General features: G+C 37.0%; 19 protein-coding genes, 1 non-coding gene and 3 pseudogenes across 38 annotated transcripts in view; 11 read left to right on the top strand and 12 right to left on the bottom strand.

Moving 5' to 3' along the window:
• Window positions 1-1039, top strand: part of ATRAD17 (RADIATION SENSITIVE 17) — a 4347-nt gene extending 3308 nt beyond the window's left edge. Inside the window, exons 10-12 of the mRNA XM_086244550.1 lie at window positions 178-376; window positions 469-529; window positions 624-1039. Of these exons, the coding sequence (XP_086100676.1) occupies window positions 178-376; window positions 469-529; window positions 624-821 (458 nt within the window). The 3' untranslated portion in view covers window positions 822-1039. The remainder of the gene's footprint in view (window positions 1-177; window positions 377-468; window positions 530-623) is intronic.
• RAC6 (RAC-like 6) overlaps window positions 1-8346 on the bottom strand; it is a 22877-nt gene extending 14531 nt beyond the window's left edge. The window contains exons 1-4 of one of the 3 annotated variants that reach the window (XM_086245475.1): window positions 7599-8334; window positions 7223-7437; window positions 6873-7096; window positions 5074-5827 (exon numbers count right to left, since the gene is read on the bottom strand). In XM_086245475.1, coding sequence (XP_086101601.1) covers window positions 5074-5827; window positions 6873-7096; window positions 7223-7437; window positions 7599-8334 — 1929 coding nt within the window. Of the gene's footprint in view, window positions 1-4833; window positions 5828-6872; window positions 7097-7222; window positions 7438-7595 lie in introns of those variants that run through there. The other 2 variants (XM_086245478.1, XM_086245477.1) reach the window with 2 other exon arrangements.
• LOC147284835 (L10-interacting MYB domain-containing protein-like) lies at window positions 2120-4351 on the top strand. 2 transcript variants are annotated; one of them, XM_086245195.1, is made up of 4 exons: window positions 2218-2246; window positions 2412-2519; window positions 3282-3638; window positions 3716-4351. In XM_086245195.1, exons 3-4 carry the CDS (start codon window positions 3282-3284, stop codon window positions 4256-4258), a joined length of 900 nt encoding a protein of 299 aa, XP_086101321.1. In that variant the 5' UTR covers window positions 2218-2246; window positions 2412-2519; the 3' UTR covers window positions 4259-4351. The 2 variants fall into 2 exon arrangements, with proteins under 2 accessions (XP_086101318.1, XP_086101321.1); XM_086245192.1 differs by lacking the exon at window positions 2412-2519 and having other exon boundaries at window positions 2120-2246.
• Window positions 8347-11686: 3340 nt separating the features above from the next.
• Window positions 11687-14689, top strand: LOC147284833 (L-ascorbate peroxidase 3-like). The gene is made up of 9 exons (XM_086243844.1): window positions 11687-11971; window positions 12211-12335; window positions 12605-12654; window positions 13197-13262; window positions 13367-13415; window positions 13638-13720; window positions 13810-13889; window positions 13999-14101; window positions 14345-14689. The coding sequence occupies exons 1-9, from the start codon at window positions 11859-11861 to the stop codon at window positions 14540-14542; spliced, it is 867 nt and encodes a 288-aa protein (XP_086099970.1). The 5' UTR covers window positions 11687-11858; the 3' UTR covers window positions 14543-14689.
• Window positions 14690-14812: 123 nt separating this feature from the next.
• Window positions 14813-19864, top strand: LOC147284831 (L-ascorbate peroxidase 3-like). 3 transcript variants are annotated; one of them, XM_086243846.1, is made up of 11 exons: window positions 14813-15064; window positions 15341-15465; window positions 15542-15591; window positions 15703-15768; window positions 16024-16072; window positions 16196-16278; window positions 16372-16451; window positions 16558-16660; window positions 16796-16885; window positions 18552-18554; window positions 19618-19864. In XM_086243846.1, the coding sequence occupies exons 1-11, from the start codon at window positions 14952-14954 to the stop codon at window positions 19714-19716; spliced, it is 861 nt and encodes a 286-aa protein (XP_086099972.1). In that variant the 5' UTR covers window positions 14813-14951; the 3' UTR covers window positions 19717-19864. The 3 variants fall into 3 exon arrangements, with proteins under 3 accessions (XP_086099972.1, XP_086099973.1, XP_086099971.1); XM_086243847.1 differs by lacking the exon at window positions 18552-18554 and having other exon boundaries at window positions 16796-16853; window positions 19577-19864; XM_086243845.1 differs by lacking the exons at window positions 18552-18554; window positions 19618-19864 and having other exon boundaries at window positions 16796-17159.
• LOC147284832 (protein POLLENLESS 3-LIKE 2 pseudogene) lies at window positions 17387-18466 on the bottom strand (annotated as a pseudogene).
• A 307-nt stretch (window positions 19865-20171) lies between the features above and the next one.
• On the top strand, window positions 20172-22434 carry LOC147284830 (L-ascorbate peroxidase 3-like). The gene is made up of 9 exons (XM_086243848.1): window positions 20172-20338; window positions 20613-20737; window positions 20816-20865; window positions 20977-21042; window positions 21294-21342; window positions 21466-21548; window positions 21641-21720; window positions 21825-21927; window positions 22061-22434. Exons 1-9 carry the CDS (start codon window positions 20229-20231, stop codon window positions 22241-22243), a joined length of 849 nt encoding a protein of 282 aa, XP_086099974.1. The 5' UTR covers window positions 20172-20228; the 3' UTR covers window positions 22244-22434.
• Window positions 22435-22586: 152 nt separating this feature from the next.
• On the bottom strand, window positions 22587-24744 carry LOC147284829 (Tetratricopeptide repeat (TPR)-like superfamily protein). The gene is made up of 4 exons (XM_086243842.1): window positions 24471-24744; window positions 24139-24351; window positions 23885-24040; window positions 22587-23761 (listed from the first exon to the last, which is right to left on the bottom strand). Exons 1-4 carry the CDS (start codon window positions 24636-24638, stop codon window positions 22835-22837), a joined length of 1464 nt encoding a protein of 487 aa, XP_086099968.1. The 5' UTR covers window positions 24639-24744; the 3' UTR covers window positions 22587-22834.
• Window positions 24745-46044: 21300 nt separating this feature from the next.
• LOC147284828 (uncharacterized) lies at window positions 46045-47841 on the bottom strand. Its single transcript, XM_086245133.1, has 3 exons — window positions 47745-47841; window positions 46757-46870; window positions 46045-46538 (listed from the first exon to the last, which is right to left on the bottom strand). The coding sequence occupies exons 1-3, from the start codon at window positions 47760-47762 to the stop codon at window positions 46398-46400; spliced, it is 273 nt and encodes a 90-aa protein (XP_086101259.1). The 5' UTR covers window positions 47763-47841; the 3' UTR covers window positions 46045-46397.
• A 60-nt stretch (window positions 47842-47901) lies between these two features.
• TRNAI-AAU (transfer RNA isoleucine (anticodon AAU)) lies at window positions 47902-47975 on the top strand. Its single transcript has one exon. It is a non-coding gene; the product is annotated as a tRNA-Ile (tRNA).
• Window positions 47976-49382: 1407 nt separating this feature from the next.
• On the bottom strand, window positions 49383-51940 carry PAD2 (proteasome alpha subunit D2). The gene is made up of 3 exons (XM_086243597.1): window positions 51684-51940; window positions 50458-50872; window positions 49383-49761 (listed from the first exon to the last, which is right to left on the bottom strand). The coding sequence occupies exons 1-3, from the start codon at window positions 51854-51856 to the stop codon at window positions 49600-49602; spliced, it is 750 nt and encodes a 249-aa protein (XP_086099723.1). The 5' UTR covers window positions 51857-51940; the 3' UTR covers window positions 49383-49599.
• Window positions 51941-53556: 1616 nt separating this feature from the next.
• Window positions 53557-60759, bottom strand: HK1 (histidine kinase 1). 4 transcript variants are annotated; one of them, XM_086243177.1, is made up of 14 exons: window positions 60102-60759; window positions 59385-59627; window positions 58481-59278; window positions 58044-58291; window positions 57701-57860; window positions 57312-57438; window positions 57143-57232; window positions 56858-57049; window positions 56647-56716; window positions 56206-56248; window positions 55714-55854; window positions 55043-55562; window positions 54372-54925; window positions 53557-53924 (listed from the first exon to the last, which is right to left on the bottom strand). In XM_086243177.1, exons 1-14 carry the CDS (start codon window positions 60360-60362, stop codon window positions 53709-53711), a joined length of 3663 nt encoding a protein of 1220 aa, XP_086099303.1. In that variant the 5' UTR covers window positions 60363-60759; the 3' UTR covers window positions 53557-53708. The 4 variants fall into 4 exon arrangements, with proteins under 4 accessions (XP_086099303.1, XP_086099302.1, XP_086099301.1 ...); XM_086243176.1 differs by having other exon boundaries at window positions 54372-55562; window positions 60102-60376; window positions 60505-60758; XM_086243175.1 differs by having other exon boundaries at window positions 54372-55562; window positions 60102-60367; window positions 60505-60758.
• A 4004-nt stretch (window positions 60760-64763) lies between these two features.
• On the bottom strand, window positions 64764-67959 carry LOC147284824 (protein EARLY-RESPONSIVE TO DEHYDRATION 7, chloroplastic-like). 4 transcript variants are annotated; one of them, XM_086243178.1, is made up of 4 exons: window positions 66902-67959; window positions 66129-66295; window positions 65371-65455; window positions 64764-65145 (listed from the first exon to the last, which is right to left on the bottom strand). In XM_086243178.1, the coding sequence occupies exons 1-4, from the start codon at window positions 67807-67809 to the stop codon at window positions 64947-64949; spliced, it is 1359 nt and encodes a 452-aa protein (XP_086099304.1). In that variant the 5' UTR covers window positions 67810-67959; the 3' UTR covers window positions 64764-64946. The 4 variants fall into 4 exon arrangements, 3 of the variants coding, with proteins under 3 accessions (XP_086099304.1, XP_086099305.1, XP_086099306.1); XR_015122274.1 differs by having other exon boundaries at window positions 65077-65145; window positions 65371-65450; XM_086243179.1 differs by having other exon boundaries at window positions 65005-65455.
• A 1484-nt stretch (window positions 67960-69443) lies between these two features.
• On the top strand, window positions 69444-77131 carry LOC147284823 (Glycosyl hydrolase family 38 protein). 4 transcript variants are annotated; one of them, XM_086243727.1, is made up of 29 exons: window positions 69444-69668; window positions 69761-69844; window positions 69954-70042; window positions 70128-70302; window positions 70564-70683; window positions 70773-70856; window positions 70959-71030; window positions 71181-71294; window positions 71519-71619; window positions 71719-71812; window positions 72165-72332; window positions 72456-72542; window positions 72685-72750; window positions 72833-72889; window positions 73009-73228; window positions 73462-73598; window positions 73760-73838; window positions 73925-73986; window positions 74246-74317; window positions 74615-74662; window positions 74788-74907; window positions 75084-75149; window positions 75524-75636; window positions 75743-75827; window positions 75957-76067; window positions 76141-76236; window positions 76354-76401; window positions 76623-76691; window positions 76943-77131. In XM_086243727.1, the coding sequence occupies exons 1-29, from the start codon at window positions 69444-69446 to the stop codon at window positions 77129-77131; spliced, it is 3051 nt and encodes a 1016-aa protein (XP_086099853.1). The 4 variants fall into 4 exon arrangements, with proteins under 4 accessions (XP_086099853.1, XP_086099852.1, XP_086099855.1 ...); XM_086243726.1 differs by having other exon boundaries at window positions 73009-73234; XM_086243729.1 differs by lacking the exons at window positions 69444-69668; window positions 69761-69844; window positions 69954-70042 and having other exon boundaries at window positions 70129-70302; window positions 73760-73808.
• Window positions 77132-77510: 379 nt separating this feature from the next.
• On the bottom strand, window positions 77511-86457 carry LOC147284822 (alpha-mannosidase-like). The gene is made up of 29 exons (XM_086243730.1): window positions 86131-86457; window positions 85954-86037; window positions 85764-85852; window positions 85498-85672; window positions 85220-85339; window positions 85040-85126; window positions 84873-84944; window positions 84584-84697; window positions 84336-84436; window positions 84147-84240; window positions 83603-83770; window positions 83391-83480; window positions 83152-83217; window positions 83008-83064; window positions 82067-82286; window positions 81704-81840; window positions 81334-81399; window positions 81174-81236; window positions 80721-80792; window positions 80348-80395; window positions 80058-80177; window positions 79588-79653; window positions 79322-79434; window positions 79138-79222; window positions 78873-78983; window positions 78691-78786; window positions 78557-78604; window positions 78368-78436; window positions 77511-77809 (listed from the first exon to the last, which is right to left on the bottom strand). The coding sequence occupies exons 1-29, from the start codon at window positions 86359-86361 to the stop codon at window positions 77621-77623; spliced, it is 3051 nt and encodes a 1016-aa protein (XP_086099856.1). The 5' UTR covers window positions 86362-86457; the 3' UTR covers window positions 77511-77620.
• A 3616-nt stretch (window positions 86458-90073) lies between these two features.
• Window positions 90074-96345, bottom strand: LOC147284821 (26S proteasome non-ATPase regulatory subunit 4 homolog). The gene is made up of 10 exons (XM_086243152.1): window positions 96209-96345; window positions 95979-96092; window positions 95487-95592; window positions 93094-93208; window positions 92800-93009; window positions 92015-92327; window positions 91619-91742; window positions 91139-91242; window positions 90969-91037; window positions 90074-90376 (listed from the first exon to the last, which is right to left on the bottom strand). Exons 1-10 carry the CDS (start codon window positions 96218-96220, stop codon window positions 90326-90328), a joined length of 1218 nt encoding a protein of 405 aa, XP_086099278.1. The 5' UTR covers window positions 96221-96345; the 3' UTR covers window positions 90074-90325.
• Window positions 96346-98064: 1719 nt separating this feature from the next.
• LOC147284820 (MLO-like protein 4) lies at window positions 98065-103381 on the bottom strand. 2 transcript variants are annotated; one of them, XM_086243150.1, is made up of 15 exons: window positions 103006-103381; window positions 102563-102620; window positions 102239-102462; window positions 101767-101883; window positions 101613-101682; window positions 101386-101492; window positions 100699-100773; window positions 100221-100306; window positions 100043-100092; window positions 99465-99505; window positions 99187-99357; window positions 99051-99086; window positions 98855-98922; window positions 98716-98776; window positions 98065-98601 (listed from the first exon to the last, which is right to left on the bottom strand). In XM_086243150.1, the coding sequence occupies exons 1-15, from the start codon at window positions 103123-103125 to the stop codon at window positions 98221-98223; spliced, it is 1665 nt and encodes a 554-aa protein (XP_086099276.1). In that variant the 5' UTR covers window positions 103126-103381; the 3' UTR covers window positions 98065-98220. The 2 variants fall into 2 exon arrangements, with proteins under 2 accessions (XP_086099276.1, XP_086099277.1); XM_086243151.1 differs by having other exon boundaries at window positions 101613-101673; window positions 103006-103377.
• A 1691-nt stretch (window positions 103382-105072) lies between these two features.
• On the bottom strand, window positions 105073-106642 carry STR18 (sulfurtransferase 18). The gene is made up of 6 exons (XM_086243628.1): window positions 106460-106642; window positions 106266-106346; window positions 106041-106120; window positions 105851-105921; window positions 105486-105539; window positions 105073-105333 (listed from the first exon to the last, which is right to left on the bottom strand). The coding sequence occupies exons 1-6, from the start codon at window positions 106474-106476 to the stop codon at window positions 105244-105246; spliced, it is 393 nt and encodes a 130-aa protein (XP_086099754.1). The 5' UTR covers window positions 106477-106642; the 3' UTR covers window positions 105073-105243.
• A 1837-nt stretch (window positions 106643-108479) lies between these two features.
• On the bottom strand, window positions 108480-112564 carry RMR1 (receptor homology region transmembrane domain ring H2 motif protein 1). The gene is made up of 7 exons (XM_086243627.1): window positions 112389-112564; window positions 112147-112292; window positions 111672-111902; window positions 110991-111386; window positions 110325-110422; window positions 109540-109594; window positions 108480-109173 (listed from the first exon to the last, which is right to left on the bottom strand). The coding sequence occupies exons 2-6, from the start codon at window positions 112265-112267 to the stop codon at window positions 109565-109567; spliced, it is 876 nt and encodes a 291-aa protein (XP_086099753.1). The 5' UTR covers window positions 112268-112292; window positions 112389-112564; the 3' UTR covers window positions 108480-109173; window positions 109540-109564.
• A 214-nt stretch (window positions 112565-112778) lies between these two features.
• LOC147284817 (S-adenosyl-L-methionine-dependent methyltransferases superfamily protein) lies at window positions 112779-115677 on the top strand. Of its 2 annotated transcripts, none has more exons than XM_086244408.1 (9): window positions 112779-112970; window positions 113118-113262; window positions 113374-113464; window positions 113892-114089; window positions 114214-114443; window positions 114538-114669; window positions 114803-114870; window positions 114963-115024; window positions 115251-115677. In XM_086244408.1, exons 1-9 carry the CDS (start codon window positions 112855-112857, stop codon window positions 115382-115384), a joined length of 1176 nt encoding a protein of 391 aa, XP_086100534.1. In that variant the 5' UTR covers window positions 112779-112854; the 3' UTR covers window positions 115385-115677. The 2 variants fall into 2 exon arrangements, with proteins under 2 accessions (XP_086100534.1, XP_086100535.1); XM_086244409.1 differs by having other exon boundaries at window positions 114979-115024; window positions 115251-115391.
• A 4527-nt stretch (window positions 115678-120204) lies between these two features.
• LOC147284816 (oligopeptide transporter 7-like) lies at window positions 120205-124317 on the top strand. Its single transcript, XM_086244140.1, has 6 exons — window positions 120205-120486; window positions 120597-121194; window positions 121755-122324; window positions 122737-122992; window positions 123257-123439; window positions 123574-124317. The coding sequence occupies exons 1-6, from the start codon at window positions 120453-120455 to the stop codon at window positions 124174-124176; spliced, it is 2244 nt and encodes a 747-aa protein (XP_086100266.1). The 5' UTR covers window positions 120205-120452; the 3' UTR covers window positions 124177-124317.
• A 376-nt stretch (window positions 124318-124693) lies between these two features.
• LOC147284815 (protein NUCLEAR FUSION DEFECTIVE 4-like) lies at window positions 124694-126130 on the top strand (annotated as a pseudogene). Its single transcript, XR_015122513.1, has 3 exons — window positions 124694-124701; window positions 124765-124913; window positions 125123-126130. The product of XR_015122513.1 is annotated as a protein NUCLEAR FUSION DEFECTIVE 4-like (transcript).
• A 3161-nt stretch (window positions 126131-129291) lies between these two features.
• LOC147284814 (oligopeptide transporter 7-like) lies at window positions 129292-133328 on the top strand (annotated as a pseudogene). The gene is made up of 6 exons (XR_015122305.1): window positions 129292-129446; window positions 129557-130154; window positions 130704-131273; window positions 131750-132005; window positions 132264-132446; window positions 132581-133328. The product of XR_015122305.1 is annotated as an oligopeptide transporter 7-like (transcript).
• Window positions 133329-134851: the final 1523 nt, after the last annotated feature.

The following is a 134851-nucleotide window of genomic DNA, read 5'->3' as shown; positions in this document are numbered from 1 at the left end:
TCTAAGTTGTCAGTTTCTGAATGTAATCACAATTGCTCTTTCTCATACATGGATGCAAAGCACATGCACACGAGCACATACGAATGAGAGAGAGCAAAATGGTAGCAACTTGATGCTGTTGTGTTCTGTCATATGACTGTTGCTGCTTTCCAACTCTCACACACAATTTTCTTGCAGTTCTAGATTTCCTGAGTGAGGAGGCAATAGATGATGCATGGGCAGTTGCTTCATATTTAGGTGATGCTGACTTGCTTCTTGCTACTTTCCGTGGAATGCTAAGTAGACAGTACGAGGCAGAGAATGTTCTTCAATCAGCTGGTGCTTCAGTCGCTGTTCGTGGCGTGCTATTTGGAAATTTTCATCCATCATCTTCCAGGTATTCTATATATGCTTGAATTATTCCTACATTCCTACTTATGAGCGGACTCATGCAATTCGGATGTATGACCAATTGTTATAACTATGCAGGTGGCATGCTATTCGTCGACCAAAGCTCTGGCAAGTTGAACAATCATCATTGCACAAAAAGGTTGGACTAAGAAAGTCTATCCCGTTGTGATGGTTTAACCACCATAATACTCTCCCATTATTTGTGACTTTTCTTTTTGATGTGTCAATTGCAGAAGGAGATGGTAAGAGGGAGGTTTGGTGCGTATCATGGATTGTGTTCATCTGATGTGACGGTTATAGCTACTGAGTACGTACCTGTGTTCAAATGGCTTGGATTTAGGGCACCTAGAGGTCTTGAAGACAATATTGAAATGATGAGTTTGGATGACCAAGAAAGTGAAATTTCTGGTGATGAAATAGAAGAATGGTAGGAAATAGTGAGTGCTTGAGAAGCAAGCTTAGTTTAGATTGGCTTTGTTCCTGTAAATCATAAAGTTTTATGCAATACTGAAAAAAATAAAATAAAAAGATTATTGTTGATACCGAATGAAAGTTACACCCTGCTCCACCCAAAACCTTGTGGCCAATTCTAGTTTTAGAAATCTGAGTTCTTTGTAGAGTCACTAGTTGGAAGTTTATTAAAGCAGGAGTTGGCCTCTATTTAGGAGTGCTTTTGTTTGAATTCACTCTCTTAAGTCTTTATTTGTGGCAAAAACATACTTTAAGGAATAATTGAAAATACTTTTTCTGAACAAAAAAGAATTATGACGTTGGTATGAACTCCAAGAACTTACCAACAAGAAAAAAAATAAATTGAAACATAGCATATTGAGTGGAGTAGTTCTGTTTCAACTTTCAACCCAACAAATTATTCGTTACTCCTAGATTTTTTTTATTGATGAAATTACTTCCTCATTAAACTGCTTTAGACCTTATTCTCATTCAAGTTTTAATAAAGTTCTTAATTGGTCATTGTACCCTTGGACTAATCCTATCAAAATGTTTACAAATTAACCCGAAATTTCTTTTTTTGGGAGATGAAATAAGATTTCATTGATGCTAAAACATTACAGCCCAGCAAAACTAGCCAAACAATGACTGGTATGTATTTCCTAAATTTAACCCGAAATTCTTTAAAATTTAAAAATTGCTGGTATGTATTTCCTAAATTTTGTTTTTCTTAAGTTTTTTTTAAAATTATTTTTGAAGGTCTAATTTTAGGTGTAAAGTATAATTTCCTCAAAAAAAAAAACATTGATCTTAGCAAAAAAGAATGGTAAATTTTAGGTGTAAAGTATGCTTTTTTATATTTTACTCACTTAAATTTTGGGATCAATTTCACTTCATCATCTAAAAAAAAAATTGTACCAGTTTATCACATGAATTAAAAATTTGTTGCGATGTACCACCTCTTGCTCATTTTGTCTAAACTTTTGTTAAAAATAAGGGTGTTTTGATCTTTTTTAAGTTCTTATTGTTAAAATAAAAATGATTTTTTTATATTTTACCCACTTTGACACGATAGAAACTAACTTGAAAAGACTAAATACATTTTTTTTAAACAAAAATTTAGATAAAATGAGCTAAATGTGGTACATTGTAACAAATTTTTAATGATAAATTGATATCTTTTTTTTTTAAGTGGTAAAGTGAGATAGATCGCGTTGGCTAAAAATATAATAACTCTTTTGTCCCTGCGAAGGCACAGCGAGAGAGGTTTTTTATTTTTTTGGACTGAGAAGAGCCTTGTTTGGGAGCACGAAATATTTCACCGAAAAAACGCAGTTATTAAACTCGGAGAAAATCGGCGATTAGTTTCTCTTCTTCTTCAGCGGAGAGTCGGGGCGTTTTCAAAGGTACCTATCTCTTCTTCTGTTACTTCTGTAGGATCTTAATCTTGGCTTCAACTTGTTGAACACTTTCATTTCATTTTTTCTTTTAATTACGGCTAATGTTTCAAATGATTTTTGCACTTAATTTGTAAGTATGTAATGTTTTTTTTTTGGTTGAAATTGCATCAGATTTGTTAGTGAACGGAACCAGTTGCCGTTTGTTGCATTGAGGATTTTTATAAATTGAGATTGTGTTTGATGTTGCTTGTTGTTTGTCACTCATATACATGATCCCAGGTGGGTTGGTTTAAGAAAATAATAAACATGGAATATTGAGATTTATCTTGCATAAAATTGATTTAACTGTGTTTTGAAGTGGGTTTATAAGGAGGAATGGTAGGCAGCTTTAGTGCTTTACTATTAGTCTGGTACATATGCTGAGACAATCAGTCCCTAGAGATCCCCCTTCTGAAAATGTAGAGTTTTCTGTGATAAAAATGGTGGTTCATTTAAATAAGCTCAGATCATGACTTTTTAGATTCCACTTTGCCTTGTGTCGGACAGGGAAAGCCATTGTTCAGTACCTGAACATCCTGGAGCTCCTATGTCGGTCAGCTTCTTATACAAGGAGTTATTTCATGAAAATAGAATCATATCTTGCATTTTTGTTTATGCAAAGTAGACACAGTGGAAGGTTTAGTATATTATTCTTCTCGATCACTTTGAATGTTGGATGTGATTTATAGGACTTTCTATGTTGGAGAAGTTGAATAAGGCCATTTAAGATGGCATCAAATAGTTTGTAGGATTCACAACATGTCCAATAGTTACTGTTCAGCTTCAACTTTTTCTTCCCTTTTCTGGGCATTAGCTGTTTGAACTTATAACCGCCTTCTGCTCTTTGCATTGCTGTTAGACATCATGTTTTGTGGAGCTTGTAACATACACACCATGTTTTGGTTCATTGTAGATGGCAAGGCGAGTAACTCATCTTGTAACGTACATGTAGCACTTTTTTTCAGTATATTTTTTTTAACCCTGTCTCTTTTCTAATTTTAGATGGCAAACCGTGCTACTCGGTCAAGGGGACAAACACCTCAGCATCAGGAACAACAGTCAAGGGCTAGGTGGACAACACATCTTACTAAGATACTTGTAAACTTAATGGTCGATCAAGTACACAAAGGGAATAGGCAAAATAATTATTTTGGCAAGAAAGCGTGGAAGTATATCTGTGATGAATTCTCTAAGAGATCAGGTCTGAAATGGGACAAGGAACAACTGAAGAACCGATGCGCAGTTTTGAGGAGGCTGCATGTTACGGTCAAGTCACTTCTTGATCGAAGTGACTTCAGTTGGGATGAATCCACAGGGACTATTGTAGCCAGTGATGAAGCGTGGGCTGAATACGTGAGGGTATGTTTCTTTAACATCTGTTGCTTGTACAAGAAAATTCTAAACCTACCTGATGTGGAGGAATCTTCTTTAAGCAGGAACATCCTGATGCTGAGACTTTAAGAACCAGTGGCTGCCCAATTTACAAAGATCTATGCACTATATTTTCAGAACCACCAACCAATGGGAAACATGACCATCCAGCTGAAAATGAGGGAGGGACTCAAAATCCTCGTCCAACGGAGCCACTGCACCAAGAATTGTCCTCATCAGAATCTGAGGAAGCATATGATGCTGTAGATGACCAAGAAACAATTCAACGTACTATACCTAGTACTACTGGTATCCGCAAAAGAGGGCGCAAGGGCATTGATGATGCTATTGCGGGAGCTATATTGGAGATGGCAGCTGCATCAAAACTGAGAACAGCTGCTGCACAGCAATGCGATGCCAGATATTCCATAGCTAATTGTATTAAAGAATTGGATGAGATGCAAGGTGTTGATGAGCAGGTCTATTTTGCTGCTCTTGATCTGTTCAACAAACCCATTGCAAGAGAGTTGTTCTTGTCTCTCAAAGGTGAGAAGCGCTTGATATGGTTGCGTGGAAAGTGCACCAGCAGATCCTGTTCTCTTGATTGATTGATAGAACTTTTATGTAGTTTTGTTTTAATCTAATCTGTATTATGTGAATATTTTGGCTTGTAAATAAAACAGTAGCCTAGTTGCACAACATTTTGTTAAGCTAATAGTTTGGTAATTGGGTTGATGTTTCTATTCTCAGGATACTAAGCTGAATTGATTTGGATGCCAAGGGAAAAATGGGTCACACTCTTATTTAGATGTTTATAAAGAGGGTGCTACACAACAAACGTTTATATACATGCTTGCCATAACATTTCCCCAATATACAATTCTTCTTGGCTCAGCAAAAGAGAACTGTTTCTATCCAAGATTAGGCCTCAAGTAATATGTAAACATCAAGAACACAATGCGATCTGATTGTTGGATGTCTAAGCATGCTATCACTCCCAGCATTTGAGCCGATTAGCATTTTAAACATACAAATTACCAAAGAAACATTCATTAAGAATAATTAAATTAAAACTAAACTGTCAACCCAAAAGAAGAAAGGGAGAACTAAACAAGAGGAAAAATAAAAAGCATTCAAAATGCTTTTCCTGTGTCAAAACAAAACAAAGGTATGTAAAGTTGAAAACGACAATCTCCTTTTCCTAATATTCAACCACTTCTATATCACACCACCTGAACAGCCGGGCATGCACTGTTAAGTTACATTTTGTCATTGTTTTCCTAATCTGCATACTCTGTCAAGTTTATCTCAAAAAGGGAGTCCTGCCACTGAAGGGATGCACATCTATACACGAAAGACTGATTACAGTGCTGTCAATCTTCCTGAATTCTAAATCTTATCCTCAAGGTAGTAACCTCTTAACATCATGCTCCTGATCAGCACTTTTAGCTTGGTTAAAAAGTGACTCGAATGCTTGCATACACACACTTGAAAATCCCACCATCGCCTCAAAGACGTGTGGAAACCCCATCTGCAAGTTGTTTAGTGTCATGGCCCTTGTCACACTCACTGACTTTTCATGCTTGGTCTTTTCCTCTTCTGCCTTTGCTCTTAACATCTCCACTTTTGCACGCTTATCAGCTACTGGGTTCTTTGAACTAGAGGAATCAGGCATCGAGAATGGGCCATACTTGGACTCCAACGATCTAAGCTCACCCGCCTTCTTCTCAAGCTCTTTAAATGAAGATTCTGACTTCCTTTTCTGCTTATACTCCTCCGCTTGTTGAACTACGATAGCATGAACCACTGTTAGAAAGCTCTTGATTCCTTCAGATGCTACTTTGTCTGGAATACGGTCAACTGCATGGTGCCATTCTTCACACAGCGTGTAAATTCTTGATTCTTGACTTGTTTTTGATAATGGAGTTCTTCTAAACTGGAAGAGGCTAAGTCGGAGCCATCCTGTAAGGGACTGGATATAGTCACATTGAGCCTTGACCAGACTGCAAAAGGACAGGTGCCATTGCTGGACGTGAAGCTCGAGCTGGAGAGTTGATTGCCTGTGAATCTCAGACGTAGGTTCAATAGACGGTATGGTGTTGAGGTATTTGAGCTGCTGAACAATATGCTTTTGGACCTGGTGGCACTCATACATGCTTCTCCACATGCACATCAATCTGTAAAGCAAGCAAACTATGATTTTCCAACATCTGTAAATTGTTTCTTGGAAAAGTGTTCTCTGATTTACAATTTCAAATTTAAACAAAAGACTTGATCAACCAGCTTGTCAAATTCACAACCCAAGATAACAGAGCAGTGGAGCACTGAAGTATGGTAAAAAATACTATTCTACTTGAATTCAAGAGAAGCACAGGTTTTAAAGCTCATTTACATCAACAACTATAAGCAGTGGAGTACTGAAGTATAGTAAAAAATATTATTCTACTTGAATTCAAGAGAAGCACAGGTTTTAAAGCTCGTTTACATCAACAACTATAAGCAGGAAAAAGAAAGCAGGATATAAAACTCACTAGCAAACTTTGCTACCTTAGACACATTTACTATGATGATCAAAGCTAGGGTCGCTTGTTTCATTGCTTATACATCTGTTTATAAGTTAATAGAATGAATATATTAATAGAAACTAGACGACTACAAATTGCCGATTTTGTGGCCCTTCTCCAAAATCCTAGTAGTCAGTCAGAAGATTGTGAAATTGTGTTTTACAGTAGTACACTCCAAAACCAAAAAGGGGTCAGCAGAAGGCCTGTCTCCTAATTGCAAGGAGAAACCCACTTTGACTATAATGATGTTGGCTCATAGGCTCTTAGCATTCAGCGAAGTTTACATGTCTTTGTACGAATCAGTAAATCTTTCAAAAGAAAAGCGAAGGGCATAAAACAACCAATAAAAGCAGTCAAAAGCAAACTTCCAACACCGTACTGAATACTGACAAGGCAAAGGCATATATTCTGACCCAAAATATCAGAGTTGACTTTCACTCTGAATCTGATAAGCCAAATATTGTAAATACTATGGCTATTAACTCGTAAAAATGTATTTTACCAAATGAAAATAAGATATTGTATTTCTTTTCTAAGATAGGACTATAGGAGTCAAAATTCAGCAACTTTTGGCACCAAGCATTGTAAATGAGAGACTGGTTTGTATGGTTTTGTCTCTCATCAATAATAGCATAGTACCAGTGAAATGAAGACTAACCCTTTGACAAGCTCAAGTAGTTGAGGGTACAGCTCTGTCTCCCTCAGTTTGATGATTTCAGCAGAAGTGGTCTCAATAGCCTGCGAAGATACCATCATTTGTGACTCCAACTTTTCCACCTCTTTCCTGGTCTTCTCAGTCTTCACATAGTCAGCCCTCTTCATCTCTAGCTTCTTCAATGTTGCCACCCTCTTCTCATGCTCTACCTTTATTGTCTCTGCATCCTAAACTCAACAAAAAAAGAAAACACAAATATCTAAAATAAATGAAAAAAAAAAAACAAACTTCATTTATATGTTATAATTGGACATCTAAAGTAAGAAAAATAAAGAAATAAAATGTTAGCTTACCTTGACCTCCTGGAATAGTTTCTTTTCCCAAGCATAAAGCCTTTCCACAGTGGAACAATGACTGCTACTGAACACACCCTCGGCCGCAACCCCATGGCCTAAATGACCAACCACCATTTCATCACAACCCATCTTCCCAAACCCGTTCAATTTGGGACTCGAACCCCATGTCCACAGAGATGGACTCAAATTACAACCATGGTTATAAGTTTTACCTGCAAAAAAAAACTATTAGATTTAAAAAAGAAAAATAACAAAAGGGTCGACAAGAAACAGAAATATACAAAAAGAAAATATCACAAATCATCCTCAATGTTTTCTTTCCTCTCATTTTCTCAGCAAGCAAACAGAGCTAAACAAAAAACAAACTTACCACCATTACTCTGACAAGAAGAAAACCCAGGAGTAGGAACTTCCAAGAGAACCGAGAGCTGGCCACCAGCATCAGCAGCCTTGAGAAAATACTCATCAAGCTCCTTAATGATCTCAAGGAGATCTTTGGCATTCCGAGACACCACCATTGCAAGCTCGCTTGCACCACTCTCCTTCGAAAACCCGCTAACCACCGAAGGCAGCGCCGCGGTGCTGGCGGCCCCGGTGACGGTGACCACCGCCTCGGATGCGGTGGTGGTGGCCTCCCACTCCTCCTCTGTCACGGACCTCGACGAAGAAGGCATGAATGGGTCCCAGAAATCCCAGGTGGAGGACGGCGGCGGCGGCGGCGGAGGCGGCAGAGCTGGAGATGCCGTTGAAGTCCACGTGGTCTCGGAGCTGGGGCTCAGCGGCGGCGGAGGCGGTGGTGGTCGTGGTTGTGGGGTCAGTGGGGTTAGTGGGGTTTGAGGTTGTGGTGGAGAGGAGGGGAGTGGTGGTAAGTGGTGGTGGTTGTTGTGGTGGTTATGATGGTGGTGGTGGTGGTGGTGGTGGTGGAGGGTAGTTTCGGCATTTGAAAACTGGAGGAGAGCCGAGCCGGTGCTGCGAAGAGAGCGGAGGTACATGGTGTGCGCCGCCGACCAAGCTTGTCTCGCTTTGACAAGCTGCTTCATGTACCTCTTTCTCGATTTGCATCTTGACACCATTTCTTCTCGTTCTATTCTCGAATAGCAACAACCCATTTTGGATGATCTCTTGATCAGCTTGGTTGTGCTTGATTTTCTACCAAAAAGCAGAGAGAGAAGGAAAAGCTTTTGGGAAACAGCAAAAAGAAGTGGTCTTTTGTAGCTACTGAGGAAGCTTGTTGTGTGACTTGTGTCTCATCAATGGCCAGGTCTTTTGTCTTTCATGTGTTGTGTCAACAAAGGTGGTCTAAATTGGTTGAATTTGTACACATTTTGAGGCAAAGTTCGCTTCTTTTTTGGTTCTGAAACTCTTTCCCACGGCAGATGCACACAGAGCCAGACACACTAACCTACAAAAATCAGACTGTTTTACCAGTTAATGCAACACCTTCTTGTATAGGCTTCTCTGGGTTGGCAAAAACTACATTTGCCCACTTTGATCTGAAGCTCTCTCTCTCACTCACTCTCTTCTCTTCCACTTTCTCTGAGATGTAGTTTGGGATTTGTTTAGTTATTTACTTATTCAGGATGTGGTGGAGGAAAAAGGACAGAGGTTTGAGCTGTAGCAGAGACAATAGGCTTTGGGCAGAGAGCTAGTGCATTGTATATTTGAATTTAATGACGAAAATACCCAACCATGTGTTTGTATTTACATGAGTGAGTAGTTCATGAGTCACAGTCAGGAAGTCAGCAGTTAGGAGGACCCAAACAGTCAGGAAGTATCCAAAGGTTGAGTTCACTAGCTAGTTCAAGCTTCTTCCAATTTTACCCCTGTTTATATTGCAGATTGACTTTATAAGACCATCTCCGACATATTCTAGCGCAGTCACTCTTAAATTGTGATTTGCTTACCTGTATGGTAATTTGAAGAGTATAATTTGCTATTTGAATTTTTTTGTTCTTCAAAAACTCTTCTAACTTTAATTATTTGTATTTTTTCTATACACTAATAATTTTTTTGAAATTAAATTATTCAAACAAAAAAAAAAAAATTTAATTTACTCAACTTAAAATTTATTATTATTATTATTATAGGAGAGAGAATACAAATTTTATAGGAATTATAAAAAAAATTTAATGTCATTATGATTTGAAGAGAGGAGAGAGGGCCCTAGATATGAAGAGAGATAAATTGAGTTTTAAGTTGAAGATTTATTTTGAAGAGTTTCTTGAAACTCAAAATAATGTTCTCTCTCTTCCCAAAAAAAAAAATGAAGAATTTTTCATTTGAAGAGTCTATTAGAAATGGTCTAATTGTGACTGAATTGATAGCCCTTTACGGCAAAAAAATTTTGATTTTTGAAATATTGACCATATTAAGGTCGTCATAGGCTTCAGAATTAATGAGGTTTGTTTCCTAGAATAGTAGAATGTGATGTCGGTCCATTGGAGTATGAAGTTATCAAGGTATCCTCCTCTACATTTTAAACATAACGGTAAATTTCACTCGTGCATGCAGTCAATTTTAGTGTGTTAATTGCATGTTTATTTTCAAAATATGATGAAATCATGAAATGATAGATTAATTAATAGTTGAGAATAACAATTCAAATATCATATGATATTTGAATTGAATCTAAGGGACAGCATTATTCTTGTAAAATTAAAATAATTGTACTTTAAGTATATTCTTATTATTCTAATACCATATGATATTAAACAAAAAATTTACTTGATACGGACATGATCGACATATGTGGGTCGTATCATTTGGGAGTTCAATTTTGTATTATTCAATCTCAAATACGAATTCTCGATCCTGGTTCTTTTAGGGAACTCTGCCACAGAGAGAGAGAGAGAGAGAGAGAGAGAGAGAGAGAGAGAGGCATCCAGTTACTCCAGCATGTTCTGAAACTTGGTGGCTAGCTCATGGAGATCTGCTCTACCGCTTCATTTCATGCATATATTAATTAATACAAATTTGATGGTTTTGCACTTTCACAGTTTCACTTTCAGCCTCTATGAGAAGCCACCACATGGCTCATGCAATGCCTATAAATGTTGGTCTTCTTTATTACAAGAAAATTAGGCAAGCTAGCAAGAGCTTCAAGCCTTCAACTTGTTATCATCTTTTCGTACACAGTACACACGCCACGTATATCAAAAATTTGAAAACCATTGTGATCAAAACCATCAAATTAGCACAAAAAACCGTATATTTTAGTTATGCGTTATGCACATAAGTTACTATTGTGATTTACTTATTTTTCACTTAGTTTTATATTGATCTATTTATTATTCGCTTAGTTCCATATTGGTTCATAAACAGTGTCTCACGTGCGCAATACATGATTACAAATAAACGGTTGTCTGTACTAGTTTGACGGTTTGAATCACAATAAAACATGTTATAAAGTTAGTAGACCAATATGGAACAAAAAAAAAATCATAGACTAATATGAGACTAATAAATGAAGAATAAGTGGACTAATGACACAAATTTCTCATTTGTATTTCATATTTGAATTTCAGATGATATGTTTATATTTCTTTGATTCATATAAAACCTATTTTAAGGTTTATTTATTTTATAATAAATAAAATATTAACATGTGTAATGACACATCATTTGTGATATAAATTTGCAATCTCAAACATTATTGTATATACATATTGATGGAGATAAAATATTGCGCACCATTCAAACGGTTATACAATTTCTCAACCCATTATGACAAGTTAATGATACAAACCTAGCAGTAAATGAGTGTATCATGACAAAATTTTAGTGTTGCTCAAGTAATCGTTGGTTTAAAAAATAGACGCACGATTAGAGATATTATTTTAATATACAGTAAGATATATTATATTGTGAATGTAAATTACATAAACAAAAAATTCACTTGATTAGTGATTTTGAGATGCAACAATATAACATATTTTTAGACTCTCTAGTAAAAGGAGATTTGCACTACATACCTTATACATTATAATATTTTATTATTACTTTTGTAAGTTTGCTTTATTTCCTTTTGGTCCAACACATGGTTAAAAAAGTGCAAACGAGGGTAATCAGTTCCCAAAGGCATTCGGGTTCACCAGCCCAGTTTGGAAATGATTGGGCTTATTCTCAAGGCCTTCTGGGTCTTCCGGCCCAGTACAGATCTGTAGGCCCAACTTAACAATAATCCTTCCCTCCAGATGACGAATAAGTTCGTTAATCCGTTCCACGAGCAAACAGAGGGTCCGAAGCCCAAGAAAGATGAATAAGTTTCTAACCCACGCGCTCTCATAGCAACCCAACCCACGCTCCACTAACACCGCCCAATCGTTCACGTTATCATGCTCTTTTAGTCGAGTTCTCTTTACGCGCTATAATGGCCCTGCTCCATCACCACCTATAATTAAAAAAATAACGAAAATAAAACTGGCACCAGAAAACAAAGACTCTCAAGCTACCCTTTCCTTCCCGCTATCCACAGCGAGAAGCAAAGCAAACCAATCGTTCCCCTTAAAACCCAAACCCTCCAATCACTCCCTCTGCTTCGATTCCATTTCACAAAGAGAGAGTTCGTAATTCGATTCTGTTGCTTAATTAATTGCTCTACGTCGCTGAGAAGAGCGTGGACGTACGCGCTGTCATGGCGGAACCAGTAGTAGACGCACAGTACCTCAAGGAAGTCGAGAAGGCTCGCCGAGACCTTCGCGCTCTCATCGCCAGCAGGAACTGCGCGCCTATCATGCTCCGTTTGGCGTAAGTGCTCATTTTCTCTTTAAATTTTGTTTTTGATTTTCACTTGTCTCTGTTTGGTTTCCGAGAAAACCAGAAAGAAAGGACTTGAGTATAGATATTTAGGTTTTAGTTTCTTCTTTTTTGTACCTAGAATTTTCTGTGTGACCAAACACTGCTTTAGCTATACAGCTTAGACTTTCTGCTTCTGTTTTAAGTTCTTATCCTCTCTAGCTAATCAGAAGTTACATTAATTGTGGCAGGTGGCATGATGCTGGAACATACAACGCGGAAACGAAAACAGGAGGGGCTAATGGCTCGATCAGGAACGAGCACGAGCTAAACCATAGCGCAAATAGTGGTTTAAAAATCGCTATTAATTTTTCTGGTGAGAGTTTTCTCGGAACTTTTTTCTGCAGTCAAGCTTTTAAGTAGTTGATTGATTGTAAGTCTATGCTGATTTTCATGAGCTCACATCCTATAATTCTATTGGATATACTATTTGATGTTTCCTAGAATTAAGTTCAATTTTCAGTTGCTGTACCATTTGATATGACTGAAATTGGTAAGTTGACATCCTTCGATCAATTTTATGGTAGATGCCAAACAATTGTTTTTTTCCTTCCCTAATTTTTGGTGCTTGTTTTTGGATATCAGAGGAAGTGAAAGCCAAATATCCGAAAATCACATATGCTGATCTTTACCAGGTGACTATTGTTTTTGTATCTCTCCCCAAGTTTACCTTTGGCTTGACTTTGTATTGTACATCTTATTTAGCATTGATATAAGCATTTACATAAGGAAAATATTTGTGTAAAATAATACACTGCAAAACTGAGTGGACTCTGTAGATTTTAAGGGCCACTTGAATTATGCTTTTTCAATGTGTGATTTTAGATCTCATGCTTATGGAATTTTTTAAATCTCTTTCAACTGTATAGTTCTACTTCTCTCCAGCTAATTGCGTAGGAATATTGTTCAATTTAGAATGAGAGCTTGTGCTTGAAATTAGGACAATTAAAGTTTGGAGTATTCATCTACCAATATAGGCATAGTCTTCTTTATTTTTGGTTACTATTGAATCGGCCGTCTTTTGTTTGATCCAATAATAAAATTCACATTTAGATTACATTCACTAGTTGGGGGCTTAATTTAATAAACTGTAAATGTTGGATAAGTATTACCTAATTCGATGTAAGAATCAGATTTGAGTAACTCAGAATTTTTTAATTTTATTTTATGATTTTAGCTTGCTGGGGTTGTCGCAGTAGAGGTCACTGGAGGTCCTACTATTGAATTTCTTCCTGGTAGAAAGGTATGTTCATGGCAGTGTTTTTTTTTTTTTTCTTCTCTGGGTGAAGATTCAAGGCAGTTGTTAATAACATATTTATTGTTTAACTTTCTTTCTCTCTGAATCAGGACTCGTTGGAATCTCCTGAAGAAGGACGGCTTCCAGATGCCAAAAAAGGTATACATGCCCCTATTGTCTCAGTAGTTTCACCGGGACTACCCTATGAAATGGCATGTCTTTATGTTTTGGATTTAGTACTGAATTTTCTATATCTCATATTCTTAGGTTGTTATTAGCGTACTAAAGGAAGATGAACTAATCGTTTCTGTTTTTTTGGTTTTGTTGAATGTTTTGTCTTTCATTATATTTTTTGGTCTGGTTTTGTTTTTGATGCTGCAGGTGCACCACATTTGAAGGACATCTTTTATCGCATGGGTCTGTCTGATAAAGACATTGTGGCACTGTCTGGAGCCCACACATTGGTAGCTTTTTACATGGATCCAGCACTGTGTATAATACACTTCAGGCATGTATAGTATACATTAAACTTTTTCCTTCTTTGGTTCTGTAGGGTAGAGCACATCCAGATAGGTCAGGCTTTGAGGGCCCTTGGACAAATGAACCTTTGAAGTTCGACAATTCATACTTTGTGTAAGTAATCAATAATACTTAAAACTATTAATTTTTTAAATTTTCATTTGATAGGAACAAATGTAGTATGTATTGGCAAAACTTATGCTATAACTAAACTGTTTATCAGGGAGCTACTGAAAGGGGAATCAGAGGGGCTGTTGAAACTTCCCACTGACAGGGCTTTATTGGACGATCCCGATTTCCGTCCCTATGTTGAACTTTATGCAAAGGTAATTCATCTTTTTTACTTTAGTACATGAGTAATGTTAGAAGAATTGCATTTTGTTATCACATTAACAGACCACAGCATCATGCGGTTGGCTAATGTGGTTAGAAATGGTCATTGTAGCATTGTTCTTAGTATATTTCAGGGAATTAAGAACTTGGGTGAAATGCTTCTGTAGCGCATAATGTTTTGAGTTTTATTGCCAACCAAAATTAACCTTTCCTTTCTCCTCACATTTACTTTGCAGGACGAGGATGCATTTTTCGCAGACTATGCAGCGTCACACAAGAAACTATCAGAGCTAGGCTTCACTCCACCCTCCTCTAGTCTCAAGGAAGGCGTAAACACCAGTACAATAGTGGCACAAAGTGCTGTGGGAGTTGTTGTTACTGCAGCTGTGGTGATCCTTGGCTATTTATACGAAGTTCATAAGAGAGTCAAGTGAAAATGTTTTCTTTTTAATAATTTCATAGGAAGTCAGTGAAGCATATTCCATTCAGCCAACAAATTAGTACTTATATTTTCAGTGGGACCTGGACTGTAATAAGTTCTATAATTCTTGATTGAGCTTATAAAGGACATGTTTCTAATATTTATGGCCCCATTGCTTGCTTCTTCATAACTTGACAAAGAATTTTGAATGGCACAAAAAAGAAGGTGCAAGAAGCCACCCTTCCCTCTCAAAACAGAGAACCAATGCTTTCCTTGTTCGATTGCAAAACCCTCTTGTCAATCACTTCCTTTATTCTGATTCTTCTTCTAAGTTCTAAACCTTCATATATAAATGAACTGCAACAAAAATCTTGTTCCTTTTGAAGTGCAATTTCGGTAAGCTTACGTGCATACGTGCTCTCATGGCTGCACCGGTACAAAACCTGGAGTACCTCAAGGAAATCCAGAAGGCTCGTCAGGATCTTCGTGCTCTTATCTACAGCAAGAACTGCGCTCCTATTATGCTTCGATTAGCGTAAATAATCATTATTCTGTTTTCCTTATTTTGTTTCTCCCATAATAATTTCCTTTGGTTGCCAGAGAAAACTAGTGAAAAATAAATGACCTTTTGAATTTGATGCGTCGTTATACCCTATCATTTTCTCAGCAACCAAACACGATCATTAGCTTAAAGCTCGTATTTATTTAAATATCTCATCTATACTTTTTATCAAAATGATAATTTGTTTTTCTATGGTTGAGGTCCTCATTAGTCAATCATAAGTTACATAGATAACCATTATTTTGCTAGGTGGCATGATGCTGGAACATACGACGCTAAAACAAAGACTGGAGGGCCTAATGGCTCGATCAGGAATGAGGAAGAGTTAAAACATAGTGCCAACAATGGACTGAAAATTGCGGTTGATTTATGTGGTAAGCTTTTTCGCTTTTTTATTCTTTCTTATTTAAGACTTTCTCTATGTATTTCTGATTGTGTTTTGATTTTCAGAAGAAGTGAAGGCCAAACACCCAAAAATTACATATGCTGACCTCTACCAGGTGTTTACTTTCAGATGCTTCTATTGGTTTAACATGCAATTCATGATGTGATATGCAGCTAATATTAATCAAACACTATAGTTTCACTAACTTTGTTTGTTGGCTTTCCAGCTTGCTGGGGTTGTTGCAGTAGAGGCCACTGGAGGCCCCTCCATCATCTTTGTTCCGGGAAGAAAGGTATGCACATCGGAAAAGTTTCGATCACCTGTCTAAGTTGTTCTTAAAACAAATTTCTACTATACAAAATTACAAATACAAAGACCGTATGACAAACAAATACATTTTTAACCCTTAGTTCATGACGGGTTCACTTTTCCACTACTAGGTATTGTATAGATCCTTCTACAGTTAAAATTTGTTTGCATGTCATATAGTGTCCGTAACGTAGATGATCAGCTCCTTATTATTTACCTTTCTTTATCTCTCTATAAGGATTCAAATCAATCTCCTCCAGAAGGACGCCTTCCAGATGCCAAACTAGGTATGCCATCAACCATGTTCATCTAGTTTTATAGGGTAAAAGGCTGGCCATCTCTGTAAATTCAGCTTGTAGTAAAAAAAGAAAGAAAGATATAACCTCTGTTTATTTGATTTTGGTTAATAGGTGCATCACATTTAAGGGATATTTTCTATCGCATGGGACTGTCTGACAAGGACATTGTGGTGTTGTCTGGAGGCCATACATTGGTAACTTTCCCCATCCAAAGTAAAGTAGACAATGTTCTTCACTGTCCTCAAAACATTCATGGACTTTCTTTACCTTTTCTTTTGATTCTGTAGGGAAGGGCACATCAGGATAGGTCAGGCTTTGATGGTCCCTGGACAAAGGAGCCTACGAAGTTTGATAACTCATACTTTGTGTAAGACATAGTCTTAGAAAAGTTGTTCACTTTTATGTAAAAAAAAATTATATATCAAAGTTGCTTGGTTAGAATAAAACTATAAAAATATAAATTCTGTGATCAGGGAACTATTGAAAGGGGAATCAGACGAACTGTTGAAACTTCCCACAGACAAGGTTTTAGTGGAGGATCCTAAGTTCCGTCACTATGTCAAGCTATATGCAAAGGTAAAGAGGCTAAAGTTTTTCCATGTAAAATAAAACAAGAAAAGGTCTATGATAGAGGGACTAGTTGTTTATGATAGTTGATAATTTCACCATACCACATCTACCAATTAACATGATTCATATATGTATATGCAGGATAAGGATGTCTTCTTTAGTGATTATGCAGCATCACACAAGAAACTATCAGAACTTGGCATTACACCTGCTTCAGGTCAAAAGGTAGTAGTTCTTCTTAGCATTGCTGCTGCCATAATTGTGGCTATGGTGTACGATGAATGTAAAAATTTCATCCAAGACATGAAGTCCCTTGTTTAGAATCGAAACTACTATAATCGAGGTACCTAAACTAGGTCACCTAGCAGCACTGTGAGTCAAGTTCAACCTCTACATGGTTCATATCTGCTGGGCATGTATATATGCATAAAAGTACTAATAAGTGTGTCCATGTAATCTTGACTGCTATTATTTGCTCAACTCACGTATCTATAATTTTCTTCTTTGGCAATGGCAGCAAGGCTCCAGAATTTATTTGTTTTTAAATGTTTTATCCTAATTATATGTAAGAATCAATTTGTAATAAAGAAAATTATTAAAGCATGATGAGATAATGAGGAGTAACCACAGAACTAGAAGAAAAAAGAACTGATTTCAATAAAAGTTGTAGAAAATGAGCCATTTTTATTCTGTTGAAAGATGCGCCCTGTTTACAAGGCTAACAAGTTACATGAATACATAGAATAAGCTTCTGCTGAGTGGAGTAAACCATCATATTACAGCTGCTTCTACTCAGACCTTCAACTGCCAGAAGATAATTAAAGGAGAACAAGTTCATCTCCAGCCTAAAAGAACTATGTAACCTGAAATTAAATTTGTTAAGGTAAACAATTATGAAAGACAACGTAAACTAAATTAGTCAAGCCCTTGGACTTAAAGAGAGTGTAATATCTTGAAATACCTTGAGCCTCTTTTCAATCTTCCTCGGAAAGATCCCGGAACTGTTGCCAGTACCAATTGCCTTCCCAGCTTCATTTGTTGGGTTAATAACCGCAGCAATGATGGCCTCTTCAAAGTCCTTGTTGTCAGGCAACAACTCTGTCAACTTTTCCCCTGTTTCTTCAGGTGTTAGAGACAGCCTTCTTCTGGCCTTGTTTTCTGGCACACCCAATTCCACAAGAGGCTTCGTGATCTCAGTCGTTTCGGTTATTCTCATTGAATTGGCAGCATTCCCAGACCTTGTCCTCTTAAGGGTCTCGGGGCATTGATACCAATTGGGGCTGCTGGCATGAACTTGGAGTAGAAAGGCTGTGCAGCAACATTTAGTGAGTTCCCAAGAGGAGGAATTTTCTTAAGACCTTTCTGCTGAGGAAGTCCCATTTGGGTTGTGATTATGTTTGAATTGGTGTTCTCATCAGCAAACTCATCTTGGTGAGGTTTGACAGAATCAATTGCAGCAAAGCAGCTGCTATGGTGATCCCTACAAGGCTGAGGCTGCCAAATCGATGAAGAGCCAAGGAAGGCATTGAAAAGCAGGCTCTGCTCAACCCGGTCCCCACCCTTATTCATCATCTCAGACTCAAGGTCCTTGAGCATCTGCTGAGCCCTTTCATAGGCCTTGAGATGGGAATCTGTTCTCCTTGGGCCATCTGCAACTGTGGGTTTAAGGCGGCCAAGATTTTCTTTAGCCTCAGAAATTCTTCCTTGTTTCATTAAGCAGATTCCAAGGTTGCACATCTTGTTGTTATCTGGTGCAATTGTAAGTGCACGCCTATAAGCATATTCTGCTTCAATGTAGTTGTTCTGCTGCATCTTCAGCTTCAATTTTTAAAATCTCTTTCAACTGCATAGTTCTACTTCTCTCCAGCTAATTGCGTAGGGATATTGTTCAATCTAGAATGTGAGCTTGTGCTTGAAATTAGGACAATTAAAGTTTGGAGTATTCATCTACCAATATAGGCATAGTCTTCTTTATTTTTGATTACTATTGAATGGGCCGTCTTTTGTTTGGTCCAATAATAAAATTTCATATTTTAGATTACATTCACTAGTTGGGGCCTTAACTTAATAAACTGTAAATATTGGATAAGCTATTACCTAATTCTATGTAAGAATCAGATTTGAGTAATTCATAATTTTTTATATTATTTTATGATTTTAGCTTCCTGGGGTTGTCGCAGTAGAGGTCACTGGAGACCCTACTATTGAATTTTTTCCTGGTAGAAAGGTATGTTCATGGCAGTATTTTTTTTTTTTTTTGGGGTGAAGATTCATGGTAGTTGTTAATAACCCACACATTGGTAGCTTTTAACATGGATCCAGAACTGTGTATAGTATACTTTAAACTTTTTCCTTCTTTAGTTCTGTAGGGTAGAGCACATCCAGAAAGGTCAGGCTTTGAGGGCCCTTGGACAAATGAGCCTTTGAAGTTCGACAATTCATACTTTGTGTAAGTAATCAATATAATACTTAATAGTTTTCCAATTTTCATTTGATAGGAACAAATGCAGTATATTTTGGCAAAAGTTTATGCTATAACTAAACTGTTTATCAGGGAGCTACTGAAAGGGGAATCAGAGGGGCTGTTGAAACTTCCCACTGACTAGGCTTTATTAGACGATCCCGATTTCCGTCCCTAAGTTAAACTTTATGCAAAGGTGATTCATCTTTCTTACTTTAGTACATGTGTAATGTTAGAGGAATTGCATTTTTTTTATCACATAAACAGACCACGACATCTTGCGGTTGGCTAATGTGGTTAGAAAATTTGATCCTTCTAGCATTGTTCTTAGTCTGTGGAGCATAATGTTATGCGTATTTTTGACAACCAAAATAAACTTTCATTACTTCCCCACAGTTTACTTTGCAGGACGAGGATGCATTTTTCGCAGACTGTCACACAAGAGAAACTATCAGAGCTAGGCTTCACTCCACCCTCCTCTAGTCTCAAGGAAGCTGTAAAGACCAGTACAATAGTGGCACAAAGTGCTGTGGGAGTTGCTGTTGCTGCAGCTGTGGTGATCCTCGGTTACTTATACGAAGTTCATAAGAGAGTCGAGTGAAAATGTTTTCTTTTTAATAATTTCATATGAAGTACCTATATGAAATTACTAAATTAGTCAAGTGAAACATATTCCATTCAGCCAACAAATTAGTACTTATATTTTCAGTGGACCTTGACTTTGCTGTAATAAGTTCTATAATTCTTGATTGAGCTTATGAAGGACATGTTTCTGATATTTATGGCCCCATTGTTTGCTTTTTCATAACTTGACAAAGAATTTTGAATCGCACAAGAAAGAAGGTGAAAGAAGGTGCAAGAAGCCACCCTTCCCTCTCAAAACGGAGAAGCAATGCTTTTCTTGTTCGCTTGCAAAACCCTCTTGTCAATCACTTCCTTTATTCTGATTCTTCTTCTAAGTTCTAAACCTTCATATATAAATGAACTGCAACAAAATCTTGCTCGTTTTGAAGTGCAATTTCTGTAAGTTTACATGCATATATACCTGCTCTCATGGCTGCACCGGTAGAAAACCCATACCTCAAGGAAATCAAGAAGGCTCGTCGGGATCTCATGGCTACACCTGTAGTAAACCCGTACCTCAAGGAAATAGAGAAGGCTCGTCGGGATCTTCGTGCTCTTATCTACAGAAAGAACTGCGCTCCTATTATGCTTCGTTTAGCGTAAATAATCATTCTTCAGTTTTCCTTCTTTTGTTTCTCCCATAAAAATTTCCTTTGGTTGCCCGAGAAAACTAGTGAAAAAGAAATGACCTTTGAATTTGATGCGTCATTATATCCTATCATTTTCTCAGCAACCAAACACGATCATTAGCTTAAAGCTGATATTTATTTAAATATCTAATCTATACTTTTTATCGAAATGGTAATTAGTTTTTCTATAGTTGAGGTCCTCATTAGTCAATCATAAGTTACATATATAACATTATTTTCATAGGTGGCATGATGCTGGAACATACGACGCTAAAACAAAGACTGGAGGGCCTAATGGCTCAATCAGGAATGAGGAAGAGTTAAAACATAGTGCCAATAATGGACTGAAAATTGCGGTTGATTTATGTGGTAAGCTTTTTCGCTTTTTATTCTTTCTTATTTAAGACTTTCTCTATGTATTTCTGAATATTGTGTTTTGATTCTCAGAAGAAGTGAAGGCCAAACACCCAAAAATTACATATGCTGACCTCTACCAGGTGTTTGCTTTCAAATGCTTCTATTGGTTTAACTTGCAATTCATAATTTGATATGCAGCTAATATTAATCAAACACAATAGTTTCACAAACTTTGTTTGTTGGCTTTCCAGCTTGCTGGGGTTGTTGCTGTAGAGGTGACTGGAGGCCCCTCCATCAACTTTGTTCCGGGAAGAAAGGTATGCACATTGGAAAAGTTTTGATCATCACCTGTCTAATTTGTTGTTCTTAAAGCAAATTTCTACTATACAAATACAAAGACCGAATGACAAAGAAATACATTTTTAACCCTTAGAGATCTTGACAGGTTCACTTTTCCACTACTAGGTAGTGTATAGGTCATTCTACCGTTAGATTTGTTTGTATGTCATATAGTGTCCGTAACATAGATTAGCTCCTTATTATTTACCTTTCTTTATGTCTCTGTCAGGACTCAAATCAATCTCCTCCAGAAGGGCGCCTTCCAGATGCCAAACTAGGTATGCCATCAACCATGTTCATCTAGTTTTATAGGGTAAAAGGGTTGCATTTCTGTAAATTCAGCTTCCAGAAAAAAAGAGAAAAGAAGATATATCCTCTGTTTATTTGATTTTGGTTAATAGGTGCATCACATTTAAGGGATATTTTCTATCGCATGGGACTGTCTGACAGGGACATTGTGGTGTTGTCTGGAGGCCATACATTGGTAACTTTCCCCATCCAAAGTAAAGTATACAATGTTCTTAACTGTACTCAAAACATTCATGGACTTCTTTACATTTTCTTTTGATTCTGTAGGGGAGGGCACATCAGGATAGGTCAGGCTTTGATGGTCCCTGGACAAAGGAGCCTGCGAAGTTTGATAACTCATACTTTGTGTAAGACAGTCATAGTTTGATAACTCACTTTATGTAAAAAAGAAAAATATATCAAAGTTGCTTTGGTTAGAATAAACCTATACAAATATAAATTATGTGATCAGGGAACTATTGAAAGGGGAATCAGAGGGACTGTTGAAACTTCCCACAGACAAGGTTTTAGTGGAGGATCCTGGGTTCTGTCACTATGTCAAGCTATATGCAAAGGTAAAGAGGCTAAAGTTTTTCCATGTAAAATAAAATAAGAAGAGGTCTATGATAGAGGGACTAGTTGTTTATGATAGTTGATAATTTTACCATACCACATCTACCAATTAACATGATTCATATATATATATAGGATAAGGATGTATTCTTCAGTGATTATGCAGCATCGCACAAGAAACTATCAGAACTTGGCTTTACTACACCTGCTTTAGGTCCAAAGGTAGTAGTTGCTCTTAGTATTGCTGCTGCCATATTTGTGGGTTTTATGTACGATAAAAGGATAAATTTCATCCAAGACATGAAGTCCCTCGTTTAGAAACTACTATAATCGGGGTCCCTAAACTAGGTCACCTAGCAGCACTGTGAGTCAAGTTCAACCTCTAGCTACATGGTTCATATCTGCTGGGCATGTATATATGCATAAAAGTTCTTGACTGGTATTATTTGCTCAACTCACCTATGTATAATTTTCTTCTTTGGCAATGGCAGCAAGGCTCCAGAATTTATTTGTTTTTAGATGTTTTATCCTAATTATATGTTAGAATCAATTTGTAATAAAGAAAATTATTAAAGCATGATTAGATAATGAGGAGTAACCACAGAACCAGAAGAAAAAAGAACTGATTTCCATAAGAGTTGTAGAAAATGAGCCATTTTTATTCTGTTGAAAGATGCGCCCTGTTTACAAGGCTTACAAGGTAACATGAATACATAGAATAAACTTCTGCTGAGTGGAGTAAACCATCATACTACAGCTTCTACTCAGAACTTCAACTACATACTCCTTTCTCTCTACCAGAAGATAATTAAAGGAGAACAAGTTCATCTCCAGCCTAAAAGAACTATGTAACCTGAAATTAAATTTGTTAAGGTAAACAATTATGAAAGACAACGTAAACTAAATTAGTCAAGCCCTTGGACTTGCCCTTGGACTTAAAGAGAGTGTAATATCTTGAAAAACCTTGAGCCTCTTTTCAATCTTCCTCGGAAAGATCCCGGAACTGTTGCCAGTACCAATTGCCTTCCCAGCTTCATTTGTTGGGTTAATAACCGCAGCAATGATGGCCTCTTCAAAGTCCTTGTTGTCAGGCAACAACTCTGTCAACTTGTCACCTGTTTCTTCAGGTGTTAGAGACAGCCTTCTTCTGGCCTTGTTCTCTGGCACACCCAATTCCCCAAGAGGCTTCGTGATCTCAGTCGTTTCGGTTACTCTCATTGAATTGGCAGCATTCCCAGACCTTGTCCTCTTAAGGGTCTCGGGGCATTGATTACCGATTGGGGCTGCTGGCATGAACTTGGAGTAGAAAGGCTGTGCAGCAACATTTAGTGAGTTCCCAAGAGGAGGAATTTGCTTAAGACCTTTCTGCTGATGAAGTCCCATCTGGGTTGTGATTATGTTTGAATTGGTGTTCTCATCAGCAAACTCATCTTGGTGAGCTTTGACAGAATCAATTGCAGGCAAGCTGCTGCTATGGTGGTCCCTGCAAGGCTGAGGCTGCCAAATCGATGAAGAGCCAAGGAAGGCATCAAAAAGCCGGCTCTGCTCAACCCGGTCCCCACCCTTATTCATCATCTCAGACTCAAGGTCCTTGAGCATCTGCTGTGCCCTTTCATAGGCCTTGAGATGGGAATCTGTTCCCCTTGGGCCATCTGCAACTGCGGGTTTAACGCGGCGAAGATTTTCTTTAGCCTCAGAAATTCTTCCTTGTTTCATTAAGCAGATTCCAAGGTTGCACATCTTGTTGTTATCTGGTGCAATTGTAAGTGCACGCCTATAAGCATCTTCAGCTTCAATGTAGTTGTTCTGCTGCATTAAAGCCCACCCCAAATTCCCCTGAAACACACATAGAATTACTGAATTAGCCTCACTGTTGTAACCCAGTAATCCAGTATACATTTCTGAAATAATTTTGAAGTGAACTAATATAAATTTTTTGTTTTTGCATTCTAATCTTACCAATAATCTAGTGGCTTCTTGTTCTACAGAGACCTGAAACTTCTTCCCCTGAGATCGGGCGGTCTTGGTGCGCTTTCCATTGAAAGCCATCCCTTGCTGAATCAAGTACAACTTGTGTCTCAAAAGTGCTATTTGGTCATCCAATCTCCCACATCTCTGTACAAAATTTCACCCCAAATTATCAGTAACACTGTTGTTGTTAGTTCTATACATACACTAGTACTAGTGAATTTTGGAGGGTTATCAAAAAGTACCTTGTAGAGATCTAAAAGAATGTTGTCGAGAGACTCTTGGGCTTGATCCGAACACCGATGTCTCAGGGACTTGATGGCTTCAATGGCTTCTTCAGCCCGATTCTGTTGCTTCATCACTATAGCCATGTCTTTCAAAGCACTATCCACTCTATCCCCAGAATTGATGGCTGCCCAAAACAGTGGGATCGCCTTCTCTGGATCCTTATCCACCAGCTATACAATTGAAAAACAAAAAAAACAAAAACACCCATCAGTCAGAACATGATCCAAAACAAGATAAGCATTTTCTCCAGTTTTCAAAACCAAATTTTAAAAAGGACCCAGAAGCCTACCTGAACATTCTTGGCTCTAACATAAGGAGAATCACCCACTGGGACTTTGTGGGTCACATGGAATGACTCGGAACGAGTCCTCGAAACTCCGAGAGGCTTGGCCGGGGACGAAGGAGCAGATTTGGTGGGTCTAAAACCAGGCGGAGCATTCCACATATCTTGCAACATCTTTGAATCTGATTGATATAATCTTATATAAGTGTTGTGTAAGATGAAGAAGATCTATAGAAGGCTTGGACGAAACTGAGAGCCTCTGAAGAAATGGGGGATGGAGTGAGAGAGCTTGGAGAAGGAGGGAGAGGGAGACACAGAGAATGAAGGAAGGGTGTGATTGTTTTGTGGGGGTAATAAGAGAAATTATAGAGTTTTGAATTTTTTGACCGTTGGGGTTACCGTTTTGCAAAGTAGCCGTTGGGAGTGTTCTCTATTCTAAAATGTAGCGGAAATGAAATATGCATATCTGCAGTTCTGCACCGCACCGTTTGTCCACGTTTTGCTTAATTTTTAGTTTTTTAATTTACATATTTCGTGCTACTTACCATTTATACATCTTAATTCAAACGTGTATGATTAGAAATAAACTAAAACTAATTGGTTATAAAATTAATAAGAAATTATATGATTTCATAATCTAAAATGTTCATTTTTTATGCCTCACTCTAAAGATTATTTTTATAAAAAATCTACGAAATCGGAAATCTTTTTAGCCATTCAATTATAATAATAACCATTTATATGCTTTTGTCTATTTATTTTATCAGAATTAGATGACAAATAATTTCTGGTTTGGTTAATTTTTTTTATTTTTATAATTATATATAATTAATTGCTTTAAAACTAACTGATTAGCATTTTATGATGTCAGATTCCTTGAATAGTTGGGTCTACCTCTCCAATATGATACATACATACATATGGCTGTTTATTTTGGATTTGGATCCTCTCCTAAGTATTCTAATCTCCTAACATTCATAACATCTTAACATGTTATATAGTTCACACTCATTTAGAGTTATAATTATCAAATTAAAATAATTAAAAGGGTCTTTTTCAATTTTAGTACCTGAACTTTGGATCTTATCCAAACTAGGTACATAAACTATTATTTTTCTTAATTTCATATCTAAACTTTTATTTTGTCCCAATTTAGTATATAAGGTGATTTTTCTAAAATAATACATCGAAATTATGGGCATTTAAGTCAACATAGGATTGTGAATAGACCAAATTAACCCTAGATATTAAACATGTGTAACACACATGACCAAATTTTGTTAGAATTTTTTAAAAAATGTCACATTGTATACCAATTTGGGACAAAATAAAAGTTTAAGCATGAAATTGAGACAAATAATAGTTTAGGTACCTAGTTGGGACAATGCATAAAGTTCAGGTATCAAAATTGAAAAAAACCCTAATTAAAAATAAGAAATGTGTGTAATCTAACCACATAGACGTAACAAACTTGAAAACAAAAAAATAGAAAAACAAGAAAACCATAAGCCCAACCCACCCTCCCTCCCCAATCTCCGATCCATTCTCACTCTCTCTACTCTCCCTTTCTTCTCAAGTTTTAACACTAGGCCAATAAAAAAAAAAAAAAAAAGAGGTTGAAAACATGAACAAGTTTTAACACTTTGCCTTGAAGATTGCCGCACTCATTACACAATCAAGTCCATCTATGAAGTAAACCCCTAGGTTGCCCCCTTCATTATAATTCCCAAGAACAAACTTTTCTCTCTTTTCCCTTCTCTCTCTCTTCTCTGCAGATCAGAGTCCATCTCAACCATAAAAGAGTGTTCAAGTGCTAAGATCAAAAGTCCAGCATTATCTAATGAAAGAAAAGGGTCATAGGTTAGGGAGGGGAGGGTGGGGCTGGGATTATGGTTTTCTTATTTTTAATTATTTTGCTCTAAATAAGTGTGAACCATAGGAATAAAAGACACGTGACATTCTATAATTAAAAGATTAGCAAGGTTAGTAGATTAGAGTATTTAGGAGAGGATCCAAATCCGTTTTGATACATATGATAGAGAAAAATTAAGTGGTCAATGTAGGTTATTTGCTTCTCCTTTGACTTTGGTTTGACAAATTGTTTTTGTGTTGTTGATTTAGGTTTGTTGATTTTTTGTAATTATAGATGAAGAAGCACTTTAAAATTAACTAGTTAAGAATATACGATGACTAGTTCCTTGGGTTACTTAGGTGTAACTTCCCAGTATGATTCATACATACGTATGATTGTTTATTTAATACAAACTACAATTTAATACTTCAAGTTTGTCTCCGATTGCAAGTTAGTACCTCAAATTCAATTTTCAACGATTTTATACCTCATATTCATTTTTTTTTTTGCAAATAAATACCTCTGTTAGACCCTCCGTCAAAAACATCGTTAAGTGATGACGTGGTGCTGACGCAAATACCAAATGTAGCCACGTGGACAAATAAATTATAAAATAATTTTTAATAAAAAAAAAATTAATTTAAAAAACCCACAATTAAATTAGCTAAAAAAAAAAAACTAAGAGAAATAAAATAAAATAAAGGCTTTTTAGCAAGATACTCACTTGAACTTTAACTTGATTTGTATGTTACTACTTAAATTAAAAATTGAAGCAAGTTACTTCCTGAATTAAATTTTATTTACAAGTTACCACTTCCATCCAAATCTTCAGGGATTTTTTGGTCTTTGAAATTGGGTGGGGAAGTTTTTGCCACCTCAACATGTTGAGTAGCAAGGCCCAACTAATTACAAGTGGCCATATCTACAACCATTTTTCTATTTTTATAAACTTTAAAAATTAATTAAAAATAGCTTCGGACTCAGAAAAATACACAGAAAATTCTTACAGACTCGTCTTGACTAATACTAATTTACTATAGAGTCAAATTACCAATTTACCCTCTAAGAGTTTCCAGAAAATTTGGAAAGTCCAAATTTCTTTTTTAAAAAATTAAAATAAATTTCCTGCCATAAAATAAATTCTATAAAACTTATAAAATTTTTGTAAAGTCTGAGAAGAATTCTAAAAAATATTTTGGAAATTACTAAAAACCTGTTTTAGAGAATTCTTTCGAGATTTTATGAAAATTCTAGAATTTTCTTGAATTTATTTTATTCTAAGACCAAGAGGTCTTTTGGGTAGCAAGTGTTCACGAGAAAGGTAGTATTAGTTTTTGAAGACCAATGGTTCAGACCTTGTATTTTTTGGAGTTCGAAAAATGATCTTATGAATTTTCAAAGAGTCTAGAGTATTTTAATTTTTTTTTTTTAAAAAAATTTGAACTTCCTAAATTTTTTAGAAATTCTTGGAGTGCAAATTGATAATTTGACTTCATAATAAATTAATATTAGTCAAGAAGAGTCCGTAATAATTTTTCTTATATTTTTCTGAATCCGAAACTATTTTTAATTAATTTTCAAAATTTGTAAAAATAAAAAAATAATTCTACATGTGGCCACTTGTAATTGATTAGACCTTGCCACTAAACATGCTAAGGTGGCAAAAGCTTCCCCACCCAAGTTCAAAAACTAAAAAACTTATGAGAATTTGGATGGAGATGGTAATTGTAAATAAAATTTAATTTAGAGAATAATTTACTTTAATTTTTAATTTAAGTGATAACATACAAAGTCAAAATTCAGATGATTATCTTACTAAAAAGTCTAAAATAAAATACAAAAACCTTTTCTCCCTCCCCCCACCCAGATCTGCCCTCCTTCCCTTTTTCTTCTTCTTTTTCTTGTTTGCAACTCTCTCTTCCTCTTTTTTGTTGTTCTTCTGATTCTTTTTTTTTTTTTTGGTCTTCTTCTTCCTTTTTTTTTTTTTTTTTTTTTTTTTTCTCTTTCTTATTTCTTCTCTTTCTTCGTGTCTGCAACTTTCTCCGTTTTTTTGTTTTTGTCTGCAACTCCCTCATCAACAACACCACAACAACACCAAGACCATCAACACCACCAAGACCCTCACTGGTCACTACTCCAAACCCAAAATACAAAGCCTAGAAACCGTATCAGCAGCCAAATCAACCCAATGTTTTCCTATACCTCCAACAAAAGCTTCAATGTTTATACCCAGTATTTTCTGATCCAGCTCAATCTACAAACAATACCCAATACACCAAATATCTCAAACCATCCGAATTCTCCCTAATGAAAAATTTGCCCAATTCAAGCTTCAACCGCTCAACGTGTCCAAGATCACCTTGACCCAGCTCTAGAGGGGTGCGAGGCAACGAAATTGGGGCAAATGGGTCGTTGAGATCCGACTCCCCAAGAACCGGACCCGGCTCTGGCTCCGCACCTTCGACACCGCCGAAGAAGCCGCCTTGGCCTACGACAAAGCTGCTTACAAGCTCCGCGGCGAGTTCGTTCGGCTCAACTTCCCGCACCTCCGCCACATCGGCTCCTCCGTCGGCGGCGATCTGATTTTCGTGGAGGACGGGTAGTTGACAGGAGGTTTGACCGAGGAGAGCTGGAGTGAGACGAGCTTGCTGCCAGAGAAGAGCTCGTCGGTGGGGAGCATGGAGACCGGATCTTCGAGCTGGAACTTGAACTCGGTGACGTAGGCCTCCTGATCTGGCCTCCATCCTGCACCTTCTTCGCCGAAGACGAGGGCTTGGCTCAGGCGAGCTTGGAGGCGTCGTCGTCAGCGGGAAACTCGCAGCTGAAGGAGATTCTGGGCTATCTAGGTTGATTTGGAGGTAGGTGTGGTGATGATGATGATGATGAAGAGAGAGTAACAGAAGAGAAAAAAAAAAAATGGGATGTTTATTTGGGGATTGATTGAGGAGTGTAATGAGTGTGAAGTGAGAAAAAGGGGTGTAGTGAGAAAAAAGCAGCCCGCCAAATGAAGTAGCACCCGTACAGCGTAAAAGAAAGAGAGGCCTCAGGCTGCTAGTTACACCGTACCAAATCATACCAAGTGATTTGGGAGATAACTCAGGTGAGGAATTTTCAAGGATTCATCGCGCAGCATCAGTGCAGCTGATATATCCCAAACCCTATGAAATTTCATTCCCTCACCGCATCACTCTCATTGTAGATCCGTATCAGGCATGTCTTCTGATCCATTGTACTGGTTAGGGCCAAATGATCCCACATTTCCAAAACCTTGGAAGGGTGTGATTTGTGGTATGACTGGGAGTTTATACTACTGGAATATTGTTGCCGGCCTCCTCTCCTCCATTACTACCCAACCCACTTTCTCCGGTACTTCTAGATTGAAACTCCGGTGGAGGTATCTCTTTTTCCTTCTTATGTATGTTGATTATATTTAATTTCATTTGACTTTTAAATGATTACTAATTATAGTTTATTAATTTTGCTATAATTGCTTCAAATTTGTTGGATATAATTGATCTGTGAGTTCTTTCCTTCAGACTTTATTTGCCCCCACAATTAGTCTGCAAAGGGGATATGATTACATGATACACCAAACCTAATAACTGTTCTATTACAACTTGGGGGACACTTGTCCTGAGTTTGCGAGAAGGGGGTTTATCAACGTATCCATGAAATCATGGAAAAATTGCCCCAAGGTTGGAAAGCTCTTATATACACAGAGAATTTGACAAAATAAGTAAAACAAATACGATGTAATTTTCTTGCTAATCCTCTCCTTGTGCATAATGACCTTGTTGATTAGCTTTATACACATGTAATTTTGAATTTATACATCTTTTCTTAGTGCCTTCAAACAATGGTGGTATATGTAAGTTAGAAGAGTTACAATACCATAAATGCAAGTGAGTTATATTTTATGATGCGAACATTTGAAAGTTGCCTAATCTTAAGTTTTTTGTTCATATTTCATGATAATGATAAAAATAAATAAGCAAAGCTTGCATAAAAGTCTAGCATATGGGGTAATTTGTCTGATATGGTTGATATTTGAAACAACCCTAGTAGCCTGAAAACTAGCGATAGCCTGTTTTGGGTCCCTGGTCAGTTTCGTGAATAGTGCTGCCTTAATGGTATTCTAGTACATGCATAGGTCATGGAGGGTATGCTAGGAGTGATTCAGTGTAGCAAAATTATTCTTGTCTTTAACAGTCCTGAAGTGAAACTTCAAACAGTTGAGATGAAGTTGATGAGAATGAGTATGATGAGTTAATGTACTGCGATGGCTGTAAAACATCAATTTAACTAAAATTGTCATACTGTTTGTATTTTATATAATCGGAGTTTATCAGTTGCAGTAATATACATCCTATATGTTTGATGATGGATTTCCTTTTTTTGCTTATTTGATGCGTAAGGCTTTTAAAAGTATGCATATGATAGAAACTACACTCTACCAAAAAAAGAAGAAGAAATTACACTCTGTTCTTCTCATTTGTCTGTAAAGTAGGAACCCCTTTTTTATTGCTGCACTTACAATAAGATGATTTGTTTATAAATCTGTAGAAATTTGAAGTTCTCTTGCAAAAGGATAAAGAGACTCGCTTAAAGAAGATCATTACATCGCAGGAAAAAGGTGCTAAGGTCATTGTTAATTTTTCCACAAATAGACTAAGAATGAGGCAAAGAGACTAAGAATGACCTTAGCATGAACGTAAATTTGCGTGCAAGCTCATCACACGAACTATTTGTGGAACAATTACCAATGACCTTAGCACCTTTTTCCTGCGATGTAATGATCTTCTTTAAGCGAGTCTCTTTATCCTTTTGCAAGAGAACTTCAAATTTCTACAAATTTATAAAAAAATCATCTTATTGTAAGTGCAGCAATAAAAAAAAGGGGTTCCTACTTTACAGACAAATGAGAAGAACAGAGTGTGTAATTTCTTCTTTTTTTGGGAGAGTGTAGTTTCTATCATATGCATACTTTTAAAAGCCTTACGCATCAAATGAACAAAAAAAGAAAATCCATCATCAAACATATAGGATGTATAGTACTGCAACTGATCAACTCCGATTATATAAAAAGACAAACAGTATGACAATTTTAGTTAAATTGATGTTTTACAGCCATCGCAGTACATTAATAGACTAAATTAACTCATCATACTCATTATCATCAACTTCATCTCAACTGTTTGAAGTTTCACTTCAGGACTGTTAAAGACAAGAATAATTTTGCTACACTGAATCACTCCTATCATACCCTCCATGACCTATGCATGTACTAGAATACCATTGACAAGGCAGCACTATTCAGGAAACTGACCAGGGACCCAAAACAGGTTATCGCTAGTTTTCAGGCTACTGGGGTTGTTCCAAATATCAACCATATCAGACAAATTACCCCACATGCTAGACTGTTATGCAAGCTTTACTTATTTATTTTTATCATTATCATGAAATATGAACAAAAAAATTAAGATTAGGCAACTTTCAAAGGTTCGCATCATAAAACATAACTCACTTGCACTTATGGTATTGTAACTCTTCTAACTTACATATACCACCATTGTTTGAAGGCACTAAGAAAAGATGTATAAATTCAAAATTACTTGTGTATAAAGCTCATCAACAAGGTCATTATGCACAAGGAGAGGATTAGCAAGAAAATTACATCGTATTTGTTTTACTTATTTTGTCAAATTCTCTGTGTATATAAGAGCTTTCCAACCTTGGGGCAATTTTTCCATGATTTCATGGATACGTTGATAAACCCCCTTCTCGCAAACTCAGGACAAGTGTCCCCAAGTCGCAATAGAACAGTTATTAGGCTTGGTGTATCATGTAAGGTCTGAAGGAAAGAACTCACAGATCAAATATATCCAACAAATTTGAAGCATTTATAGCCAAATTAATAAACTATAATTAGAAATCATTTAAAAGTCAAATGAAATTAAATATAATCAACATACATAGGAAGGAAAAGAGATACCTCCACCGGAGTTTCAATCTGGAAGTACCGGAGGAAGTGGGTTAGGTAGTAATGGAGGAGAAGAGGCCGGCCTTTCATACTGGGTAATGTTGGTTTCAGTATTCCAGTAGTATAAACTCCCAGTCATACCACAAATCATACCCTTCCAAGGTTTTGGAAGTGTGGGATCATCTGGCCCTAACCAGTACAATGGATCAGAAGACATGCTTGATACGGATCTACAATGAGAATGATGCGGTGAGAGAATGAAATTTCATAGGGTTTGGGATATATCAGCTGCACCGATGCTGCGCGATGAACCCTTGAAAATTCCTCACCTGAGTTATCTCCCAAATCACCTGGTATAATTTGGTACGGTGTAACTAGCAGCTTGAGGCCTCTCTTTTTTGTATGTTGTACGGGTGCTACTTTTTTTACCGGGCTGCTTTTTTTCTCACTACACCCCTTGGCCTACGACAAAGCTGCTTACAAGCTCCGCGGCGACTTCGCTTGGCTCAACTTCCCTCACCTCCGCCACATCGGCTCCTCCGTTGGCAGCGATCTGATTTTTGTGGAGGACGGGTAGTTGACTGGAGGTTGACCGGAGGTTGACCGAGGAGAGCTGGAGTGAGACGAGCTTGCTGCCAGAGAAGAGCTCGTCGGTGGGGAGCATGGAGACCGGATCTTCGAGCTGGAACTTGAACTCGGTGACGTGGGCTTCCTGATCTGGCCTCCATCCTGCACCTTCTTCGCCGAAGACGAGGGCTTGGCTTAGGCGAGCTTGGAGGCGTCGTCGTCAGCGGGGAACTCGCAGCTGAAGGAGATTCTGGGCTATCTAGGTTGATTTGGAGGTAGGTGTGGTGATGATGATGATGATGATGATGAAGAGAGAGTAACAGAAGAGAGAAAAAAAAATGGGATGTTTATTTGGGGATTGATTGAGGGATGTGCAATCTGCACGAGATGGTTTATTTCATAGTTTTTTTATTTTTTGTTTGTTTTGTATTTTGTTTGTTTGTTTTTTTAATTTATCTGTATTTTATTTTTACTTTTATAATTTATTTGTCAGTGTAGCTTTTTTTAACAAATCATATTTATGCCAGCAATGCGCCACGTCATTGCCACATTAGCATTTAACGGCCCTTCTGACGGAGGATTTAACAGAGGTATGTATTTGCCAAAAAAAAGAAGATGAGGTATGAAATCGTTGAAAATTAAACTAAGGTACCAACTTGTAATTGGAGGCAAACATAAGGTACTAAATTGTAATTTGCCTGAGAAAAATTAAGGTAGTCAATTTAAGCTCTTTGCTTTTCCTCTGATTTTGTTTATAAGGGTAATGTTATCCATCTTTTCCAATCTACCTTCTCCACCAACCTTTTCCTTTATTACTCTAATTCCACAGTATATTTTCATGATCGAAACCTTTTATTTTTTGGATAATTATTTGAAGATCATCTATGCTAAAAATTAACTAAATTGAAAAATTGTTTGGTCATGTAATCTTTTTCAAATAAACAAAAGGTGGATCAAATTGTTACTAAAACCGTCTGTTTATTTTATCACGGTTACATAACTAAATGATTTTTGATTTAATTGATTTTTTACAGAGATGATCTTCATAATATAATCTTAAAAATGAACGGTTTCGATCATGAATTTTCATTATGAAATGAGAATAATAAAGAAAAATATAGATTGAAAAAAATGGATAGTATTCCTCTTGTTGATGATAAACCAGCCGCACATAACATAATGGTATGACAAATTGTTTTTTTTTGTTTTTTGTTTTTCATAATAATGGTATGACAAATAAGGGAGATAAAAAGGAATTAAAACACTGACTGGTCCAAATTAAGGTTGGATTGACACAATACTATCAATCCTCCATATGCAGGATAAATTTATTTATTTTCCTGTGCAAAGTCCATTATACTTCTTATGCAAATTTTTAAAATTCTTTTAATATTTTTATTACTCTAAATTCTTTTTATGATTAAATACATTCTTAGTCCATACATTTTACTATAATTCTCAATTTAATCCACGAATTATAAAACGTGACAATTTTATTACTTCATACGTTGTAACAAAACTGTTCAAATCATTTACTCCATGTGCACAATGTGTGACCACGTAAGGGCATTTTAGTCTATTCACATGCCCTCTTAACCAGAAACTCTCATAAAAGAAGGCTGCTATATGCACACCATTTTTTCCTCTCATTACACACTATTAAATTTAGTGAATTACAATTTTAGTCCAAATCTAAATGACCATAAAGGACAATCCACCATATCCCAGCCACCCCAATTCCCAACCCCGACCGCAATGTCCATCTGCCGACCTACTTTTCTCTCTCTCTTTTCTCCTATGTCTTCCTATTTCCAATCTGTTGCAGAGGCTAGCAAGGTCGAGTGAGAGAAATGAAGAGAGAGAAAGGGAGAAAGAGAGAGGGGAGGAGAGAAAGGGAGGCTAGCGGCCAATCTGCCAGTAGCAGATGGGCAGTGCGGTCGGGTGTGAAATGAGGGTGGATGTGCAATCGGGTATGGAGTTGGGTGGCTGGGTTTTTATTTTGAGCAAATTACAATTTAGTACCTCAACTTTACGTGTTGTTTCAATTTAGTACCCCAATTTTGAAAACTTGCAAAAAAGTACCTTAACTTTCATTTTGTGTCAAAATAGTACCTCCGTTAGTTTTTCTGTCAAATAAATCGTTATCTGCTAACGTGACAGGGCTATTTTTGTCTTTTTCTCCACATTTAAAAAATAATAATATTTTTAAAAACTGTTTAATAAACAAAATTTTAAAATAATTAAAAAAATTTCTTAAAAATTTTTAATAAACAAATTTCTTTAAAAAATCAAAACATTTAAAAATTAAAAAAAATTGGGGGAGGGGGCTGGGTGGGGTGGGGCGGGGCGGGGCGGGGCTAGGGCTGGGGCTAGGCGGGGCGGGTCTGCGTGGGTGAAGGGGAAGGGGTGGGTTGGGTTTGGGGGGAGCTGGGTGGGGTTGAAGGAGGTGGGTCAGGGTTAGCCTGGTCGAGCGAGGGGGAGGAGTGGATCGAGTCTGGGGGGAGCTCGGTGGGGAGGAACTGGTCTGGGGGAGGGGCTGGGCGGGGCGGGGCGGGGCGGGTCTGCGTGGGGTGGCGTTGGGTGGGGGAAGAAGAAAGAGAGGCGAGGGGGGGCTGCTGCTGGGTAGGCGGGGCTGGGTGAGGGGTGGGGGGTGTGACGGGGATGGGGCTGAAGGGAGGGGGTCCGACGAGGTTGGGGCTGAGGAAGAAGGTGCTACGGGGTTAGGGCAGGGAGAAGGGGAGGATGGGCGAGGGGGGCTGAGGATGGGCTGGCTAGGGGCGGGGAGGCGAGGAGGAGGAGGGAGGGGATGGGTGGAGGAGGGCTGGGTGGGGAAGGGGAGGGGAGGGGAGGGGGACGGGGCTGGGATTGGGTGGTGGGGGGGATAGAGTTGGGGGTGGTGCTGCATGGGGCAAGGCTGGGGAAGGGGGAGGGGTGGTGCTGTTAAACAAGGTTCTTATTAATTTTTATTTTAAAATTTAACAAGGTTTTTATTTAACAATGTATTTATTTTAAGAAATTTTTTTAAATTTTTTAAAGAAATTTTTGTATTTTAATAATTTAAGAAATTTTTTTAGTTATTTTAAAATTTTGTTTATTAAAAAGTTTTTAAAAATATTATTCTTTTTTAAATGTGAAGAAAATGACGAAAATACATTTGCAATGTCAGCAGATAACGATTTATTTAACAGAAAAACTAATGGAAGTGCTATTTTGACACAAAATGAAAGTTGAGGTACTTTTTTGCAAGTTTTCAAAATTAAGGTACTAAATTGAAACAACACGTAAAGTTGAGGTACTAAATTGTAATTTGCTCTTTTTTTTATTTGTGTAACGAGGGTATTTTAATAAATTTAGGGGTGTGTAATGAGAAATTAAATAAATTAAAATAGAAAAATGAGTGTGAAGTGAGAAAAAGGGGTGTAGTGAGAAAAAAAGAGAAAAAAACAGCCCGCCAAAAGAAGTAGCACCCGTACAGCGTACAAGAGAGGCCTCAGGCTGCTGGTTATATCTGTCTAAATTTGCTAGACTTCCTTTTAGTTCATCCATGTCTAGAGCTAGCAAACTTTTTGAAGTTGTACACTCTGATGTCTGGGGACCAGCTCCTGTGGAGTCTTTTGATGGCTACAGATTTTATGTCACTTTTGTTGATGATTTTTCTAGGGTCCCCTGGTTGTATCTCTTAAAGTTCAAGAGTGAAGTAATGAATGCGTTTAAAGATTTCCATAACCTTGTCATGAGTCAATTATTATCTCAAATTGGTATACTAAGATCAAATAATGGCACCGAATACACATCCAACTCATGTCTGACTATTTGAGCACTCATGGCATCATACATCAAACTAGTTGTGTAGGTACTCCACAACAAAATGAAGTTGTTGAGAGAAAGAATAGAGACTTGCTTGAGAAAACGAGGGCCTTGATGTTTCAAATGAACGTTCCTAAAAGGTTCTGGTCTCAAGGAGTTCTCATGGCTACATACATTATCAACAGGCTACCTAGTAGTGTTTTGAACTCAAAATCCCCACATGAGGTGGGAAGAGCAATTGATATTTCTCATCTTAGGATCTTTGGTTGTACTTGCTATGTACACATTCAATTTCCCACCAAGACAAGTTAGATCTTAAAGCTGTCAAGTGTGTTCATGGGGTATTCCTCCACTCAGAAAACTAGTTGTTTCGAGAGATGTCAAATTCGATGAAGCCAAACCGTTCTTTCACAACCCCACTGCTTCTAATCTTCAGGGGGAGAATTTCCTTGATCCATTTCCACTAAGCACCTAACAATTCTGATGCCACTGCTCACATTGACAATGAATTGATCGAAGAAGATGCAGGAGTCTAAGAGTCACAAGAGGAACTCCCTGAAATCGTTCATGTTCCTCGACAAAATCCTGCTCGTGATAGGCGTCCACCACCAAGATTGCAAGAGTATGTAACCTATGCAGCAACGTATCCTATTCAAAACTTTGTCAATTACCACAAAATGTCACATTCTCATACCACGTTTCTTGGTAAATTGTCACATAAGAGTGAACCAAGAAACTTTTAAGAGGCCAGTGTTCAACCAGTTTGGAAGAAAGCCATGCAAGAAAAACTCAAGGCATTGGATGATAATCAGACTTGGAGTGTTGTCAAACTTCCCAAGGGAAAGAAGGTGGTAGGGAACATGTGGATCTACAAAACCAAATATCACTTTGATGGTTCAATCGAGAGACGCAAGGCAAGATTAGTGGCTCGAGGATTCACTCAAACGTTTGGGGTTGATTACAAGGAGACCTTCGCTCCTGTTGCCAAGATGAACACAGTCAAGGTTCTCTTGTCTGTTGCTGTTAATCATGAGTGGCCATTGTATTAAATGGATGTAAAAAATGCCTTTTTTACATGGAGATCTTGAGGAAGAAGTCTACATGTGATTACCTCTTGGGCATCCACAAGAAAACGAGCCTAATATGGTGTGCAAACTCCACAAAGCTCTCTATGGACTAAAGCAGTCCCTCGTGCCTGGTATTCAAAGCTGAGCTCAGTGCTTGAGGCTGCTGGTTTCAAGAGAAGTCATGCTGACTCATCTTTATTTATTCGAATTGGAGCTGTTGGTAAATTGGTTGTCCTCATTTATGTGGACGATCTCATCATCACAAGTGACAACATGGATGAAATCAACTCTCTTAAGCTCTCTTTGCATAAAAAATTTGCAATCAAAGATTTGGGGTATTGAAATACTTTCTTGGGATTGAAATGGCCACTTCTCCCAAGGGATTGTTTTTAAACCAACTCAAATATGTGCTTAATCTACTTGAAGAAGCAGAGATGTCAGATTGCAAACCTGCTCATACCCCTCTTGATAGCAAACTAAGGCTGGAGTTTGAAGGGGAGCCTCTGACATATATCAGTTCATACCAATGACTTGTTGGTAAGCTCATTTACCTCACTATCACATGACCAGACATCGCCTATGTAGTGAGCTTAGTGAGCCAATTCATGCATTCCCCTACTATGGCTCATTTACATGTTATTAAAAGGATTCTTCGATATCTGAAGGGCTCAGTTGGTCAAGGTATTCTAATGAAGAACAATGGAAATACGCAAATCATGGGTTACACAGATGCTGATTAGGTAGGCAATGCCCTTGATCGAAAATAAACTACTGGTTATTGCACCTTTGTTGGAGGCAATCTGGTCACATGGAAGAGCAAAAAGCAAAATGTAATTGCTCGTTCCAGTGCCGAGGCCGAATACAAAGCCATAGCATCCACGTCGTGTGAACTTATTTGGTTAAAAGGCCTTCTTTCAGACTTAGGTTTAACAGCAGCACACCTATGTCACTCTATTGTGATAACCAAGTAGCCATGCACATTACTTCCAATCCGGTGTTCCACGAAAGAACAAAACATATTGAAATCGATTGTCACTATATTCGTGATCAGGTTCAATCCAAGGTGATTGAAACTGTGTACACTCGAAGTCATGATCAGATCGTAGATATTTTCACCAAGGCCCTAGGTTCTACTCAGTTTCAGCATTTACTGTCCAAGCTTGGATCAATTAATCAACTTGCTCCAGCTTGAGGGGGAGTATTGGAAGAGATGTACTAGTTGTGGTCATCATCTCATCTCACACGTTTGTAGTTAACTTGTAGTTAACAGTTTTCTCCTTAATTTAGGGCGGCTTGTTTCTGTTTCTTGTAATTAGAGTCTGGTCCTATAATTGGGGTTTAAATCATGGAGAGGTCTGATGTTAAGGCTGTGGCGTATTGGCCAGTGGTTCTTAGCCTGCTCTAATTCTGCCTATATATCTTTGTATCTTGTAAAGCAAAACAGATAATGAAAAATACATTCACACTATCAAATTCAACACAATCTCTTTATATAGAGATGATGTACCTTTTCTAAATGGTGTATACCTTTGCAAAATTTGGGTTACCACTCTTTATTTAGAGTTGTCAATTGCAGCAAATATTAATGGCCATTAGATTGTTCTAGCCAATAGACACCTTTTGATCAAAGGTCATATACTTAAACAGTTAAACCCAACAGGCACCTTTTGAAAGAGACATCCTTCTGCAGATTTAACCCAAGTGATGCAAAGACGACTTTGCACCCTTTCAAAGTGAAAGGTTAATTTCAAGCAGTTATACAACCACTACTTCACCAATTCCTCTTCCTATATATCTCTTATTTATATTATGAAAATATGTCTAACACTTGGAGGTCTGGGGCAACTATGGTGTCATACACCATTTTCACTGAGCATGATTTGAAATATGGAGCTGATTTGGTAAATGTTCTAAAGCTAGCTAACCAGCATGTGCCCCCAGAGCTGCAACAAATTGCTCTGTGTGGTGGGCCTAGTTTTGTTAGAGATACGGGTGGGATGAGCAAGTTTTATTTTAATAACAATTGGGATTCTGGTGGCTGTGCTGGCATGAGGCATATTGATAACTTTGGTGGTCGTGGTTGTGGTGACATGAAACTTGTTGAAGAATGGGTTGTCCCATTGAGAAGTGTTGAAGATATTCATGACGTGAAATTTTCGTCTCACAGTTTATTTTGTCTTCTGATTGTCAGCAAATTAGATATAAATTGACGTATTGGAATTGCTATATATCAGATATTTAAGAACTTCTGCCTTGGAAATTTGAGAAGTAGTCCTTGGTCAGATTTGGTGTGCTTCAACCAGAGACAAAGAAACTACTGGGGAGAATTAACTTGAAGGGTTTCCTTACCATCAACAACCAACCGGTAGTAAATGGTAAGTAATAAGTGTGTGTGTGTACGCGCGCGCGCGCCTGCGTGTGAAAAAGGCTTCTTGAGAGTTTATTTGATTTTTATCATTGAGAGTTAAACATGAATTCTTATCAAGAAATAGTTTAACATGAATCACTGAAGTCACTTAATGATGACAAGAGTGTAGGTGTCAATGGAAGTAACCATAAACTGACTTGAACTTGATGATGTACAATTTAAAACTGATATGTGAAAAGTTTCCATTTGCGGAAGATCAAATGAACTTAAGATTTTGACAGTTTTCAGTTTAGAAAGGTGATGATAGTAATATCATAGTGGGATTTCATGTATTTTTTAGTTTCAGCTTCAATTAAGCATCTGTTTGTGGCTTCCATCATACCTTTGTATTTATTTTTGTGAAACTTGCCTTATGCTCTGCGAAACTATCCTCTTATTTTTGGTAAAAGTTTTGTATGTGAAAATGTTAAAGGTCAAGAGATGGAGATGGAAGCTTTTTATTTACTCATTGAATAAGAGAACATCTTGCTTCCTGTCTTCCTCATACCAAATCTAAAAACTTTGCATATTTATCTAGACTGTAATAATATCTGATTTGTTTTTAGGGTGTGGAGCTGGGCCTAGAGAATATGTTTATCAGAAAACCCATGTAGAGTTTTTCTGTTCCAAGGAGAAGTTGGATGCTCTTGTTGACAAATGCAAGACTCTTCCATCTCTAATCTACATTGTCATGAAGAGAAAAAAGCGTTGGATATCTAATAAATGTGGAGAAGTTGTGAATGTGGTAAGCATGGGGAGTCTCTCCATCTAAGGGGATAATCGAACATACTGTCATTGATTGTGACAGTTTTATTGTTTGGAAGGATGAGGCATTTAAAATTTGGTCAAAAGAATGGGCTTGCTAAGCTTATACCCTGAGGGCGACTCATCTAGGAAATTGCTTCAAGAGGTTTGCTTTCTTTATTCTAGATTCTTCTTGCCTGTTTACAGAATTGTGGTTTGATTCTTCAAATGCATGCTTATCACACAGCCCTGCGGGCACCTTTTTACTCTTTTTTTTGGCTACCATTTAGTTTTGTTATGTTGACACCCTCGTGTTCTCATGACTTGTGCAGGTGCAGAACAGCTACTTCTTTGTCAGTTTGGTAGTTCATGACTACATCCGTAATGATCTCTTAGCTATTTTTGCTGATTTCTGAATGAGTGGTTTTGTTGGCTCTTTCATTTCTTGAAGCCACACAAGCCTTTAAAATAGTGCTTTCCTTAAAAGCAGATGAAAATGTTTAAATGCTACAAATGTATTTATATCAGACCCATTCTGTTGAGGTATACCTCATCTCAAACATGATAAGGTATGGCTTGTATGTGTTTACAGTTTTTGTACATGATTGTGTTTGATGCTTGACCTTGATTTATCATTTTTGACAGCCTACTTAATTGGTGTATCTTTTGGGATTATCTAGCTAGCTCATCTTGCATTTACCTGCTCTTAATTAGTAAGCATTGCATTGGCTGGGAACGTTGTTTTCAAACATTTATGGCCCAAGACAGATAAATTGCTTATAAGACAAATTAGCTGTGTTTTTTGACCGTTTTGAGTTGGTGGGAATTGGGTGCCAAACCATTTGCCAGAAATTTTCAGGCTAATACTAAATTACTTCCCTGATAATTTCGTATACATACACTGGGGTTGTCCTGCTCTTCATTATTTTAATTAGAATTAAAATTTTACATTACCATTGTCGTGTAAAAGAGATAGTTCAATATTTTTTATCTTTCGATTCAGGTGAGGAAACAACGAAATCAAATTTTGACGATTGATGTGGGGATAGATGCCGTTCTCTTTCTTTCTCCTTGGTCTCTTTTGTCAAACATAATCAGTAAAAAGAAAAGCAATAACACACGCACAAATGGTCACTTTCTTCTCCTCAAAGGCACTTACGGCTCTTGGTGTTTAAAGGGCTTCCATACGACTAAATTTAGAATGAAGCCTCATTGCTTTGGTAATTTTAATTTAAGGCCTTATTTTAAACATTAATGCCATGTCATAATACAATACCTATAACTGTCTTTATTTACAAGTGATGCCATTATCAAAAATTGACCCAACCCATTAATAACACCTAAATCAAAGTTTCAAAATCATCTCCCAACATTAATACAGAAACAACTCATTATAGAAACATGAAAAGCTTTTTGAAATTCAAATACAAATATGACATTTTAGATACAAGACCACTCAGGTCAGAACTTCATCCAAAATGGCAAAGAGATCACCATGGATGTAGTCATCATCTACCAAGCAGACGAAGAAGTAGCACAGCCGCACCTGCAGATGTCAAGTCATGAGAACAAGATTGTGTCAACATGACAAAACTCAATGCTAGCCAAAAATAAGTACAAATGTGTCGGCAGGGCTGTGCATGATAACTGATAAGCATGCATTTGAAGAATCAAACCATATATAATTATTATGTAAACAGGCAAGAGACTTAGAATGAAGAAAGCAAACCTCTTCAAGCAGTTTCCTAGATGGGTCACCCTCAGGGTACAAGCGGGCCCATTCTGACCAGTTACTAGATGCCCTTCCTATCCAAATTGGAAAAGTGGCATGATCCATTGCAAGCCGATTGCATATATTTTTTTCTGGGAAGACTCCCCAGTCTATCACATTCACGTCTGTTTTACCCATATTAGATCATTTATGGGTCATGGATCCCATGCTCATGGCAATGTAGGTTAGAGATGGAAAAACCCTGCATTTGGACATAAAAGCATCCAACTTCTGCCTGGAACAGAAAAAATGTACACGACCTTTCTGATAAACATATCCTCCAGGCTCACCCCATCCTGAAAACAAATCAGATGTTTAAAGTCAAGATAAATTGCAAAGTTTCTAGATTTGGTATGAGGAGGGAGATAGGAAGGGAAGTACTCTTAAGCAAGATGTTCTCTCAGTCATTAACTAAATAAAGAGCTTCCATCTAGATATCTTGACCTTCAACATTTTCACATAGCAAACTTTTTACCAAACAAATAAGAGGATATTTTGGCAGAGCATAAGGTCAGTTTCTCTTTCACAGAAATAAATACGAATTAAGGTATGGTGCAAGCCATAAACATATGCTTAATTGAAGCTCAAACGGATTTCTAAAAAGACATGAAATCCCACTCTGGTACTACTAGTAAAGGTTAAACAACAATATATATGGGGTCTATCATCACCTTTCTGAACTCAAAGTTGTGCTACAGTTATGAAAAAAGTAATACAATTTGAAGTTATAAAAAGTGTAATACAATTCGAACTTCATTTGATCTTCGAAAATGGAAAATAAAAACATACCAATTTTGAATTGTACATAATCAAGATCAAGTCAGTTTATGGTTCTTTCGAGACCCACACGCTGCAATCATCAAGTGACTTCAGTGATTCTTAAACTCTTTATTGATAAGAATTCATGTTATACTCTAAATGATAAAAATCAAATAAACTCTCATAAAGCCTTGCTCACACACACTAAGGAAACCCTTTGTGTTGATTCTATGCAGCTGTTCTCTTATGATCTTCGTATTGGGCTGAAACACACTCGATTCTCCCCAAGGATTGGTTCTCAATTCTCCAAGGCAGAATTTCTCAAATTTCTGATATTTATATTTAAATTTTTGGCAATGCAGAAGACAAAATAAACAGTGAGACAGAAATTTCACCTCCTGAATATCTTCAACACTTCTCAATGCGACAACCCATCCTTCAGCAAGTTTAATGAGACGTGCACGAAGCTGTTGAGACATTTAAGACTTAAGTCATGCATACCCAATTCCTAGCTTGGATTATAGTTATAACTGTTTCCTTAACAGAAACATTATTAGAAGGTTTAATTATTTTATTTAACACTTTTGAAAAGTTGGATAAATATAAAAAATGATGTACCCAATTCATCACGAAATCAAAACTACACGATATTTAGATTGATGAGTTTTATGCCCTTATCTACATATATGTTGAATTGCTCTCATCCTTCTTATCTTAATTAGAAATGGAGCAAGTGGAGCAAGATCCAGAATTTATAACATTGTCTCGCCAGTTCAAAGCAACTGCTACGGAGCTGATTTCTGTTCTTGAGCAGGTAATACCTGATATTCGCACATTTCTGCACTTATTTGAAAACCTTATAGAGAATAAAGTCACAGAAACCATCAGTCTTGCTTTATTTCTTTTTATTTTGTTTTCTGGTGTTATCTGAATATTTAGTTAGCAACTTGGCTCAGGGGTATTAGACTGGATTTCTTCAAAATTATAGGTCAATCATCTAGTAAGAGGCATCAATAGTGAAATACAAACGCTATAGAGACACAAATATGTATGTATGTATTCTCTATCTACTCTTAACATATATGTAAGCTCCTTTTGAAGCTGTGAGGCTGGTGCGATGCGACGGCGACAGCGAGAGAGATGCTACTGGGGTCCTCGTCTCGTCTGCGACTGCGACTTGCTGGACTCGAGGAAACTGGGAGAGGGTTGGGTTAGGATTTGGAAATTGGAACTTTGGTGACTGTGGGAGTCTGGGACCTCTGGGTCCTTTGGGAAATTGGGATTTGGGAGTAACGGGTGTGGGACTGTGGGTCGGGTTTTTGGGTGAAAAGTTAGAAAATGGATTAGGCTTAGTGTTATTTGGGCCTATTAAAATGAAATAAATAATTTTTTAATTAAATTTTAATTAATTGGTATGGTATGGGATCATCTTGGTATTGAACCTTCAGGATCGATCTCATCCTGTTTGGAACATGTACGGGTTTTGAAAACAGAAAAACGAAATGAGACTAAATGATACGGAATGACACAAAACGGTATGGTTTCGATTTTCGGTCTTCATATCCACCCCTAGTAATTTAACACTAGAAATAGTATAGGGCCACTCAAATTGGGCTGAACCCATTGACTATTATGTAATTAGCAAATATTTGTATGTGATTATTATGAGAACCCAAATTGTATTTTGACTATTAAGAAATTTTCAAATATTTTATTCATTTATTTGTAATTTGCTATATTAAAAACTAGGGCCTATCTTTTTAATTCTTCAGGTATATATATGTTAATTAAGCTTTATGTATTTAATTCATGGCCGAAAAAAAGTATTTAATTTGTCATCTCTGGAATTATGTACAAAGAGTCTATATTATAGAATTAAACAACAAGAAGCAAGATCCAAAAACAATTGCCTTATTTGAATACCTCTCATTTCTATTAATGCCCCTTCCGTTAAGTACTTTCAGTCTGCATCTCTGAATAGTTTGATCAGGTTACACCAATTTAATTTGGGTACAACACACACAAAGTAGGCATATTGTCTATTTTCCAATCCTTTTTTCTTTTCACCTATTAGAATTTGGGTACAACACACAAAGTATGCATTTCGTCTTTTTCCAATTTAGCTATCACAGAAATCAGGACCATTGATTTGAAATTTATAACTATAAACTAAATTTTCAAAGATTATTGAGCATGAGTAACCAACTATTTCAGAAATGCTCTCTGGTTTAAAACAATTGGAAACATATGCTGTACACTCCATGGAAAAAGGAAAAGAACGAAGCATGATGCCCTCCTTAATATTTGTCTGGTTGTAAATTCACGATGACAGTACTATTTTGTTTTTGGGGTTAATTAGGAATTTAGGAGTACTTGCATGATGGAGCCATATATATATACATAGTCAAAGCAATTAAGGTGGGAGGTTGAGCAACAACAGGTTACAGGGTGGGGTTCATTAATATGTGCTGCTACTTAATTTGCAGACTGAGATTGCTAGCTTTGTAAAGGGCGGACAAATAAGGAGAAATGCGAACTATCATAGACCAAACGGTTCACACGGAACAAAACAGTCGATGCGGTCTAGTTTTAAGTTGATGAAGAGAGAAGAAAGAAAGAAACCAGGTTTAACCAAGCCCATAATTACAAGAGCTTCTAAGTTCTAAGTGCACCCTAAATTATGATCAGTTACACCCAGCTCTTAATAATTCTGAAATTAGTGTAAAATGACTGATCACATCATTAAACTCCCATAATCATAGTAAACTAAGGATAGGTGCATCTCCCAAAAGAAAAAGGAAACTTCTGCTCTATCACATTACATAATATGCCAAAATAGAATGAGAACACTACATGCATACAAGGTTGTGGCAGCCAATAGCATCCAAATACCCTGAATATCATACAAATAACAACCACTGCAAACTATAGCACCCCAGATGCCCTGAATATCAAACAAAAAACAGCCACTACTTCAAACTATAGCGCCCGATCCCGAAAACTGTCTGTTTTATCAAGTCTAGCTGTACCTGAGCTTGATGATTCACCCATTGTTGCATCAGGAGAAACTGCTCTCTGTGACAAATCTTTCTTCAGAGAAGTTGGTAGACCTGAAATCTCCTGAAAAATAAAAGAAGTAACCACCAAAAGCAAATATAAGTTAACATGTCTATACATGGGGCAAAAATCCTGCAGGCTAGTATTGTTCACCATCAGTCCAATTGGGGTTGGGGACCCCATTTTAGAAGATTCCTACGATTATTAGTAAAAATGAGAGAAAAGAGTTAAACAAAGAGCTACTAGCATTGCAAATGGGTAACTTAACAACTCCAGATTACCTTCATCAAATGCAACCTCAAGTCACAAGGTCGAACTTGATTTCCAATGCATGCCATAACAAATTTTGAATAATTAAACAATACATCAGCAGCAGCTTGCTTCTTCTCTTCAATCTAAATAAAATAAAAAAGCCAACATAGGAGGAATTTAAGTCATTTCAGAAATTAAGAAGTAGTTCATCAGACTTCCAACACCAGAAACCAGTTTATTGAAAACATAAATGAGAGTACAAAATTGAAACATTAAACCACTTTCTCACAAACTATTTAAGTCAATATGAACTTGAAAAGGTACCAAAGGTTCACAGTCACCTATTTAGTATCTCTATCGACAAAAGAAACGAGAGGTGAAATGTGAGATTTATAAAACAATACACACATGTTCATGAATCATGGATCTTCCATACTCAGTTGTAACAACTGGGATTAATCTCGATATGTTTCTCCTGCCATGTCACCCTATATCATGCAAAATAATCGTCTCCCACAACAATTCAATCATTCTATTTTTTATCATTTTAGAGAACATAACATATGCAATGTGTGATATATCACCCAAAACCCAACTGGGACATGATGAATTTTAGACTTATGGGCCAAGCAAATTCCAACTGGGACATCCAAATCCAATACATAATCTTCCAATATGTAAATTCTACATAGAGGTCACAAAATGATTAACCCTCCACACACACATGCACCAAAACTTTCAATCTGCTGCTGAAAATATAAAGACTCAAAATTTCACACCCACGCCAAGCATCCATAAGATTTCCAAAACCCAACGTAAAAGAAAAACTAAATACAATAAGAAATATGTAAATCCCCGATAAATCGAATTTTGATGAGGTGGTTGGATTTAGGTGCTGTTTCGATGGTTAGAGGCGGTGCAGGTGTTGATGATATATTGATAAGACCAGAATTCAAACGAAAATCTGATTTCTTTTAGAAAAAATTAGTATTAAAGATTAAAGCTTGGAAACTGTACCTCGTAATCTTCTTTCATGGCGGAGACTCTGCGTCTATGGTTCTTCCCAAAAATAGGTAAGAGAAAAGGAAGTTGGAACCTGCCACTATAGACATGAATAGAAGAATTAAATTATATATATGTATAAAGTTTAAAAAGCACGAATTTAAAATCAAATGGCCTATTAGCTCAGCTGGTTAGAGCGTCGTGCTAATAACGCGAAGGTCGCAGGTTCGAGACCTGCATGGGCCACATATTTTTTATGATTAATTTGGGTCACATCTCTTCCCAGGTTGTTGGGTACTTGTTGAAAACATTCGTTCAATAATTCGTGGTCTGGGACTGTAAATCGACGAGAAACTCTTTATTAATCTTAATATAATAGTAGTCATATGTTCAATAAAAGTCTGAAGTTAAGTTTTGATACGTTTAACTTGTAAAGCTCTTTATTAATATTTAGATAATAGAAGTTGAATTTAAGTTTTAATATGTTCAACTCGTAAAGCTCTTTATTAATATTTATATAATTTGTGTATGCCAAGTAAATGAATCATCCTTTACTTTTTTATAGATGAATCACCAACAAATTCATGACATAAAAAAGAGTTGTTTGCAAACTTGCACTCGTGACTTGTAGCATATGTACCATCAAATAAGACTATGTAAATTAGCTTGATACTACTCGAGTTCAATTTTATTTTGGCTCATTCTATCTCTGCTCAAATTTTAAAAAGAAAAAAAAACAAACAAACAACATAAAACAAAATACTTTAAACCAAGCCAAGCTCAAACTTGATATATTTTAAACAAGCCAAGCTCGAGTATAATAGTATTTGGCTTGATTCCGCTTGTTTACACCCTACTAATAAGAAAGGAAGCCATCAAATCTGGTATCGAAAACCCATAGACAGTAGGATAGTTGTCAATTTTGAATTGGAAAATATCAAAGGGTGGAAATGGTACTACAAAAAGAGATCAAGAGATTTGATATCTTTTGTATTACCATTTGCTCCAAGTTAGTTTATAGCCATTGATGGTAGCAAAAGCTGTCAAATTGGAGGCCACCCAAATTTGGAAGGAGGCTGAGCTCAAACCAAGTTGGAGCAAATGGTATTTCAAAGAGAGTTGGAAAAATGCCACTAAAATTGAAGCAACGCAAAAATGCACAACAAGCATGACATTGCATCGGTATTATAATGGTCAGCATATGCCTTCAAATATATCAATCAGACCAATGCCTAGGCTTAGATTGGATAGAATAAATAAGTAAATTCATGTATAAACTTCCAGCATGAAGAAAGAAAATGGAAAGAAAATATATTAGTTATAAGGAGAAACATATCCCTTCTAATCCTCACAATAATGGTGGGATTAATGGGGATAAATTTCCCCTTATGACCACTCCATCTTCTTCCTTCAAGTTAGAAGACATTCCTATCTTCTTTCTTCAATACACATTAATCTAGCCCCATTTATCCTATTCAATCCAATTCTAAGCATCAAACAATGCCTAGTGCCCAGTACTCTTTGCAGCTACTTCATTGCCAATTTCATCATCATTGAAACAAGAGGGGTACACACTATGGAGGCAGGCCTTACTGTGACGACAGCTACAATAAACTGGACTATTGATTACCATACATTAAAAGACAACGATTCTAGCAGTCTCAATTAAAACTTAAGAAATCAAAGTTCAAATCCATATGACAATATAAACTGTAACAACTAGCAGTTTTAAAGCATGAGCATACAAAATGCTAAAGGTAATGATCAGTTTAAGCCACGGCAAGTGCAAAGTACAACTCCCAAAGAACAGCAACAAGGTGTAAATTAAAATTGCACAAAAGAGAAATTATAAAAAGAGGATGACATAAGATCATGTTTCTCTGGAAGGGCCCTTCTTTGCAGCCTCAGCAGCTGCTTTCTCTGCCTCTATCTCAGCAACAATAGCATCAATTTCAGCTTCTTCAAGTTGCCGCAGACCTTTATCCTTTGTCATCACAGCAACTTCTATGTTCTTCCCTCCACTTTCAACAACCTATAAGTGAGATTTACACAATTTGAAAGTTATGCTTCTTAAGAATAAAAGATGTAAAGTTCTCTTCCCAAGTCAGAACACTTGTTCCCTGCATCAAACCTCACGGTAACATGAGAACAAATAAACTTTAATGCCTTAATGGCACACTAGATATTTGGCTATTTGTGTCTGAAAGCACTCTGAATAGATGATATGACACAGTTTTAGCTGCTCATAACTTATAATTTCACATGCTAAGTAACTCGGTCATTAGTGCTAGCAATAAACTAGTTGTGGCATTCTAGTATGATCAAACTCTGAGATTTATGATATATTTAACAGATCAGTTTACCATGTGTGAGTAGAGTATAATATCTGTTCCTTTTCAAAACCAGTGCATTGCTACAGCATGTATGAACAATGGAACTAAAATTGGCTATCATTTCAATTTGCATATATGACTTCACCATTATATCAAAATTTGACACCCCACCTATTGCCTCAGGATTTCCAAAGATTTACTGCCTTCCCTTTAATGCGATTTAGAAAACTTTAAATGTTACAGAAGGTTTGAAACATTGAACTGATGAACTGATGAATGCTAAATCAAGTGCACTGAATTGAACTTGGATTTGGGACATAAAAAAAAAGTTGCACAATCAGTCATAGAGAACAGAAAATCATATGCAACAAATAAAACAAGTCCAAAGAACTCACCTCAAGCAAAGCACGGATTGCAAGCTTTATGGTTTCTTGCCCAGAAGTTTCTTTGTAGTTTTTCTCCAGAAATTCCCGTATCGAATTGGAGTTTCTTCCAGTTGCATTAGCTTTCCATGCGGAAAAAGTTCCAGAAGGATCTGTCTGATAAAGTGATGGTGCACTCGTGTAAGGATCAAATCCGACGATCAAAGTTGAAAGACCAAATGGTCTCACACCACCACTCTGTGTGTACTTCTGCTGAAGACCAGCAATGTAGCGCGTTATATATTCAACTGTTACTGGATCCTCAACAGTAAGCCTGTGGCTTTGACATTCAATTCGTGCCTTGTTTATCAAGACACGAGCATCTGCTTTGAGCCCAGCACAGGCTAGAGCAATGTGAGTATCCAGGTTCACAATCTTCCTCACTGATCTGCACAGCAAAAGCAACAAAATAATTAGAAGGTAGTCAACACCAGGATCTCCTTTTTCTTTTGGCTGAGAAACACTAGGATATATTATGAATTACAAAATTCATAAACTTAAAAGATGATTGATTTATGACTTAAATTGCAATCTAAATGACCATATGATATGTGGCTAGTGGTCCTGTCAAAGGGTATGCCTGCAAAGGGCAGCATATACAACATACAATTCCCCCAAATAAAAACAAGGCCCCAATTTAGTGATCTTGAAACATGCATCATACACCCATATCAAGGCCAAAATAACTTACATATTTGGCTGTGCATTACTAAGATAAATTTTTTAATAACTTCTCCAGTGACCATCTTAATTCATATCGCAGTAAAAAATTTAGACTGCTCAATCAAATATATTGTGTCAGAAATTTGAGGGGCCTTAATCAGTTAGTCTTCTAAAAGAGTCTACTTCACTTTCATAATATATTGGAGCTGATTAGGATTTCCAAGTATGATTACCGATATTTTGAACAAAAGGGCACTCTAAGAGTCAAGAAACAAATCAAACACAATCTTTGTCTTCTGATTACACTGAAATTTCCATAATAAAATTTCCATTTTGTTTGTTCAAAAAAGCAACTTGAAATGCTATATGTACAAGGTAAATCAACCCAATTAACATATTACATTCTATAAGTTTCAATGTTGATTCAAGTGAAATTAGAAAATCGATATCATATAAAAACCCTAACCCTAGCCGTAACATTATTTGCCCTCTATTAGATCAAACCCAAGAAAATTATTGTGAGAGAGGGACCAAACCTGGAGTCTTGGAGCTTGGCGGTGGACTTCTTTTCGACGCCGAGAACGATGGTGTCGGTGCCGCGAACGCCGACGGCCGCGTTACCCTTACGCACCGCTTCGAGCGCGTATTCGACTTGAAAGAGATGACCATCTGGGGAAAAAACTGTTATGGCTCTGTCGTACCTCGCCATCGTTCTACTGTCTTCTTCTTGTTCTTCTGATCTGGTCTTAGTTGTGAGCTGCTCACTTTGTTTGGAGCTTCGCAGTCACAATTATATGATGCAACTCTCAACTTAGGCCACAAGTCACTTGTTAATTTCTTTTCGTAAACCTGGGCAAAATGGTCATTCGAGTTTTGAGCTTTCACATATTTTTGGTTTTTTTTTTTTTAGTAATGCTACACTTACTATATTTTTATACCACAATTTCATATTATCTTATATAGCATTTATACATTGGACACTAAAAATTTAAAAATAAAACCTAAAAAAGGAAAAAGAAATACCCTTTCAGTAAATTAATGACACATCAGGTGAGATACAAATGTAGAAAAAAAAAAAGTGGGACAACTAGCATTATTATTTTGTTTTGTTTTTCATGTTATTATTATTAGGGGTGGGTCGGTGTCGGTAACCCCCACAAAATGGGGGTTACCAAATGGGGTTACCGACTACCGAACTAATCCCAATTATATGGCATAGGAAGGAGCCACCATCGTTCTGACCTACCGTCAGTTACTGACATTTCAGTGTCGATTGGGTTCGGTCAGCGGTAATGAAGGTGTTGGTTGAGATTTTGGTGGTTCGATAAGGATGGGTTCAAGCCCGATTCTAACACCGATTGGGTTGATGCGATTCAATTTGACTGTCGATATCTAAAAACCACCACACATGATCGAACTGATCAGTTCGGAGTCGATCGGTTCGATTTGTTGGGAATAAAACCTAGCCCTAATTATTATTAATATTATTATTATTTCACATATTTTTTGCTTTCACAAACCTAAATGATATGCTTTTTTTATTACAAGGGAGGAGGAGGGTTCAAACCCGGGTGTGTAAGGGGGAAGCTTTTTATATTCAGCCAATTAGGTCAACCCCAGTTCACCTAAATGACATGCTCAAACATAACATAACATAATTCAAACATAACATGACACGGCTCAATTGTCACAGCTAATTTATATTTGTTTGTTTATCATTCCTTTTTTTTTCCCTTCCTAAAGGCAATGTTTATTTCTTGACTACACGTGATCTTCTTCATAATTTCCTCATCTCAAAATTTTAGTCAATTTTTCTTTATATGTTATCTCCACTCTGGTACCTTTAAATACACATTAAATTGTATATTTAAAGGACATTTAAGGCAATTTTCTCTTGCTAGACATTATGTTGTGATACCATCAATTAATTAGTACCATACATTTTGGCCTTATCAAGGTTGTCAATAAGATTTCATTTTCTGTTTCTGTTTGGATGATTACACCAAATCACCAATGCTCAGAAAATTCAGGAGCTTTTGCTACCCTTTAGAAAGCCTTATCATTAATGGGAAATGGTCCAATGGATGGTTTTGTAGCCCATGTCATGTTTGTAGAGAAAGGAATGTTGTTGCAGATCGCTTGGCCAGACTCGGGTTATCACTGGGCTTAGCCTATCTTATGATAGTTAAGGATGTTCTGGTTGAAACTGACTGGGACTTCTAGGCCTCCGTTGATTTGTTTGCAGTTTCTTTACATTTTTCTGGGCTTTAGCAAATATAACACCTTTCTTTTCTCACATCAGAGCAAAACTTTTATATTTCTTTCCATAAGAACCACCAATTCTCATTATTCCAGGCTACATATGAAGGAACCAAACAAGCAAAGCACAGAAGTTCAAATCAGGTAATGGGGCTTGTGACCTTTTGATCTGCATAATTTAGAGGAAAATTGGATATACATCTCTTATGTACAGTGTATGTTGTATTTTCCAAGGACCATATTATCTAATTTTACATCAAAAGTAAGAAAATTGTTTGCTTGGGTTTGCTTGATGTTGGAAGTTAGGCTGTTATTTTAGTGAGTGAAAGAATGGTGGACACCATCAACTTGTAGTCAATTGGCTTTGTTAGATAAGCATCCATGCCCACCTCCAAGCATTTGGCTTCATCTGATGACATTGCATGAGCCGTTAGAGCAACAATCGGAATGTGTGAACTAGTCCCCTCTTCTGATTTCCTGATTGCTTTTGTTGCTTCATAACCATCCATCTTTGGCATCTGATTCACAGAAACAAACAAGTTCTTAAACTTCATGCTGTAAGCCTATCCACAGTCCACACAAATTTACATGGTAAAATGGCAAATTTGTATATAAATTTCAAAGAAACATCTAATTGCTAGCACAAAAAAATCTATTTAGAAGTCCCTGAATTTGTATCAGGCAAATCTATACTTATTCCAAGATCAATCTAAACTCAATTCGAGTCTAGAAATTTTGTTTGAAATTAGTCCAGTTAAGGCCAATTCAAAAGTTTGGACTTAACATATCAAGTTTTAGAGTAGTTCCTTGAAATTGTCAGTCATAGGGGTTTCTTTAGTCTTAAGTAGAGTTTATACCTCTGAAATGCTAACTCCTTACTTTTTTCAATATGAAACCATGAATAATGTTACAAAGAAAACATAGATTTAAGAGCTTTAGAAAATGAACCGTCTTCTAATTCTTACCTGACAATCCATTAGAACCAAGTCATATGGACAGGGGCCCCAAATTTCATTTTCTGAATTCATATGCTCATCTTTCAAGTGAAATTCCCTTCTACAATCTTCAGCATTGAGCATACAATTCAGAGCATCTACTGCCTGCAGTCCATCAGCCACAGCAATTACCGTAGCCCCCATTTTTTCTAGCATTATTGTTGCAACTCTCTGCAGTACTGGTGTATCTTCTGCAAGCAGTATGCGTAGGCCTTCAAGAGATTTCTGTTGATTCACAGATTTTCTTGTATATAAATTACCATTCTCTTTAGGACCGCTGGTGATTGAATGTTGTTCTTGATTGGAATTTTCAAACTGAGGTTCTGTTGCATGAGATGCTTGACTGGTGCTCATTAATTTAGTTTCTGCACCTCCGATGTCATCTAAGCTGGACCCCATCTGATGTGAGTTTTTTTTCCTTGAACCAGTTTCTTTTGGTTGTACATGTGTGAGTTCAACTAAGCAGTTGTCAATCGTCTGGTATTGTGAGGAACAAGCTTTCCCGATCCTGTCTCTTTGTTTTTCTTCAATATGCAATGCAATTTTCGAATTAGAGTTATTCTTTTCACATATATCAGAATCATCAGAGCTGCCGACATAAAAATGAGTAGAATCAATCTCAAGACATTCATGCAAGTCACCTTCTTTTGTAGTAGTTCTCAAAGCATTTGGAGTTCTCCTCTGTGTTTCAAGATTTCTCTCTTTTATGACAGCTTCCAAAATATGAACCATTTTTGCCTTGTAAAGAGGTTTATTAACCATCAATATATACCCTTTTCTGCGGAGCTCCATCTTTATGGCATTGGAGGTATCATGATTCAGCATCCATGCAAACTTTGCTTTCCCGTAGTATTTGTCAAGGAAATTAAGCTGTTCCTTCCATATATCTGTGCTCAAGTCAAGCAGCTCTATATCGACAACCATGACGAAAGCTGGGTTCCTTATGTCATATATGGTTCGTAATTCAGCTTTCAAAGATTCACTTAGTGAATACTGTGAGTCAAAGCTGTTATGATGAGATGAATTTCTGCCTTGAAAGAGTTCCCGAAGAATTTGTGTCAGTTCATTCCACTCAGATGCTGCCAATGTGAACACTCCATTTTTACGTAACCACTGGGACATGATGAATCTACCCATGTTGCCATGTAGTGCAAGCAGCACCTGCATTCACATTCAAAAATTATAAGCAATTTTCTGTTTGATAGTTGCATAGATGAGTTGAGCAAGATTCTGTAGAATGTTATTGTTAAACAATCAATAGAAGAAAATTTCTGGAATTTGGATGAAATCCAAAGAAAGCAATTTTACTTACCACTACACTATGCTTTGCCAAATCTACTTGACAATGTTGCTCTGTGCCATCTGCAGGTGTATTGAGAACCAAGCATAATTGCATTAAAGTTCCTGGCCCATCCTTCTTTACAACCTTTATTTCTCCACCCATCTTGTTAACCTGTCATCACCAGTACAATTGTTTGTATGTAAAAGGAGATTCAACAACAAGGGGATGCAGCAAAGCATAACATTGTAAAAAAAGATAAATCAAAGATGGTGATTTCCTCCATTCTTTCCCTTTCACAAAGAGTTTCATCATGATATACAAGTTGCAGGTCAGGGTGATAACTGATTACAGTGGGCAGTTTTTAAACATGCAGCTGATCTTATGTTTCAAAGGTCATAATTTACAAAAAATTCAGATAATCTTTGTGTGTGTGTGTAGGTGTGCTTGGCATGTGATTATGCATGGTGATTTTCGTTGACATGCACGTACGACTGTTCTATATACTTAAGAAGCTGAACTCACCAATGTCCGTACAATGCATAGTCCAAGACCAGTGCCACCATGCCTGAAAAGATAACAAAGTTAAGGATGCCTGAAAATAAATTATTTTAAACCGCAGAAGTTAATGGCATCAAAAAGCAGTCGTCCATGTACGAAACTTGTTACCTTGTTAAGCATTAATGTTTCAGAAAAACCACATCGCACAATAGAAAGACCATTAAATTCTTTTCAAGGTTGAGTTAACATCATTTCTGATGTATTGATGACAAATATTACAAAATGATTCTGCTCTGTATTGAGCAAACTAAAGTCAAAACATATGCTACATTTGGTATGTGTATGGTGCGATGGGTGGAATTGTTGACAGTATAAGTTGTCCGACTGTTTGTAACAGCCCTCAACACAAAATTTAACGAATTCATCACCTAATTGTGGACAGTGGAAGCTGTTTAATATACTTACGTTCGAGTTGTTGAGGGATCAGCTTGCTCAAAGCTTTCAAAGACAGACTCCCATTTACTAGGATCAATTCCTGCAAAATATTGGAAAGAACGAAATGGTACAAGTTATCATAGATTAAAACGCTTTTGTTTGTTTGTTTGTTTGTCTCTGTGTGTGAGTGAAATAAGTACAATTTTTTCCATATAGCTTAAGCAGGTTCTTAGGTGCATACCGCAACCAGTGTCCTCAACTTCAAACCAAAGAATCATTTTGTTGTCTTTCTTGGGGGCCTTCTTTGCATGATTCCCTTGCTTCAGCTTTGGCTTATGTGAAGGCCGTAAATTTTTCTGATCGAGAAGGATTTTCCTGGTATCACCATAAGTGTGCAAGCTCTCACACGATCCTCTAAGTATAATGTGACCCGCTGGGAAACATTTGTCACGATTAATTATTCATATATAACACAAATTTTCCATAAAACAGCTAGAAAAGTCATCAGTATGAAAGTTGTACTTACATGTAGTAAACTTGATAGAATTGTTGATAAGATTAGCAAATATTTGAACAACTCTTGCAGAGTCTCCTCGAACTAATTTTGGCATATCGTCTGAAAAGAAGATTGATTAATTTGCTTGAAGAAAAATAGAATGACTGTTAATTTTCCACTAAGAAGATTAAAGTCTTACCAGAGAGATCTAAAACAGTCTCAACATTGTGATTAATGCACTGCACAGAGAACATATCAAAGAGCCCCTCAAGTTCTCTTCCCAAGTCAAACTCAGCTTCTTCCAACACCAGTTTTCCAGATTCAACCTGTACAACATATTTCACAATTGATTTTCTTAGTCAGAAATTTTCATAACATTTTTTTTCAATATGAAAAATTAAACATGAATGTAATCTCTCCAACAAATATCTTATGCAATGCATGTGTCACCCCCCATGTAAATCTCTCCAACAAACCACCTCTCCAATTAATTTGCATTAATCGTTTTCTTTCATAATAACCAGTCAACAATTTCTTCATTGGTTAAATGGCTCAAAACAAAATAATCAGCTTGTATTTAAATCTCACCTTGCTCAGATCCAATATGTTGTTAAGAAGTCGAAGTAGAGCTGTTGAACATTTTCTAATCTGGGTAACTGTGGAATATTGTTCGTTTGTAAGGCAGTCATCACTGATAAGAATGTCCAGTAACCCAATCACTGCAGCCATGGGTGTCCTCAATTCATGACTGCAATGCAACAAAGTGACATATACTTTGATTAGGTCAGCAATAAAACACAATATACTTAATAGTCCATGAATATCAATAATGGGTTGGTTGCATGATCCCACATGCCCTAGTTACAGAAAGATTCTATATGATCACATCATAAGATATACCATTGTTAACTCAAAATGCTAAATTACCTACCTCATATTTGCTAGAAATTGGCTTTTATAGTTGCTAGATGCCTCTGCCCTTCTTCTTGCATCAAGATGACTTATCAGCTCTGCCCTTAGTTTCATTTCCTTTGATACTCCATTTGTCAGTATGAAAATGCAAATGCATCCAATGACTAGAATACATAATGATGCAGATATCAATATAACCAATGTTTTCAAGGCTCTCTCATCTACCTTCCCCATTATATATTTTCTTGGAATTATGATAACCCCTACCTGCACAAAGTTTAACTTGATTCAGTTTCTCACTAGGTGCTAATTGGTTACAAACTTACTGAAAGAATCGTTGACAGTTGGACTTAAAATGATATAGAGAAACTTGTTCTTCATAATCACCATTCAAGTATCAAACAACAATTTTTAATGTTAAGAGGAGAGTTATGCCATAATATGGTCAAAGCTTACCAGAGGGAGTCTCTTTAATTTTAGAAAAAATGAGTCAATGTAATATTGCTGGTGTCCGAGCCTTGCATTCTCTTCATGAACCTCATGTCTAGGTGGAAACTCATTGCCATAGGCTCTCTGTAACCACTCAGCTCCCATTCGTATTATATGATCCTCAGAATCGTTAGCCATCATAAGCTTGGGTCCTCTAGTTGAATTCCTTAAAAGAGGAGCATTTGTGGAAGTAGCAAGTAAGTAACCTTCTTGAGATGTTAAGTAAATATGTCCACTGTGAAATTCAACAAGTTCTTTCATCAGCTGCCCAACACTATACAGTGCTGTAGTAACACCCACAACAGCAACTATGCTTTTGTTGGAAGAGTCAGAAACTGGCAGTGCTGCTGATAGCAATGGTGAATCTGAATACTTGCTCACTGCCACATGCCATGTGGCTACACCATCTGGTACTTGTGAAAGGCCTGCTATATTGATTAGATCATCTGGCTGAATTTGGCTTGCTTTTCCCATCTTCTCACCAGTGACTGGATCAAGTGGCTCACGATACCATTTTGCAGAAACGTTACCATGCATGGATTGATCATTCCACTCCTGATGTGATGACAGCATACTAAGATCATAAGTTCCACTGGAACCGATTGAATAGTTTGCAAGATCAGAGTAGATGTAGTATGTGTTGTTACTCCTGTGATCTCTATGGAATGCCTGGATAAAACCATTTCTGTAATTGATAGTAATTGCATTAAGAGCTTTACGACTCGCAAACATTGCCCATGTTATAGCCCTCATCGATTCATATAGCTGCAAAGAGTAGAAATATATTACATAAAGAAATATGCTAAATAGTCTCAATCATATATGACACACAATAGCATAGCAAGAACAGAAGAATGGCATAACAATCAACCTCAACTTGCTCTGCTTGGCTGGCAGGTTTGCTGTATCGTCTGATTACGTACTCTGAAAGCTTAACCTGTGCAGCTGTTATTTCGGCTGTGGAATTCAAGATGTTCCACATCCGTAAAATGGGACGTTGTAGAAGTTCGTAACGGAGACCATATGCTAAGTTGCTCAGTGATTTTGCTGTGTAAATCCTTGTGAAATGCCAAGTCAGTATGGTTAATAGGCCAATTAAAATGGCTAGCATAACCTGCACCAGATCCTCAGTATAAGGTAATGTGTTAATCAACCAAAGTGAGGTTTGGAGGAATACTCATATTGACTTTTACTTTATAGAACAAATTTTCTCAATGACTGAAGTGGGTGCCCTTCTAACAATTAGCATATGAAATTTAACCATAAAAACAAGAAAGAAAAAAATTCATAGGTTTGACAAGTTGTGGTCACTGTTAAGCGACAAAACTTACTGGAAAGGAGAATATCACTCTTATCTGTTCAGTTTAAGTAATTAGCCCAAGTAAAGAAAACAAAAATGTTGGATTCATTCATTTGAGGACTGACCAGGTCACCCTAGAGTTTACTACTATAAGTAGATATGATTTTGGTATCCCAATCCAAGCACTTTTATATTCATGCAGGCTAATCAAATTTCAAAACTATGTGAATGAATTTCTACTAAACAGGCAGCAATTCACAGCACTGCAGAGTAAAAAATTTGACCAACCATGATAGCAAGGCGAGCCACAAAGACACTGTAGTATGATGAGAGGCAATGAGCATTTCCATACTGAAACTGGTCCCGTTCGACGTCCCTATGAAAGATTCTTCCACCCTGATCAGGAGTTGTGTTCCTTCTCCAAGGAGTAGCGAAACCCGAAATCCTATCAAACACCTTCCCTAGAGGAGTTCCCATTGCTGTGCTATTACTCGGTGAACAATATTCAGTACCATCACAAGGGCTTTCCTCTGCTTGTTGTCTTGCCATTAGTCCTGTAATAGCTAAGAGTATGCATTAGTAGACTTGTGTGAGTGTGAGTGTGAGTGTGAGTGTGTGTGTGTGTGTGTGTGTGTGAGAGAGAGAGAGAGAGAGAGAGTTGTTGGGTGGAGGAGGGTTGATTATAATATACTGCTTCTTGTGTCATTCCCCACTTTTTGAAGGCAAAGAGGCACATTTGCTTATTGCAATTGCTGTGAGTGGGGAGTTGTGGTGTGTTTTATTCCTCATCCACAGCATCAATGCCACATCTCTCCCCTCCTTTTCCAATTGCCCTTTGTTAAATTCTGCGTTATCTGGTGATTTTGGATGCAGTTGTTTAAGCCATCAGTCACCAGACACTGAACCAAACCTTGGCACCATTACAGCTATCTGAGAATTACATGATGTGGGTTAGCCAGGGCCCACAATCCTCATACCTAATAAAGAAACCTTATCAACTTCAAATATAGTTGAATGGGTACTGCCATTTATATCTTTTTATAAAAAAGATGAGTTTTATTCAAATTAAACAACTAGATTTAAGTTTTAATCTTCTGAATTATCCTTAAAACTAGTACTCTGGTCCAGCTGATACTGTTTTGGCAACTAAAGTTTGTTAAAAGACTAAATGGTTATTGGGTAAATAAACTTCGCCAAAGGTAAAGATCATTTGAGTAAAGGCACGTAGAGATGTCTCCTTTAAACTCACCTTGGAATTATGCTATTGGGTGAATACTGAAATGTTGGAGACTGAGGACAATTACTGAACATGAAGTGGACCTGAATAAAATGACCCTCTACTAGAATTGGATGGTGAGGTTCACTTAATTAGGATCCTTCGTTTGTCAACTGTCATGATGTTTTCTTATTCCGTCGGTTACGTCGGTAGGCTGAAATGATACGGAATAAAGCGTGTGGAGTATGTTGTAGGGGACAAAGTCCTAGATTATAGCCATAGAAAGGAGAAAGAAAGAGTTTCCGATGAAAATAGCCAAAATTTAGCCATTCTAATAAAAAATTAGCCATATTTCTCCAAACAAGTTTAAGTTTAGCCAAGATTTAATGTTGATGGATAAAAATACCTTTTTGGGTGGGGAATTTTTTTTGAATGGAGCCCATGTACTACATGTATACATCTCTATCATATAAATGAAGATCACACTATAAACATATTACGACTGCTCTATTAAAAAATGAAATGTTAAGTTAAACATGTTAGACAATTAATAAATATTAAAAACTTTGTCAAACTTATTTGAAAAGAGTTCAAGTACGCTAAAAGAGACTCAAGTATGTATTCGAAATGGTTGGAGTGCAAACTTGGAGAAATTATTCTATGTATCTGATACAACGCTATGTGATGTAATCAATTCAACGTGTCATAATATGGGTAAATGTTATTAATGCTATACTCTACTAATATAAATATACCGTCTAATAATACTCTTATACGTTAGATTGGTTACACTACGTAGTAGTGGTGCATCGGATATACCCAATAATTTTTCGCAAAGTTGAAGAAGTATTTTTGTTTTTACGATCCAAATTTGAGTAAAGTTAAACCTTTTTCTTTTGAAAAAATGACTATTTTCTAATATGAAGGCAAATGTTAAATAGCTAAACCGAGGGTAATGAGAACTTATCACCAAATTAGATGACATAATTAAAATGTTGTAACCCAACTTTTTGAGGGGCTAAAGAACAAGATCTCAGTAGTCATAAACTTTTTTGTGGCAAGTGGGGCTAGCTGCTGATAATAATCTTTACTCGATAAGGCTAAGGTGAGTGATGAAGGCGGCTTTATTAATTAAATTGGGAATGGATTAATACATAAATATGGGCGTGCACATGGCTCTTGACTTTGCATAATTCATCCTCTAGAACACATGATTTGTGATCCACATCACTACCCATCATCCAAAGTCTTTATGTAACATAACATTATATACTTGAATGGTGGTTTTGGATTTACCTTAAACATTAAATTACAAGCTGTGGTGCCAATTGCACTCTATGTCTATGCTTTTACTCCCATCTTATTTGTCAGGCTAAAAAGACCTAATTTAGAAAGTTGGAAACGATATTATTATCTATTGCCTTTGTTCTCACTAAACAACCAGCTAGTGGCACATCCTCTTTCTCTAGATATGTTGATAAATTACAATTGTCAATAGTTTAAAATATCAACTCATTTTTTAACCGCTTAAATTTTGTGTTCAGTGATTGTCTAACTTGATATTAAGATTTTAATTATAGAAAATCTTGAGTTTGAAACATTCAATCCTCATTCTCCATTGTTTTGTTAGTTTGTAAGGTGTAGGGTATAAAACGAGTTTATATCATTCAGCTTGCAGTTTTTTGCCTTTCTATTTGCAGAATGACACTGCATGCAATAAAAGTATTATATCATTATTAATTTCTAACCATTAAAATTTTTGGAATCAAAATTGGAGATATTATATTCATACTTTGGAGTTTTTCTTTCCAATTGCTTTATGTATCTTGATGATTTTAACTTTTAAACAAAGCAAGGTAAAGATTTTGGAGTACATAGGTAAAAAAGTCTTGTATGGCTTACAGCACTAAAGGTATTTATATAATGCATCCTACTTGGAAAACATACAGGTAAAAAAGTTGAAAAGACTAGGAGTCTAGGATCAACTTAAATAGACTAGGAGGATTAAGGAGTGAGGTGTATGCTGGTTTTGAAATCTCAAAAAGACGATCTCATGATCTTGTCATGTCTCAAATGTCTTGCATTGAAAAAATAAAATATCTTGACATAATATATAAGCTCTAGCCTCTAGGCATCATTCTCATATAAGTTGTTTTTGTAAAACAAGTTCTACCATAAATCATGACATTTGACATTTTCGCCGCTGGCCGGCTAGGTTAAGCTAAAGTGAAGAAATGGATGATTTATAGGGTGGATAAAAATGTATTATTAAGGCATGATAAGTCATCATTAAATATGATATGGCATCACACACAAGATTTTGAACGTCCTTTCTTTACCAATCCGTGTTGTAAAGGCAAGTTTTTTGACTCATGGCACATCTCAATTCATGAACTTTTTTTTTTTTTTTTTTTTTTTTTTAAAGCTCTTAAAGGAATACAATTGAGAAATCTTAGGTAAGATTGCTAATAACAATTGTCGGAATTCTATTGATTGGAAGAAAATAAGAAAATGCCTGGGTATGATTATGATAGAGGGGTGAGGATACTTGAAATCTAGAATCAAGAAAAAAAATCAAGTGGAGGAGAAATTGGCTTTGGGCAAGAGGAATATCATATGTGGGAGGATTTACAATAAAGAGGGATTTGATTCGTTACTTGAGACTTGCAAACGTCCGTGAGTCCATGACCATGAAGAAGAGCTAGCTTAGCCAGTGGTGTAGAATTAAAGGAATATTGGACACACACACCACATTTGTGCCTCTCAATCTCTAATGTTGGGGTTCCGTTAATGTACACACTACACACAAATGTATAATATTGTTGTGTGACATAAAGGTTGTACGTGATGGTGACGCACCCCAAGGATTGAAAAAAGATGGTGTATGCGTGGCACTCTATGAGAGCTGTTGGGACTTGGGGCCCACCATTCACTGTGTTTGATCCATGATAATTATGATATGATAGCTTATGCATACATAATCGGACATTTATGCATGGGAGGGTGGGTGGGCTGGTACCAACTGCACCATTGTTTAAATCTTGAAAGGGGTGTGTGCCAGTCAAAGTCCATCACCAAAAATGATAAAAGCCCATGAATATTAAATCCAACAAAGAAATTATCCCCAACTCCATGGGTGGTTTGAATCTTGAAGAGGGTGGATGCCACTCAATCAGCATTGAGCAAATGATACAAGGCTTAAGTCCATATTAATTCTGAGTTAAAATCCTACATTTGGAGTTCTAAACTTTGTATGACAATATATATGAACCAGGGCCTCTCACCATTGTTAATTTTGGATGGATGCTCTAACTTTTACTAATTCCAACAAATTTTTTTTTTTCTTTCAAAGAAGGTTAACCCTGGAGAGAGGGAGAGGGCAAGAGTTAGAATCAAACTCTCACCACAGATATGTTCAGTGTGGGGTTAAATGCTCTACCATTTTAAAATGATACAGATCATGCAATGACAAAAAATGGCGTAACATATTCTACCAAACACATAATACTACCAACGAGCACTGGTGAAAAGAGAGGAAATTCAATAAAGAAAATGATGCTTAATTTTTTTTTTCCTTTTACCTATGAAAATTCATTTCATCAAGGCATGATTCCTTGTTTAATTAGAGTGTATATATTTTCATTAATTTTCCATATCTACTATGGGGAAGGGAACCATTACAGAGGTGAGAAATGAGAATAGCAAATTCAAGTTTTCAAGTTAACCAAAGGTTGAGTTTTTGTACCAAGGCAACAAATATGAATACCATTAATACATACAAGAAAATAGTTACAAAGATGACATATATCCACAGCTCATCTATAGTACAACACCAAAAAAGGCCTTGATGGGAAAAAATATGGGGGATGAAAATCTGGAGTGGCTATGTCTTTCAAAGGAAGAATTTTCAGAACCAATTATTTGGAATTCTTGGTATTTTTAGCCCTTACCTCATCAGCTGCTTGCTTAGCAGCAGCCTTGGCTAAGGTGGTGGATTTGAAAACACTTTTTGGGTTGAGTGCCTTCCGGATCTTAAAAACAGTCCATGCAGTTCCTATGGCATGTCCTGCTGCATCAAGCCCGTCGTTCGTGGCCTGACCTGCTTCTTCACCATACCTGCAGGACAGACATACTCCAACTTTTACACTATTAGAAGCATAAATACCATCCATTTACTGAATCTCTAAAATCACAAAGTAGGCCATTAACTATTGCAACGTAAAAGATGTGGACAGAACACCCCTTTATTATTCCAGCAACAAACATAAATTGGGTATAAAACTGGGGTTAACTTCATTTCCTGCTGCATTACTCTAGTGTTCTGCAACTGGTGAAACTTACCTGTGAGAAACAAGCTCGGTTGTTACAGTAGATGTCGTTTCCATGACATTTTTTCCGGCTACTTCGACAGCATCACACACCTTGGCTAGTTACAAGAAAATATAAACAATTCAAACACTAAAAGAATAAAACAGAACGTATTAATGGACAATTCGGGTCAGATCTGGAAATCACCAGTAAAGAAAAATATCTAAGTAGACATGTTGCAACCCTAGTCTACCACAACAACAAACAAGTTCTACCATCTGATTAAAATACAGTCATATAATGATTACAGAAACAGTAAAGACAGTGAATAGATCATCTATGATTGCATGTTTGTAGATTAATCTACATTCCAGTCCAATCAAATATAGTTATATCTTAACATTGTTAGTAAAATGCACAGTAACTGACATCCCATAATGATAAAAAGATCTTTGTAGCTGCAACCGAATTCCACCCTTTTACTAAGGGCAAAAAGAAAAGTGTGTTCTGGAATTATACGACGAAATAGATTATTTCACCACTCTTATAATCTATAAACCTGCTCACCAACCCTGGCAAGCATTGCCATGACATTAGGAGACCAAACTTTCCACTCTAAGCAGCATTAAAATGACACATCACACATGTATAGGCAATCTGTCTATCATTCTGAATGGAAATACTTATGAAATTAAGATAAGGAGCTGCAAGATACAGAAAGTAAAAGGAAGGTTTAGTATCATCTGTTATTAAATAAGCATAAAACCAAGGAATTCAGATGATCAACTTACAAAATCCATCCAGCGATGCTAGCAAAATTTCCCCAGGCAGAAGGCCAAAGAATTTCTTTCCCATTTTGGAATTTACCACCGAACTTGTGAAGAACCCGGAAACTTTTAAAACCCCACAAAGAACACCAGCTGCTACTTTCTGTGTCGTTTTGCTCACTCTCTTAACCCTGCAGAAATAAAAAAGCTTAGGTTTTGCTAAAAATCATTCTACTGTAAGAAAAAGAGAAAAGTTGTTGCAAGAAGTTCATAGACAGATTTGATAGAACAGTAAAAGCATGTCCAGACATTCTGTGCGACTAATATTGACCCTGCATCCTACAATAACATATGAATGTAAAGGACCCAAGGTCTAAATTTTTTTGGTCAAACCAAGGTCCAAATAGGGATAATGGATTTATGGGAATGACGGTAAGTATGAAAGCAAATTCTTTTTTTTTCTTTTTTTTTTTTGGTAAGCACATTCATTGTTTTCCAGTAATTAAACTGCCTCAAAATTTCTCCAGTTTCAATGAAAATGTGCATTTTAATTTACAAAACAAACCTTTCTATTTCCATGAACTATATCACAGTGCCCTTAGTATTCCTCATAAAAAACAACAACCAGAACAAGTTATTTAACATTATAATTCAGAAACAGAGAAACAGGACAAATGCATACATCAAAAACCCATAGAACATGTGAGACAAACAATCCAAAGCACAAGTACGGACAATAACGCAAAACATAAAGGCAGAAACTTAAACAACAAAGCAATGCTCGTTCGTTGTTATACCTCTTAATCCTCTTCATGGTTTTGGGACTGACTTCCTTATTCGAACACGGGTCCATCTTCTTCTTCATAACCTCATTCCCCCATTTCAACCTCTCCACCGTCACTTCGCCGCACCACAATATTCCCTTAATCAGCTGCCCCGACCCGGCTGCAATCAACTTGGCAGCAATCCCATTATAGTCCTCCACATTGGGGGCCAATGTGGTCCAATACGCTGCGCTACGCTCCTCCATCTCCTTCTTCTTCCCCGAATTGAAGTCCTCCGGCGAGGTCTCCAATGCCAGCGAATCGTCCAACGCCTCCCCCTTCTTCTTCGCCATGTCCGAAACCTTCTGCACCGAAAAGCTACAGTAATCCTTCAAAATCAAATCCAATTGCTTCACCAATTCCTCTTGCCCTTTCGACGCAATCGTCAACCCGTAATTCAAAAAATTATCCGAAGCGTCCGCCTTCGGGTCCTTGCTCGAATCCGACCCGGACCCCTGGTCCGGGGCATAGAGCGAGAAGAAGTAATGCGAGTCGTCGAGCTTCACGGCGGCTTCGTCCTTGGCCAGCGGCCACTGGATCTCATCCCCGACTTGAGCGAGGACGGCGACGATGTCGGTGCCTTGGAGAATGCGAAGGATGGTGAAATCGCCGGAGGCGAGCTCGACGCTGTAGTGCTTGTCGATGAGGTTGACGATGGCGCCGGGGATTTCGATGAGGACCTCTTCGGTGGCCACCGGCGGAGCCGAGGGGGGTTCTCGGCAGGTGGGGCTCTCCGGGAAGAGGTTCTCGACGAGGTCCTTCATGTCGAGGGAGGGGTAGAGGTTTTGGGACGATGAAGAAGAAGAAGAAGAAGGGTTAGGGTTCGAGGGGGCTTCTGGGTTTGATTGGATCACCTCCGGGTACAGGGGCTTAGTAGCCATTATTGCTTTCGTTTTGCTGTGAAATCGAAATCAGAGAGAGAATAAAGGCGATTAGGGTTTGCTTAGAAATCAAGGGAAAACGAAGGAGATGATGGGACCTTGGCGTTCGGGCTTCTTTTTCTTGGACATGGTGATCGGAGTGAAATGACACGTGGCAAGTACGGTACTTCCACGTCGGATATGCGGTAGACGGAGCTATAAATTAGCCTTAACTGTCTCGGGACCTTCCCGCGCTTTTACCGGTTAACGACTTTTTGGTTTTTTGTCCTCTACAACGACAGTTGACGAGAGTGGAAATTTTCCACCTGTTTTCTACTCGGATTCAACATATGGGCAGACGTCCAAGGCAAAATTTTTTTGGCGCTTCTCAACGTCAACGACCAGCTTGTACACATTACTCATCAACTCTCAGTTTTGGCTTGTTTGAATAATTGCTTTGCATTTGCATGTTGTTCTTCCTTCGAAATTCTTTCTTTAGCTTCTTTAACATGAGCTGTAATTTTTGTCATTCACATTCATTTCTGATGAATTTTTAATTCGTGATGGACTACTACAAATTAAGTTGAGCTCTGATACCAATTGATGCAGTAGTGACTTACTGTTCTCAATCTAACCACGTCAAAGAAAAATAGCAATGCAAACTAACCCTTTTTTTATATTAAAAATGTTGTCTTTCATTGTTGCACAGTTGCACTACAAGTCTACAATATTACTTGTATAGACAACATAAAAAAACTAGAATCTACTTAGTACAAGCAAACTTTAGGGGGAGTGATAATTTGAACTTGAGATCTCTTTCGACAGTAGAAAGATAGATACCATTATCAATAATTAGTTGGTTAAATATTTCATCTCAATTCTCAAATAATGAGAAAAGTAGACACACATGATGTGTGTACATCTTTTACATGGAAGTTTTACTCTATACATTATATATCTTGCTAATTGATTTTGGGTTGGAGGGCGATTCTCATATCCAGACTCACGTCATCCCAATTTGGTTTGGATTCAATTCTATACGGAAATTCTTTACACCAATCATATCCAGGAAGCTTGTCTAGATAGATTCTATACGAAAATCTGGATCCTATATGAGAATCTTTTACACGTGAAAAACTTCTTGTATAGCATTGGCATAAAAGATTTTTATATAGGATCCCACAAAATGTTATATACATTATATAAAATAATTATGAATACATAGTTCTATTTACAAATTCACATCCAACTTACAAGTAACAAGTGTATTTAGAAGATGAATATGATTCTATGAACATGCATAAAAAAGTTGTATAAAAGCAAAACTTGTTAGACAATTAAAATGACAATTCAGAGAATCAGAAAGGTATCATTCTAAACCATTTGGCAGGAGAAGATTTCCATATAAAACACCTTTTGTTTAATAACAAATTGTGTTTACCAAAAACAGCATACAATACAGATCCCGCCATTAAATTTTCACACCTCTTCTGAGATTTTAGCAAATCTGCAAATGGAGCTCTCTGCAGTAACTTCTACGGACCACGCTCCCTTCTCACTCCCTCCGGCTATAAAAGGAGAACTCAAGCCAAGGTCGATCTCATTTGTCTTCGTCCACCAAGAAATCACAGTCACAGTGATTTGAGGGTTTGAGAATGGGAAAGCTGACCACTTTAGCCTCAGCTTTTCAGTGTGTGCTTGTTGTTGTTGTTGTTTGTTTCTGTAAGGAGGCCGTTAATGGCGGTTATGTGAAGTACAACACAGGGAGTGGTGTAGTGGCAGGCAAATTGAATGTTCATTTGGTTGCACATTCACACGATGATGTCGGATGGTTGAAGACGATTGATCAGTACTATGTTGGATCAAACAACAGCATTCAGGTCATATATAATCAAATTTATGAACATGTTATTGATGGAGTAATTACTTGAATTACTAATTAATCAATGAAATCTGTTAATTTGTTGCGCAGAGTGCCTGTGTTGAGAATGTGTTGGACTCTGTTGTCGAATCGTTGCTTCGTGATCCGAATAGGAAATTTGTGTTTGCTGAGATGGTAGGACACTAAGCTATATTGTAAAAAGTTTTTACAATATGTAAGTATTGGACTCTGTTTTCACTTTTCACTTCCTCTGTTTTCTAATTGAATTTAGTATAAATCTTAGGCCTTTTTCCAAAGATGGTGGTTAACACAAAGTGTGGAAACGCAAGAAAGCGTGCGAAAACTAGTAGATGCTGGGCAGTTAGAGTTTGTGTATGCCACTAGCAATGAACTTGTATATTTGTGTTTACATCTTTTGATCAATTATAAGCATTTGTATGTATATGTCTATACGTAGAAATGGTGGTTGGTGCATGCATGATGAAGCAACATGCCATTACATAGACATGATTGACCAAACAACTCTTGGTCACCGCGCAATAAAGGAGCAGTTCAACAAGGCACCTCGTGCAGGGTGGCAAATTGATCCATTCGGACACTCAGCCGTGCAAGCTTACTTACTAGGATCTGAGGTACACAATTTGTTAAATTTAACCAGCAATGCTTCATCATCTTACTACATTGATTATGTTTTCATGCATGTTTTTGTAAACTAATTAGAGTACTAATTCTAATGTGCAAGTGCAGTTTACATACTTGTTCCTCTACCAGAATCTTAACTTTACTTCTGATTTCGAAGTCATAAGGCTCAAACCGACATATTTGCATTGCTTATACTTTTAACATGTTGGTTTGTATACTGACACAGTTTGATTCCTACAATATTCTTGCAGCTTGGTTTTGATTCTGTACATTTTGCAAGGATTGATTATCAGGACAGAGAAAAGCGAAAGGAAGATAAGTCTCTTGAAGTTATATGGCGTGGATCCAGAACTTTTGGTTCCTCATCTCAGGTTTGGAACTACAACTCCTGCTATGTTACCCTTTTTCTTCTTTATTCAACAATATATTTTAATGCTTACCATCCAAATGTTCTCTGTAGATTTTCGCCAATGCCTTTCCTGTTCACTATAGTCCCCCCCATGGTTTCCATTTTGAAGTACATGATGACTCAGTCCTTGTCCAGGTTCTAATTACAACAAGAGTAACTTTTCCCAGTTCCCATTACACGTTAGATGTTCTTGCTGAGTGTACGTATAATCTAATTGGTTGTATGAAAAAACTGCAGGACAATCCTCTACTTTCTGACTACAATGTTGAACAGCGTGTTAATGATTTTATTAATGCTGCAATTACCCAAGTAAACTCTTCATTCCTTGAACTTTATTTCTTTTTAATCTTATCTTCTAGCTATGGAGTTTGTGTTCCAAAAGGCTCCTTGTAATTTGCTGTTTAAAAATTCATTTAGCTAAAGTTGAAGGCTGAATGCTCGAATGATCTTTATCTGCAGGCAAATGTGACAAGGTCAAATCACATTATGTGGACAATGGGTGATGATTTCCAGTACCAATATGCTGAATCTTGGTTCAAACAAATGGACAAATTAATTCACTATGTTAGTAAGGTGGAGTGTAATCAGAAACATCAAACTATTATGAGGGTTTCAATTTTGAAGTTCCATTATTGAGCTTATTGTTATTTTCTCCCTTTCATTTTAGTTTATAAGAATTCCCTTTTTTTTAAAAGGAAATGATGATCACTCTTATTAATTTAAGGAGCTGTTATTGGTTTTTAACTAGCTTTGGAGCCTCATAATCTTATGCATTATCAAGTGTGTTATGTTTTTAGGACGGTCGAGTAAATGCCTTGTATTCTACACCATCTATCTATACTGATGCTAAAAATGCAGTAAATGAGTCGTGGCCACTGAAAACTGACGATTATTTTCCGTGAGTATTATTCTCTTCTTTCCCTCGTTAATTTGTTGACAAAACAGGTTTTATTGACTTAATCTATTGCATACATTGCTTGCCAATGGTTGCTAACAGTTATGCGGATGGGAAAGAAGCTTATTGGACTGGCTTTTTTACTAGTCGCCCTGGTCTGAAGCACTATGTCCGGATGTTGAGTGGATATTATTTGGTATGACATCAAATCAATCTGGCATAGTAATTATCTGTAGTCCGGATCAAATAAAGTGAGAGTCTAGCTTGTCCTTCTTTTTCTGTATACTTGGTATGCTGGAAGACTAAAATCCAGCATCTGATGCATGTGTTCAGTTTCACTGCAATGTTCTTTTGCATTGAATATATAGGTCTTTTATTCATCTTTTCCATGTCACAAAAATCTGTCACCTTGAAAATCTATTGAGAACATAATTTGCGAGGTTACAATCACTGAATATCAGAATACGTGCCATATTGATAGATTCTTCCTATTATCAACTGAGTGGTGTACTGGTGTTAACTTAAAATTTTCTATTTATGTAAAATAGGCAGCACGACAACTAGAATTTCTGGTTGGAAAGAGATCAAATGGTCCCAATACCTTTGGCCTCGGAGATGCTCTAGGAATCGCACAGCACCATGATGCTGTCACTGGCACTGCTAAACAACATACAACAAATGACTATGCAAAGCGCCTGTCTATTGGTGCCTCTGAGGTCTCCAACTAGTATCTCTGTAAATTTGTCCTTCTGAGTTTTCTATTTGTCACTGACACTGTAGTTCTCCTTAAAGGCTAAAATTGTCATATACATGTTATATAACATAATGACATTGTACAGGCAGAAGCTGTTGTCAGTGCTTCTCTATCATGCCTAACAAGTAAATCAGGAGAGCAATGTAAGAACCAAGCACTGACTTTTAGCCAGGTGATGTTTCTATGTGGTTTTAAGCACTTTAAACTTTGAATGAATTGGCGCCACTTTTCTGGCTATGCTAATCTCCTAGAACTTGCATTGGCAATAATCTAGCTCTTCCTGACCCTATGCTGCTATCCGCCCCCTTTAACAGTGTCAGTTACTCAATATCAGTTTCTGCCCTCCAACCGAAGAAGATATTCCAGAAGGGAAGAGTTTGGTAATTTCTTGTTTTTTGGTATCTTGTGGATCATTCTTTGGTGAGATTTCTTTCTTTTATTCTCTTTAATGGTACATTTCAGGTTGTAGTGCCATATAATCCTCTTGGATGGAATCGGACTGAGATTGTCAGGATACCTGTGAGTATATGCTTTGTGTTTAAATTATTTGATAACAAACTTGTCCTACAGTTCCTGCATATTTGAAATAAATTGAGTGTTCGCCTTCAATGTGATTTGAGAATGACAATTTCAACCAGGTTAATGATGCCACTCTTGTTGTTCAAGATGCCTTTGGAAATTATCTTCAGGCACAATATGTGAGTTTGGATAATGTCACAAGAAATCTAAGAAATTTCTATACAAAAGCCTACTTGGGACTGTCATCAAAACAAGTTCCTAAATACTGGCTAATCTTTCAAGTCTCTGTGCCACCACTTGGTTGGAACACGTACTTCGTTTCTAAAGGAACTACCAAAGGTAGATCATAGATGTCCATTCTTTTTCTTTCTCCGCCTTGATAATTCTCATATGTTATTTGGCTTAGTTTTAATTTAATTTCCTATCTACCTTCTACTGTCTAGGTACACTACTTTAACAGATTTTAGATTCTTATGAAGTTCGATCATCTGCTAAAATAGAATAGCCTAAATTATGCACAACTGAGATATGTACTTATTCATCTGCTTTTATATGTACAAAAACTTTTTCAGGGAAAAACAGAAATGGATTTCTCTCTGTGATGGGCAGCCCACAGAATGAGACCATTGAAATTGGCCCTGGAGATCTGAAGATGTCCTTTTCTTTTGCTTCAGGACAACTCAAACGGATGTATAACTCTAAAACAGGAGTAAGTTGTTTTAACATTTCTCAAACATTACCTTGCACAATCATCACTTTCACAGTGTGCTTTTCTGTACATGCTTTGGAAAAGGGTGGGTTTATTTCTTCGTTTTGTAACAATGTGGTGGAGGTTTACATAATCTTTAAATAATCATCATCTGTATCCAGGTTGATGTACCAATTCAGCAGAGCTACCACTGGTATAATTCAAGCTCAGGTGATTTCTATTCCCAGGTGTCCAATCTCTGTGCTAGGGTTGTGAATTACTTAATTACATAATTCAAGTCAAAGGAGTACCTATTGTAGTAACATAAAGTTGTATGATCTATCGAGCAGGTTCTGGTGCATACGTATTCCGGCCTACTGACCCCCTTCCAAATGTTGTATCAAAATCAGTAAGCCTTCTTCTGATATTATCATGTGTTTGCTAAGCTTCATAATTTTCATTGGATGGGATTTCAATATAGAAGAAAGTAATGGAGATAATATTTGGGGTTCACTACTTGTGTACCTTTTTGCTTTATGCTTTTTCTCATAATACTCATATGGTGTTTATACGTTATTTTTGGTGTAAACATGTGTTAGCTTTTATATATTTTGGCCAATAGTTTTTTTTATAATTTGGTCGTTTAAGGTATTTTGTTCATTCTACAGGTACCCTTGAAGGTCGTTCGTGGACCACTAGTTGATGAGGTTCACCAACAGTTCAATTCATGGATTTATCAGGTCACTGGCATATTGTCAATTTTCTATCCCTATTCAGAACTGTTTTGTATCTTAGAACTGTAAATTGCTTATTTAATTGTTTATGTGAGTTTCTACATTCATTAGCAAGCTATATAATACATCATTTGGACCCAAATGAAATATAATGCAGAAGTGGAGATGAAGTTGACTTTATACTTTGTGGGCCTATAGAGAGTGTTGCATCAGCATTGTGTATAGGGTCTTAAAATTTCCACATTGGTTTATGTTGTTTATCAACCACATTTTGCTAAATGAAGGCTTGCATTTGTATATTAGGTCACTAGGGTTTACAGAGACAAAGAGCATGCTGAGGTTGAATTCACTGTGAGTAATATACCTGCCATTTTATTTTGATGAAAGAAGCATCTCACCATTATTTTCATTTCAAATCTGTTCATTATGGCTGGTGGATACTTTATTTATAGCTCTGATGCCTTCTTATTCTGAAGATTGGTCCAATTCCCACAGAAGATGGTTTTGGAAAAGAGGTCATCACTCGAATGACAACAAATATGACCACAGACAAGGTGTTTTACACTGATTCCAATGGAAGGGATTTCATAAAACGGGTAAGTACCATATATGAGTTAGCTTGATATACCTTGTTGACCCATTTCCTAATAGCTTAAGCTGTTGGGGGTTTTCTAACACACTACACCCTTGAGAGCTAAAGATATTGCTTCGTCTCATGGATTCTAAATTCTGAAAGGTTATATAAATCCTGACTTGAATCATGGTTTTGCAGGTTCGAGATTATAGATCAGACTGGTCCCTTTTGGTTAATCAACCTGTAGCAGGAAACTATTATCCAGTAAGTTCACAAGAAAAATAGTTGTTATTTATCTAAGAATTGAATGTTTATTTAAGACTACTGCTTAACTTGGAACTCTATATCTTCATTCGGATGTATTCGAACGCCTATTTTATCTGCCTGTGGCTGTGAATAGAATTTTCCTCTTGAGTAGTTCATATAGAGAATATCAAGCCAAATCATAATTTTGGCTTGAAGATGGTCAATAATGCATTTGTTTAGAGACAAACAGAATAGAATCATTTGAAACAGTTACAACTCCTTCAAATTGCTCCTTATAACTTTGAAGATAAATTGAGAATGTTTCAACCTATTGTGATTGTAGAAATGGTTTGAGCAGTGGTTTTGTTAATGCTAATTATCTTCTTTTTCAGCTAAATCTTGGAATTTTTACTAGAGATAAGAAATCTGAGTTCTCAGTCTTGGTTGATCGTGCCACTGGAGGAGCCAGCATCGAGGATGGAGAAGTAGAGTTGATGCTTCATAGGTTTGATTTCGACGTACTGATTTTCAGCATTCCGGTCAAGCTAGTACTTGCTTTATTGTGTATGTGGACATGCTAATTAATCTGATTTTCCCTGTTTGAACACAAGGCGTCTGCTCTATGATGATTATAAAGGAGTGGAGGAAGCCCTTGATGAAACTGTGTGCATAAAAAATACATGTCAAGGACTAACGGTATGACATTACAAACAACAGTAGTTTCTATTTCATAATTCTAGTTTTCTTAAACTATGCATCATAAAGCACTGGATACATTTTATGTTTTCTCATTATTTTGGTTCATATTTTTTTTTTTTTTTTCAGGTTCGAGGAAATTATTATATAAGCATCAACCAACTAGGGGCTGGTGCTCGCTGGCGCCGGACAACCGGCCAAGAAGTTTACTCACCACTTCTTTTGGCTTTCACGCATGAAGTATGACTTGACTATATTACAGATTGTGTGAAGCATCATAACTCTTGATCTTATAACATATTTGATTGTTCAGAAATTGGAGGATTGGACTGCATCTCATTTGACAAAAGCATCTATCATGGATCCAAATTATAGCTTGCCTCTCAATGTTGCTTTGATTACTCTTCAGGTGACTTGAGATTCACCATTGAATGAATTGAGTGCTTGTTACTCTCTCTCTCTCTCTCTCTCTCTCTCTCTCTCTCTCTCTCTCTCTCTCTCTCTCTCTCTCACCCTTGTTTTACAGGAGTTGGATGATGGAAGCGTACTGCTTCGTCTAGCACATCTATACGAGGTAAAAGAATGATTTTTATTATGCCCCTATACATGTTCCTTTTGAAATGAGCCAAGTATTAATGTGTCACAAACTCAACAGTTAGATGAATCCCATTCTCCATGCCACCATGTTTTTCTCACATCTTTCACCACTGACATAGTCCTCCGGTCCTTATTCAGTTATGTTTTTGGTTTCAATATAATTTGCATTCACTTCTTCCATGTTGTTGCTGTGGTTAGGAGGCTGAAGTTCCTGAGTATTCAAGGTTGGCCAAAGTTGAACTGAAGAAGATGTTTACAGGAAAAACGGTATGTATAGCATCTTTTTAATCTATCACAATAGAAACTAGTGTCCCAATAGATAATTACATTGATTCTGGCTGCACTTTTGTCCTTAATAGCTCATGCATGCTACTCTTCTTTTATTCAAAGAACTTGTATTTATTAGACGATTTGCCTTCTGGCAAATCTGGTTGCTCTTGGTGGAGATGAGGATGATAGGATTTAACTAGTCCTGTTCGCGATTACTATAGTGATTGTTGGTGTTTGAGTACTTTCAGATAAAGGAGGTGAAGGAAGTGAGCTTGTCAGCAAACCAAGAGAAGTCAGAGATGAAGAGGATGAAATGGAAAGTTGAAGGGAACGGCAGAGAAGAAGCTATCCCAATTAGAGGGGGTCCTGTAAATAATTCAACTCTTGTTGTCAAGCTTGGACCCATGGAGATACGCACTTTCTTGTTGAAATTTTAGATAGAGATTTTTCTTCTCGGTATAATTCGACAAAAGAGAGCATTAGTACTTTAGTGAACAATAATACTAGAGACAACAAAATTTTTCTCAATTTTATCACCTATGGCAAGAAACATGGTGAAGTAACTATTGTTTTCTTTTTCATAACAATTTTTTGTTCTGCCTCTCAAATTTCGTAGATATATATATTTTGTCCTTTTTTCATTTCACGCAATCAGGCCAAATAATGTTTAAAATAAAAATATAGATTTACAAAGAAAATAGATGAGAAGATGTAGAATTTCCTCTACCACAATCCAATGATAATTGAATTATATGTTACTTAAATTCAGACATTTTATAATTTTTATGCAATACCTATGCTTTTGATGCATACTGATGATTCACCAGAGTCACAAATAGAATCCAATGAGATAAAATAAGCTTAATTTAGTAAAAAGTGTTATTGCTTTATTTTGTCAAACTATAACAAAGATGAAAAAACACCAACTAAAATTTCAACAAGAAAGTGCGTATCTCCATGGGTACAAGCTCAACAACAAGAGTTGAGTTATTAACAGGGCCCCCTCTAACTGGCGTAGGTTCTTCTTCACCGAGACCCTCAACTCTCCATGTCATCCTCTTCATCTCTGACTTCTCTTGGTTTGCTGACAAGCTCACTTCCTTCAACTCCTTTATCTGAAAGTTCAAACACCAACAAGGCACATTACCAATCACCAACAGGACCAGTTAATCTTATCATCCTCATCATCCACTAGATTGCTATTGCAAACAGGTCGATTCCTCATTGCAAATCCATGTTAATTTGACTCAAAGAGATCTCTAACTAATACAAGTTTTTCAAATAAAAGAAGAGCAACACTAGCTATGAAGGATATAACTTCAGCCAGAATCTATGTAATTCTTCACAAAATTACTGTAGACCCTGAAGCTGTAGTCTCCCTAAATTTTAGAAAATTCTACGGTTTTTTTTTTCCCTAAATTTTCGAACTTGGGACCTCTTCCAAAAAAGTTGAGAGAAGAACTACTAGGACCCATATAGATTTTGACATCCTATATGGTCTACATAAGATTACCTAGGATAGAATGCAGTTGAGAGATTTGCACACAAGACATTGTATGTGAATGTGGACAACTCAGGTATCTATCAGGATCCTAAGTCTACTTCATATACTTTGTACCCTAGAACATAGGTTGGGAAAAATGTACCACAGGCTAAAAAGATGGTGTACATACCGTTTTTCCTGTAAACATCTTCTTCAGTTCGACTTTGGCCAATGTTGAATATTGAGGATCTTCAGCAGCCTAACCAAACCAACTGCATTAAAAAAATGAGTCCAAACTACATTGAGTTCGTGAGGCATTATTGCTTGGCTCATTTCAAAAGGAAACAAAGAAGACCAAAATAATTTTCTTTTTGTTTACCTCATATAGATGGGCTAGACGGAGGAGTACACTTCCGTCATCCAACTCCTGCAAAACTAGGTTGTGTGAGAGGGAGAGAGAGAGAGAAAAAAAATAACAAGCACTCATTTCATTCTACACTGATTTAAATTCACCTGAAGAGTAATCAAAGCAACATTGCGAGGCAAGCTGTAATTTGGATCCATGGTAGATGCTCTTGTCAAATGAGATGCAGTCCAATCCTCCAATTTCTGAACAATCAATTATATGATTCATATATCATAATATCAAGAGCTATGATGCTTTACAGAATCCATAGTTATATTGAAAGTCATACCTCATGGGTGAACGATAAAAGAAGCGGTGAGTAAACTTCTTGACCAGTTGTCCGACGCCAGAGGGCACCAGCTCCTAGCTTGTTTACGCTCATATAATACTTTCCTCGAACCTGCAAAAAATAAGATAACAAAAAAACATACAATACAGAAATATAATAAATAAGCACTAAAATTAATATGAGGCCTTTAAATTTTAAAATGCTTCTGTCCAATGCTTATGATGCATAGAAAAAGAATAGGAACTACTGTTATGTAATATATTACCGTTAGTCCTTCGCATGTATCTTTGACGCACACTATTTCATCAAGGGGTTCACCCACTCCTCTTGAATCATCAGCAAGCATACGCCTTGTGTTTCAAACAGGAAGAATTAGATTAACATGTCCACATCCACAATAAAGTAATTACTTGACCTGAATGCTGAAAATCAGTCTGTCCAAATCAAACCTATGAAGCATCAGCTCTACTTGTCCATCTTCAATGCTGGATCCGCCAGTGGCACGATCAACCAAGACTGAGAACTCAGATTTCTTATCCAAAGTAAAGATTCCAAGATTCAGCTGAAAAGGAAGATGACAAAACCATTAATAAACTGACCACACCATTTTTACCATGAGAATAGGTTGGAACATTCTCAGTCAATATATGTGTGTTTGTGTACACACACACACACACACACTAAATGTCATGCGAATTAGTGTGAAGAAAATTACCGGATAATAGTTTCCAGCTACAGGTTGATTAACTGAAAGGTTCCAGTCTGATCTATGATCTCGTACCTGCAAAACCATGATCCAAGTTAATGTTAACAGCGTTGGCACCCAACTTCGGACCAAAGTGAGATTTCATATCTATAATTCTATACTTATAATTTTCATATTTCTATATGAATGTTAGAATATAAAATTTTTAACAGTTCTAACTTTGGAATTGTAAAGCAACAAAGTTTATCATGGTATAAAAGAAGTAGAGCTTGAATTTAAATTCCTACAATTGCAACCTCCCAATATAAGTTGAATTCCACATGTTTCGCTCTCTAATGGTGGAGAAAGGTCCAGATGTGAGGGGGAGCATTAAATTATAAAATATTGGTCGGTAAGTTTTTGGAACAATGGGAACCAAAAAACTTCATCCATCTGTAGAATATTAGTGTCGTATGAGAAACTCATATATATGAAGTTACCCGCTTAATGAAATCCCTTCCATTGGAGTCGGTGTAAAACACTTTGTTTGTTTCCATGTTTGCTGTCATTCGCGTGATGACCTCTTTTCCAACACCATCCTCTGTGGGAATTGGACCAATCTTCAAAATAAAAATATTTCAGAACTATTTGATTTGATTCTAGCAAGATAAAACTATATTTTTTTACATCCAGTAAAAGCATTCAACAGCCATGATGAACAGAGTTGATTTGAAAATAAAGGTAAGACCTTTCTTTCATTAAAAAAAAAAAAGGCAGGTAGACCACTCACAGTATATTCAACTTCGACATGATCTTTGTCTTTGTAGAGTCTAGTAACCTAATAACAAATGCAAGCCTTCATTTAGCAAAATGTGGTTGGTAACAATATAACCAATGCGGAGATTCTAACACCCTATACAAAATGGTGATGCAACACTCAATATATGTCTACAAATTCTAAAATCAATTTCATTTCCACTTCTGCATTATATTTTAATTGGGTTCAAATGGTGTATATATCTTGTCAATGGATGTACAAACTCACATAAACAAATTAAATAAGCAATTTAAGGATCGCAGGAAAAAAAAGAAAAAAGAAAAAAAGAAGAAGAAGATAAAAACAGTTCCAACCAGGGATAGAAAATTGACAACATGCCAATGACCTGATAGATCCATGAATTGAACTGTTGGTGAACCTCATAAACTATTGGTCCAGGAAAGACCTTCATGCGTACCTGTAGAATGAATAAATACTTTAAAATTTGGTAGTGAAGAACCATGTATTGGTGTTCATGTGTTTTAGCTTGATATTGTTATGAAATGTGACCAATGATGTATAAAAAGCAAAAACACGCTATTGGCCAAAACACCAAAAAGCTAATGCACGCCAACACCAAAATTAACGTATTAAACAAATTTTTGATCTAACTTTGGAAATTTTTGTAAGCTGTGTGTAGAGACACGGTGAGCACCAAATGAGAAAATGTAGATTAGGAAAAAGGGATACAATAGTGGACACCAAACAGTATCTCTCAATTTTTTTTCTCTTCCATACTGAAAATCCATTAAATTTTGAAGCTTAGCAAGCACATGATAACACGCAAAAGAAGGCTTACGAATCTTGACACAACAGTTGGAGGGGAGCCATTAGGCCGAAATATGTATGCACCAGAAGCTTGCTGGGTAGATCATATAAGAAGGTTAGTTCAGTAGGCCCTTCATCAACTTCAGTTACGTAATTAGATAAATCAAAATCCTAGCACAGAGGTTGGACACCTGGGAATCGCTGTCACCTGTGCTTGAACCATACCAGAGGTAGCTCTGCTGTATTGGTACATCAACCTGGTAACATAAGATTATGAATTAAGGTTGGTGTAAGTCTCCACCGCATTCTTATGAAATAAAGAAGTAAACCCACCCTTCTTTTGTGCAGTTTGTAAATCTAAACCTATGTCAGTTACACAGGAGTTCTCTGAATTTTTAGTTATAAAACTTGTCTTGGAGAAAAGATTGCATTACACAGAAAATAAATAACAATCTTCTAAAATATGTACAGTAAAGCACACTATGCAAGGGAATAACTAACAGTCTGAGGAATAAAAATGATTGTGCAAGGCTACTGTTTGAGAAATGTGAAACAACTTACTCCTGTTTTAGAATTATACATGCGATTGAGTTGTCCAGAAGCGAAAGAGAAGGACATCTTCAGATCTCCAGGTCCAATTTCAATGGAGCCATTCTGTGGACTGTCCCACACAGAGAGAACTCCACGTCTTCTTTTCCCTTCAAAAGTTTGGGCAAATAAAAACAGATAAATATGTACAGGTCTCAGTTGTATATAATTTAACGTCATTCTATTTTAGCAGATGAGCTTCATAAGAATCTAAAACCTGTTTAAGTAGTGTACCTAAACAGTAGAAGATAGATAGGAAATAAAATTAAAAATAGTCAGAAAACATTTGAGAATTTCCAAGGCCCAGAAGGAGTGAGAAAATTAATGGACACATACCTTTGGTAGGTCCTCTAGAAATGAAGTACGTGTTCCAACCAAGTGGTGGCACAGAGGCTTGAAAGATTAGCCAGTACATAGGGAATTTTTTTGATGACTGTCCCAAGTAGGCTTTTGTATAGAAGTTTCTTAGATTTCTTGTAACATTATCTACCCTTACATATTGTGTCTCAAGGGACTTTCCAGAGGAATCTTGAACAACAAGACTGGCATCATTAACCTGGTTGAAATTGTCACACTCAAATAATAAGGAAGGGAAAACACTCAGGGAAGCTTGTTAACAAATGAGAACCAAAACTTGCTTCCCTAGAAAGCTAGAAACCCCAGATTGGCTCTAAATTTCTTAAATAAGAACAACAAACGCAATTTTAAATTTTCAATGAAGTAATAGTGACAAGCATTTAAAGTGATTAAAAAGCAACTGTTCTGATACCAAGGAATATGTTCAGAAAGGAATTTCTGCTCCTGTTGCATAAAGTTGATGAATTTTCATTTCAAACTCCAGCCTCATTTCCACTAACACATTGGAGTCCTAGAAAACCTTACTACTCTCACTTATAGGATTCCATCATGCACAGAAAAACCATCAGACCTGTCTTTTTTTTTGAAATAAAAAATTGTAATGGACACTAATTCTAGCTTCTTACAAAGATATTGATTCCTATGTTTTTTCCTTGCCTTCCATTCATCCACTCAACATTCTAACTTCAGTTAGACTCCATTTGTGGGCATATGTATACTGATGCTAAGCATGCAACATAAAGCAGAGTTAACCTGATAGTCATCTTAAAATATTGTATTGTATGCTGAACTAACATATGCATGGACACAAGGTTATAAGAAAAAACAAAAATAGAGAGAGAGAGAGAGAGAGAGAGAGAGAGAGAGAGAGAGCAAACTACACTATGATAGCATAAACTAAACACAAAGCACATACTCACAGGTATCCTAACAATCTCAGTCCGATTCCATCCAAGAGGATTATATGCCACAACAACCTGAAATTTACATTTAAATAGAATGAACAAAAAAAATTCTCACGAGTGTATTATTCATAGGTAAATTAGAAAAACAAGAAAAATTACCAAGCTCTTCCCTTCTGGAATATCTTCCTCTGTTGGAGGGCAGAAACTGATGTTGAGTAATTGGCACTGTTTAAGAATCAAAAGAGGGATTGAGAAGGAAAAGTAGCTTTAAGCCAGGAGGACCAACTAGATTATTGCCATTTTATATTAAATAATACAAGTTTTAGAAAATTATTGGTATATCCAGAAAAATGGCACCAATTGATCCAAAAATGCTATGAACCATAATGAACTATCACCTGGCCAAAAGTCAATGCTGGTTCTTCACATTGGTCTTCTGACTTGTTTTTAGTCAAGCACGATAAAGCAGAACTGACAACAGCTTCTGCCTATAAAACGTCCTTATGTTAATAAGATATCTTAGACAAATTTAGCATGCAAGAAGAATAACAGTGTCAGAGAAAATACAAAACTCAGAAGGAACAAATTTACAGAGAGACTAGCTGGCGACCTCAGAGGCACCAATGGACAGGCGCTTTGCATAGTCATTTGTTGTATGTTGTTTAGCAGTGCCAGTGACAGCATCGTGGTGCTGTGCAATTCCTAAAGCATCTCCAAGGGCAAAGGTATTGGATCCATTTGCTCTCATTCCAACCAGAAATTCTAGTTCTCGTGCTGCCTATTTTATACAAATAAAAAATTACAGTTAACACCAGTACACCACTTAGTTGACAAAAGGAAGAATAGATCCTCTCCATATGCAGTGACTGAAACCTGGCAGTCCATGTTCTCAATAGATGTTCAAGTTGATAAATTTTTGTGACAACATGCCAAAGATGAATGAACTATCTTAAGACTATTTCCATGGCATGAAATGACAAAAAAACCAATAGATTCAAGGCAGAAGTAAATTGCACTTAAAACTGACATCACTAATCAGATGCTGGGTCCTAGGCATCCAGCATATCAAGTGTACAGAAATGGAAGACAAGACTTTCGATCTATTTCATCCCGACTATGGATAATTACTAAGGCGGATTGATTCAATTTCATACCAAATAATATCCACTCAGATCCCTAACATATCGCTTCAAACCTGGGCGACTGGTAAAATAGCCAGTCCAATAAGCATCTACCCTATCTGCATACCTGTTAGCAATCATTGGGCAAACAATGTATGCAATAGATTAAGTCGACAAATCCTGTTTTTTAAACACAGAGGGAATGGAGAGAATAACACTCACGGAAAATAATCATCAGTTTTCAGTGGCCATGACTGATTTGCTGCATTTTTGGCATCAGTATAGATAGATGGTGTAGAATACAAGGCATTAACTCGACCATCCTGAAAAATTAATACCAAAAGAAGAAGTCATGATGAAGGCCTTTATTATATATCAAAATGAAAGGAAAAAAGTATCAATTAGCTTAATGATGGAACTTCAAAACTGAAATTTTGATAACTAGTATGATCTTTCTGATTAAACTCCACCTTATTAACATAGTGAATTAATTTGTCCATTTGTTTGAACCAAGATTCAGCATATTGGTATTGGAAATCATCACCCATTGTCCACATAATGTGATTAGTCCTTGTCACATTTGCCTGTACATTAAGATCATTCAAGCTTTTATCACATGCATGCTTCAGCCTTCACCATTAGCAAAATGAATTGTGAACAGAACTTTACAAGGAGCCTTTAGGAACAGATAAACTCCATTGCTATAAGATAAGATTAAAAACTAAATAAAATAGAACAAGGAGCTAAGTAAGAGTTTACTTGGGTAATTGAAGCATTAATGAAATCATTAACACGCTCTTCAACATTGTAGTTGAAAATAAGAGGATTATCCTGCAGTTTTATCATTTAACAGATTAGATGATGCATACACTGAGCAAGAACATCTAATGTTTAATGGGAAAAGTTACTCTTGTTGAAATTAGAACCTGGACAGGAATGAAGTCATCATTGTTTACTTCAAAATTGAAACCAGGGGGCGGACTATAGTGGTATGGAAAAGCATTGGCAAAAATCTACCAAAGGACCAAGGCAGTCGTTTAGTAAACACTAAATTACATTATTAATTAAGAAGAAAATGGGTAGCAGCAGGAGTTGCAGTTCCAAACCTGAGATGAAGCACCAAAAGTTTTGGATCCACGCCATATAACTTCAAGAGACTTATCTCCCTTGCGCTTTGCTCTGTCCTGATAATCAACCCTTGCAAAATGTACAGAATCAAACCCAAGCTGCAAGAATATTTTGAAGAATCAAACTCTGTCAATATTTAACCAGAATTATGGAATACAAACCAATATGTTAAAATTATAACTAATGTAAATGATGTTAGTTATGACTTCAAATTCAGAAATAAAGCATTACTGATTAAATTTCACCAACAGTGTACCTCGGCTCCAAGTAAGTAACCTTGCACGGCGGAGTGCCCGAATGGATCAATTTGCCATCCCGCCCGGGGTACTTTGTTGAACTGCTCCTTTATTGCACGGTGGCCTAGAGTTGTTTGGTCAATCATGTCTATGTAATGGACCGTTGCTTCATCATGCATGCACCAACCACCATTTCTACACATAGACATATACATACAAATGCTCATAATAAGTTAGAGATGAAAACACAAATACAAGCCAAAAAAATTGATTGCTAGTAGCATACACAAACTCTAACTGCCCAGCATCTACTAGTTTTCGCACGATTTTCTGTGTTCCCACACTTTGTGTTAACCACCATCTTTGGAAAAATGCCTAAAATTCATACTAGATTTAATCAGAAAACAGATGGGGGAAAAAAAAAAAAAAAAAAAAGTGAAAAACTCCAACATAATGTAAAAATCTCAGTGGCCTACCATCTCAGCAAACACAAATTTCCTATTCAGATCACGAAGCAACGATTCGACAACGGAGTCCAACACATTCTCAACACAAGCACCCTACACAAAATCAACAAACTCAGTGATTAATTAGTGATTCAAATAATTAATTCTTCCACTAACAAAATATTCATAAATTTGATTATATATGACCTGAATGCTGTTGTTTGCTCCAAAATAGTACTGATCAACCGTCTTCAACCACCCGACGTCGTCGTGCGAATGCGCGACCAAATGAACATTCAATTTGCCTTCCACCACACCACTCCCTGTGTTGTACTGCACATAACGGCCATTAACGGCGTTGGTACACAAACAAACAGCAGCAGCAACAGCAATAAGCGCACACTGAAAAGCCGAGGCTGAAGTGACCGGCTTTCTCATTTTTCAGAGCCTAAAAGTCGATCAAAAGCGCTTCTCTGAAAAGCTCCGATTTTGTAGAAGCAGTGGTGATGACTGATTGTACCTACTTGTTAGCTCCGCTGTGATTGCGAGGACAAAGGAGACCTCCTCGGTTTCTCCTTTGGGATTGGTTGGCAATGGCCGGCCTAATTTTATAGAGAGAAGAGCGTCCGTACGAGTTGGTCTATGGACCTCCATTTGCAAGAGAAGCTTGTCAAAGTCTGTGTCTTTGGGTTTTGGAGAATATCAAATTTTTAATTCAAAGGAAGTTGGTGGGATTGTAAACGACTAACGGTCCTATCTGATTTCAGCGCGACTTATTGGCGGTTGGATGTGGATTTGTGTTGTCTTTTCGTTGAAATTGACGGCTATAATTTTCTACTTTGTAAGCAAAGCGCACCGGATTATATCTTTTTATATGAGGAAGGGGAACTTCAATTTCATATCCCTTCCATATTGTAAAGTAAAATACCATGCAAGTTAATTAACTTTTCTTTTGTTATATTAAAAGGAAATCGAATACTTAAGTCATTCTATTTCTAATGCATTATTCCACCCTCTCTCACAAGTCACAACCTAAATGGCTTTGATTAATTAACATTATTTTAATGCACTTCTTACTCACAAGAACTTCTTTAGTAAATCTATTTGCATCTAAAAGTTTGTTCATCACACCTAAAAATTTTAGATGAAGATGGCCATAGGAAGGGGGATGGAGAGGGTAACATGAAAACAAAACATTTTTTTTAGGTCTGATGAGCAAACTTGTAGATGCAAATAGATTTACGATTAAAATTTTGGAAAAGAAAGAAGTTCATGTGAGTAAGAAGTAAATGTTTCCTTTTATGTTACCCTTAATTGTTTGTTTTTTAAAATTAATAAAAAGAAATTTCCTCTTTCTCTCATCCCCTCTCCATAACTATTTATTTGTGTGTAAAACTAAATAGAATAACTAATTTTTAATTTTAAACTTGTTACCAACTAGTTATTAGTTTAGTAGTATTTCTCTTTCCATTCTTAATATTGAAATAGATTCCAAATTTTTACTTTTGTAATTACTTCAAGTGACAAACGTTTATGAGCAGCACCCATTTGACTCTTTGAGCCATCCCCATCTAAAACTAACAAAAAAAAATGTAATGGCCTTTTACATGCATCATTAATTAACCTCTTTATCTCGTAGTGTAGGAAAATACATTTTAATTGGTAAAGCATCTTTTTTCTTTGTTTTTTCCGATTCAAAGCAGATTATTATAATAATACTCGCACGACGTAAACAATATAAAATTGATTGTGCGGGAAAACATCTTCTGAAATGACAAATGCTACTCACATGGAATAGTTTCGTTCTGGTTAAACATTTAATATTGTTCGTATCATTGATCATCTCGACATAACGACAAGTTACATAAGACTTGCATCTAAAACTAACAAAAAAAAATGTAATGGCCTTTTACATGCATCATTAATTAACCTCCTTATCTCGTAGTGTAGGAAAATACATTTTAATTGGTAAAGCATCTTTTTTCTTTGTTTTTCCGATTCAAAGCAGATTATTATAATAATACTCGCACGACGTAAACAATATAAAATTGATTATGCTGGAAAACATCTTCTAAAATGACAAATGCTACTCACATGGAATAGTTTTATTCTGGTTAAAAATTTAATATTGTTTGTATCACTGATTATCTCGACATAACGACAAGTTATATAAGACTTAGCATCATGTCGTTTGGACCCAAGAAAAGGTCTTCCTAGGCCCAAAGGCTAAGCCTTTCCTAGGCTCCGGCCTCCTAGGCACCGACCTCCTAGGCCCGAAGACTAAGTCTTTCCTAGGCTCCTGGGCTTCTAGGCTCCGGCCTCCTAACCCCTGACTTCCTAGGCTCCGGCCTCCCAAGCTCCGACCCATATCAATTCATTTGGATCCCCGAAACAGGTGACACGTGGCACTCCTACAATGCAAGACGTCACAAGGGACACGTGTCATCACCGGATTGGTTGACACTCTTCCAAAAGTACTATAAAAGAGGTACTTTCTTGTCAGAAAAAGGAGATTCAATCATTATTATACTATTCACTCACTCTGCTCAGATATTCTCTTGACACTAACTTGAGCGTCGGAGGAGGGTAGGCCGGTACCACACCGGTGCCCTTCCCGCTCACTTTTGTGTATTTGCGCAGGGTGCTTCAGATATTACGTTTTCACCACTATTCACTAGTCAGGCCCAGCTACTCGTTCATACCCCACTTCGACGTGGCATCCTTTCAGAAGGAGGTCAACGAGTCCATGTGGTTTGACTCGACGTTGAGTGCTCAACCATTTTTGAGCATCTTAAGCAGGAACAAGTATGTAGTCACTTGTCGTTCTGCTCGGACTTCTTTGTGTACAAAGTTCCCAACCAAGAAGTATCTTTTGCTCGGAAACTTGGGGGACTTCTGTTCGTATCACTGATCATCTCAACATAACGACAAGTCACATAAGACTTAACATCATGTCGTTTAGGCCTAAGCAAAGGTCTTCCTAGGCCCAAAGGCTAAGCCCTTGCTAGGCTCCTGGGCTCCTAGGCACCGACCTCCTAGGCCCAAAGACTAAGCCCTTCCTAGGCTCCGGCCTCCTAACCCCTGACCTCCTAGGCTCCGGTCTCCCAAGCTCCGACCCGTATCAACTCATTCGGATCCTCGAAACAGGTGACACGTGGCACTCCTACAATGCAAGACGTCACAAGGGACACGTGTCATCACCGGATTGGTTGACACTCTTCCAAAAGTACTATAAAAGAGGTACTTTCTTGTCAGAAAAAGGAGATTCAATCATTATTATACTATTCACTCACTCTTCTCAGATATTCTCTTGACACTAACTTGAGCGTCGGAGGAGGTTAGGCCGGTACCACACCGGTGCTCTTCCCGCTCACTTTTGTGTATTTGCGCAGAGTGCTTCGGATATTACGTTTTCACCACTATTCACTAGTCAAGCCCAGCTACCCGTTCCTACCCCACTTCGACGTGGCATCCTCTCAGTGGGAGGTTAACAGGTCTACATGGTTTGACTCGACGTTGAGTGCTCTACCATTTTTGAGCATCAACAAATACCAAAACCAAATGAACCAATAACTAATGCCGTTGTTCTTGTTTTATTTGGGGACATGCATATTTGACTACTACTTTGACCATCGCCAACATGTGCGGGGTTTATCCTTGTTTCATTACATGTTTGATATCCCAAGCACCAACGTTTTGTATGCATGCATATGTTTGCCTTCTTAACCTCATTGTGATTGTCATCCTTACATAATGCCTTATCATACAAATAAAAGAGAGATTATTTAGGTATATATGGCAGTATTTCATATATCTATATATCACTTTTGGACTCATTTATTAACGAGACACATATATTGCTACATTATTTGTGATCCACATTTGATATTGGAATCCCTAGCATTATTCTACTTTGTAACATGATTCTTGGTCCCCACATTTACCCTTATAAAAACTGCAACTAAACAACTCTTCATCCCTTTATCCATAACATTAACACAATGATCCATATCCAGCTGGATAGATAGAGGAAGGACTGTTTGGTTGCAGTTTCTTGCAAGGGTAAATGCAAAAAAAAGAAGATGAAATTATATACAAAAATTGAGTCAAGAATCAATATACAAAATAATAAAAACAAATAACCCACTCCTGACAAAAAACAAAAGCATAACCATAACCATAAAGAACACAAGTATCCAGACGATGTGGTGAGGTTTAAGTTGGATGATATTTGATTTAATTAACTGAGAAATCAAATTTAGACTAAAGAGAAGACAAAATATTTGTACAAGTGACACATATGTTCAACAACACATAAATTGTTTTTTTTTTTTTTTCTCTTAAGTTTGCAGGGGCACGGTCCCTCTTAGTCCCTTCTATGTTCCCCCAATCCAGGCATGCATCATTTCTCCTCCTCATTTGGTCCCTTCTTGTCTTCTTTCTTCTTCTCAGGCTTAAAACAGAAAAGAACCAATATAATCAGAAAATAATACGCATAATATCGTATTCAAAACTATTGGTATCACCAAAATATTAATCAGGTAACAGTGGCTATGTAAGCCAAAATGTTCATGTATATTTCAGGCAACCACATGGTGAAGGCAGAAAATGTTCATGTTATGATAGGGAATTCCTTGAAAGAAACACAAGCATGTAGTCAATTTTCAAGTAAGAATAAACCCAAAAGTTTGTATTTTTTTTCCTGAGTGCAAAAAGTGCTTGCCACAGTGATAGGGAAGACCTATTCAAAATAAATTTAGTACTCTTTAACCGAAAAAAAAATTAAAAATAAAAATAATTTTAGAACACTGCTAATGATGAGTTAAGGTTCAATAGCACATGAATAACTGCCAAATGCATACATTTCCAAATTCTATTTTCGCTCAGGTAACAAGTCAGCACAACACATAAAACTAGCACACACCGTTTCAGAAATTTTAGAATTTAAATAACAAAGTAGCCTAAGGCCTAGATAAGTTCAACATATGCTGTCTATCACTATTTTCTTCTACTCATAAACCCTACTCAAAGTTTGATAAACTCACCTCTGACTGGTTTTGCATGGAAGCAAGCAAATCTTTAACGGAAGGATCATTTGGGTCAACCCCTGGAAGCTGCAGAAACATTTAAAAATTATGTCGTTGAAGGCTAGAGGAGATACTTTTATGCTGCATTTCTCTTCTGAGGGAAGGAAAAGAGAATGTTGTAGACATACCGAGGCGAGGATGGAAGAGACAAAAGACTGGTCAGCCAACAATTTACTCATATCTTTCTGGCTATCAGAATCTTTTGCACCTTCCTGCACAGACAATTGAAGAGCTGCAAGCACCAAATATCAGGAATTTAAGCCAAATACTGGAATACATACTCAGAGAACAGTCAAAATTTGATATTGGTAACTTTCTGAATGACCAGGGGATACTATACTAATTAAATTTGCTAAAGTACTTCAATCGTCCATAACATGCTCAGAAGGGTTTCTGGAAATTATTAAGTGGTCAGAGCCAAATGATAAGCACTACGGTGCATTCACAACTCGTTTTGTGAGCAACACATCTTATCAATGGACAAAGCTTGCATAGCACCTTAATCTTCAATCCAAATCTAGTCCAATCGCTGAGAAATTGCCACAAAGGTTGTTGCTTATGCACCCCTACATAAATGAAGTATGGTTCAAATGAACATGAGAACTCACCTAGAGCCAGCTCTGGATCATCTCCAACTGCCTCAGACATATCTGTGTCTCGCGTATCATGACTGGAGGCAGGTTCATCCATTGACATTGCAAGGGCCTGCTGTAGCAGAGCATTCTCATCATCCTGTTGTCAATTTATGGTCAGTTTACATAGCACATATTGGTTTGTCTTTCATGCTAATGATAAAACACAGGGAAGAATTAAAGACAATTAAAAGAACCCAAGAAAAGGATGCATAAGAACTCATGGCTTCTAGAAAACCACATGTTCTATCAGGACAATAGAACATATTTATTTGTAATAATACACCCGCTTTCCCCCCCACCCTCCACACAAATCCTTTAAATAAAAAAAATTAAAAAAAGAAGCAGAAGAAAGTAAGGAATGACACCAACCATGAAATCATTACTCTTATTGCCAGCTTCAGAAGTTCCAACACTGGCACGCTCTGTCATAGTTGCATCTCGTGAGCTAGACTGCTCTTCACCTCCTTTTTCCTGCTTGGAAGCCTCCTCAGCAGCCTTTTTAGCGGCTGCTTCTTGTCTGGCTCTCTCCTCTTCCATTGAAACTCTAAGCGCAAGGGCAAGCTCAGGATCCAAGTTAGGATCTACACCAAAATCAAAACCAGAGACACCACCAGCTGCAGCAGCAGCTGCTGCTGCTGCAAAACCACTCCCACCTTCCCCATCCCCGGTGAAGATTGGTGTACTGCCACATGAGAAAGAGAAATGTAGCTTAAACAAAAAATTTCCAAGGCTAAATTTCACTAATGCCCCATGAACTGTACATGGTATTTCATATTAGCCTTTGAATTTCAAAATGTAACACTTAACCCCTACCTTAACAATCATGTTTTAGTTGGTTCAAATCCTAACTTTTGAACCAATTTGGCTATAACTAAGTGGTGATGGGCTACTCACATGACAACTTTTGTTAAAATAAATTACCAAAAGTTAAGATCTGGACCGACTACACTACTACACACACAATTTATTTATTTATTTATTTTTTGATGAAGATGCAACAAAATTGTCTCCTCATAAAGGTATAAAATTTAAAGATTTGGGTGCTAATATGAGACAAAAGTTAAAGCGCAAGGGAAACTAAGGAAGTAAAAGTTACCCAAATTTCTAATAATTCATACATCAAAAACAAAATTGAGGACGCAATCGAAACTGACCTTATAAGTACATCAGACAGAGCACTTGGACCAGATGGAACATGAACAATATGGCTTGTGTCATTATTGTTCACTGCAGCAAGAAGTGCTTCTAGCTTCTCTGTCTTCTCCTCATCTTCTTCACCAAAATTAACGATATCAAGGGCTACACTGTTCTTCTTTAACTTCCTTCCAATCATCTCCAAAAACTTTTTCTCATGTTTGACAGGACTGAAAACACATAAGTCGGAGTGATGAGTATGTAAGAACTAGAAAGTAATAAATGAAAAGACAAGCATGACTTGTAGTATTAACCTTCCAGAAAACACAATAATCCTTTGTTGTTGTTTCTTATTCTGCCGATGTTTAAGGGCCAACTGAGCCACCTGAATGCCAGCAGCCAGGTTCATCTCACCACCTATTTCTAAACCTAAATTTTCAAAAGGAGACAAAAATATGAATTAATGCACTATATGTACAACAAACAGGAGTGAATAACAATGGGAATGAGAACATAGTCAAGAATAGTTTAGTTGTACTTTCAGAATCACTAACTGATGCAGGAGCATCTCCTAGGTTCCAAGACTTATTATTTTTTTTTAGTAGCTTTTTAATTTTTATTTCCTAGCTGGATTTAGAGTCTAGTTTCCTTATTTCATTAGGTCTTTTAAGGTAATTTTACTTTATGTTTTCCTAGTTAGTTTAGGTTTATGCTTTTCCTAGTTATCTTAGGTTTATGTTTTCCCTATATAAGCTTAAGGCTTAGGTTGTAATAGATAGTTTTGGCATAATGTTATTCAGAGATTTCTGATTTGAGAGCTTCTTTTGGGTTCCTAAACCCTAGAACTCATCTATCTACGTTCCAACTTTGATTCTATAGCTTTATTCTTGCTCTTTTCTACTGTTATTGCTGGATTTTCCTTTCTACTATGGTTTTTGCCCTATTACTATAGCTGGACAACAGCCTATGCTTCTGTCCTGCATCAATTGGTATCAGAGCAAACCCTGGTTGCAAACCCTAGTTCTGCACTATTGGCTGGACGTGGTAGAGGCCGGGGACAAGGAAACCAAGCTCTACAAACAGAGATGGCAGAGATGTGGCGCATGATCGAAGATCTGTCAAGAGTGGTGGAAACGCTCCGACAACAGGAACGTGCGAAAGCCCATATGGAGATTCCGGAAGGCGGACGCAACCCCTCGGACATACCGGAAGGTAGTCTTGAGGATGAAAGTTTTGTGGAAGAAGTGGTCGGTTCTGATTATCCAGGTTCCGCTTATGATGGCGTTGAATCTGAAAATGGTGATAAGGTCTATGGTGATTCTCATGAGTCGGATAGTCCATTTGTTGAAACTTTGGATGACTTGAAAGATAATAGTTTCTTGAATTTAGATCTTCCTCCAATATTTGATAGTTGTCTAAAAGACAATTGTGAAATTTGTTATGATTTTTGTTTGGGGATTGAGAAAACTTTTGTCAAAAAATTTGGTGAGAGTAGAGAAAAAGTTGGATTCAAGGAAAAGGATCAATACAAATTAGAAGATAACATGGTACAAGAAATTCTTGAAGATATTGTTGAAGATCCCATAACTTTGATGTCACAAGGCCTTACAGAAGATATTACTTTTGAATATGTTGATTTTATTGGAGTTGATGCGATGAACTTCAAGATTGCAAAGAACCTGATTGATTTTGTAAATCAGATGAACATTAATGGGAAGAAATTATGCGCTGCAAGATTGATCATGGACAATAAAGCTAACTGTTCAAGAAGGATTAAATATTCCAAATATCTCTTTGTTTGGAAAGGAAGAAATCAATTTCAAGACAATAAGTTCAAGAAGAATTTATCTGGATTATCTGCAGAAGTTGTGAAGACTTACTCGCCGGAGTCGAGTTTTTCCCAACCCGGTGGAGTTGATGCAGGAGCATCTCCTAGGGTTCCAAGACTTATTATTTTTTTTTAGTAGCTTTTTAATTTTTATTTCCTAGCTGGATTTAGAGTCTAGTTTCCTTATTTCATTAGGTCATTTAAGGTAATTTTACTTTATGTTTTCCTAGTTAGTTTAGGTTTATGCTTTTCCTAGTTATCTTAGGTTTATGCTTTCCCTATATAAGCTTAAGGCTTAGGTTGTAATAGATAGTTTTGGCATAATGTTATTCAGAGATTTCTGACTTGAGAGCTTCTTTTGGGTTCCTAAACCCTAGAACTCATCTATCTACGTTCCAACTTTGATTCTATAGCTTTATTCTTGCTCTTTTCTACTGTTATTGCTGGATTTTCCTTTCTACTATGGTTTTTGCCCTATTACTATAGCTGGACAACAGCCTATGCTTCTGTCCTGCATCACTAACACCAAGAATTATGCCCACTCCCCCAAAGTTTTGCATTTATTTAGTTTCTTTCAGCTTATAAATTGGAAGGCGCTTCTCTTATTTGAAAATTCTTGAGCTGGAATGCTGGATACTAGAGCCACAATTCACAAACCTAAATGAAGACCAATAAAACATTTCAACTTCCATTACCTAAAATTATTATTTGTTTTTGTTAAGAGACTTAAATATAGGTTCTATGTTCTTAATTATTTCACTGGATAAAGTTCCATCACATCGAACAAGTCTCAAACTTCAATAACACTACAACTTGTGTGTTTTCTTGTGTGTGTGTGTGTTTGTGGAAATTTAAAGCCAAAGCAAGTAAAGAACTGACCATGCATGCATGCTAAAATCTTGCCAAGATCGCTAGTAGGAGTAACCAAAACGCGAACACCTTTTCCCGCCATGGTGAGAACTCCAACTGTATTCTCCGGATTAGACTGTAAACAAAAAACCCAAATGAATTCACTTTAAATTGCATATCAAAAGGAACTCTGACAATCATTATCTCAAACAACCAAAATCCAACCACAAACAGCTCTCTCTCTCTCTCTCTCTCTCTCTCTCTCTCTCTCTCTCTCTCTCTCTCTCTCTCTCTCTCTCTCTCAACGCACCCAGAACACAATCAATGAAACGCAAACCCCAAAAGTATATAATTCCAATGAAGCAAAGTTAAGTGGGAGATTATGGATAATCAAAGAATGCAAAAGTTATGCTAAGGTGAACCAGCTATGACAACCAAAGTCTTTTCCTTTCCTTTCGCGGACTTTCCCAGCAACCAAACAATGAATAACGGAAACAAATAAGAGTTAAAAATTAGAGATACCTGGGTTTTAGCTCCACAAATAAGATTGACGGCATCGGCCTGAGCTTGAAACCTCGAAGGAGAGTAATCACCGTTTCGCATCCATTCCGAATTATCAATGCAGATCATCGTTGCCTGCCGAGAAAAACAAAAGGAACAATTAAACACAAAATAACGGATCAAAAAACCCTAACTTCAGAAAATAATGAAGATTTTGGGGAATTTGAAATTAGGGTTTTTGAAAATTTTACCTCGAGCACCATAATTGGAGGTTGGGAATTGAAGAGAAGAAAGATCGAGAGAGACTGATATATGCTTCGTCACAAACAACTGAGAAAGAAAAAAGTTAAAAAACAAAGCTCTTTACTTTACTTGCATAGGAGGGCGCTGCTGCTAAGTGCTAAATTAGCTAATTATAAGTTGTGTTTGGCAATTTGGTCCTTTAAGGAAATCAGCTGCGATCGGGATCACTGAGTTAACCTGCTACCACCAATGAATTGCTGCCGCGTAAGCTTTGAGTCCTTGGTCCGGCCCAAAGAGACTTGCAGTTATTGAAAGTGGGCATTGACCGCAAGCCCAACAGGAAGTTAGACCCAAGCCCAGTTATCTCCTGTCATATACTTAGTTGGGCCTATCCAAATATAATTGGACTAGGACCAACAACGGTGAAAGTACAAGTAAAATTTGTATAGGAAAATTTTATCTCATTAGACTATGAATCTAAATCATTAACTAAGTTAATTTTTGACTGAATAAATTTACCATATCACGAATACCAATTTATATTAGGATTTGAATTCTCTGTTTTTCATGTAGAATCTGAATTTGAATCTTTATATAATAGTGTTTTACTTATCATACAAGAAGTATCACATACAAGACGCCAAAAAAAGAAAGGCATCACATATAATACAATGTACAACGTAATGGAAGTGGCTTGTTATACATAAAAATCATTGTGATGGCATTACAAGTTGGAATAGGATTGAAATTTGATCCACCGTTGATGGATTAATATTGCTTACTACTCAAGAAATCATGTAGAAAAATGACAGTTTTTGTTGTGGATTCAAGATATGTTTCAAAAGGTTTGAGTTTCTCACGGGTCCACAATATATGGTTTACCTAATATGTGTAGTTTGTGGTGGATTTCATGTATATGGAGTCTACTTTAAGATTTTGTACTCGATGAGCAAGTGCATTGAAGGATTTTCTCCCTAACCTGTTGGTGCCAAATTTCTCTCAAGAAGAATATTTGACAACATTGATTATTTATGACGATTTTGAGAAGTGGGACTTCATCTTCGATCGCCAACAATGAGAGCGGAGAGGGTTGTACCTACAAAAACTCTCCAATGCCTAAGTCAACAAGAGTTCAAAATTGGTACACGTGTAATTCAGAGTGATTACATCCTTTGAAATGATGTGATCTTCAGTATTTATAGAGTTGTGGAGTCTGATGCTCCAAGCTTCGGTTGTTCTATACTTCTATGTTCTCTCATTGCTGCATAATCTTCCATTTGGGTAGTGCAAGATGGTAATGGGGAGTGGTGACGTGGTGCTCCTATTTTATAGGAGTTTGATGAGAAGAACTTACATGTCCCTGTGATAGGGACGGGTGGTATCACAGAGATAGAGATATAGAGAGAAAGAGAGAAAGAGAGAGCCAATGAAAGAGAGGGGATGTCAGGTGGTCTCTTAAGGGGGAATAGGTAAGTTATTTTCGAGTTTGATAATGTTTGGCAATTGTGGGCTTTGTCTTCGTCAAGATATCCCTGACTCTCTTCAAGGCCTAACTTTCTTGACATGGGGCGGATTGAGCCTAATTTTCATAGTATGGATGTTTTAGGCCCATACCCAAATCCAAATAATGCTAAATGTGTATTAGAAGGGATTTTTCACCCCCACGTAACCCAAAACTTGTCAGGATGGTACTAGCAGTTGATCTTGATATGCTTCAACTACTGGGCAAGATGGCTACACATCACAATTTCAACTGAAAAGAGACCTCTTCATATTGGAAGGAGGAGTCAGGATACTATTTAATTATTTATCCTAGTCTATTGTGAGTATGTGTTTCAAATCCTTAGTATTTAAGACAGTGTACTAACCAAATGCAACATGTAAATTTTATTCTAAACTCAGTGTATACAAGCACTTACTCTCTCAGACCAAGGAACAAAAAGAAAATACAATCAGTTGCTCTCTAGTACTCTCTATTGATACTCCAAGAAAAGCTTAAGGTGGTGGATGGACACACAAGTCACCTCTTTTCATCAATACTATCATCATCATCATGGTAATCATCCTTGCCGCCTTCACTGTAAATGTCATAAAGCTGAATAGAAGAGAGTGGAGATTCAAACTTCTCATCACTTTGGTGACTTTGATCCTCCTGCACATTGGTCTGTAGATGTGGGAAAGATGTATTTTGGATCCTGAAGGAGCTTCTCTCAATGCTGTTTGAGGAAGAACTATCATCTTTGCGCATGTCATCCACAGAATCTGAGGATCTTGTCGATGTTTCACTCAGGAGTGCGGTAGTGGCTGAAGTACTCTGTCTGGCCTTCACTCTCCTTTTCCATCCAGATAGTGATTCTCTTACATTTTTGGAAATTACAGATTTCTTGAACCTCGAACCCATCTGCATCCACATAACCAGTGTGGGAAAAAGGACTAGGATTAAAATAGGGCATGAGTTCGTTCACATCCAAATGTAGTAAACTAAGGGAAAAAAAAAAAAAAGAAGAAGCAGAACCTGTGTGATGATAACATAGAGTGGGAATGTAATAAAGCTACACCAGAACTGGGAGGCAACCCTGCAGTGATGAATAAGTCATGACAGTTTATATCTTTGATATTGTACCACATTTTTGACATCGGATAATGGAAAATACCCGAATGTTAAGCGGATCACAAGGAAAGTATGGTTGTCCATGAAACATGAAGGTTCCTTAATTTCCCACTGGAAACAAAAAGTTGAAATAAGCATCATAAGTACCTAGTAAAGGTTAACTATTTAAAAAATGTGGAAACAGTTCTTTTATGCAGGCATTTATTTAATTTTTTCTCAACAAGTGATTAGGTTCATACCAGGGACCAGATAAAAGTTGCCATCTCTAAAGCATTCTGAACAAGAAATGCTAATTAGAGATAAGGGGAGTTGAAAGAGATCATTTTAAAATTAAAAATTGAAAAATGGATGTTAGTATGTTACTGATGCACTCGCCTGGAAGGATATCAGTTGTATCAAACGCAAAAGAAGCCAGGGCTTCTTAAACCAAAAGAGCTCATCCCTTAGATGAAACTGACGATTTTCCATAGATGGACATTCATCATGGATTTCAACAGCCAACTTTACCACCACTCGATGCAGTTTAGTACCGATAAGCAGGATCAACTGATGTGCAAGTCAAGAAAGGATGAAAGGATAAAAAATTATATTGTGTTACTTTGAAAGACGATGAACTTCGAGAAGCTTAAGGAGATGAAACATGGATGACTTACAATAGCTGGAAGGAAGGAAAGCCAGAAGTAAATTTCGCTTCCTGAAATGTTAGCAACACAGATAATGCTGTAAGATTAACTTCACAATTACTAAAAGATAGAAACTTTTCAGGGAATGTTCACTACATTAATATTATTCAATGTTGTTATCTTCATGCTACTATATACTACTTTACTAAACATCCATCAGCATGAAAAAGGCTATACATAATATGGCTGCTATCATAACAAGGTCAATAAATTACAGTCACAGCAGCATCCCTTTTGGTCAAGGACTGAAGTGATACTATATTAGCATTGTGGTGATATAGCTTTCATCATGACGAATGTATACGTCCAAATGAATCCATTCAATTTTACTGTGATGTCCAAACAAGCTCAAAATAAATGCATTTGATTTCCATAGAACTTCATTGAATTGGTCTTTGTTAACAACAATTTTAAGGTGGTTCACTCAAATCATAGGCTTAGAACATCTTGACAGCTCAATCAATAAGTTAAATTTGGGAGTTAACTGTTATCCTTTGAGACTATATTTAAGCACTTGTATAAGCTTTTCAGAACTAACAGAAACTTACCATGAAAGTCAAGAATAAGGCAACATATGGCGTATATCCAAAGAGGCAAACTGCAAAAGAAGCCCAAAAATTGTTATCATATTGATTATCTGTAGAAAAACCCCAAGATTCACTAAAATCTCTGTTGAAATGAAGAGAACTAGAAGAATCCAAGAAGATCGAAGAGTAAAAGTAATACCTGATACCAACAATATCGCAAAATTCTTCCTCCATGCTCCGAATCATATAATTATGGAAATCATATGACAAAGGAAGTTCATGAGTCTACATTAAGGAGGGGGAAACACAGCAGAGTCAGGAATGCAAAGCTAGTCCCAGGATCTTTACTGCCACATTCTTTTGCACTGTGAATTGACTAAATAAGATGGAAACAAATAAGAACATAAAGCAAACTATGGTTTGAGGACATGACATTTTGCTAAAACATATTTAATCATACAAAAGTGAAGGAGTATGATAAGCTATCAGGTGCTATCATTGAGGTCATTCTCCAGCATTAGCTCACCAAGTGAAGGATTATGCAGATAAGAATATAACTACCATATATACTAAAGAAGGATGAAAAATAGATCTCCTTGAAAAGCTAGAATCGTACAAAGAGAGAAAAAGGAGATGCATGTGTAGTGGAACTTCCGTTTAGACTAGAAAAAACATACAGTGATGAAGCCGAAGCGCAAAGCCATGTAATCAGAGTGGTTTATAGAACTCCAGAACTGGCGAGTGAAACAAAGCTGCAAATTGTGGTACACAAAGTTTATGGTAAAAGTTAGACTAAAATCATTGCAGCAGATAAAGCAACTCTTTGAGAGATACAAGTACTAAGAAAGTGCAGTTAACATAGGACCAATAAATTGTGTAAATAGCTGAACAGAATGACATTAATTAAATTGATTGTTGTAATACATCTAAATGAAGGGCTGGTTAGCTAGTTTTCAGCAATATTGTAGCATCTATCAAGATTGTGATACAAGTGTGGACGGAAGAGCTATAGAGGTTTAAAAATTATCAAATGTGCAACCTCAGGCCCTTATCTTCCCTTTCTTTCAGTAAATTAGTTGTCCTCATTGACAGATGAATTCATGATGCTGAAAATTGATTTTAGCATTTAGAGCTAACCAGAAGAGGTACAAGCTAGTTCTACATTGGCTTATTCCTCTGAATTAGATGTGACTAAATTATGTTGGTATTTGTCTATTGTAGAAATATTGAAAGCACATAATTAAAGAGGCATTTTTCGGTCAAGATGATGAAACAGAATCACCATCTAGCATGTAAACTAGGGAAAGGTGCAAGATTTAGAGCATAATTATTGCTAAAAAAAGAGACAGAGGATGTGAGCATACCAGCCAAACAAGAACTCTGTGCTGGCTCCATGGATGGGACGTGTGGTGAAAAATGAAGGTAGACAATCTCCTCATTCTTTTAGTCTCTGATTTAGCTTGTGTGGTATCTGGATACAGGAAATTGAAATTACAGACATGCAGGAGATCAATAATTTGCAAGGCATCCAAAGTAACATCTGGTAAACAATTGATGGACAATTCAGAAATCAATACCAACAGTTTTTCACCTTGTAAGGTCTGAATTGCCAAAGCTTTGGCTTCATTTTCCCATGCTCTCCAGCTATAAATCTGCATTAACTAAAATAGCGCACTTAGTTTTCTATAAATAGGACCCCATGCAGGAAGCATTAGAGACTTCGTTTGATGATGAGATATATTTACCTTAATCAAGGCCAGGACAATGGCAGCAAAGTTGTAGAAAACATGGGTCATCCCAAGCACAAATATTAAACGATGAAGCTGTTCAAGACTTTCATAGGAAGCAAAAGATTCATGACCCTGATGAACATATAAAAAAATATGAAACAACCTTTCAGATTCATTGACCGTATATCAATGGAAATAATCACATAGTTTCTTCATAATCTCTTATTATTACCGGTTCCAATTTCCTTTTTTGAAAAGAGGTTATTATTTTGTTATATGGACCTTGCAACTATGCTTTCTATTGAGGCCATCAGAATCATAATTGTATCAACAAAATTCCCAAAGCAAAAGAAAATTGTATTCAATAATCAAGACTTATTATTGGAATTAGCAGATGCTTTCACTAGAGAAAAAACTACAGGCTAATGCATGATGAATGCATCAATAATAGCTCATTTTCCATCAAAGCATGAGCAAGTAAAACTACCTTAGGACAATATTCATGAAACTCAGCATCCACTTGCACTCTGGAAACTGACTTGTTCAAATAATCCAGACTAGAAACAAGTATATGTTCTACTGAATGGAAGTCCTTCTCCAATGCACATGGAACCAATCGGGTGCTCAAGCCCGTGGATTTAACACAAATCTTGGCCACAAAAATAATCCAGTGACCCATCAGCAACGACATGAGCCCAAAAAGCATGAGCTCTGCTTGAAGAATATGAACAGCCAAATGATGAAATCCTAAGAACAATTATTAAGCAAATGAAACAAAACATACATATCCGGAAACCCAATATTTCCTCACCTTCTTTGATCTTCTCCAGAGCAGCAAGTAGAGACTTCATTTTAGTCTTACCTAGCCACTATCAGAAAAGAAGAGGCATATCAATCAAAATCCAAGATTCAATAAACCAATTAATATAAGAGGAATGCAAACACCAAAACAGTGTCAAACATTCAAGCTTTTTTTTTTTATTTTTTTTTTTTATCAAAGGATATTGGGAAAAAGGGAATTCGAACTCGAAAACTCGGTGTAAAGAGGCATATCAATAAAAATTCAAGGTTCAATATACCAATTAACATAAGAGGAATGCAAAACACCAAAACAAGTCAAACATTCAAGATTTTCTTTATCAGATGATATTGGGAAGAATGGAGTTCGAACTTGCACTTTGAGTGTAAGGCTAAATACTCTTAACCACTAGAACTACAAGACTCGACAAACTGACTGACACTAATTACTTGTACCTTTCCAAACCGTTGCAAAGAGACATGAAAGAAGAACCCAAGAGCAACTATGACAGTGATAACAATAGCAACCGTCCATGTGGGGGTTTCAGCCAAGGATCGACCTTTCCTCTCCTCCATTTTTCTCTAATAGACTAATACATACAAACCCAGAAGGGCCAGAAGCCCTTGAACAAGTTCTGCTTCTTCTGTTGCTGTCTGATGCATCAGAACATCCACATTAAGAGAATTATGACCCGGTTGTTGACTTTGGCTGATTCTGAGGTGTAGAGCTCATTGCAAACCATTAATGGCTCCTATTGACAAAAACTTCCCTATTTAGATGGTGGGTTTTTCTGAGCGCCCAAAAACTGAGACCCTATCACCCTAGTACCCTACCAGCAGAAAATTTAAGGAACATGCATGGATGGCCCTGAAATGGGTCCCACTAACTGACATGTTTTTTTTAATATTTCTTTTGACTGGCAGTATCTCTGGGAAATTGAACGTGTCTCTCTGTCTTTCATGTTGAACTTTTCTATCGTGCAAAGATGAATTGACTAAGCCTAATGTGTATACCAGTAGCATATTATCTTAATTAATTTCAACCATTAATAACATAAGGTCTTGATTCCGAGACAAAATAAGATAAGAGGATAATATCTGATATTTAAATCTTTCTCAAAAAATTAAAATATATATCTAATATTTAAATATGAAAAAGATATAGACGGAATCATAACTATATAAAATAGGACCCTAATGAAAATGCATGCATTTGTTTCCTAAACTATGAGAATGGTGAGAAAATATTTTTAGTGGTAATAATTTGATTCTTATCCTCTCCGACCTCTCCTCCCCATAATTGAAAATATATAGGATATATATATATATTAATATATATAACATATAACCTAAGGAGTACATATAGCCACAATAAGTTAGTTGATAATAGATAAAGAGATAATTAAACTTAAGTTCTTTCGAAAAACAATTTTTAGATGGACTCCGGGAATATTTTAAAATTTATAAAAAAATTATTTTAAAATATTAATAATTTATAAGAAAATCATTTTAATTAATAATAAAGTTCTTTTAATTTATAAGAAAATTCTTTTAATTTATAATAAAGTCATTTCCTGATTTAAAGGGTATTTACCCATATTTGAAAGGTATTTCCCTTCCTAGGATGTAAAGTGAGTTTTGTAGAGACTGCATGTTAGGTTTTAACTCTGAGATTTTGGACCGAGCCCAAAATTTTGGAGTTAAAACCTAACAAAAGCAGTCAAAGAAACAAAATAAAATGACTTAATTAAAAACTTTAAATTAATACCGGTTTTAGTCTAAGAAAGACTCATAAAATTGACTAAACTCTCTCTAGATAGAATAATGAGTTAAAATTAGAATGGGCTTAATCATTAGAATCAAATCTTCCTTCCAATTTGATGTTAACATGTCATTTTTTAAAAAAATAAACGAAGAAGAAATTGTTGTGACAAATTTTGGATCATAATGAGTTAATAATATCTGTACACTGGGACTACTGGTGGTGGAGCAGAATGCTTATTGTTATGGATGTGGGTTGTTTTCATGGATCCTATTAAAAGCCCCATTGAGGTAGTCTAGGTAGTAGTTAGGTTGGATGACAATAATGAATGGAAGTGGCCAAAACTCGCAAATATTCACCTACCCTTCCAAACCCACTTAATTAAATCGATCGTGGGCTGGTTCATTTAATTAAAAATACACATCAATCATTGGTACATATATGGGCTGCAAGGTTAGCTTATACTTTAATTACTTTTTTAAGAATGTTAGGATCGATCCAATGTAATATAAATTCTTGCCAAACAATCTAATAACTTGAAATATTATGTTGTTATGACTATAAATTATTGATGAGGTTAATTCTCACTTGAATGCATAGTTCAAATTCACTGTTTAATAAGATAATATTATCACATATATATATAATATGAATCATTTGATTGGTTCGGTTTTGATTATTATTTTGAATTTAAAGGTCGGAAGGACGAGAGTTGAACTCTGACATTAGGTGCAGAGTTAGTGCTTTACTAGCTATATTAATTTGTAAAAGTGGCAATAACCGTGACTTTATTTCCCCATCTTCATGCTTGGGAAGTGTTACATTCATCTTAAATAAAACGATCAAGGTATATACTTTGATTGCTAATCAAGGCATATACTAGATATACATAGAACAGCGCAAATTATATCTGTTGCTTGCTATGTAACAAATTAGAGCTCATCTTCTGGCTTAATAACAGGAAAATGATTCTCTACCCAAGCGAGATAACCTCCTCCCATGTTGCTCACATCCTTGAAACCCTGTCATTTACAAGCTTCTTAAAATTTGGGGAAAAAGAAAGAACAGAAATGAACATATATAGCCACATATGCTTTCTTGATTGCTTTCTTCAACTTGGCTTGAAATATATATTTAGTCCAAGAACTTGAAAACTTTGGTGAAATATACTTACAGCATTCAGAAGATCAGCAGCTGCAGATAGGGATCTGACCCCACTTTGACAACCCTGTAAAGAAAATATCACAGTGAATACCAGAAGGTTATGTTTTTCATTTTTTTAATAATTCTTGCAGGGTTTGAATTAATGAAACGAACCATAATCTCAATCATTATAGGTATGAACTCACAAGTGCAAACACATCCATATTCTAACTAATTCGTGTTTAACTACTACATGTAATTTGCGAGTGATTGTCTCAAGAAATTACCTTTGTTACAAATTAAATAAGCATTTGCCAGTATCATTCTTGACACTGATATAGTTTAATGCAAAAACTACTATATATAACACATGAAAGTAGACATTAGACAAGTTACCACAACAAGATGGTCCTCCTTGTTGCATGCAGATGAAACCTCTTTCAAAAATTGGGGGTTTTTCACCCTACCTGAAGGCCAAAATTGCATGACATTTCATTAATTTCCAGGTAAATAGAAATTTAACAATTGACAAAAACGAAAAAAGAAAAGACTAACAACAAGGATAGAGGTTACAGCCATGAGCCACCTTCAGGTGTATTGAACATGTAAGGAATGTTGAAAATCTTTTCTGCAGCCACATGCCCTTTCTTGTACTCCTCCACCGTCCTATCACAAATAGCATTAATTTGACTAATTTGTTCTTCTAATGACAATAAAACCCAGGATTAGAAACAAACCCACAAGTTTTTCCCAACTCAAAGTTAAAAAAAATATATATATATATATATGGAAAAGAGAGCCCTTTACGTACCTAACATCCATATACCCATAGCCAGCCCTGATCAGATCCTTGGCTGCTTGAACATCAATGGTGACAACCTCAGCTCCAGAGCTACAAGATAGCAGAAGAAACAGAACAACAAACCCAAACCAAGAAACAACCATTTCAAAATATGCAATGAGGAACCCTAGAAACCAATTTGGAATTGGATTTAGAAAAGTCACCTTCCAGTGGAACCCATGAAGAAGAATTGCTGTTATATATATAGAGAGCTTGGTGTCTAAGATCTGGTGGCTGTTTGGTTGGTTTTCCTGGAAAAACCAGCTGCGGATAGAAAATGTGAGCTGAAGATTCTTACTGCTGCTGCAGCTGTTTCGTGGAGTACTTGTTTAGTGGTTCATTTTTCTGTGGGGAAGAGTGCTTTATAGATGTGGAGCTAAGGATAATGTACAGTTCCAGTCATCTGGGGCCAGCAAACATCATGCCACGTAAGGGTGAGAGCCCACCTTTGATGGGAAATAAACCAAACTCGGTAAACAGAAATGTTATTTGCATGAATCATAATTGTTTAACGACCATAACAAAAAAAAAAAAAAAAAAAAAAAGGAATCATAATTGTTAATTTATTGCTAGAGACATACTTGCATTATTAGCCTTGTATTTCATTTATACCCTTTATAATTTGCTGAATTGGAATCGTAGATACCAAATGTAGTATATTTACATCTTTCAAGCAATGAGAAATGAGAATTCAGGATGATTTGAGAAATAAGTGTTCTTTTTTGTAAGAAAATTCTTTCCTTAACATGTTTTCATGCATGCATATGAAAATCATCCCTCAAATAAAAGATTTTGGTCAAAATGTGAGATTACAAAATCTTTGCAGTAAAATTGTTTAAACATAATGCTAAAAATACATAAAATTTATATTTGAACGAGATAAAAATACATAAATTTTGAAAGATTCATTGAATCTAGTCATTATATAGTAAAACATTGTATTGCATAGGGAAAGTTTTTTAAAAATGACATATTTTGGAGTCAATCCTAGTTTAGGACACGCGTTTGAGTTTGTGTTAGTGTATAACACATATTTAAGATTTGTATTATTGTAGAACAATTCGTCAACTCCGTTAAGAATTCCGTTAAAATGAGGAATAATTTAATCATTTCATATTTTAAAAACAAATAAAGATTAAAAAAAAAAGTTACTACTAAAAAAATTAAAACTAAAAAAGATTTAAAATAAAAAAGTTTAAAACTTAAAAATAGTTAAAATTCCAAAAAGATTAAAAGTTTAAAACTAAAAATTAATTTAAAATAAATTAAGACTAAAGAATATTAAAACTAATAACAAAAAAAAAACCTAAAAAACAAAGAACAAAAAAAGCCTAAAAAAGATGCAGAGGAAGATCTACCTAAGGGGTGGTCTTGGTGTTGGTGCTTTCCGAAGGATTTATGGTGTGAGCAAGAGGAATGGAAGTTAACAGCCTATGATAATTCAATAATTAATGCTCCAAAGAAGTTAATTAGAATCTCCATTTTGATTTTGTTTTGCAAAGATATTCTAATTCATTTCATATATGGGTTTGCTCTGCTGCTTCTCAATGCTTTTTCATTTGTTTTTGAATTCATCGCCACAGTTTTGTTGATTTCAGTACCTCATCAAGTGGAGGAGTGATTTTGTTTTTTCTGAAGCCCACCCCATTTTTGCGAGAGTAGTGATGCTATTGCTCCACATTCTTCAACAATTGCAGAAAATGAACATCATTGATAGACACAGGAAGAGAGAGAAAAAGAGAGAAATCGAGATGGAGAGAGAGAAGGGGGAGGGTGGGGTCACGCCGGCAGGTAGGGCCTCCATCGGTAGGTAGGCTGCCGTCGGCTGTAGGACTACTGAGATGGGTTGGGTTTGTGCGATCCCAGATCTGCAAGACTGCATCTTCTTTGTTTGTTTGTCTTTTTTTTTTTTTTTTTTTTTGCTTTTTGTTTATATTATTAGTTTTAATCTATTTTAAATTAATTTTTAATTTAAAGCTTTTTTCGTTTTAAAGTTTTTTTTATAGTAGTAACTTTTTTTTTTAAATTTGTTTTTAAAAAATAAAATAATCAAATTATCTTTCATTTTAACAGAATTTTTAGAAATTGATGAATTGTTCCTTAATAACACAAATTTTAAATATGCATCATACACTAACACAAACCTAAATGCGTACTCTAAATTAGGATTAACCGTGTCATTTTTAAAAATTTTTCCCTATTGCATATAATTGTTCAAATTCAATTGGAATCTAATATTTTTATAGTCATTCCAACCAAAATAAAGCTTATTGTGATTACATGGACATAACTCATCAATCTAACAAGCGAATGAAGTGAAAATTGTTTCTTTTGCTGAATGCGTGATGGACAACAATTTGTCTTCACTGGATTGGTTTTGACCTTTGTGGAAGCCACAACCAAATCCACTAATTGATCTCTTGATAGGGCAAATTGTTCGTGTGTTGAAGCTGACTAAACTGATTTGATAAATTTAGACTTAAAAATATACAACAATGCATATCCTAGTATGTAATCCATTCAAGAGCAGCTGCTAGCAATGGGTTCCGACACAGCTTTGGCAACAGCGGGGGCATCTTGGTCTCTAGCACTTACTAAATTAAAGCAACCACACCTGGGCTTCAAACATTACAGGGTCACCAAACTTGCTGCCACGGGCTGAGTTGGTAAGAATCAGAAGGACTTGGCATAGGAGAGCCTTGAAACCTTTATATTCAACAAGTCACATCGAAGAAGCTTCCATGGGGACTTTGCCTGCAGCAATTGCTACTGATATTTTTATAACAATGTAGACAAGTATCATCTAGATTTCTCTTCAATCCATGCAATAAAAACCCATTCTGGGTGGAGTTCATATGGACGTCCAGCGGGAGGAAACCTGGCAAGAAAGGATAAAACAACTTGGATGTAACAAGGGTGTTAATAACAGAGCAAGCCTCGCAGTCCTAGAAAATAGAACAAGCCTTAGGAGAGGATTCAGACTAGCCATCATTTGAACACCCAGAGGAAATGCTTTTGCTTTTGTGATTCATAAAATGAGTTTGTTTTCTTTTCACTTTGAGTTCTGAGTGTACCAAATGGCAAATGAAATGGTCTAAGTGCCAAAAGAGACACTTTTAAAAGGAGCTCAATGAGTCCGGCCATATCAAACCAGCATCCCATCTTGTCCACAATAGGTTATTTATCCTTTTGTTGGAGTACGAGGGAAAAACAAATTTGAACTCAAAACAATTAATCTAGATACCTTGACAAGTCATATTTTCCATTCACTAATCGAATAACCAGGTCCTTCTCTTTATCTGCAATAAGAAAATAAACAAATCTCAGTAAAATAAACCACATCAGGCATTGCTGAGAAAAACGACATCAGGTAAAATCCTGTAATAATTTATCCTCAAATCTGTAGACCAGGAAAAATCTAAATTTTTTATGAAGACATAAGAATAAGTATGCCTAGTAGAACTATTAAGTCGTCAGCATTAAGTATTGAAAGACATAAGAATAAAGAAGACTGAAGACCACAAGGAATGTCTAAGTTGTCAAACTCGATCAAACTTTTAGTAATTAAAATTAATAAAGGTCAGTCACGTATAGTTTATGTCTTGTCTAAGTAGTAGTTACTTCAAAACCTCACCCATGTTTGTCCAGAAATGAGTAAATACTATGTTGTTTGCATGCCTGGACAACAGAGCTTAAGGACAACATGCAAAGATTCCCAGAAGATGAAATACATAATACATAGCCTCCCGCAAACAGAATTTGAAATTAACATTATATTATGCAAATGATGGGTAGTGCAGCAAAGAGACATTATAAATTTGTCTTTGCAGCATGGTAAATGAGTTTAAGAAATCACAAGGATATGTCCTCACTCCTCACCATAGAAGATTGACAACTAAATTAACCACACATCACAATAAAAAAAGGATTGCAGGTACAACAATATTGGTAACCCCACAGCCTAAAATATTCAACAAATTTAAACAAGACTCAATCATCAAACAGGGGGGATGGACCCCACTCTCTTACCTCAGGATTCACAATTCTGGTTCTCATATCATGCTTGCATACAGGGCAGAATGTCCCCCATTTTGTGAGCCACAAGTCCACACAGCTTGAATGAAATTCTGCAAGTAGCGCTCAAGTTGATTAATCTACAACTGCAAATGACATGGTGATAAAGTAAATGCTAACTAAAATCCACCTTTTGACTAAGGTCAAAATCAATTGCCTACTAAGATGATAAGCATCTCCTGTTCCTAACCTTACAACAAAGATCAAATGTGACAGCATTTGAACAATCAAACCACCAAGATGTATTTCTACTTATGTGTACTTTTAATTAGACCTTGGGAGAATAGCAGCTTCATTGAGTTCTTAAGATGGACATGGTACTGTAATATTTGTGATGAAAACTCCAGCAAATGCACATGTCCAAATATACAATTTTGGGTTATTAAAATACCTCAAGTTCTTCTACAATCTACAATGTAATTCATGAACAGTTGGAAGTCTGCTGAAGTGCATCATCACACACCAAGGTAGCCTGTTAGGTCATAGGACTTTCCTAATATGCTGAGGCAAACATATACTATGATATTTACAAGTAACACCTTATGGATTGATGAGAGTGACACTGCAACTCAGATGAGAATGCCAGGAATATGAACATGAGGGGAGCCTCTTAGAACTTACCATGTTGGCAGGGAAGAACTTTAAGAATTTCCGCATCTTTGTAATTTTCAAGGCAGATTGCACAAGTTTCTTCACTGTGGCATTCACCCAAACGAGCAGAACTGAATGTGAAGCACGGTAGAGCTTCCACCAACTTCGTATCCACACTTTTCGGAAGCTGGTTTCTTCCTAGCGAGTAGAGCCAGTGTCTTGGAGAAAAAATGGCTATTAAAAGGATAGTCAATATGACAAGAAATGAGATAAAAGAAATAGCCAACACTGTCCAGGCTGTTTCATTTTGAAATGGGAAGATGCAGCATTCCCCTGCTTCACCTCGAGCATGCTCCTTTAGTATTTCACCTGTTGCTTTTGTAACAAATACGGCATGAATTGTAGAATTCTCACCGTTTATCATCACTGCAAATAGAGGACACCAATCATTATAAATTCATAACAGCTAAAACATTAAGATTCTCCTATTCTTTTGATGGAACCTCCATAGTTCTACAAATTATCATGTTGCTCCAGGAGTATTTAAGATTTCATTTAAGGAAAAGGATAACATATATGTAAAAGAGATTCCGATACAATCTTCATATATAAGAACAACCCAATAAACACAAAACGAGCAAGAGAATATAAATTATATAATGCAAGCAATGAAAACCGTAAACAGAAATTTCAAGGGGCATGGTGACTCACTGTAAACCAAATGGCCTTTATCTCTATCATCATAAACAATTGCAGCACGAAATCCGGCATTTTGGGCATTTTGGACTTTATCCTTGAAAGCACATTCACCTCTAACTATTAAAGCAAACCTTGTGCTATCGGTTTCGTTTGGTCGAAGACCATTGCGTAGAGGCGAGCAGGCATCCAAAGGGTCCGATACAAGCAAAGCTCCACATATACCAGAGCTATTGACACCAACAGCTATTCAAACAAAAACCCAACAAAAAATAAAAAGATCAACTTATTAAGATTTGAGTGATTAGCAAAAGCATATAAATCTAGAAAGGATATAGAATTTTGTTGTTTCATTTAGCTCAACTAAAAAACCAAAATTTTTGAAAATTGTTTAATTTAAAACGAAAACCGACTTTAACTGAAGGAAATGAAAAGTTGTTTACTTTCCCTACATTTCTGATCAACCAAACGGCAAAAGATGGGAAATTACCGATTTTGGCGGGAAGGTCCGGGAAGGCCATGGACAATGGTTTGAGAATAACAGTAGCAGAGCTTAGTTGGACAAGTTTAACAAAAACGAGCACAAACAATCCCAGCAAAGCTTGCCTCATCTCTCTCTTCCTCAGCTCCAATTACCTAAAACGCAAAATAATCAATAACAAATCGCACTTAATCAAGATTTCAAAAGAACAAAAAAGAACAAAAGGGACATGAAAATTGAAGAACCAGTACCTCTTGAAGCTTATTGGATTCTGACGCTTAGATTTGTGTGAAATATAATTGTATAACCAATTGACGATTCAAATACACCGAAAAATGGGGGAAAAAAAAGAGGAAGAAGAAAAAATAAGCACAAAATAAGTAAAAGGGAAAACTAATAGAGTGAGTTTTAAGGGAGCTGAGACTGAAACTCGAGCAAATGGGAGCTGAAATTGCAGTCTCAACTTTCATCAGTATATATATTACTATTTTTGGTTATTTTCCAAAAAAAAATATTACTATTTTTAGTTGTATTTTTAATCGGTATGGAATAAACGACGCCGTTTCGACCGACCCAAAGCGCGCCGTTTCGATCAAAAACCATTAGCCGTCAACTCGTCAAGGAAAAAAGCTCAAAAAAATTTCGCTTTACTTCGATTGGGTTGAAGCTGAACTGTTGAAGTTCAAGTCCTTGAGCAAGCTTGAGAGTTCGAGTTTGATGGAAGAAGAAGCTTCAAAATCAGCGTTGCCAGACGCGTTCCTCGACTTTTTGAAAGCGAATGGGTTAGACCCTTCCATTTATGCCGCGAGCCATTCGACCCCTCGTTACATAAGGTACTCTCTGTGAATTTTCTCTTCTTTTTCTGCTTTTGTTTTGGTTTTGGGTTTGTGTTTTTGTTGTTGAAGAATTGGGTTTTAATGGGTTTTGTTTGTTTTGGTTTTTTGGGTTTTTGGGTTTTTTTTTTTTGGTGTAATGGAAAGGCTGAAACCTGGTTGTGAAGCTCAAATTGAAGATATTGAAGCTGAGATCAAGTGCAAGCTTGAAGAAGTGGATTGGTTGCCTGGCTTTTATTCTCTTCCCCCCGATATTCAAATCGCTAACTCAAATGCGTACCGAGAAGGGAAGGTGAGCGAGAAAATTAAGCAGTTGTTGCTTTGTTTTTTTTTTTTTTCTCTAGCGGGAAAGTCCCAAATTTTAATCGCAATATTTTGTCTTTGTGTTTGTTTGGGGCTTCAGATATATGGAATCGATGCAGCGTCTGGAGCTGCTGTTTCAGTCTTGAACATCTCAGCTGGAGATCATGTTCTTGATCTTTGTGCAGCTCCTGGTAAGTTAGTCTCTGATTCCTGTTTGTTAGTATGGTAAATTCGTTTGAATTGAGTGGATGATTTGGTAAAATGCAAATGTTTAATGGGTAAGAATGTTGTAAATTTATCAACTTTTTGTGCTAGTTAAACATTATTCGTTGCATAATGAGTAAATGCCACTTATTTTGTGCTACTATTAGTAAAACATGAAGTAGGTGTTGGCTGCAAAATTGCCAAAAGACTCATTTTTCGAAGTATAAAGATTTAAAATTTGTAAAATGTCCCAGAAAACAAAGATAGATACAGTTTATAGTGTTTGGGAAGCATCCAAATGATATGTATTTCCCGACAATCATGCAAGAATATCTGATCCAGCTACACTGATGAATTTTGTTTTCTGAAAAATTGCTCACTTAGTTTTATTTATTTTGTATATTTTATGTTCAGGTGCTAAGCTTTGTCTGATATTAGACCTTCTTGGTGATTCGGGTTCTGTAACTGGTGTTGATGTTTCAAGACATCGTCTAGCGGCTTGTAGGTCAATGCTACAGAAATATTCATTGGGTGATCGCTGCCGACTATTTGTTGCTGATGGGACAACTTTTTCACTCTTTCCGATGATAGTTCGTTCAGATTCTAAGTCATGTAATTGATCTGAATCCACATGTACCAGAAGCTTCATATGTGACACTGTTAAATCTTTTAAGAATTCTATATGCAAGCATCTTGCTGTTTTTGATATGTTATCGATCTATCTAGAATTATGCAGGTGAATCTGCATTGGAAGAAAATGTGAAATTCAAAGAATGGACATCTAGGAGACCATGGAAAGAAAGGAAAAAAGCTGCTATGGTAACAAAAACTGGAGCTGTGCTTTCAGGGATTCAGCATCCAGAGCTCATCTATTATGGTCGCCACTCTGGTGTTGTTGGACTGAATAAAAGTGAACTGTACCAAACTTTCTCTGACAGTGAGTTTTTGAGCTGTGGCTATGACAAGGTAAAACTGCATTGTGCTTTTTTATTTTAATTTCTTATAACTTAACATTATTTATGGGTTGGTTGGTTGCTAAGCTAGTTGGATTTTAATTCAGGTCCTAGTGGATGCAGAGTGCACTCATGATGGATCAATTAAACATGTCCAAAAATTTGAACATTGGGGGTGGGAAACTCTGCAACGCCGTGTATTGGATGCAGAGAGGAGTGATAGCCTCACTGTGCTTCAGGTATCTGATTGAATCTTTCAGATTATCTGTTAACTTTGCCACTTTGAGTATGCATTGTTGAAGTTTTATTTGTTGGAGGAAACAACATTTCATGCTTAGGAAAGTGATAGTAATATTTGTCTTTGTCTTGCAGTTGAAACTCCTAAGGAATGGTTTTAGGTTGCTAAAAGCTGGAGGGCTGCTTGTTTATAGCACTTGCAGGTGCCTTTTGTTGGTTGTTCCTTTAGATTTTGGTCACACACATAGAAAGGATATCTGCCTATATTTCTCATTTTTTTTTTTCTATTGATTAGTTTGACAGTTACTCAGAATGAAGATGTGGTAAAGCAGTTTCTTAAGGAAAATCCTTCTGCCGGTAAATCCCTTTGTTCTTTGTAATAGTTAATACCATGATTGTTTGCATATTTACAGCCTACAACTTATGTTAGTATACTTCATTCCACTTGAAGAGCTCTTGTGTATGTAGTTCTTACTCTATGAAACGATTGATTCATTGAAGGTTTGATTGCAACAATCAGAGCATAATCAGCATGTTACACTTTTTTGTTTTTGCGGTTCACTGATTCCTTCTTTTTACACAGAGTTGCTGGCAATAGATGCTGCTGAAAATTGGCCTTGCAAGAACGGACAACTCCCAAATACCTTGCGCTTTGATCCTTTGACCTCAAACACCAGCGGACTTTTTGTTGCAAAGTTTTCAAAATTGTCCATTTAATCATAAGTTTGGCTGTCCAAGAGCCTTAACTCAACCCAAGCTCAAGTAGTGGGGTTAGATCTTAAGATTCAGTTTTTTTTTTTTGGTCAAGTAAGATTCAGTTCACCTTGTAAGCAAATAACAGACGAAGGTTCTAGATATCTTGATGGAACTGGTTTATTTTGCGATGGAACTGGCTTATTTTTGTGATGGAACATAGTTGTAAGTGTAGTATATTTTTCTTTTCGTTTGCACTGCCAATGACCACAACCAATAGAGGAGGATAATAATTGACAGCTATCAGCCTATAATAGATGAGAATTCAGTCCCCTAGCTTTTGGGACAGTGGAGCTTTCACCCTTGACTGAGATTGGGGATTTTTTATTTTTTTTTGGGTTTTTTTTTCATATTTAGTACCTGAACTTTGACTATTATTTTAATGTGGTACCTAAACTTTTATTTGTCCCAATTGAGTACTTAAACTTTTATTTTGTGTTTAATAGGTACCAAAATGAATTTCTGTTAAAATTATCAACAAAAGTTAGGGGCAATATAGTCACTTCAAAAAATTTATATTTATATTTTAATTTTAATTTTTAATTTTTTTTGTTTGTTGTGTGTTTTTTTTTAATAATTTTAAACATATAAAGAAAATAATTAAAATATACTTTGACTATATTGCCCCTAATTTTTATTGACAATTTTAACAAAAATTCATTTTGGTACCTATTAGACACAAAATAAAAGTTTAGGTACTTAATTGGGATAAATAAAAGTTTAGGTACCATATTAAGACAAGGGTCAAAGTTTAGGTACTAAATATGAAATAAATATTTTTTTTTTTTTCCTTTTATCCTTTTTTGTTAACTTCATACCTCGAACTTCCTATAACGGCCAACTCTGGATGTGCAAACTTGGCAAAACCTACACGCATGCTACAAAGAATAAAGTCCAAACGAATCATATTATCACACTCCATAATTTTGTCTATTTGGACGAAAGAATAGTATATGTGATCGTAACACTATCATGTATAATGTGTTTATCTTTTTATTTTAGATATACACAAAAACATATAAAATTGTCCCATAAAAGTTTTTCTCTTAAGAAATACATAAAAAAACAAGTTAGGATGATAGAAAAATATATGTGTGGATAAATTATGAGAGGGGCAACTGCCCTCATTGGACCCTTAATGGAAGTTTGGAGAGTAAATCAATACAAGTGTAATAGTTTAGATAACAAAATGGCAGTTTTATGTCCCCTAGTTTTTGTGACAGTTGAGCTTTCACCCTTTAATGAGATCGAGATTTTTTTTTAAATCTTTTTTTGTTGACTTCATATCTTGAACTTCCTGTAATGACTAACTCCGGATGCGAAAACCTGGCAAAACCTACACACATACTATAAAGAATAAAGTCCAAACGAATCATATTCTCACACTCCATAATCTTGTCTATTTGGACGAAAAAATTATTATATGTAACCATAACACTGCCACGTATAATGTGTTTATCTTTTTATTTAAGATATACACAAAAACATATAAAACTGTCACATGAAAGTTTTTCTTTATAATCTGATCACTTATATCATTTATTAGGGTTGTTTTACTTTATCAAGAGTTTTGAATTTTTTGTATGTGTAAGGGCACGAAAAGAACTTAACTATTACAGTTGTATATTGCTCATGCGTGTCTATCTCTGTTATTACCTATTAAGTCACGTAATGAAAGAGATAAAAACAATAAGTGTATACACTTGTTATGTAAAAGTTTTATTGTGGAGAACATATGTGAGTATAATACTGATCAATATTGTAGAATAACCTTAATTATTAATTAGAGGAAATTACAAATTTGATCAACTTATTTTATACCTAGTTCAATTTTGGCTTACAATCTTTTTTAAGTTATGATTTTAAATCTTTTTTGTTGTGTTTTCTTCAATTATAATTGAAATATAAGTTATATTTTATCATTTCTTAGTTATAGGAACCAATTTGGAGTATTATAATTAAAAAAAATTGAAGTTAGGTGAAATTTGAAAAATATGAAAAATTTTATAGGAAAAATGGGTAGTTTCGAGTACCCTACTTTGGAGCCAATTATCTTGAGTTTTAGAACTCTGATTTGAATGATCTTTATATGGTTGTAAAGAGGAGATACATGCTTTAAAATAAGTATATGTTTGCTGAATTTGGCTGAGATTTGATAGGGTAAAAGGCGGGACAAATTTGAGAAAACTAATTTGGACTTTTATTAAACAAGTGAAACAATTAGTGGACCAAAACATAACTTAAAAAAGATTGTAGAACAAAATTAAATTAAGTATAAAATAAGTTGACCAAATCTATAATTTTCTTGTATTAATTAATAATTTAATGTATAAGCTGTTACATCTTATGGGTCTGAAAATATGTTTCTATAACATTACCTTTTCCAAACATGAAACTCCACTTCTTGTTCCCTTAGTTCTAGGGTATATTTATTCTATAACAGAGTATAATATATATATAACTCCATTTCCTTTTCTATAACAGAGTATAATATATATATGTATATTTATTCTAGGGTACTGCAAAGTCTGTCATTCCTTATTCTATGAAGCCTGAATCTGAAATGCATGTCGCTTGAAATCAATAGAGATTCATTAACACTCTTTTTTTTTTTGTCTGATTTCGCCAAAATTTTCATATTTTCGTCAAAATTCTCAAAATTTCGGAAAAATTTTTCAGCTTTGGGAGGAGCTGAGGCCGTTGAGGGAGGAAGAGAGGAAATGATGGGTTTTCTGGGGCAGGGGGCGAGAGATGGAGAAGCTTGGTGGTGCTCATGTCGGTGAGGGAACTCGCGGTTGGGTCTGGTTGGTCGGGAAGTGGCCGACTTCGCTATGGCTGGGCTAGCTGTGTGCAGCGTCGCGTGAGGGAGAGAAAGTAGGGGAAAGAGAGGCTGCAGGAGAGGAGAGATGAGAGAGGAGAAGGAGAGGGTGGTTGAGTGGTTGCAGGTGGTCGGCGCCGGTGAGCTGGGCTGGGGATGGAAATGCCGAGAGAGAGAGAGAAGCATGAGGGATGGAGAGAAAGGAGAAGAAAAAAAAAAGGGAAGCGAGGGAACCGCGTTTTGGGGAAAAAAAGGAAAAAAAAAATATATATGTATATATTTCAGGGTTAATTTAGAGGGCTGCTATTTGCACACCTTTTCTTTTTCTTTTTGCACACCCTTTTGTAAAAAATAAATCAAAAATCAAAGGAAAGACACACTCACCCCTCACCCAACACACCCTTGAAAAAAAAAAAAACACACCCCTTGGTTGGAAAAAAAAAACACACCCCTGAAAAAAAAAACACACCCGAACACAGCCCTCCCTCCACCAAACCCCAGCCCCATCGCACCCTCCCTCCAGCCCCGACCCAGCCCACCTTTTTCCCCTCCACCCAGCCCGACCTCCTCCCTCCCCTCCACCAAGCCCCAGCCCCAGCCCCGTCGCACCCTCCCTCCAGCCCCGACCCAGCCCACCTCCTCCCCTCCACGCAGCCCGACCTCCTCCCTTCCCTCCACCAAGCCCCAGCCCCGTCGCACCCTCCCTCCAGCCCCGACCTAGCCCACCTCCTTCCCCTCCACCCAGCCCGACCTCCTCCCTCCCCTCCACCCAGCCCCGGTCCCATCGCACCCCCTCCTACCCAACCCCGTCGCACCCTCCCTCTAGCCTCGACCCACCCGGCCACCTCCCTCTAGGTTCGGCAGATATATGCCAAATGGTTTGTGGGTGTTCGGCGGGTGGCTGTCGAACGGTTTGTGGGTGTTCGGCGGGTGGCTGTCAAATGGTTTGTGGGTGTTCGGTGGATGGCTGCCGAAGGAAACTCAAATTTTCGGCAAACCAGTGCCGAACGAAGGAGAAAGCAGAGAGAGAAAGGGAGGGAGGGAGGAGAGAAGAGGAGAAGGTTGAGGGCTTCGTGGGTGCTGCTTGTGGTGGTCGGGTGAGGGAGGGAGGGGGCTGGGTGGGTGGGTCGGGGCTGGAGGGAGGGTGCGACGGGGCTGGAGCTTGGTGGAAGGAGGGCTGCGTGGGTGGGTGTGGTCGGGTGAGGGAGATGAAGGGAGGTGTGTGTGGTCGGGTGAGGGAGATGAAGGGGGGGTGTGTGTGGCTGGGTGTGTGTTTTTTTTTTTTGTCTGTTGATGGGGTGTGCAAAAGAGAAAAAAATGGGGTTGGTTTTTTGGTGTGAGAAGGATAAATGTGTCTTTTTTTTTTTAATTTTTTTTTTAATAAAAGGGTGTGCAAAAAGAAAAAAAAGGTGTGCAAATAGCAGCCCTCTTAATTTATAGTTAGCTTTTTAAACATATAGCAGTATTTTAAATGAAAGGTGAGTATTCATTCACCTTAGTTAGATGGCATAAACAAAACTGCTCTCATTGGGTTAAAGGGTTTAAAAAATAACAATAAATGTTATTTTCTTATTTATCCACCTATGTTTTAAGGACAACAAATTCAAAATGATTAAAAAATCTCTTTAAAAAAAGTCATTTTTTATGTAATTATTAATTAATGATTCAAAATGAGATCAAAATAAAACAAAATGTTCAATAAAATTTACATAATTGTTAATTAATAAATTATTTTTATTTAATAGTATTTATCTTTAGTACATATTATATTCATCATATATCATATAAAATTTATTATATAATAAATTTTTTTAAATATTTTTTTATTAATATAATAAATAATATGTTAGAATTTTTATATTTTAATCACAATTTTCATATTTCTGTCTAATTTTGATCAAATCAAAATTTCAATCGTCCAAACCCCAAATTTAACTCATTGATTATTAGTAAAGCTCCAAGATTGACAGCCATCATCTCAAATCCAAGTCATCCGTGACATATCTCAAAGGTGAAGACAATACTAGACTACTAGTCCTTCAAGCAAGTTTCAAATCCAACGGTCACGATCAACACTACTAATCCATAAACACTACATGTACATAACGAATTTTCAATATGAACTATTGAACTCCACAGGCTCTGATATTCAAAGCCTGGTTTTTTGGATCCACATCCACGTTTCAAATTATCGTTAGCGGTTACAAGGAGGAGATGACCACTAGCCACGAAATCACAGCTCCACTCAGTAAGACTTATAATTTGACCTTCTTTTTCTCTTCCATTAATATATCATCCCAATTTCTCTCCATTTTCTCACGAAATCTCTCCCCCTCCAAATTCACGCCTACTTCACAGTTGAGACGAATCAGGACAAGAATACCTCCACAACCAATGCCCCCGCTTCACGACCACCGTCTCCGGAGCCGGAGAACTCTCCGATCGAACAGGTCGCGCTCACCGTTCCGGTCACCGACGATCCTTCCCTCCCAACCGTGACGTTCCGGACGTGGACTCTCGGAGCCCTCGCGTGCGTTCTACTCTCCTTCCTGAACCAGTTCTTCTGGTACCGCCGAGAGCCTCTCTCCATCACGTCGATCTCGGCTCAGATCGCGGTGGTCCCGCTCGGCCACCTCATGGCCTCGCTGCTGACTGAGCGAGTCTTCTTTCAGGGGCAGAAGTGGGAATTCACACTCAACCCGGGCCCGTTCAACGTGAAGGAGCACGTGCTCATCACCATCTTCGCCAACTCGGGAGCTGGGAACGTCTACGCCATCCACATCGTCAGCGCCATTAAGATCTTCTACAAGAAGAAACTGTCGTTTCTCGTGGCGCTGCTCGTCGTTTTGACTACTCAGGTGCTCGGGTTCGGATGGGCCGGGTTGTTCCGCAAGTACTTGGTGGAACCCGCGGCTATGTGGTGGCCTCATAACCTCGTTCAGGTTTCACTCTTCAGGTAACGTGCTTTTTTTTTTGCCACGTTTTGCTCCATTAGTGGACGTTATAGTTTTACGTTGGTGAGGATTCGTTGACTTGTTGCTGGTCAAAGGAACGTGCTTATATTCCACTCTAGTAGTCTTTAGTGTTATTACTGCCTTTGTTGTTCTTCTTTGCAGCAGCTGGTTTTGTAGTCTAGCTTAATGCTTTCACTGATACAAATATTATTAACAAAATTGTTAAATAAAACTATTTCGACCACATTTTTATACCGTATCTTAATTTAATAGCGTGTGATCCACTTATATAAGTATATTGTATTGATAAGAAATTTTGTATGTGGCGGTAACACTACATGCGATGCTGATATGATGTCATGCATGTCATAATTTCAGTAAACACGTAACATGCAACATGCAACATGCTGTGGTGTTACCGTCATTTAAAAAAACTTTCTCGTACTAATGTGCATGTTACACAAAGTGGTGCAAGAATGTGTTCAATGCAGCATTAGGAGAGTTACTACTATTTCCTCTGAAGTCTGAACTGTGTGCATGTCATGTATGCTTGACTGAACAGGGCATTACATGAGAAAGAGGAGAGAGCCAAGGGTGGATTAACAAGGAATCAGTTCTTCCTCATTGCTTTCACTTGCAGCTTTGCTTACTACGTCTTTCCAGGCTACCTATTCCCAATGCTAACTTCCCTTTCCTGGGTCTGCTGGATATTCCCTACTTCAATCCTAACCCATCAGCTGGGTTCAGGACTGCATGGTCTTGGCATTGGTGCTATTGGACTTGACTGGTCCAGCATATCCTCTTACCTTGGGAGCCCACTTGCTAGTCCATGGTTTGCCACTGCCAATGTTGCTGCTGGTTTTGCTATTGTGATGTATGTTATCACTCCTGTGGCTTATTGGCTCAATGTATACAAGGCCAAAACCTTTCCCATATTCTCGGATGGCCTTTTCACATCTACTGGCCAGAACTACAACATATCAGCTATTATAGACCCCAACTTCCGCCTTGACATTGATGCATTTGAGCGAGAGGGCCCTCTCTATCTCAGCACTTTCTTTGTTTTCAACTATGGTGCCAATTTTGCCTGCCTTACTGCCACTATTGTCCATGTTCTCCTCTTCAACGGGAGGTAAGCCACACTTTCCGGATTGAAAGTAATGGTTACTAGAGCAAAATTGGGCATCATGGCATATATGTATCTGTGTATTTGACACTCTCTGCCCATCTTAAATTGTCAAAAGAAAGTTCATACCTACCTATTATAAGTTCAGTATCTCCAAGAAAATGTTAACGTGCCACCAACCATCTGAGGTGCATTATAAACTTCATGCACTCGGAAAAAGTACAAATAATATTAGTTGCATCATGTATGGTAAACTGCAATCTTCTCTAAATGCCAAGTTCCCTCAAGTTTCTTTCAAATACTCCACTTGACTTCTGATTTCTGCATCAAGAAATGGGAAATCAAATATAGCTAAGGTGAACTAGCTTATATATTGTTTTACATTTTGTTAGAGGGCCTTATTTTTTCAAGTGTGCAGAGACATCTGGCAGCTCAGCAAGTCTGCCTTCCACGGGAAGAAGATGGATGTGCACACAAAGCTCATGAGAAAATATAAGCAAGTTCCTGGATGGTGGTTCATGTGTATCCTTTTGGTTAACATAGGGGCAACCATATTTACATGTCATTATTACAACGATCAACTACAATTGAAATGGTGGGGGGTCTTGCTTGCCTGCGGTCTTGCATTGTTGTTCACTCTTCCTATTGGTGTCATTAAAGCCACAACAAATCAGGTACAGTTTCAAACTATTTCACATATTCAGCATTTTTGTGTGGACCTAGGATGTTCTTTACCTTTCTATCCACTTGCCACCATCATCAAGTCCAGCTGAAAATGGAACCTCATATTCAGCCTGTGCAATTTGAATTTATTAAGTTAACATGCTTTGGAATAATGGTCCCTATGGGGATGGATGTTTTGTTCATTTTCCACATGCTTCTATCTACTTTTGCACTGTTATTGCTCTAACATCACTAATCTTTTCATTGGTGAACAGACACCAGCCTTGAATGTGATCACAGAGTACATAATTGGGTATCTCTATCCAGGATATCCTGTTGCTAACATATGTTTCAGAGTCTACGGATTCATAAGCATGAAACAGGGGCTCACCTTTCTGGAAGACTTCAAGCTTGGGCACTACATGAAGATTCCTCCTAGAGCAATGTTCATGGCACAGGTTAGCTTCCATGTCTTCCTCTTCCCAAACATAATAGGAAAAAGAAAAAACTTGCTACATTTCACCAAGTTTCTGGTCCATAGATTGATGGATGAAATTTTGTCCCCAATTATTTAGGAACAATTTCTTCTCAGGTAGTTGGTACAGTTATAGCAGCATTCGTGCATTTAGGAACTGCATGGTGGCTTATGAACACAATCCCAGACATATGTAATAGGGCATTACTACCAGCAGACAGCCCATGGACTTGCCCCGGTGACCACGTGTTCTATGATGCTTCTGTCATCTGGGGTCTTGTTGGGCCTCGCAGAATCTTTGGGAATCTTGGCCATTATTCAGCCATCAACTGGTTTTTCTTAGCCGGGGCTATAGCTCCTGTCCTAGTTTGGCTTGCACATAAGGCCTTCCCAAGAAAACATTGGATTAAACTGATCACCATGCCTGTGCTCTTAGGGACAACAGCAGCTACTGCTGTCAACTACACCAGCTGGGTTCTCATTGGATTCGTCTCAGGCTTTATTGTTTACAGGTACTACCGTGGCTTGTGGAGTCGCCACAACTATTTGCTATCCGGAGCTCTAGATGCTGGATTAGCTTTCATGGCAGTATTTTTGTACTTATGTCTGGGGATGGAAAATGTCCACTTTAAGTGGTGGGGAAGTAGCCCAGATGGTTGTTCATTGGCTTCTTGCTCAACAGAGCATGGGGTTGTAGTTAAAGGCTGCCCAGTGCTGTGAGAAAGGCTTTGTGTTAAGCTGTTTAATTGGATTGTACTTGTATGTATAATTCTTCCGTTAGGTAGAACTGTAAATAAATCATGGAATAACTTTATTGGAAAAATTTTATTGATGATTAATACTATTTATTAATTATTTTAATTTTCTCTTTCCATAAACAATCAAAGTGTTCAACTAATCAACCAAATTGACTTGAATCAAAGCATTTTGCTTAGAACTTCCATTTAAAAGATTGGCTTGCCTTGGTGTTCTCAGTAATAGCAGACATTCTGATATTGAACAAGGAACAATAGTAGCTGTGCTGCAAAGTGTCTCAGTTGTAGGCTTACAAAAAAAGCTGCCAAAAGACTTGGAGCAACACAGAGGAAATCTCCAGCCTAGCTCCAGATCAACAAAACAGATTAGCAACTGATTAATAGATTAGTTAAAGTCTAACTAATTATCAGGCTGTAATTAATTAAACTCACTATAACAGCTCCCTTTTATTAATTTATAGGGCTACACTTGTACATTTACAATGAGAAAGTAATTAAATTTTCTATAAGAATAATGTGTAGGTAGTGGTTTTCAGGGGTTCATATAGTTTAGCAAGGCCTTTGGGCTGCTTTCTGACCTGGCTTTCCGATCGTTGGTCACCTTCCACCATACTCATTATTGGATCATTGGAAGGGCTCATTGGATTTGGAGCTCAATGGCTGGTTGTTAGCCAAAGAATCCGTCCTCTTCAATATTGGCAGGTGACAAGATCATCTGACATGTAATGCTTTCTTGTCAACCAATTTGACATGTTATGTTCCTAGACTGTCAATCAGTGAAGACTCTAGATAGCCTGGTGACGTAGCATTCTGGTATATGGCAAGAAAACATTACCTTCGTCCATTTGAACTGCTTCTTTTATCTTTTATTTTTTTGGTTTTTTAAAGCAAATTTTTTGTTGTGGATATAGATGTGCATATTTCTGTGCATGCATGGGAGGCAACAGCACAACATGGATGAACACAGCAGTGCTACTGTGCTAGTGACTTGCATGAGAATTTCACAAAAAAACCGTGGCCCGGTTTCAGGCATTCTCAAAGGCTATGTAGGACTAAGCACAGCAATCTTCACAGACATAGGCACGTACTGCTCTATTCTCCTCCAACCCCTCCAAATTCCTCATCATGCTTGCTATGGTCCCTGCCATCATATTCTCCAGGAAACCGAACCGGCTTCTAGTCCAGCAGTGGAAAAACAAGAAACAGAATTCTTCAATGTCCTTGCCCTTGTGGTAGCTGTCTACCTCTTGGTCTTTGACATCACTGGAAGTCATTGTCCTATTCTCTGGTATTTGCTATAGGACTGCTTGTTCTGCTGGCCATGCCCTTGGGTGTGCCCTTGTACACTGTTCTTTACACATCAAGAAGACCCATTAATGCTCATGATGTGGAACAAAAAATTAAGGAACCTCTGATTGCTGATCAAAAAGGGGCATTGGAATCAGAGAAGTCAAACACAGGCAGTGAGGTGGAAGATGGTGAAATGAAGAGAAGACCATTGATTGGAGAAGATCATAATGTTGTTGAAATGGTGAAAACGTTTGAGTTTGGGTACTGTTTGTTTGGTTTCTTTGTGGTGCAGGCACTGCAATGTGTGTGATGAACAACATGGGGCAGATGGGGCTGGCACTTGGCTACTCTGATGTCTCTATTTTCATCTCACTTATTAGCATTTGGGGTTTCTTTGGGCGTATTGTCTCTGGCCTGGCCTCAGAATACTACATTGGGTATTCCGACTATTTCAAGGAAAATAACTAGTTCAGTCTTGGATTCGAATGCAAACCATTCAAGTTTATGAGCTGATACGTGTGACTTGTGGGTGATCATATGCAATCTTTATACTCTTCTAGTGAATGAAGGGCTTTTGATCTTGAAAGCCTGAGACAAAATATTAAAATGAGGTCATACATGTTCATAGAGGAAATTGTTAGCTTGATATACATTGTGTTGAGGTGTGGAGCCAATTTCAAAGAGGTTTTGATGTTTTTTGGCAAGTGGAATTGATCCAAGAACATTTGGGATTAATCCACTAAGGAAGGCAGCAAGGTTCTGAGAGATTGATCTCAATTCCTGTGGGATTGATCCCACAAAGAGGAGTTTCTGGCAAAGAGTGATAGAGGGATCGATCTACATAGGAGTTTCTATGTAGTTATCAGCAATTGATGTTGATAACTACATAAATAATTGTCTCTTAGCTATTGTAATTTTTTTTCCTATATGCATTTCATAACAGAATTCGAGGTTCCAATTTCAAAATGGACTTCAAACCTGCATTGCATGGTCCCCCCTTTGACTGGTATAAATGCTTAGGAAAGTGATAGTAATATTTGTGTTTGGCTTGCAGTTGAAACTCCTAATTAATGGTACGTTGTAGGTTGCTAAAAGCTGGAGGGCTGCTTGTTTATAGCACTTGCAGGTGCCTTTTGTTGGTTGTTCCTTTAAATTTTGGTCACACACATAGAAAGGATATCTGCCTATATTTCTCATTTTCTTTTTCTATTGATTAGTTTGACACTTTGACAGTTGCTCAGAATGAAGCTGTGGTAAAGCAGTTTCTTGAGGAAAATCCTTCTTCCGGTAAAGCCCTTTGTTCTTTGTAATATCACTTGTGATTGTTTGCGCATTTTACAGCCTACAACTTATGTTAGTATACTTTGTTCCACTTAAAGAGCTCTTGTGTCTGCAGTTAAACGATTGATTCATTGAAGGTCTGATTGCAACAATCAGAGCATAATCAGCATTTTACACTTTTTTGTTTTTGCGGTTCACTGATTCCTTCTTTTTCCGCAGAGTTGCAGGCAATAGATGCTGCTGAAAATTGGCCTTGCAAGAACAAACAAAGGTTTCAGATATCTTGATGGAACTGGCTTATTTTTGTGATGGAACATAGTTGTAATCGTAGTATATAATCTTTTCGTTTGCACTGCCAATGACCACAGCCAATAGAGGAGGATAATAATTGACAGCTATCATATATGAGAATTCAGTCCCCTAGCTTTTGGGGCAGTGTGGAGCTTTCACCCTTTACTGAGATCCTTTTTTTTTTTTTTCTTTTTATCTTTTTTTGTTGACTTCAGAGCTCAAACTTCCTAAAAGGGCCAACTCCAGATGTGAAAACCTGGCAAAACCTACGAGCATACCACAAAGATAAAGTCCAAACGAATCAAATTCAAATACCCTATAATCTTGAGAAAAATTTCTATGAGACAGTATACTTACAATGTGTACGTAAGACTGTCTCGTGTAAGTTTTTATCCATAATCTGATCACTTATATCATTTAGGAAAATTCTATTCATATCCAACAATCTCACTACATCCAATATTCACTTTATATTTTCTTCATTTTCTCATTTTAATCAATTCACTTTCCTATTATATGCCTATATTACTAAAACCTAGACTAACACTAAAATTTCTCTCCCTACCCAACAATTATCTCACACTAATACTCAACATCAATACACAACCTATCCAACCAAACTCTTCCCTTTAAAAATCCAAGATACACACAACCAACCTTAGTCGTGCCCAGCTCAGCTCAACTTTTGCCATAGTCGATGCTGCCAAGGCAAGCTATCACTGCCAGCGCAACCTCCCACTGCCATCGTCGGCCTATCAACCTTCCACTGCCACTGTCGTTTGTCAATATTTTGAATTTTTCATCAATTAAGTAAATCAAACACTTTTTCTATGTTTTTTGGACAGATCCTTCATATTTGATGATAAATATAATGTTTTTGTATGAATTTTAAGGATTGATTTGAGTTTTCTGCAGTAAATACGGGTTATGGGTGTGATTGTCGAAGGGGTCGGTTTGACACTGGTGTGCCGAATAAGATGATAATATTCGGCTCCCAATCACCAAACATATGTACTTTGTTCTACACAGAATCACTGAATGTAATTTTTTTTTGCCAAATATAACCATTCGGCGAAGGGGTTCCAAATGGAGAAGATTTATTAGGCAGGTGTTCACCGAATTAGTGTTCAATATTCGGTTGGCCACTTTCCGAAAATAATTATCATGTTCGGTATTGGTCCACCAAACAAAATGCAAATCAGTATTTTTCCAAGACGTCATAGACATGAAAAATTGCAGAAAAATGAAAAATATATGCACACATATCTCATTTGGAGGCTCATAAAGATATATTTCACTCTCCATTCGCCTAAAAAACCTTGTTTTGATGTTATGGGTTCCAAAAATATTTAGAGTTTGGTGTTTGTTGGAAGGTGAGGTTGAAAATGATGAGTTTGAGAGTGAAAGTGAGAGTGAGGTTGATGAAGGTTGAAGTTGTTGGGTATAGAGAGTTGGATATAAGGAAAAAATTGAGTTTTTTTTTTTAAATATAATTTGTCTTTAATAGTAATTTCATGGTGAGAAATAATGGTCTATTTATGTTCAAAATTTATTTTGAATAAGAAAAGAAGATTATTGGGTATACCGTATGAATAAAATTTTCCTATCATTTAGTAGAATCATTTTACTTTATTGAGGAGTTTGTATTTCTAGTATGTGTGAGGGCACAAAAAGAACTTACTTATTAGAGACTTACAGTTGTATACACCTTATGTATGTTTTTCTCTTTCAATTACGTGATACGTGAAAGTTTTACTCGTATGACACACATGTGAGTAGAATACAGACGTATATGATAGAATAACTCTAATTATTAATTAATATATCAGCTGTTACATCTGATGGTCTGAAAATATGTTTCTTTAACATTACTTTTTCCAAACATGAAACTCCCCTTCTTGTTCCCTTAATTCGTCCGTCTTTCGAATAAAAACAGAGTATATATATTTATTCTAGAGTGCTGTCATTCCTTATTCTATGAACTTATGAAGCCTGAATCTGAAATGCATGTCGCCTGAAATCAGTACAGATTCATTAACACATTTTTTTTATGTCTGATTTTAACACTCTTTTAATTTCATTATTCGCAAAGCTCCAAGATGGCAAGATTCGACAGTCATCAGTGACATATCTGAAAGGTGAAGACAATACTAGACTACTAGTCCTACAAGCAAGTTTCAAATCCAACGGTCACGATCAACACTACTAGTCCTACAATGATAACCACTATATATGTACACAACGAATTTTCAATATGAACTCCGCAGGCTCTGATCAAAGCCTGGTTTTTTGGATCCACATCCACGTTTCAAATTATCGTTATCGGTTACAAGGAGGAGATGACCACTGGCCACGAAATCACAGCTCCTCTCAGTAAGACTTATAATTTCACCTTCTTTTTCTCTTCCATTAATATATCATCCCAATTTCCCTCCATTTTCTCACGAAATCTCTCCCCCTCCAAATTCACGCCTACTTCACAGTTGAGACGAATCAGGACAAGAAGATCTCCTCAACCAATGCCTCCGCTTCACGACCACCATCTCCGGCGCCGGAGAACTCTCCGATCGAACAGGTCGCGCTCACCGTTCCGGTCACCGACGATCCTTCCCTCCCGACCGTGACGTTCCGGACGTGGACTCTCGGAGCCCTCGCGTGCGTTCTACTCTCCTTCCTGAACCAGTTCTTCTGGTACCGCCGAGAGCCTCTCTCCCTCACGTCGATCTCGGCTCAGATCGCGGTGGTCCCGCTCGGCCACCTCCTGGCCTCGCTGTTGACCGAGCGAGTCTTCTTCCAGGGGCAGAAGTGGGAATTCACACTCAACCCGGGCCCGTTCAACGTGAAGGAGCATGTGCTCATCACCATCTTCGCCAACTCGGGAGCTGGGAACGTCTACGCCATCCACATCGTCAGCGCCATTAAGATCTTCTACAAGAAGAACCTGTCGTTTCTCGTGGCGCTGCTCGTCGTTTTGACTACTCAGGTGCTCGGGTTCGGATGGGCCGGGTTGTTCCGCAAGTACTTGGTCGAGCCCGCGGCTATGTGGTGGCCTCAAAACCTCGTTCAGGTTTCACTCTTCAGGTAACGTGCTTATTTTTTGCCACGTGTTGCTCCATTAGTGGACGTTATAGTTTTACGGTGGTGAAGATTCGTTGACTTGTTGCTGGTCAAAGGAACGTGCTTGTATTCCACTCTAGTAGTCTTTAGTGTTAATGCTGCCTTTGTTGTTCTTCTTTGCAGCAACTGGTTTTGTAGTCATAATGATATCACTGATTCAAATATTATTAACAAAATTGTTAAATAAAACTATTTCGACCACATTCTTATACCATATCTCCATTTAATAGAGTTGGGATCTATGGTCTATCTATATAATTAAGTAGATTATTGGTAGAACTTTAAACATGTGGTGGTAACACTTTATGATATGTTGATATAGTGTTATGCATGTTATAATTTTCATGAATACGAAATATACAACATGTCATGTAGTGTTACCGTCGCTTAAAAATACTTTCTCGTACTAATGTGCCACACAAAGTGGTGCAAGAATGTGTTCAATGCAGCATTAGGAGAGTTACTACTATTTCCTCTGAACTGTGTGCATGTCATGAATGCTTGACTGAACAGGGCATTACATGAGAAAGAGGAGAGAGCCAAGGGTGGATTAACAAGGAATCAGTTCTTCCTCATTGCTTTCACTTGCAGCTTTGCTTACTACGTCTTTCCAGGCTACCTATTCCCAATGCTAACTTCCCTTTCCTGGGTCTGCTGGATATTCCCTACTTCAATCCTTGCCCATCAGCTGGGTTCAGGACTGCATGGTCTTGGCATTGGTGCTATTGGACTTGACTGGTCCAGCATATCCTCTTACCTTGGGAGCCCACTTGCTAGTCCATGGTTTGCCACTGCCAATGTTGCTGCTGGTTTTGCTATTGTGATGTATGTTATCACTCCTGTGGCTTATTGGCTCAATGTATACAAGGCCAAAACCTTTCCCATATTCTCGGATGGCCTTTTCACATCTACTGGCCAGAACTACAACATATCAGCTATTATAGACCCCAACTTCCGCCTTGACATTGATGCATACGAGCGAGAGGGCCCTCTCTATCTCAGCACTTTCTTTGCTATAAACTATGGTGTCAATTTTGCCTGCCTTACTGCCACTATTGTTCATGTTCTCCTCTTCAATGGGAGGTAAGCCACACTTTCCAGATTGAACGTACTGTTGCCTATACTGCAGTCCTTTCATTTTGTTTAATGAAATGTTGCACTATTAGTGGTTTGCAAGTTACTAGAGCAAAATTGGGCATCATGGTATATATGTATCTGTGTATTTGACCTCTCTCTGCCCATCTTAAATTGTCAAAAGAAAGTTAATACCTACCTATTATAAGATCAGTATCTCCAAGAAAATGTTTACGTGCCGCCAACCATCTCAGGTGCATTCTCTACTTCATGCACTCAGAAAAAAGTACAAATAATATTAGGTGTATCATGTATGGTAAACTGCAATCTTCTCTGAAAGTCAACTTCCCTCAAGTTTCTTTCAAATACTCCACTTGGCTTCTGATTTCTGCATCACGGAATGGGCAATTAAATATAGCTAAGGTGAACTAGCTTATATATTGTTTTACATTTTGTTAGAGGGCCTTATTTTTTCAAGTGTGCAGAGACATCTGGCAGCTCAGCAAGTCTGCCTTCCACGGGAAGAAGATGGATGTGCACACAAAGCTCATGAGAAAATATAAGCAAGTTCCTGGATGGTGGTTCATGTGTATCCTTTCGGTTAACATAGGGGCAACCATATTTACATGTCATTATTACAACGATCAGCTACAATTGAAATGGTGGGGGGTCTTGCTTGCCTGCTGTCTTGCATTGTTGTTCACTCTTCCTATTGGAGTCATTAGAGCCACAACAAATCAGGTACAGTTTCAAACTATTTCACATATTTTTTGTGTGGACCAAGGATGTTCTTTACCTTTCTATCCACTTTCCACCATCATCAGGTCCCTTTGAAAATGGAACCTCATATTCAGCCTGTATAATTTGAATTTATGAAGTTAACATGCTTTGGTCCAATGGTTCCTATGGGGATGGATGTTTTGTTTATTTGCCACATGCTTCTATCTACTTTTGCACTGTTATTGCTCTAACATCCCTAGTCTTTTCATTGGTGAACAGACACCAGCCTTGAATGTGATCACAGAGTACATAATTGGGTATCTCTGTCCAGGATATCCTGTTGCTAACATATGTTTCAAAGTCTACGGATACATAAGCATGAAACAGGGGCTCACTTTTCTGGAAGACTTCAAGCTTGGCCACTACATGAAGATTCCTCCTAGAGCAATGTTCATGGCACAGGTTAGCTTCCATGTCTTCCTCTTCCCAAACATGATAGGAAAAAGAAAAAACTTGCTACATTTCACCAAGTTTCTGGTCCATAGATTGATGGATGAAATTTTGTCCCTAATTATTTAGGAACAATTTCTTCTCAGGTAGTTGGTACAGTTATAGCAGCATTCGTGCATTTAGGAACTGCATGGTGGCTTATGAACACAATTCCAGACATATGTGACAGGGCATTACTACCAGCAGACAGCCCATGGACCTGCCCCGGTGACCACGTGTTCTATGATGCTTCTGTCATCTGGGGTCTTGTTGGGCCTCGCAGAATCTTTGGGAATCTTGGTCATTATTCAGCCATCAACTGGTTTTTCTTAGCCGGGGCTATAGCTCCTGTCCTAGTTTGGCTTGCACATAAGGCCTTCCCAAGAAAACATTGGATTAAACTGATCACCATGCCTGTGCTCTTAGGAACAACAGTAAACATGCCTCCAGCTACTGCTGTCAACTACACCAGCTGGGTTCTCATTGGATTCGTCTCAGGCTTTATTGTTTACAGGTACTACCGTGGCTTGTGGAGTCGCCACAACTATGTGCTATCGGGAGCTCTAGATGCTGGATTAGCTTTCATGGCAGTATTTTTGTACTTATGTCTGGGGATGGAACATGTCCACTTTAAGTGGTGGGGAAGCAGCCCAGATGGTTGTCCATTGGCTTCTTGCTCAACAGAGAAAGGGGTTGTAGACTTGTAGTTAAAGGCTGCCCAGTGCTGTGAGAAAGGCTTTGTGTTAAGCTGTTTAATTGGATTGTACTTGTATGTATTATTCTTTCCTTAGGTAGAACTGTAAATAATTCATGGAATAACTTTATTGGAAAAAAAAAAAACGATAACTTACTTCACCATGTTACATTGTTACTTGCCATAGGTGATAAAATTGAGAAAGAATTTGTTAGTGTCTAGCATTACTGTTTAGTAAAGTATTAATGCTCTCTTTTGTGAAATTATACCAAGAAGAAAAACCACTAGATAAAATTTCAACAAGAAAGTGCGTATCTCCATGGGTCCAAGCTCGACAACAAGAGTTGAATTATTTACAGGACCCCCTCTAATTGGGATAGCTTCTTCTCCTTTGTTCCCGTCAACTTTCCATTTCATCCTCTTCTTCTCTTGGTTTGCTGACAAACTCACTTCCTTCACCTCCTTTATCTGAAAAGTACTCAAACACCAACAATCGCATTAGTAATTGCGAACAGGACTAGTTAATTAATTAGTTTAACCTGAATCACTGAAGTCACTTAATGATGACAAGAGTGTAGGTGTCAATATGGAAGTAACCATAAACTGACTTGACCTTGATGATGTACAATTTAAAACTGATATGTGAAAATTTTCCATTTGCGGAAGATCAAATGAAGTTAAAATTGTAACATTTTAAAGTTCAGAAAGGTGATGATAGTAATACCATAGTGGGATTTCATGTATTTTTAGAAATCTGTTTGAGCTTCAATTAAGCATCTGTTTGTGGCTTCCATCATACCTTTGTACTTATTTATGTGAAACTGGCCTTATGCTCTGCAAAATTATCCTCTTATTTTTGGTAAAAGTTTTGTATGTGAAAATGTTAAAGGTCAACCTACATTGCCATGAAGAGAAAAGGGAGTTGGATATCTAATAAATGTGGAAAAGTTGTGAATGTGGTAACATGGGAATTGGGGAGTCTCTCTATCTAAGGGGATGTGGAAGAGGTTTGCTTTCTTCATTCTAGATTCTTCTTACCTGTTTACATAATTGTGGTTTGATTCTTCAAATGCATGCTTATCACACAGCCCTGCGGGCACCTTTTTACTCATTTTTTGGCTACCAATTAGAAGGGCTTATCATGCACACAGCCCTGCGGGATCCCTTATTTATAATAAACTTAGTGTTAAGCAGTCAATGTTTTCCTTTAATTCAATCAAATCCTTGTGATACCATTAATGCCAGGCTGGTCTATTATGACAAAAATCAAAATCAGAGCAAAAGCAAAGAGCCCGATTAAACCACCTTAAGTTTTCCCCAAATTAATAATTTCATCCTTCTTTTAATTCATTAGTCTGGCTAGCCACTATTTACAAAGCAAATTCAGCCCTCTCTCTCTCTCTCTCTCTCTCTCTCTCTCTCTCTCTCTCTCTCTCTCTCTCTCTCTCTCTCTCTCTCTCTCTCTCGTCTCATCCCCCCCTCTCTCTCTCTCTCTCTCTCTCGTCTCATCCCTCTCTCTCTCTCACCGAGTCATCTTAACGTCCCCTCCATCTCTCTGTCTCACTACCATCGTTTTTCGACACCTATCGTTCTGATTGATTTTCAACCAGTGCCAATTTAAGTTGATAAAATTTAACAGTGCTAGGGATTCTAACTTTTTTTCTTTAATTTACATAGACATTCA

This window comes from Dryas octopetala, chromosome 5 (genome assembly GCF_963921425.1).
Source record: "Dryas octopetala chromosome 5, drDryOcto1.1, whole genome shotgun sequence".
Classification (NCBI taxonomy): domain Eukaryota; kingdom Viridiplantae; phylum Streptophyta; class Magnoliopsida; order Rosales; family Rosaceae; genus Dryas; species Dryas octopetala.
The sequence above is the reverse complement of the archived record's forward strand: the minus strand, read 5'-3'. Positions and strand labels throughout refer to the sequence as shown.

What these genes read in the sequence shown, in the direction of transcription:
- LOC147284835 (XM_086245192.1), top strand. Translation starts at nt 3,282, where the DNA reads ATGGCAAACCGTGCTACTCGGTCAAGGGGACAAACACCTCAGCATCAG. An exon ending in CGTGGGCTGAATACGTGAGG is followed by an intron (nt 3,639 to 3,715) that starts GTATGTTTCTTT and finishes TTCTTTAAGCAG; the next exon opens with GAACATCCTGATGCTGAGAC.
- LOC147284833 (XM_086243844.1), top strand. Translation starts at nt 11,859, where the DNA reads ATGGCGGAACCAGTAGTAGACGCACAGTACCTCAAGGAAGTCGAGAAG. An exon ending in CATATGCTGATCTTTACCAG is followed by an intron (nt 12,655 to 13,196) that starts GTGACTATTGTT and finishes TTATGATTTTAG; the next exon opens with CTTGCTGGGGTTGTCGCAGT. An exon ending in TGTCTGGAGCCCACACATTG is followed by an intron (nt 13,721 to 13,809) that starts GTAGCTTTTTAC and finishes TTGGTTCTGTAG; the next exon opens with GGTAGAGCACATCCAGATAG.
- LOC147284831 (XM_086243847.1), top strand. Translation starts at nt 14,952, where the DNA reads ATGGCTGCACCGGTACAAAACCTGGAGTACCTCAAGGAAATCCAGAAG. An exon ending in AATTGCGGTTGATTTATGTG is followed by an intron (nt 15,466 to 15,541) that starts GTAAGCTTTTTC and finishes TTTGATTTTCAG; the next exon opens with AAGAAGTGAAGGCCAAACAC. An exon ending in CCTTCCAGATGCCAAACTAG is followed by an intron (nt 16,073 to 16,195) that starts GTATGCCATCAA and finishes TTTGGTTAATAG; the next exon opens with GTGCATCACATTTAAGGGAT.
- LOC147284830 (XM_086243848.1), top strand. Translation starts at nt 20,229, where the DNA reads ATGGCTACACCTGTAGTAAACCCGTACCTCAAGGAAATAGAGAAGGCT. An exon ending in ACTTTGTTCCGGGAAGAAAG is followed by an intron (nt 21,043 to 21,293) that starts GTATGCACATTG and finishes TGTCTCTGTCAG; the next exon opens with GACTCAAATCAATCTCCTCC. An exon ending in TTTGATAACTCATACTTTGT is followed by an intron (nt 21,721 to 21,824) that starts GTAAGACAGTCA and finishes TTATGTGATCAG; the next exon opens with GGAACTATTGAAAGGGGAAT.
- LOC147284829 (XM_086243842.1), bottom strand. Translation starts at nt 24,638, where the DNA reads ATGTTGCAAGATATGTGGAATGCTCCGCCTGGTTTTAGACCCACCAAA. An exon ending in TTCTTTTAGATCTCTACAAG is followed by an intron (nt 24,041 to 24,138) that starts GTACTTTTTGAT and finishes AATTTTGTACAG; the next exon opens with AGATGTGGGAGATTGGATGA. An exon ending in AAGAAGCCACTAGATTATTG is followed by an intron (nt 23,762 to 23,884) that starts GTAAGATTAGAA and finishes TGTGTGTTTCAG; the next exon opens with GGGAATTTGGGGTGGGCTTT.
- LOC147284828 (XM_086245133.1), bottom strand. An exon ending in TGAGGTTGCATTTGATGAAG is followed by an intron (nt 46,539 to 46,756) that starts GTAATCTGGAGT and finishes TTTATTTTTCAG; the next exon opens with GAGATTTCAGGTCTACCAAC.
- PAD2 (XM_086243597.1), bottom strand. Translation starts at nt 51,856, where the DNA reads ATGGCGAGGTACGACAGAGCCATAACAGTTTTTTCCCCAGATGGTCAT. An exon ending in GCCAAGCTCCAAGACTCCAG is followed by an intron (nt 50,873 to 51,683) that starts GTTTGGTCCCTC and finishes TTTGCTGTGCAG; the next exon opens with ATCAGTGAGGAAGATTGTGA. An exon ending in CAATCCGTGCTTTGCTTGAG is followed by an intron (nt 49,762 to 50,457) that starts GTGAGTTCTTTG and finishes TCTCACTTATAG; the next exon opens with GTTGTTGAAAGTGGAGGGAA.
- HK1 (XM_086243174.1), bottom strand. Translation starts at nt 60,362, where the DNA reads ATGGCAAGACAACAAGCAGAGGAAAGCCCTTGTGATGGTACTGAATAT. An exon ending in CAATTTCTAGCAAATATGAG is followed by an intron (nt 57,861 to 58,043) that starts GTAGGTAATTTA and finishes GTTGCATTGCAG; the next exon opens with TCATGAATTGAGGACACCCA. An exon ending in TTCTATCAAGTTTACTACAT is followed by an intron (nt 57,050 to 57,142) that starts GTAAGTACAACT and finishes AATGTTTCCCAG; the next exon opens with CGGGTCACATTATACTTAGA.
- LOC147284824 (XM_086243178.1), bottom strand. Translation starts at nt 67,809, where the DNA reads ATGGCTACTAAGCCCCTGTACCCGGAGGTGATCCAATCAAACCCAGAA. An exon ending in ACCATGAAGAGGATTAAGAG is followed by an intron (nt 66,296 to 66,901) that starts GTATAACAACGA and finishes TTATTTCTGCAG; the next exon opens with GGTTAAGAGAGTGAGCAAAA. An exon ending in ACCGAGCTTGTTTCTCACAG is followed by an intron (nt 65,146 to 65,370) that starts GTAAGTTTCACC and finishes TCTGTCCTGCAG; the next exon opens with GTATGGTGAAGAAGCAGGTC.
- LOC147284823 (XM_086243726.1), top strand. Translation starts at nt 69,444, where the DNA reads ATGGGAAAGCTGACCACTTTAGCCTCAGCTTTTCAGTGTGTGCTTGTT. An exon ending in CTTTTGGTTCCTCATCTCAG is followed by an intron (nt 70,684 to 70,772) that starts GTTTGGAACTAC and finishes TGTTCTCTGTAG; the next exon opens with ATTTTCGCCAATGCCTTTCC. An exon ending in GAAGGGATTTCATAAAACGG is followed by an intron (nt 74,908 to 75,083) that starts GTAAGTACCATA and finishes ATGGTTTTGCAG; the next exon opens with GTTCGAGATTATAGATCAGA.
- LOC147284822 (XM_086243730.1), bottom strand. Translation starts at nt 86,361, where the DNA reads ATGAGAAAGCCGGTCACTTCAGCCTCGGCTTTTCAGTGTGCGCTTATT. An exon ending in TAATTCACTATGTTAATAAG is followed by an intron (nt 84,437 to 84,583) that starts GTGGAGTTTAAT and finishes TTAATTTTTCAG; the next exon opens with GATGGTCGAGTTAATGCCTT. An exon ending in TTTTATCGTTCACCCATGAG is followed by an intron (nt 78,787 to 78,872) that starts GTATGACTTTCA and finishes TTGATTGTTCAG; the next exon opens with AAATTGGAGGATTGGACTGC.
- LOC147284821 (XM_086243152.1), bottom strand. An exon ending in TTTGTGGAGCTAAAACCCAG is followed by an intron (nt 95,593 to 95,978) that starts GTATCTCTAATT and finishes TTTTGTTTACAG; the next exon opens with TCTAATCCGGAGAATACAGT. An exon ending in ATTATTGTGTTTTCTGGAAG is followed by an intron (nt 93,010 to 93,093) that starts GTTAATACTACA and finishes ATGTGTTTTCAG; the next exon opens with TCCTGTCAAACATGAGAAAA.
- LOC147284820 (XM_086243150.1), bottom strand. Translation starts at nt 103,125, where the DNA reads ATGGAGGAGAGGAAAGGTCGATCCTTGGCTGAAACCCCCACATGGACG. An exon ending in TGCGCTTCGGCTTCATCACT is followed by an intron (nt 100,307 to 100,698) that starts GTATGTTTTTTC and finishes TCCTTAATGTAG; the next exon opens with ACTCATGAACTTCCTTTGTC. An exon ending in CCTTATTCTTGACTTTCATG is followed by an intron (nt 99,506 to 100,042) that starts GTAAGTTTCTGT and finishes CTAACATTTCAG; the next exon opens with GAAGCGAAATTTACTTCTGG.
- STR18 (XM_086243628.1), bottom strand. An exon ending in TATGGGTATATGGATGTTAG is followed by an intron (nt 106,121 to 106,265) that starts GTACGTAAAGGG and finishes TATTTGTGATAG; the next exon opens with GACGGTGGAGGAGTACAAGA. An exon ending in AGGAGGACCATCTTGTTGTG is followed by an intron (nt 105,540 to 105,850) that starts GTAACTTGTCTA and finishes TTTTCTTTACAG; the next exon opens with GGTTGTCAAAGTGGGGTCAG.
- RMR1 (XM_086243627.1), bottom strand. Translation starts at nt 112,267, where the DNA reads ATGAGGCAAGCTTTGCTGGGATTGTTTGTGCTCGTTTTTGTTAAACTT. An exon ending in TAAAGGCCATTTGGTTTACA is followed by an intron (nt 111,387 to 111,671) that starts GTGAGTCACCAT and finishes CTCTATTTGCAG; the next exon opens with TGATGATAAACGGTGAGAAT. An exon ending in AGTTCTTCCCTGCCAACATG is followed by an intron (nt 110,423 to 110,990) that starts GTAAGTTCTAAG and finishes CGCTACTTGCAG; the next exon opens with AATTTCATTCAAGCTGTGTG.
- LOC147284817 (XM_086244408.1), top strand. Translation starts at nt 112,855, where the DNA reads ATGGAAGAAGAAGCTTCAAAATCAGCGTTGCCAGACGCGTTCCTCGAC. An exon ending in ATGCGTACCGAGAAGGGAAG is followed by an intron (nt 113,263 to 113,373) that starts GTGAGCGAGAAA and finishes TTGGGGCTTCAG; the next exon opens with ATATATGGAATCGATGCAGC. An exon ending in ATAGCCTCACTGTGCTTCAG is followed by an intron (nt 114,670 to 114,802) that starts GTATCTGATTGA and finishes TTTGTCTTGCAG; the next exon opens with TTGAAACTCCTAAGGAATGG.
- LOC147284816 (XM_086244140.1), top strand. Translation starts at nt 120,453, where the DNA reads ATGACCACTAGCCACGAAATCACAGCTCCACTCA. An exon ending in GTTCTCCTCTTCAACGGGAG is followed by an intron (nt 122,325 to 122,736) that starts GTAAGCCACACT and finishes TCAAGTGTGCAG; the next exon opens with AGACATCTGGCAGCTCAGCA. An exon ending in TTAAAGCCACAACAAATCAG is followed by an intron (nt 122,993 to 123,256) that starts GTACAGTTTCAA and finishes ATTGGTGAACAG; the next exon opens with ACACCAGCCTTGAATGTGAT.